Source organism: Haemaphysalis longicornis, unplaced genomic scaffold, assembly GCF_048455015.1.
Source record: "Haemaphysalis longicornis isolate Haplotype H1 unplaced genomic scaffold, Haemaphysalis longicornis Haplotype H1 scaffold_1, whole genome shotgun sequence".
Classification (NCBI taxonomy): Eukaryota; Metazoa; Arthropoda; class Arachnida; order Ixodida; family Ixodidae; genus Haemaphysalis; species Haemaphysalis longicornis.
In genome coordinates, this window is record NW_027526203.1 from 413,404,514 (window position 1) to 413,548,692 (window position 144,179).

The window sequence follows — 144,179 nt, forward strand, 5'->3', positions numbered from 1 at the left end:
CATGTAGTAAACGCCATTGTTTGAGAAAATGAAAGTTTGGAATCGCTGATCAAAGCTATGGTAAAACCAGTGAGGGTGTTTCAGTGAGAGTAGCTCTATGCCTTGTAAGGGAATAGCCACGGCCTTTGCCTTTGCTTTGGGCAATGGAAGTGACTACAACTGAACATCTTCCGCTTACCTGACCCTTCAGTGCGCGGTGAGAAAACGGTGGAGTCAATTCTTGTGCAATTCTTCTGACTTCAGAAGCTATCACATATCACACTGCTGCAAGAGCCTCTCAATAGATCGCACAGTGCATTTGCAGTGCAGAAGTCGCTTGTGACTTTTTCCTTATACGCATGTTGATTTCTTTTTCTTTATTTCAGTGTAGCATTTTTTTTAATCGCCTTATGAGCACAGCACAAAATAACGTCATGCTTAATTTTAAGCGCTATGATCGTTAGTTGCAATTCTCTAAAACTATTGCAATAATCCATTCGTTTGGTTTGCATGAGCCAATTGTGCAAGTTAGACACATTGTGTCACAAGTTAACTGTGGGGAAGCAGCTGATGAGTCGCAAACCTTCGTTCTGTATATGTGTACTTGCTGAAAGCAAGCAGAGAAACACAGCTTTGTATCTCATGGAGTACTGGTATGACTCGGCCGCTCGCTATCCCAGGCTGGCAAATTCTGCACTGACATTGTTGTGCCTATCTAAAAGAAGCTGTTATGTCGAGAGAACTTTCTCCCAGCTGAGATACGTTCAGCGATCGGACAGGTCTCGAATGGAGAGCGGCAAGTTGCGCATGCACATGATAATGTATGTAAACGAAGTGTGCAGAAAATTGATGACCACCTTTTTGTGAATGAAATGTTTCTTGGAAGTTATCAATGCACTTTACTGCCACCATTACTGATTAATGTCCAAATAAACACCAAATTTCCTAGAGTAATTGCTAGAAAACCCCGATGTTCCTCCTATTACCAGCTTGAAACAAACACCAATTTTCACGTGTTAGAGTTCATAACTTGTACATACGAGCTGCGCGCCGCTACCGGCAAGACATTGCTGAACCAGAACAGGAGTTGGGCTCCACGTTTTTGTGTTTCGGTTCCGTTTGTGTCAATGATAGATCGTATTTACGAAAATAACGGGGCATTACCCGATGATATCGCGTTTTCGGTTCTGGTTGCGCAATCCTGGCGCTCAGCACATACTCATAAGATTCAAGGACTTTTGCGAACTTCTTTCGGGGGCAACAACTCTTGTCCGCCTGGTATATAGTTCCCACTTTAATTATTATCTCACATTAGTTTGGTTGTAAAAATGAAAAAGCCTGTGGCCGTGCCTAACCTATTTTCAAATTTTGTGCGTGCGTTCGTGTGTATCGACAAATTTTAGAGAAGAAGGGGGGAAAACGCTTTCACCGATGTCCATGTTAGTATGATCGAACGCAGGTTTGGCGGGGTTAGAAAATATTCTCCCTACTTGGCCAATCCCCCTCAGTGGGTATGCACCATTTCCCTATCTGGCCCCACCAGCACCAACCAATCACCATCTGCCACCGTGCACTACGGTAGATACTCACCAATCCCCAACTGCCACTGCGCAGTAGAACAGTAGACATTCGCTCCCAGACATGCGCAGCAGGACACGGGTTTACAGCCCGTTGGAATCAAGCAGCCTGCGAACATGACCGTGTTATCTTCGACACCCAGCCTGCCAAGACTCCATAGGGAGCTGATTTCCGGCGACCAAGGCTCCAGGACACGCCATCGCCACCACCGATCGGCTTCAGTCTCTCGCGGTGGCCCCATGCATCGGCGGAAGCTCCTCGACCTCGCACTCTTTTGGTGCCTCGATTGATGACGGCCTCCCTGCATACCTAGCAGCTCGTCGGGCCCTCATCCGTCGGTGGTCATGCCGCCTCACAATTTGAGAGACCCCAGCATCATCAGCGGCCACCCCGCCCCTCGAACATCCAGGGCGACCCTCAGCGGCAACCACCGCACTTCGCATCCCTGCGGTGCCCCCCATCGCATACGGCTTGCCTTCACCGGGGCACGGCCGCCCCACCTCGCGAATCGCGTAATCATGGGCCCTGGTGACACCCTGCCTGCCAGCTGCAGGCCGTCACCAAGCATCGCGCACCATGCCTTCGGCAGCGGCCACCCCGCATCAGAACGCGAGGTGCACTTCATCGACGACGGCGTCTTGCACTTCTGACGACAGCATCCATCCCGCCTCCCTCCTTGTGCTGTCCCGCCCCACCGGCGGCCATAGGCGACACACCTTGCGGCCGCAGTCGTGGGGAACCCCATTGCTCCTGGGAAACCCCACTGCTGGCCACCATCCTCTGCGTGCTTCCAGGTGAACGCGCATAGGTCGGTCCCAAAGGAAGGCGACGAGACCCGGATACGCCCAGTAGTCGTGTGGAGACTAAGATAGCACCGACTTCAGAAAAAAGAAAGCCGTTGACGGAAAACACGCCCTGTTCTCCGAATTCCCCGTCAGAACGGAAGCATCGACGGTACTCCGGGGAGTCCCGTTCGTCTTCCAGGCTGTCGTCACCTGATTCGCAGTCGCCACTATCTCTCCCCACGGCGTCGGGTGAACGGCCAGTACATAAGCCACGTTGAGCCTATTGGCAACGAGTCCAGGCCGTGCACCCCACCAGCGGCGGCCACCCCGCATCATAACTTGCGGTGCGTGCACCTCATCGACGGCTGCGTCTTGCACCTTTCCCGAAAGCGGCCATCGCGCCTGCCACATTGCGGTGTCCATCACCGGCTGTCGCACGCAATATACCTTGAGGCCCCAGTCGCATGGCGGCTAAGGCCTCAAGGTGTGTTGTGGTTCGCCTGGCGGTGTCCATCGTCAGCAGCCACCCCACCTCGTGCCCCTCTTGGCCATCAATGACAGCGACTTCGAGTGACAAAAAACTTCGATAAGGAAGCCTCGGCGGTAGTCTGGCAGCAGAAGTCCCTGCACAGTCACAATGGCCAGGAAGCGTATCCCCGAGTGAGTGAGTGAGTGAGTGAGTGAGTGAGTGAGTGAGTGAGTGAGTGAGTGAGTGAGTGAGTGAGTGAGTGAGTGAGTGAGTGAGTGAGTGAGTGAGTGAGTGAGTGAGTGAGTGAGTGAGATACTTTATTAAAACGAGAGGTCATGCGGCCCTGCCCTGGTGCACACTGAAACACCGGCACCACGCAACACGATACCTTGCTTACAGTTGCTCTGCTGGAGTGCTCAACACAGATGGGATTTTTATAGCATAGCAAATGGCAGCCGCTAGAACTTCAAGCAAGCAGCTCCTTCTTTGTGCGCGGCCCGGGATATTGCCACGATGTATGTACGTGTGCATTTACTGTGCAACGACGGAGGCCGGCAGGAGATGTCTTCATGTTGTTTGGTGGTGTTCCGAGAATGATGCGATGGATTAGATTTCGTCCGGCGAGGACTGTCAACAAGGAAAGAAGTACACTTGCCAGGCCTTGTGAGACGCTGATGAACGCTTCTGAAATTGATATTTTGTGCATGTGCGTAATTTCGCGTGCGATTTTTAACAAAGTTTTGTGCTCCTGATAAGAAAATAGCATCTGAATAAAACGCCAATTTGCCCTTGCACTTTCCTAAGGCGTGTGAAAATGGTGACCTCACGTGTAACGGTGAAGGATGCATGTTTTGTGAGATTAATTGTTCCTTTTTTATGCATAGTTCAATACTTAAACTTCCATGCTGACAAAATTTCTGTTTGGGCCGCAACGCAATTTTAGAATTTTCCTATTTGGTGAAGGTTTGGGCGAGTCGGATGAGTGTCGTAGACAGAGTGGATGGGTGCTTTGTATGTATGTATGTATGTATGTATGTATGTATGTATGTATGTATGTATGTATGTATGTATGTATGTATGTATGTATGTATGTATGTATGTATGTATGTATGTATGTATGTATGCCTTTTTGCGGTGGTCTTAAATCCTTGCAAGTATATGTAGTGTTGCATTGGTGAAGGTGTCCTAGAACTGACCTCCGCCACGTAGGGGTAGCGTGGGGAACGAGCGGCTTGCAGGGGAGTTGCCTCTGTTTCGATGAAAAAGTTAAATTGTTTAATACATGGCGAGAAGAAAACAGCCATGATACAGGAATCAGCACCCTGGCGTCCTTACAGCATGCCAGCTGAACGGGCAGAGCAACTTTCTCAACCGAGCCTGGAAGGCGCACCCACTCGGCTCGCCGAAGGGCGAGAATTTATCACCAGAAGTCCCAACGATTCAGTCTTTCAGCGCGTTGCGCACGTCACCAAAAGTACAGGTACACAAATCAACCGCCACAGGTGCCGTGATGCGGTCCGCAGATGCAGATCTGTGCATACTGAGAAGGCGAAGGGGGGGGGGGGGGGGGGGAGAGGGGCCCAGCGGACTCCAGAGTCAAACACACATAAACAAAAGCGCGTGCTATTCCTCGCGCGCATCCTAGTGCGCATGCGCAGTACGCAAAAGAAGGGTTTGCGGTGTTCGGGCGCACGCAATTTTCCTGAGTTCGTGGGCGGTGCGTTGTGGGCCACGGCGGCTGGTGCTGGTCTCGCGAAACCACGGCCGGGCTAGTGCGGTAGGGAATGAGTTGTGGGGGCATTTCCAAATGCTATGAGAGACTGCTTCGGAGGCTCCGCAGTCTGGACATTAGGGAGAAGGAAATATTGAGGGATAAATCACATGTAGTCTGGCCCAACAAATGAGGGTATTGGTTAGGAGAAGGCGCCAATATAGTTCCTCTGTGATAGACAGTGACCAGTGGGGTGGAGGGTAGCGCCAGCGAGAGAGGCGGTAGTGGCAGGTAATTTCCTGAAAAGTTAAAAAACTGTCTCGGGTTGGTTGGGCTCCATGGGAACGGGTGCGACTTGACCCAGCTCGGACAGCTAGCTCGAGATCACGAGCTGCAAGGTTAGCCGCTTCATTTCCTTCCAGCCCCGCATGGGCAGGAGTCCAAATCAGTTCCGCGTGGTAGGTGGGAGGATTTTGAAGGAGAATTTTGAGAGCCTGCGGGGAAATAATCCCACGGGCAAAATTGCGAATGGCCGTTTTCGGAGGGAACAATTATTGGGGTAGGCCGGCGAGTGAGCGCTAGCGCAATAGCCGCCTCTACCGCAGTGGCAGGAGAGCGCATTCGGATAGTAAGTTGAGGGGTAAGAGGTGTCTTTTGGACGTGGCCAGGTACCCGGACCGCAAGAACACGTACGCCGCTGCCGTCGTCGCAGCCACCACCGGTGAGCTCTACACGGCCGGCAGCATCGTGGCATCATCCACTGAACAAGCGGAAGAGCTGGCCATCGCGCTGGCTCTCTCCAACCCTAACTGCACCACCGTCCTCAGCGACTCCCGGACGGCCGTCCTGCGTTTCGCCGAGAACAAGGTGCACCCGAGTGTTGTGAGGGTGTGCGGGGCCCTACGGTCATCACAGACAACGGTGTGCATCAAGTGGTTCCCAGCCCACATGGGCACTGTTGTGACGATTCAGTCTGAGAACGCAAAGAAGACAGAAACCCCGCAGAAGCGGGGAATGGACGAAGCAAAGCGCGCGCCGCCGCCGCCGGGGGCTGTCAACTGGGACCACCGGCGGGGTCCGCGCGCGCGCCACATGTGGTTCTTGTTTCACCAGGGAACGTGGCCCTCTCTCCCTCGAAAGAAGGGACCGCGGCGGCGGGGAGCGGGGGGCCAGTTGGTTCGTTAAAAGCATGTAAGACAGAACGCTGTAACCTTCTGTACTTCTGTATAAAGAAATCCTGTTGTTTTCCTTTGCACTCGAACGAGTAGTGGTGTTTATTGAACTACGACAGCGACCGAAAGGATCTACACATATTCGCTACTACAGGCACAGTGGGACCCGAAACGAACCGCAACGAGGACGCGGACCGGATGGCGAGTGCGCTCACTAGACGCAACGCCGGCTCAGTCTCCCCTCCCCCAGCGAACGATCACGACGACGAAGGTGAAGACTTCAACCCGATTACTACGTACGGGGAGGTACTGAAGTGCTTCCGGGACTCCCGGAGACGATACCCTGGGCCTCACTCGAACCTCTCTAGGCAAGAGGCAGTACTGTTCAGACAATTGCAAGTGCGTGCGACGTGGACCCCTGTATGGGCGAAACACGTCCACCCCGAACTACAGCCGAGTGACGTCTGTGTGCTGTGCAGTGCTAGTCGCGCTACTATGGCGCACATGCTATGGACATGTGCTGGGACTCCGGACCCAACAGACGTGCTTCCACCCCATCTTGCTCGTGCGGTGGGCAAGGAAGACTTAGACTCTCAACGGGGAGCCGTCCAGTTCGCGATGGAGGCCCTTCAACGCCAGCAGTCATAGATGCTGCCTCCCCTACAGGAGGCTGGTATCTGCGACTAATTTAGCCGGCCAATAAAGATGTTCTCTCTCTCTTGGATCAAAGAATGCGGTGACTGCGTGGGCGTCGTGACCACTAACTAGCGGCGTCCACATATGCGGTGGGCTGGCCCATGGGGTATTTGCGGGCGAGGACGCGTGCGCGATGTTCACGGCGTTTAATATTGTGCTCCGGGTGCATATTACTGGAAATTGGTCGCACGAGCAAGGGATTGTGGAAGTAGGGAGGAATGCATACTCTCGGGCCAGTAACGATCGGTGCATGGAGCCCGAGCGATTGTAGGATGTATCTGCCAGTATAGTGGTGGTAGAAAGGCGGGAACGTTGACTGAAAGAATGGGCTTCTATGAGCTTCTATAAATGGGCTTCTATAAATGCCTAGGCATTCCAGTTTGGCAGTGGAAGTACCTTGGGGGACTAAAAGCACCGTTCGTATATTTTTAGTATGAGGCATTGTGCAGTGATAGGGGATGTACAACACTACGTAATGTGTTGCCCAGAGCATGATGTCGAGCGGACTGTAGTGCTCTCAGCGATTAGAAAGCTGGCAGCACCACACAGCACTCTGGACCACATCGTCTTTCCAAGGGGACATTGGATGCTGCGCAGAGATGTGTCGCGCCTTCTCCTAAGCTTCCTTCAGGAGACGGAACTGGCAAACTCGTGGTGGAAGGACACTACCATTGGCTAATTAGGAGGAGCTTGGGCGGAGCAATTGCCGGCATATCCAGCCAGGCTAACCCCGCCTGATCCCACACAACAACCACCACCATAGATAGCCCCGTTTCGGGTGGGTTAAGGCATTGGAAGGCGTATGTGAGGCGACTGAGCCAGCGTCTTGAACCAGCCGGGGACTGTCGAAATCCGCCATTGCCTTGTTGCGCGCTGTTATGCGACGGATGAGGCCAATAGCTTGGTTGACATATGTGAGGTGAGTTGAGAGATATATCGCGCATTGGCTGTATTGCTCTGTATGATCAAACCTATAGACTTTAAAGAATGGGGGCACGTGGTACGGGATTATTCTGTATTCCTATTGTTACGTCTGGAGTGGAACGTGACCGGCGGGGGGCAGGAAGGGTCAAAAGCTCCGACTTACTTGGGGAGTATTCAATACCGGACAGTGCAGCTTCTGCTACGACGATGTCTGTGCCTGACTGAAGCGCCTCCTCAATTTGTGCCTCACCACCGCCGGCGCACCAATATCATCAGCATAGAGAATGTCTAAGATGTTAAATTTGAGCTAAACGCTTAGGGAGATTAAGGAGAGCCAGATTAAAAAGGAGAGGAGAAAGGACTGCTCTTTGAGGGGTACCAAATGAGGGCATGTGAATGGTATCTGACACCAACGTGAATTACGGTAGTACGATCAGTAGGGAATTTTTAATATAAGTGTAAACCCGTTGCCTGGGGTTAGTCATTGCTGCCAGATTTTGCAGTATAGCTCGGTGTGAAACTCTGTGTAAGGCCTTGGTGAGATATAGTGCTAGAACAGCAGATGTATCTACCTTGGAGGACGGGATAATGATCTCATGCTGGAGTTGCAAAAGGAGATCCTGTGTCGAAAGACCCTGCTTGAAGCCTAGCATGGTGTGGGGGTTGGTGAGGTGGTGGCATTGGGGTTGGTGAGATGTTGAACTAAGCGGACATGAATGATGTGTTCGAGAACTTTCCCTACACATGAAGGGAGGGATATCGGGCGGAGATATTTCAATTTCAACGGTTTTCCAGGTTTAGGTATTAGGGTTATTTTAGCGTGCTTACATGAAGGGGGCAAAGTGCCTGTGGTCCAATAGAGATTATAATATTGTGAAGGGATGTAGATGGAGTTGTCTAAATTTCGGAGGAGTTCATTCGTTACACAGTCTTGCCCAGGTACCCATCCAGGCCGAATCTTCATGAGTGCCACTCTGACCTCCGTTTCGGGTTTCGGAGATTTTTAAGTCAGGATTACTGTCGCCCACATATGACGAGAGCTCTATAGTATCCCCTTGGGCGATGTAAAGTGTACGAAGACGGTCGAGGAGTTGTGTATCTTCCCCAGGGAATTGTTGGATAATTTTCATGAACCAATTATTAGTAGCTGTTCGCGAGTGACTAGGATCCAGCATGTGTTTAAGGAGGGCCCAAGTACGCCTCATGCTGAGATTATACCTTTCATCTGTTCACATACCTTGCTCCACTGTGCACGAGCAAGTTCAGAGGTATAATTCGAGGACTAACCTAACTTTAAGGCGCTTGTTGCGTTTCTACTTGCGCCATCTACGCTGTATGGTGCGATAAGGGCCCCACAGATGATACAAGCGGGCATCTACTAATTCCGCAGGTATTTATGGGTCTACGGGGCTCCTGTGAGTGCGTTTGTTATCGAGAATTTAACTGACCCAGGTATGATACGTGTCAGAGGAAACCTCGGGGGTCGCTGACACTGCACAGGCTTTCCTAAAGGCTTGCCATTCTGTAGGTTATTGTTGCCGGGTCGGCGCACGATTTCAGATCGGAGCCGTACGGGTCGAATCGTATAATGAAGTGATCGCTGCCCAGAGCCATTTAACCTCTGGGATCGTTCCCGCGCGAGAAAATAAGCTCCGGGGAAGTATTTTACACGCTATTGCATGATTCGTGTGGGGGTGGAGGAATCGGAGTCGATTGTGAAGCGCTGACCCTGGATGAGCTCCCATAAGAGTCGGCCCTTGCGGGTAGTATGGGTGTAACCCCAGATCGTGTGTGGGGCATTGAAATCACCTAATATGAGCAGAGGCTGAGGTTACGGAGCATGACTATAGCAAGGTGAAAAAGTTGCTTGAATTTGTGTGAGTGCGCACGGGGGCTATATACGTTGAAAATATACAATCGGGAGGCCTTGCGCTTGGAGGAGGGGGGAAGGGGGAGGGGGGTAAAGGACAACTAAATCATGTGGAATATCAATTCTGTCAAATCGTGAGCGTCCACCGGGAATATTACGTTGAACCAATATTGCAGTGTATGGGTTATCCATAGACTGGAAGACCTGATAGCCCATCAACTTGACATTCGGTCCAGGTTCTTGTATGGTTCTCTTGCAACAGGGGTGTTTTGTTCTGTGGATAGAAGTACCTGCAGGTTGCATCCGCTTATTCATCGTCCAACTCATTAGGCGGAATGGGGGTATTTTGTGGCAAATATGGGTCGCCGGGTGGCGACGATTCCCCGCATGCAATTATGCACGAAGCGATTCAATGGTTGCCTGCATGACTGCCTGGTTGGCCAAGAGAATTTGTTGGAGTTGTAAATATTCTTCCTTCTTCTGCGTGAGAGCTGTTTTGCATGCAGTCTCGATCCCAAAGAGGGTGGGTGTAGTATCGGAGGTAGTTGGATTCGCCGTGGCTTTCCGCTTAATTGGAAGAGGGGTGAAAACATCCCGGAAGGCCGGCAGCTCTGGTTGCACGGAGGGAATAGCGGGACGAGTGTGGAGTTGTTGATTTAGGAGGATATATTTTCGCGTCTCAAGGCTGAATTTTCTTGCTTCAAGGTGAGTATTTCTAGCCTGATAGCTTGCAATTATTCAAGAATTTCAGTTTGCGTATCAGAGGAAGAGACATACGAGGGTAATGACGATGGCTATGGAGCACTGAGGGGCGAGCGCTGGGAGCTGCGTGGGGCCTGCGTGACACGGAAGGTCTGGTCGTGCATATAGGGAACAGTATCCGATGCCTTGACAGGTTGCAACAGAGGAATGCCCGTGGCACAAAGAGCCACCTATCTTCGAATATTTAACTCGCACTAATAAATGTTCCGAGGTCTGTGTGTGCGCCACGTTGCAGTGAGTGCACACTACACAGAAGACGCCTGCTGAGTATTCCAACACATAGCGCCACGTGGAAATCGCGCTTCGCGTTTTCTCTCCTCGCCCCGGACACTTTTGTAACCGGCAAAAGGTGCACGGGAATTAATTTTACGTCTACCGACTACTCCAGTATTTTACCGCACAATCTAAAACACGCTATAATTACGCTTGATGTTTGGCTCCTGGACCTTTAATTCAGTCGCAGAATGCCAGAGCTCACATCCTTTAGGCGCGTCCTTCGTTCGAGCGTGATGCGCGATCCGTATTTTAATGGGGAGCAAGCAACTGCCCTGGAGCGCCTGAATGTCGTGGCCATCAGATTATCATCAGCCAAGCCCCCCCGTCTCTATAATATTGGGTATGGCTAAAAAGTGTTACAATGACATCAATATATATTATAGATACAACTCCCATATGGTATATATCTCTCCAAGTGTAACGTTCAAGACAGGCCAGTGAAGCTAATGCTGCAGATATCAACCTTCTGTTGACGCGCGTTCGACATATGTTCAAGTCAAAGCGACCAGTCATACCACTGTGACTCTTTCTATGGCCAAGACATATCTGCAAGCTAGTGTAGGAACTAAAATATACGTTTACAACAAAACTGGACACCAACGTCGCGATGTTACCATCGAAAGGGTGCCAACCATATGCGCATTTTGTTTTTCTCATAATCTTCAACTCATCCAAATATTCCGTAGACATTTGCATCAGTGACGCAACTGCGGCACCCGTTACAGGCCTTGTCGCGCACGGAGCGCAGACGAGATTGAATTTACGGTCCCCAGGCGCGCGAGACGAAATTGCAGATACGACCCCCCGGGAGCGCCCGTCCCCTGCAGCTGCACAGCAGAGCACCAAGCGCGCCCCGGCAGTGCACGGTTGGGTTGAATTCCCAGCTCTCGCCGGCGGCAGAAGTTGGCGGGCACTGGCGGTTGCGAGACGAACTCTAAAAGAAGAGGTGGTTCCTTTGTACGCATGGCGCTGTATTTTATTGAATCAGCGGAATGCTTTCTTCATCGTCACGGAAGGCATTCCGCATGCGGCAGAAACCCCGCCCCAAACGTACTGCGGGATTAGCGTCTCGCGTGTTGAAAACTTCATTTTACTGCGACATTATTAACATGGTTATGATCTGGAGCCCGTGTGCGGGTCATGAGATAAAGATTTCCCACTTAAAGTGTTGACCACCGAGCGGTGGGTAGTTCCCTCTTGGATGCCGCCACATGGTGGAGATCTGATATTTGCTGTGCCACCGCAAAACCCCTTTGCTAACACTGAGGTATACGTAGAAGCAAAATACTGAAAATAAAATTCTGCTCAACATAGCTAGGTGACAGTGTATACACCAAGCTGTACTAGAACACAGTTGAAAGCTCCACTTCGGCTTACTCTGACGACGAAGTTTCCAGGTATGACGTGCTACCAGAGGAAAACGTTTTAGGTATTTCACAAGCTATGGCGTGGTTTCCAAGTTCAGTCGGCCGTCATTTCATGTCGTCTTCCACGAAGGCTTCAAGCAATGCGGCAAATTGTGCTATGAGGCGCACTTCAGGCTAATAGCGTTCAAATGTAGTATCCCCGGGTGAGTTGTTTTATGTACAGGGGCTATTTGAACGTACAGAAACAATATTTATTTGAAAAAAAAAAATGCACACAATGAGCTCCGGGCTTTGTTTGGACTGACAGAATTCGTTTTGGGAAAGCCGCCTACGGATGCGGACATACCTCCCTGATGACGCATCGGGCCTGGAAGACAAACTCAGTGCTTCAGAAACCTGGCGGTTAACCGCAAGAAAGAGTGTAAACCGACCACAGAAAAGCGTCAGTTACAAAGAGAATGTCCTAGGAGTCATAAGTGTAAGTGTTGTAAAAGAACAAGGGAAAACTTCCGTCTTTAGCGCCACTTCTGTACGCAATGTCAGCGGAATCAACAAGGAAAATTTGGAATAGAAGCGTAAAAAAATCGCTTCGACGGGTAAACACGTACTGAGCGAGCTGGGACACCTTCTTATCAGTGGACGGACACATGGAGGCAGTCAACATCACAAAGAATCATAGCGCCTCCTCAACGCCGATAAACATGCGCTCGGACAATCACATCGGCCGCAGGTGCACCTAGACCAAAAGGATAGAAGAAAGATTTGGGAACCCTCAGAACGCCACATTTACCGACGCAAGCGAACACACAAACAGGACGGCCACGTTGAAAACTCGTTGAAGACGCAAAGCTGTAGTCTCCAAGTTGTGTGTCCGCTTGCCAGCTTATGTGGGCAAGCTGGTAATGTTCTTGTGAAGTCTCCTTGTTCTCACCCCCCCCCCCCCCCCGCTTAGGCAACACGAGATATCGACCTTATCACCGCAAAAATGAGCTGTCGTCTGCGACTCTAGCAACTCTAGGCCTGCTCTTCAAGTGCCCCATTATGCTCTTCGCCGCGGCCCATACGAAGAACTTGTGGCTGAGATCCATCATAGTCAGGAATGGGCATAATATTATTCTTTAATGCAATATTTTCCACTTGTAATATTAAAATTCTTTCTATTTTTAGGGGGGGGGGGATTGTTAAAATAAGAGTAAAAGCCGTTCTCTGTTGAGCATTGGCGATAAAGTTGGCTTGGCCACAAGGCCTTTTTGCGTGGAAAATTGCGTAGAATCTTAGCCATGTAAAGCTTCGCTTTAAAACGTTTCCATTTTTTTTTCTGGGCCCAATTTGTTCGTACAGTCCCGGAAGTGTGTCAGCAAATTACAGCTCAATGCATGCTTCCGAATTCTGATGTACGCTGAGCCGCTTGCTCAAACACCTCCCCCTTTCATTGCCTTACATGCACGCCTCCGTCCGTGATGTGCATCCAACGTTACTAGAGATGTGTATCCGTATCCACCACTGAACATAAATGAACGTGGCACCAGCTTTGCCTTATGGTGTCCCGCTTGGTTGCCCCTTCATGTTTTTTTTTTTTTTTTTTTTTGACGCTAGCAGAAACCCATTAAAGAGGCTGCGTCGTGCGCGTATACCATTCACGAGCTGCCGTTTTCTCTTCCCATTCTGCTCTGGTTTCTATTTTCTCTTTTTTTTTCTTGGCTACACGCCAAAGCGCGGCCCATCTCTCGTGGGATCGTCGGGCCCATTCATACTCCGCCCTGTGAACGTCCCCACGCGGCACTTCAGGTGTCAGCTAGACTTGGATCCGACCCGCGACAGCCTCACCGGACTGAGACATGCTGCAGTCTTTTTCGCCAAGGAGACAGACCTCCTTAATAGGCTGTGACCATGTTTACCTTTCCCTCACCATTATCTTGTCGACATACGTGGCTTCCCGAGTAAAAAATTTCGTAAAAATTTATCTTTCTGCCTCACGCAAGTGGGTGGTGCCCTTCGTTGGTTTTCTGATATGGACAAAAATTTGCCAGTCCGCGCTTTCTGTTGTCTGTTTGCATTTTTTTCGTTTTAGTTCCGGTCTGCTAGCGCAGAACACATGATCAAGTATAACTAGTCTATTTTCCACTGTAATTTGAACGCCAGTTAGACAACTCACTACGATTCAGGAGTTTGGTGATTGAGTTTTCAAATAGCGAACTACCTCTGTAAGGTCTATAGTGACGATTAATGATAATTGAACAATATACATGGACACGGGTTTAAGGCTGTGGAGGGCAATTTCTCCCGACCGAGTGCCGGACAGCGATGATTGGCGCGTTTAACTCCGAACGCCACGTGTCAGTGTCAACTGTCGCCCTTCGACATAGCGTTCGTGCAAACCGCGAATGCAATGCCGCAGCGGGCTTCCAGAGCAACCCAGACACGAACGATCGATGCGCTTGCATTCAATCTGCGCACTAAGGGGAAACGGAAGCTCCAGGTTCCCGGCAAGGAGAGATCCCGTTGCTCGTACCGTTGTATTGACCTGTGGTTGGTGGAGCCCGTGTGTTGCCCTCACACAGTGTCTTTTCCCCCGCCAAGAGTTCTGTTGGGGACAGTTGCGTTGCCCTGCACTGTTTCGTCGCGAATTCTTTCGGGGTTTACGTTGACCGTCGTGAATCCTTTGGAGAACGCTAACACCTCGGCAATCGGGCGCACGCTGTTAAAGGACCACGAAGACCAAATACAACTTTTGCGTAATACGAAAGAACTATTCCTCTGGTATGTTGTGGATCCGGGTTCGGCAGTCCATTTTAGTAGCGTTCCTGGTGTTCCGGAAATGCTGATCAGGAGACCGAGGCGTGCTGATGAAGGAGAAGACTTTTTACAAATATTTACATCATGGGTATACAGGTTTGGATGCGGTGTCTCGAATCGAATCGCACAACGAGCAACAACTCGGCGGCGCCCAGCATTACCTTTTCATTCACAGCCAAATTCCCTAGAGTTCAGCAGGGAATTCAACTCCAAAGTCTGGTCCAATCACGAACCCACGCACAGTTCAAAACACATAGGCTCCGCCCACGCCCTAAGCCGTCCCGATTGCTTGTCCATGTGACAACGAGGGCGAGAAGGCGTTGAGAGACTTTTTGTCCGAGCGCGCGGTGCACATCTGAGTGCTTGAGCCGCAAAGGTCGCCGATTACCGATTCCACGGTCCACGCTGGGGAAGCCGTCTCCTCTGCCATGCTGCCGTCGCCTTCCATTCAAGGAATTGCAGGTACGGGTCAGACGCAGGGTAGACGAACTCTCTTCATTAAGACATTGGCTGCGGTACAGCCAAATCTGTCGCTGCAGCGATAAAAAAACCCTAACTAGCGTTGGCGTCAAAGCTTAGGAATGTCGGCTCAGCACCCGATCATGACAGTAACCCACTCAGCTCCATTTCAGCCACGAAGGACGTTTTTTAACAAAAAAAAAATACAGTAAATATTAGAAAAAACACTCAAATTTTGCACGGCATGACGTCAGGAGTAACTTTTAAACAGAGCTGTCAGTGCGCTAATTACACGTTAGCATCCAAGTGATTAGATTAGTCGAAAATAGAGGCCCAAATACAATCACACAGTCATGTTCCTTGGCGGTGACTTTGGTCGGCAGCCGCGAATTACACAAACAAGATCCTGTGACGTCAAACGACCCTAGTGCTTAAGTCGCCAGTCAAAAGACCCCCTCAAAAGTCGCAAGTCAAAAGTTTGCGTTAAAACTGATATCATTGTTATTGGGACAAGCAGTCTTTATTGAGGAACCAGACGTGTTTTGTCTTCATGGCTTATTTCTCATATTCGCTGTTCGTATTAACGGTTGTAACATGTACGTCCAGGGTAATGTACAGAGCTAGGGACGGCCATGTGGAAACCTTGCGCAAGTATCTACGACAACGTTAGCTTGCTGACTGCTAGAGAGTTCAAAGTGGCCCGTTGCTGTTCCGCGTCACTTCAAACATGCACACCAAGCGCTTGGGCCGCCGGTAGGTGCTTCCTCCAGGCTGCTCCTCGCGCCCCAGCTTCATTCTGTCCGACATGCAGCCTGTCCCTTTTTAAGACTTCTTAGCTTTGTGTGAAATACAGGTGCATCTAGCCGCCGTTTGCCGACAGTGATAATAGCAGGTCCCACCAGCTCGCTGCCTGAACTTTATCAAAGGCATAGTCGGCCGAATATTACCTCATGAAGAAGACAAAAATTCACGGTAGTGCTGATGTACAAGGCAATTTTTACATTCCAAAGCTAGCTAATGCACTGCCATTTGAATGCCGTAGAAGACATTGCATATAATTACTGTACACCTGAACGTGAAACCAGGGTATTCGCCGTTCAACTCGTTGTAACGCTATTTTTAATGGCTTTTTTTTTTTTTCGCACTGTACAAGCGCACACAAATCCTGTTAGCTGAACTCACAAAGTCGCGGTAACAGCGCTCTTCCAGCCCACCATGCAGGCTGAACAATTAAGGCGAGCTTATTCGACGAGCGCGAAATCTTGCCTGAAATTAATTTTGATAGCCACGCAGATAAGCGCATGCACTCCACAAGCGAACATGCTGAGACTTCCGAATGCTGATGCTGAATTTCCTTACACATGGCACATGTGTTAGGTTAGGTTAGGTTAGGTTAGGTTAGGTTAGGTTAGGCACATGAGCAGCTTGTTGATATTATGGAGTGAATGTAGATTGGTGCAAGAACAACATTGGCGTTTCAGTGACGGACGTCTTAAAATCGATAGACCTTAGCCTTTGCAACGTGTAATGAAGTTGTGATTAGACTAATCGGAGTTTACAAAAGCTGCCAGTCTTGCGATGCACTTGACACGATAACGTGTGCGGACCGTATGCGCAGCTGTGCCGACCACTCACAAGGGCTTGCAGTTCGCTACAAGACCGCTTGGGAGAGGAAGTTCCACAACGAGCCTCATCCGTAGAGTCGCTGTGCCGGCGGTAGCCTCGAGTTAATTAATGCTTTGCTGGCTGCAGGGCTCGTGCGAGCAACAGCAGCTATGGCCAACTCAGCACCAGCCTTCTAAATAAGGTATACTAACCCTAGCTCTAACCAACGTTACTAGAATTCTAGTAACGTTGGCTCTACCAGCCTCTATTTAGCGACACGGTGCATAAATAACCATGGCACATGTCAGGCCCCCTACCCGCCGCAGCGACGAGCTCCCATCTCTTCCTCGGAGTTGATTTAATTTGAATGCATACGGTTCAACGCGCCGACAGTATACGCAGCGATGAGGCGCGCCGTAGTGGGGGGCTACGGATTAATTTTGAACACCTGGGGATCTTTAACGTGCAGGAAGGATCGTACGAGAAAGTGGAGTGCAATAAAATGAGCTCAAGCTTGATTTGATCACCCTCAAATACCACGCCCGCTTAGCCTGCTTTGACGAGTCATATGTGCCGCTCCTTCCGGGTCTCCGCGGAGGAAGCACCTTTTCGAACAACTACATAGGTAACCGCGGTTGAAGGCATATCGCCGTATGCAGTCTTTAAGGGACTCTTCGCACCCTCCAAGATCGCACTAGGACTGCACCTGCTAACAGAAGTGCTCAGCACCGCCAGTATTAACTGGACAGCTTCCGGATTGAACTGCACAGTTGGAATTTTGGAGTTATTGGAGAGAAGGGATGGGACTTCGACACCCGCCGCAGTGGAAGGTGTTGTGATGCTGAACCATCGCATTCGATCACACTCATGGTGGCCATTCTTCGGACAGAGACGAAAAACGGAAACGCCCGTGTAGACTCAGGCGTACTTAAAAGACCACCAGGTGGTCAAGATTAACCCGGAGCCCTCCAATACTCCGCGTCTCAGAGCCCAGGTGAAGCGTCTGCACGCTAGACACCCAAAAATATGAAATTTCAAATAAGAATAGGGGAATTGTATGAACGAATCTGAAAAAAAAAAAAAAAAGCGTAAAGCGGAAATTGCTTTGAATTTCGAATGAAGTTCAAAAAGGCTAAGAATACATCCTTGCGGATGACCCCAGCCTAAAGAATTGAAAATTTGGTGAGTCGGTAGATATTCATGGTTAACTGGAAGCGCACTAAACAGGAGATCGACGGGAGCGGACAGCGATGTCACCTTGCAATCCGTGTTATCAGTTCTTTCATACGCCCAGTTTTCTTTCTTTTCTTTTTTTGCGCTGCCAATTAACCAGGAGTGACCGTCTCTGAAGCTTCGAAAGAAAGTGAAGCCAGCGTTGTTACAGCTATCCCCACTCTGAAGCGGTATCTCAAGGCGCTCCTGCCAGAGGCAAGAATTCCGACAGGATAGCAGTATACAGTGGCCGACCGTTTTTTCGGACTCCGAAAATTGAGACTTGCTGGGTATTCCGGACTTTCCCGAGGAACCGCCAGTTGTCCCATAGGAGTAATGACTCACGGATTTTTCGGACTGCTCTTTTCCTCGGACTATTTTTCGTTCTCCTCCAGGTCCGAAAAATCGGTCGGCTACTGTATATCATCTATACAGATACACAAGGAAAATGGCGCTAAACGAGAGCTGCCAAAGTATTCATTTATTTGCGGGACACGACAACGAGTGGCGGTAATGATGACCTCAAGGGGACGCGGCCACCCAGATGACCCGGAGAATCTCGGACGCTTGAAGTGCTCCTCCTCCATGCTCTCCCCCTTCTTTCGTAGACGGCGCACCACCTGCGAAGCAAAATCAACAACGGATTTATAGTATGGACCGAGAACAGGCGTGAACTCCTGCTCTGTTTTAACTACTGCTAAGAAAGAGTGTTAGCTAACCGCTTTCGACGGTCCGCTTTGGTATCGGCGGCCCGCTCAGCGCAACCGAGCCAATGACAATCGCGGGCTCCCGCGCCACGCATGCGCAATGGCGCTCCCGCTTGCTATAGGGGCGGAGCAGAGCGTGAAAAACGCAGCTAAAACTCGCTAATAACTCCAGCTTTTCACAACCCGCATGGGTCAGTTGAGAGAATCGTAGGTCATATCCCTCCACAATTCGTGTCCATTCTTCATCGCGAAATGACGTGGCCACGGACTGAAAAAGCAGTAATTGAGGAAAGAAGGAACAAATTAGGAAGTCTTATACTTCCTAATTTGAGGAGTAACAAAGAAAATTGTATACCGACAGAAACAATTACACTCAGCGATGAACTTGGCAATGTAACATCCAGGCCTGATGAAATATCGAAAGTAGTGGACGAATTCTAAGCGACGTTGGACGATGAAACATTGCCGAGACGACTAATATCGTAGCAAAAGTAGTAGCAGAAACAAAAAAAAAAATGGTTGAAAACTCCACTGAAGATGAAGGGAGCGAAAGCTGCAAGAGACAACGGAAAAAGTGCCGATCTGCCGAGGATGATGGACAAACGTTTATCAGCCTCGTATGTCCAGGAGGCCGCGAGAGGACGCCGCCGTCACCGCCCGGTCGACCAGCATAGCTTGATCTTCAGGGTCGGAGCTGGTCAGCAACCTCTCCCACCGCTCACGGGAAGCGGTGGGGGTCAGTCGGGGAGGTAGGGGTGGAGAGTGCGGGCATTCAATGACAAGAAGGAAAGTGTCTAGTGGGGTATTACATGGTTGACAGGTTTCCGTGTAGAAAGAGCAGATATTGCACTAAGAACGGTTGCAAAACTATTCTCAGAAAGCCTTACGCCCTAAATGTACCATTACAGTGGAATATGTCAACCTAATCTAACCCTTAAGCACGATTATGTCAATGAGCTTAAGAATTGCAAACCCATCAGCCTACTCTACGTTGTTTACAAGTCTTTGCCAATATATTAGTTATAGCTGCATAAGTGAGGCCTAGATTTTGAACAACCGAGGGAGCAGGCAGGATTTAGGGAAGGCTACTCAACAATGGATCACATTCGTATCATCAACATGGTTATGGAGAAATCTGCGGAATAAACTCTTTTTGGAGGACATAAACGAATGTACGAGCACTATAACCCTCCAAAACAAGAAGGGGAATTCCTTTAAGGGCGTCAGACAAGAGGACACCATCTCACCGAAATTATTAAGAGCACGTCTAGAGGAGGTCTTTATCTTGGTTGAAAGAAGTGGGGGAGACGAGTAAATGGAGAACATTTCAGTCACTTGAGATTTGCGCATGACGTCGTCTTCTTCAGCGAATCTGCAGAACTGAACTGCTTATAATGCTTCAGGAACTGATACTCAGAAAGCTTAAGCGTAGGGTTAAAGAAAAATACGGAGAAATCGAAAGTATTGGTAACATATACACGCAGAAAACGCCCATTTCAACATATCGGTAATGAAATCCTAGAGAAGAGGTTGGTTCACATATCTTGTGATCCCAACCACGGGACAGACATTCGGCAAGCACTCGGAAATAATGAGCAGTATAGGTACCCATATTATTGAAAAGAATGGTGTACGACCATAAGTGACTGCCGGTGATGACTTATGGGGCAGAAACATGTGCACCTCAAAGGAAAGCCCAGATCAGCCGGACGAGCCATGGGAAAAGGAGTGATTGGAGTAACGCAAACGAGCGCCTTGTATAGGGAGCGAACTCGGGTGGCGGATATCCTAGCTTAAAAGAAAGAAGTGGACTCGGGATGGGCATACCATGTGTAGAACTAAGAACCGGGGAACCACCAGGGCAACAGAATGATTACCGAGAGACGGGACAGAAGTACAAGGCCGATAACTAGACGGACGGATGTGATTTTAAAATTGGTGGCAAGGTATGAATTCAGACAGCAGAGGATAGGAGAAGTTGAAAAACAATGGGAGGGACCTTCGTCCTGAAGTGCACACATACGCTGATGATGACTGTGTACGACTGTGTTGGCGTGCGTGCGCCAGCTGCTAACTGCAGTTCATATTTATTTCCGCACCAAGCACATATTCTGCGCCCCAGAGGCCTTGATAGCGGCACTTGCAAGGTGCCCTTGTTCAAGGTCTGCCTGCATCCCTACGTGTAAGGGGCAGTGGTGTTCTTGCAATCCTTTATAAATGGGGAGCTCTTCTCTCGATCCAAGCAATGCTTGAACAGTCGTTTACAACACCATTCCCTTACCCTTCCCGCTGCCACAAAAATGTCCATAGATGCCCCCCAGAAAAAAGGAAAACACAGAACATGAATATTTCTGATACAGCACAATGAGGAATTAGCTACAATATCTTTTATAACTTTTGGAGAGATTTCTTTTTGCAATATATGGAGGGTCTGCGACACTGTATGCATCCGCACAAGTAAATATCTCCCCTGTGGCAATTCCGCCAACGATAAAGGTTCTCTGCACAAGGCGGCCCGCTCAGTTCTCTGCACAAGGCGGCCTCTGACGTGCTGCAGCCATTATCCTCTCTTTGCAGCATGCCCCCGCGTGTTCCTATAACTCGTGTCCAGAGGCGGGCCACAATGGTGGAACCATTCGCTCACTGAGCTTCTTCCTAGACTTGCTGGTGTCTGCGTGCCACGACTAATCGAACGCGTCGCACGCTCCTCAAGACATAACGTTGGCACCTCCCCGTTCACTCGCAAAACGTGGGATTGTACTTGATGATCCAAGACAGCCCTTAGCAGCTTGCGTGGCCATTTTGAAGATTTTCGTACCTCTTGGGGGACGCGGGACAATAGCCCTCAATGCGGGACAGTCCCGCGAGTGGAGGGACGGGCAGCCATTGTAATTAGTCTGAGCTCACCCTACCCTAATATACTAAGTTGAATTCCCGGCAATTGCCTTGACTTCAGAGAGTGAACGCGTATTTCTTGTCTGCTGTCGTTGTTTAGGGTTCCCTCTCGGTTTGTTCGGCCCTTTTTGCTCCAGAAGGTTTACCCTATACAACAGGTGTAGAGATCTCTGTTTCCGGGATCTTTTTAAGGTCCACCTTACTTGGGTTCCTGGGTGCGTCCGGACTGTGCTAAATGAAGCTGCATCTAGACAATGGCTGGCGCTATCTGGGCCCGTTGTGGATATAATTTACGACGTGTAAAGTGCAGCATTTAAGACAGACGACGAAAGAATGACACGGACAAACGCTACTTCCAACTAAGACTTATTAGGTAAAACACACGCATGTATAAGTACGTTGCGCTGATGTTTGCGCCCAAGCAGCAGCGACATTTTATATATCATGGTAACTGGGGGCGTCATTTCTGATCGATTGTAGGGTTTAACGTGCCGACGCAACGCAGGCGATGGGGCGCGCCGTAGAGGAGGGCTCCGGATTAATTTCGACCACCTGGGGATCTTTAACGTGCGCCGAAATCTCGTACACACGGGCGTTTTTGATCGCCTCCATCAGAAAAGCGGCCGCCGCTGCCGGGAATGTAACCCGCGACCTCGTGCTCAGCAGGGGGGCGTCATTTATACTGCGAAAGATGCCTGCTCATCACGGCCTCTGTTCGTAAGATTCTATTCACGTATGTGTTCGCACTGCCCGAGAAACCGGATTACCGCGAGTCAAGCCACGGGCGCCGACACACAGAGGGCATCGAGCGTAACGTCATGATAACAGAAGCAGCGCCGAAAAAGCAGTTTAAGTGTCGCAGATGACAAGAGGTTGGCCGCTGATATTGTAGCCGACCAATCGTGTTGTAGATAATGCAAACGGCAAGGCGGAAACGATGCATTCAGCACGGCTGTCCTTCTTTAGTCCTTGTCACAGGGTCAGCCCCGCAGACCGTTGGCACGGAACGCTGCAGGAAGTGGGTGATAACTGGCTGAGAAATCGCCACTCCTTTATCGATGCCCTACCGTGCGCTACAGGCCGCTTTATTAGTAAAAGTGCTGCGCTCACATGGGCCTCTGTCCGGTACAGGGTGCCTATATACACCGATAACGTGCGCACATCAATAAAACAGTGAGGTCTAAGCACACAAAACCAAGTCTCGTGAGAAAAAATAGCTCACGCCTTGAGAATCGCCAAAAATCCAAGATGGTACAGGAAATCGTATATGAGCTATTTTTTCTCGCGAGACTTGGTTTTGTGCACATGCGATTTCCTGTACCTTCTTAGATTTTTGGAGCACCTCAGGGCGTAAGCTATTTTTTCTCACGAGACTTGTTTTTGTGTGCTTAGACCTCACTGTTTTATTGACGTGCGCACTACCGGACAGATGCCCATGTGAGCGCGGCACCTTTACTATGGCACTGTGACAAGGACTAAAGAAGGACAGCCGTGCTGAATGCATCGGTTCCTCCTTTCCGTTTGCATTATCTACCACATGACTGGTCGGCTACAATATCAGCGGCCAACCTCTTGTCATCTGCGCCACTTTTACTGTTGTTTCGGCTCGGATTTTGTCATCATGAAGTTACGCTCGATGCCTTCTGTGAGTAGGCCTCACGCGCCGCGGTGGCTCAGTGGCTAAGGCGTTGCACTGCTGAGCACGAGGTTGCGGGTTCGATTCCCGGCCGCGGCAGCCGCTTTTCTAATGGAGGGGAAAAGCAAAAACGCCCGTGTGTACGAGATTTCGGCGCCCGTTAAAGATCCACAGGTGGACAAAATTAACCCGGAGCCCTCCACTACGGCGCGCCTCATCGCCTGCGTTGCGTCGGCGCGTTAAACCCTACAATCAAATCAAATCAATGTGAGTAGGCCCCCGTGGCTTGAGTTGCGCTAATCGGGTTTCTCGGGCAGTGCGAACACACAAGTAATAGAATCTTGCGAACAGAGGCCGTGATGAGCAGTTCGTTCGCAGTATAAATGACGCCGTGTTTCCTATCAGTCAATCGTATGTGCGCATCAGTGGAGGACAGATACAGAATTTCTTTCGCCGATAAACTCAAGGATGGCGCGCTTTACGCATGCGTCACCGAGGCGCGCCATTTCGGAAGCCTCCGCAATCTCCCTTGTGAGCTGAAAGGGAATACAAACTCGCTTAAAAGTTCGCTTTGATTGGTGGGCACTTCACAACGCAACGAACAGCCTCGACCACCGCTGTTAGGTTTCGTGCCATGCTGCGCCTCCAAGGAAACAAGAATCAGATTTGTTATCCTCGTAAGGTCTGAAGCAATCGAGATTCTCCTCGCCATCTAGACAGATGGTGTCCTTCAAGCCACCGTGATATCATTACCTCCGCTGTGTCCTAATTGAGCCAATACCTTCAAAGGTATCGCTTGGCGTCATCTGCCTCATGGAGGTGCATGCTGCACTGAGGGTGAGGCCGGGTTCAGACTGTTGCCGCAACTGTCGTAGTAACTTTAAAGAATGACGTCATTTTACGTCTCAGCCAACCCGACTGCGTGACATGCCGTTTTTTTGGGCCCATAGATACCGATATGGCTTTTGCGTCGGTAGCCTGAACATAGCCTAAATGTGTGGATAATTTCTTTCTAACCCATCATCGGTATACTGGCCGCAGGGCGACAGCACCTTGAGATACCACTTAGCAGAATCCCGACTTTACTCTCGTTGGGGGCCTGAGACAGTGCTCTGCCGCGGGGATGTATGCTTAGTCGTCCTGAACTTCATCAGAAATTGAAGACGGTTTCCGCAGGCTGTGTTCATCCACTTAATTACCCATTGTTGTTTCGGGCTTCAATGCTCTTTGTTGCGCTGCTGCTGTCGTATTTTCGGTTATTCTTTCCATCGCAAACCTCATGTATTGCTTTTTGAAGCCTTTCGAGATTAATGGTTCCAAAAATCCGCCCTATCGGCTGATCCCCTGATCAGGCACGCTCCTTTTTGTGAGGAACATCATCGCCATCCTCAAATCGGGAATATTCGGGACTCATTCGCTCCTGTAGGTTGATGAACGTAGCTGTCCAGGCCGACCTGGGGCAGCATCGTGTCCACCTTGCGAAAAAGCGATTACTCCCTTCATTGGTCTCTATCTCCCTTGAAGAAGGTGAGCTGGGGGTTCCTCCTCTGGCGCTGCCGTGGTTACGGTATGGGGCGCCAGACACCTAACACAATAACACAAGCAGGCAAGCTGATTTTGGCGAGAGCTTCTTCAGCACGGCTGCTCTGTACGAGGAAAGCCAGATTTTAAAGTACCTTTAATTATTCGAACTCTCAAGTTATCCGTAACGCACGCCGCAGTAGAGTGCTCCGAATGTCCCATTGCTTTGCATGTGGCGTACACAGGCGCCTTTATTTTACCTTCCCCCTCCAGGAGAAAAACGGACGTCGATCTCGAACTAGCCACCACGAGCTCTCAGCACCAGAAGCCACCTATGTGGTGGGTCGCCCGAACAGGTCAAGCAACAGGCGGTGAGGAGGAGAAGAAAGCATGGGTCAGCGAAAGACAACAGAAAGACGTCACCCGCCCCGCTGTAAGGCACGCCGAGCACAGGAACACCAGGAACGCGCGAAGCTCCGATAGCGGGGTGTGCGAAACAAAATGTTGCCGCAGAGCCTGTGATTCCTGATTGCTTCTCTACGTGACTTCATTCTTTGCTGATTCTTGCGTTCTGCAAGTCTCAAGATACCGACCGCCTCGCGCGTACCCTGTACACAACTGCAGCAGTACGTCTTTGCAACAATTCGGGCGAGGCAGAAGCCCTGCCTTTTTTTTTTTTTCACCCTCTCCAACGAAATAGAAAAGATGAATTTTAGCCTCGAATCGACAGCCGTTGCCGTCACGCATATGTAAAGAGACAAGGCGCACTGTGACGTGTCGCAACCAATACAACCTCCTTGGTCGCAACCCGGCCAGGGGGGTGGGGGCGGCGGGGTTGTATTTTTGATGAGGGCGAAAAAAAAAAAAATGTCCGCATGTACGACATCCCGGGGCACGCTGAAGATCCACAGGCCGTTAGAATCACCCAGTAACTCTCCCCCCCCTCGTCACGCCTCACAGCTCAGGTGTAGTTTCAAAGCGCCCCGTCCCAAATTCAACTTTGAATGTGCTCCACGCATGTCGTTGGTGAGTGGTCACCATAGGCGTCTGCAGGCGTCGGCTTGACCGGGCTTTAATTTGGGGGAGAGTGATTTTACAGCTTCAGGAAACAGGTAACACTTTTCCAGCGCCCGTCGGATTCTTCCTTTCAGCGCCCTGAAACTGAGCCCCGACCGTGACGTAGACGCAGCAAGAGGCACGTAACTCTTGCGCGAAGGTAACACCCGGCCGCGTTGCCCCAACGCCTCCCGCGCAAGTGCGGGAACAGCTGCAGCAGGACACGAAGTGGGCTCCTTCGTGGCCACCGCGCACATGGTGGGCCGAGGCTGTCGCTGCCCCCTCGACAAGGAAGAACGCCTCCTCTGGAGCTGTGCTAGCAAAGGGCGAAAAAAAGAGTCCGTCTGCCGGGGGACACCGCGGCCGCCAATCGATTGTGGCCGAAGAAGGAGTCATCGCCGTCTCGGGCGGGATTCCTGCCAGAACCGGTCGCCATGGAAACCTGACGTCAGGCACGCCTCTTCTTCCTGGCACTAGGGCTTCCGGGGCCAGCATGGCGCCCAGCCGCGGGCCGCTCTCCTCGGGCGGCGGGGCACGCGCGCGCGCCACCCAAATCCCGGCCGCGCGCCCTGGGAGACACGCAAACTGGTTTCCTGCTCGGGCTGCGGCCGCCACCGCCAGAGCCCGAGCCACTTCCCGCTAAAGCCTCGCCAGGAACTTCTCGGCGCTTTGAACGGCAGCCCGCAACCTGTGCCGTAGAACGAAGTGCTTCCCAGTGTGCTAACTCGGTAACCGTTCTGGCTGTGTAACAACGGCCATAGCGGCTGAGAGATTCTGCTGTCACGTATGGATCCTAGGCGGCCGCCCTTTAGACAATGCGAAGCAAACTAAAGAAGTAAACGGCCAAGAAACCCCCCACACGCCTGCACAATGCCCGACATTCAGACAGGGGCGGACACAACTAAACGCCGGCAGCCCCACCCTCACCGCCCGGAATCTACCACTGCGTCACACATTACATCTGTTGCTTCGGCGTGTTAAACACCAAACTTTAATGCACTGAATAGTGCAAACCTAGTACAAACGCGGCCGGCAAGCGTTACCTAGATCGAAGTGAATCACAAACGGTACCGCCACGGACGTTTGAAGTCGCGACGAGACAAAGTCATGCGTGGCGCCTGGAAGTACACTGCTCTGCAGGAGGAGCGATAAAGCCTCAGAATATTTGGTTACTGTGTAGCACGTTCCAGTTGACGCAGATTTTTTAGTACGTTCAACATACCACGGGATATGGAATGCAAGACGAAAAAAAAAAAGAATATGGAATGCAAGACGGAAACGCCGCGCACGGTCGGCGTTCGCATGCTTTGCCCTCTTATTGACAGTATTGTAAACCCACCAACACGTTAATGCTTAGACAATCCGTCGCACTACCCGACCCCACCCCGTTTCTTTGTTCTGTGCCACCTCAGCTGACAACAGTAAGAAAAAAAAAACACCTCGCAATAGAGTGCGCTTTTAACAACCACCTTCCCGGCAACATTTACTGAGCTCGTTCTGGCCGCTTTTGTGTCAAGATGGCTGCCACATCTTTCGCCCTCCTCCTCCCATGGAAAAAAAAAAATATCTCGGGTGCGGCCCCGAACAAAAATGCGCGTTTCACTGCCAGAGGTTGATTTACGACCACCGAAGACTGCTGTTCCAACTGGGGTATCGATGTGACAGCACGAGCGCGCGGCAGTAGCGCGGGCGCTAAGAAAGAATCGCGGCCAGCTCGAGCAGCCGCAGAGCAAACATGGCGCCCATGGCGGCGGCTCCCTCCCCGACAAGAAGCCAGGTGGGAGGCCGCGCAACGGCAGATCATCTGGCTCAAGGCCGCTTCCTCTTTCGAGCAGCGAACAGGCGCGCAGGCCGGCGCGGCTCCAGTTGCCCCCGCCACTGGCCGGCCACGTTGGCAGCAGCGGCAGCCTGCGCTATCGACCGGCCACGGCCAGCGCAAGGAGCCGAGCTCCCGGCGCGAACAAAGCTCCCAGGGCACGAAGCCACCGCAGCCAAGAAGACATTGCGAGAAACACAATGGAGTTGGACTCTGCGGCGCGGCACAGACGAGCAATCCAGCTTTTGCTAGTGGATGAATGCAGACAACGCCGCAGGCGAACCCGCGTGACATTTTACGAAGGGGCCCCAGCCATCATGATTGATTTTGCAGGCAGCGTGTCATGTATGACGTTAGTACGCAGCACAAAGGCGTTTGGCACAACGGCCGCGTCTGGGTTCGCGCAATGGGTTCGCCGAGAGGGTCCTGCCGCGCCTAGCTGCTTATTTAATGCCCGCCTGTACGACATTTACTCGGAATTTGTCTCACTGATGCACGACTTCCGCTTGTTTCGACTTCAGAAGGTGGAAGATCATTACCCATCAATTACTCGCTAATTGCAACTGCCGTACACGCCATACAGTTTGTATTCATACATATCTATAGCGTGACTGGCTCGGAAGGTTTCTCGCGGTTAAAAGTCATTGTATAGACCTTTTTAAGTTACTATATTTGTATCGCAGTTAAACGGTAAACTGGCACGCCCCGTCCACAACCGTCACCTTATAACTGTAGAGGGAAACAAACAAACAAACAAGCCAGCGATTTAGCGGCCAGAAAGCTGCAAATAAAGGAGTACGGGCGCCTGTCTGCACCGCAACGGCTCCGAGGCACAGACTAGGCGGAGTGTCGCAACAAACAAGCAGCAACGCCATTTCGCGCGAGCGCGTACGTTTCCCGCGCGCTGCACGATTCCCGCCGCGGTTCCGTTAACAAAAGCGGGCCCTCCCAGCGCGGCCATTTCTTATTGCAGCTGTTGCCGCCACAGGTGAATCCCTGGGCCGCCAGACGATCCGATTATGGACCTGCTATCTGCGCCGATAGCGGTGGGACAGGCGCGCGGCAACAGGGCATGCCGCAGCTGCGTGGCCCCAGAGGCAGCATGGCGGCCGCCGCCTCGCCTCGCTTGCGCAGCTCTCGCGCCGTCCCGTCGTGTCGGGTACGTGTCCGGAGCTCGAGTGGGCACGAAACGGGGCACGGATACAGCTGCAGCTGCCCCCCTGATACCACCCGCGCAACCACCGGTCCACTGAGCGACGAGGCTGGTGGGCAGCCCGCATACTGGCCGTTGATAAAAAAAGATTGCGTCCTTGCCATCCGCAGTCACCACGCCGGGGGCCAAGGGAGCGGCGGAGAACGCCGGAGGGGGGGCACGAAACGAACGTCCTTGCCCCTTCCAATGGTCCATGCCGCGCGCGGTTTCCGAAGCGCGGCCGGGCACACGCCAAATAGCCCGCATCCGCGCTGATTGTCTCGGGATGGCGAACAGCGTACCGGGAGCGCTCCCATGCAGCGGGCACGCTGTCCAACGCGCACTTGCGAGGCATTTTTTTCCACCACGCATCCCCGTACACCGCAGGCCCTAAAAAAGTATGATGGGCGGCTGTGGCAACCGCGTAGTCTAGGGATTCAAATAGTTTCAAATCTACCGGCCGGCGTATGTGGGCTGCTGAGGGCGAAAAAAAAAGTCTTCGTTAAAAAAACGGAGGCAGAGTTTCTTGGCGACTTTCCTGCTAGGCAAGAAGCCGGTCGAGAGCTGAAAATAAACGGCAGCAGTGAGCTGTGGTCTGCTCACGGAGTGGCGCAGAAACCATGCAGGTCACTTCCACCCAGTGCGCACTTTCGGGACTAACGTCTCGCAGTCACCACCCGGTGGAACTAGGATATCAAGCGTAAAGACAGAACGCGTACGGTGCACAAAATCGAAAATGAAATACACGAGGTTTTCACGGCACGTCAACGGAACAGGGCAGTTCTCATTTCTCCAACACATCCACTACAACACATTTAATTGCAAGAGCGTTGCCTCTGGATGCAGATGCCCAAGCGTTCATTATACTAACAATAGCGATCAGATTTTTTACTTGGAACATCTGATGGTCGGCACCATCTGATGGTCGGCACCACCGAAGCCACGTGCTGGAGCACCTGTTAATCAGGACAAATCAAATCAAATCCTTAAGAATTAAGCCCAGATGCAACTTAATTCAGGAAAGTTAACTTTTCAACGTACTTATCATACTAGATATTCTTTTCACTAACGAAATCCACCATCACAAATATCAGTCAGCAGGCATGCTGGCTTCGATAAACTGAGTCTAGAGGTATGATGTAATGACAAGAAATTTCTATAACAAGAAATTCAGGAGCGCCTGGTTTAATTTTGCACACGTGTAGGCGACAGCTAGAACGCGATGTGACGAAGCGAAACTAGACAGGCAGCCATAAATAATTTCTTCAATCAATTTTGTTGGTAAGGTCAATAATTAATTTTGTTGATAAAATAAGAAACACGCACAAAAATCAACTCGTCGTCCTCCAATGAAATGACGATTCGCTATATGAACTGGATCGAACAGTGTGGGTGATCTTTGATCCAGCTTTCTTAATTCTTGTTGCGGCTCAGTACAGCTGCTACAGCAAAAGAAGCAGAAGAGAGGCTATCAGGAATTTCTTTTTTTTAGGTTGTTTTTTTTTTTTTTTCAGAAAGGGGGGGGGGTAGAGAGAGAGAGTGGGTTTCGCCTTTAAAATGCAGCACGTCCAGGCAGCATGCACTACCCTCCACTTCCACAACCGCGCCCCTTTCCAACGCCCATCCTAAATAAATTGGTCTCTGACTGGTGCATGCCGCCCTCAAAATGCTCTACCGCGAGCCCTTTAAATGAGCGCTTGACCGTACGTGTGAAGGTTACCTCCTTGATAATGCCAATGAAGAGGCCTCTGCAATAATGCGGCATGGGCAGAAGAAATAGTTCTGACATCCCAGCTACAGAAGCTTGCAGACAGAGCATAAATATCATAACACATCTACGTGTTATGTTCTCATGAGACACGTGAAGTGAGTTCACCAATGTTTTCGTTTTATGGCCAAAAATAAATTAGTATTGAGAGTTATTGAAAGTCTTTTACGAGTGCCTTGTAACACCAATCAAGGTCATCAACCGTGTAGGCAGTGCTCACAGGGCTGCGATGAAAAGGCTGCGCGAGGTCAAAGATTACATAAACGGGTCATTGTGGCTATTGACCACCGGTGAAAACGGCGGTGAACGCGAGCCACAAGGGGCGAAGTTCGGGCGAAGATACCGAGACGAGCGCACAGCCCCACGTCTGGCAGCAGAGCCGCAAGCGGAGCAGCAGGGCTGACCAGGAGATGCATCACGTGATCCTGCCAGAGCTACCAGATCGGCAGCGCACAGAGCGCTGCGAGGCCAGGCCGTCGGCGGATCCTCCGACGGGCGGCTGCTAGCGGGGCTCTTCGCGGACACTGTGAAGGCTCACCCGCCCGGCATCAAGGATTACGCACAGCGGCTGGCCTCGAAACAACGCAAAGAGCCCTAAGGCCATCCAAGAGGAGTGCCGCGGCTTCTTGCATTGCTGGCAAAGGCCAACATGGCGCCCCAGCCTTGTCTGCCCCGCTACAAAGAGACTCGCCGCTCCTCCAGCCGACGCTGCACTCAGGTAAGCGAATCGAACGTGACCGCAGATTTCAAAGCACGAAGGCAGAACTGCGCGAAATGCGTGTCTGTTTACGTCTAGATGAAGGCACGGTACCCACCGGTGCGGAGTGCAGGAGGACGTCGGAGCTCGTCCGATCTTTACGTTTGTAGAGGAACCATGTTGGGAGGGTCGCCGAATGCCGCTTGCATGCCACCCGTCCGCGTGTAGTTAACGTGTCGGCGTTACGTGCATATTCACAATCGAAGCGTGAGTAGTAGTAATCCGAGGGGAGAGCCCGTGCGAGGTCACTTTGAAGCTGAAATCCGTCTCGGTGCAAGAACCATCCGACGCCGTAGCGGGCAACACTGGGCGCGCAGCTTGGCTTGTCTAGCTTGTTTTTCTTTCATTGTCGCTCCCGGCGATGGCGATCCGCCGGTCTCGGCGGCTGCAGCCTCTTGCAGCGGTGTGCTCTGGTAGACACCGCTGTACGTGCTTTAAAGTGCTCGCTGCTCCGTAATGATGGGCTTCTGATACAGGAAATGTGCTCGAGCGGGGGCTAGCGCGCTGTGGGTTTTTTTTTTTTCTTTCGTTGGCGGCAGTTCAGGAGTGAGTGAATTTAGCGTGCGTCTGGTGTGACTGTGTAGCTGGTCTGAGCGGCTTATACGTCCGTGACCACATCGCGGAGATCAATATGCTCTTCCGCCGCCTTGAAACGCGTCACCGCACGTACGGCCATTGGCCCGCAGCCCTGCGGGTGCCGTGCGATAAAGTAGGCTCATCCTCTGATAAGATAAATGTACTACGTACAGGCGGGGGCGTCACGGTGTGCCGTTAGGTAGCGCTTGCTGTGGACGGCACCACCACTAACAAAGTGAATCATTCCTTTTCAGGCTGTCCTGAAGACAAACTGGACCAAAGAGCCGATCCTGAGATGATAAGTTGTAAGTTTTTTCTCTGGAAATAATCCACCAGTAACTTATACACATGGTGTTCTTGCAGAATTTGAAGGGGCAAGTGCACATCTTATTGGAAACAAACCGCGAAGCACAAGCCTGGCCACGTCAGCTGCCAAGTTTACTCCTTTGACCTATGTTGCTGTAGTTGGGAAGCGGACGACCAGCACGATGAAGCCTGGATACTTTACCATGCCCAGTTATAGGTGTGACAGCTGCACATTTGTTGGCAAGAACAGGAAGCACCTGGCCAATCATGTAGCCTTGAACCACAGCACCCGTGTGTATCGGTGCAGCCTTTGTGCATTTGTCACCCGCTACCAGGCCAACTTTTACCGGCACAGACGAAGCATCCACAAGCTGAACAGTGCCAATGTATGCGAGATGTGTGGCCAGTTGTGCGACAACCAAGATGAGCTGGTCGCACATACTTCTAATGAACACCCACAGTTCCTGGATGTGCTACTGAGGAAGCTCGAAGCAAAGCGGGTACGATACGCAAAATACACTGCAAAAATGATTGCAGAGGAAGTGGACAGTGTGCATGCAGGGACTCGAAGTGTTGGAAGGAATTCCACTTCAGGACTGTCTGCTGGAGACTCCAAAGAAGAGACTCTCTCAGAAAATGGCATTGCTGAGGAAGAGGAGGAGGATATGCAGCCAAAGAAGAGGCCACGTGAGAGTTCTCCGTCTGTATCAAGCAAGAAGGGACGAACAGGGCGACGGACCTATACATGTACCGAATGCGATTTGGTCACCAAATGGCCACGAGAGTTTCTGACCCACAGGAGGGATGTTCACGGTGATCGGATCAGCATTCATGATTGCCCTTTCTGTGAGTATGCATCCAAGCAGCCACAGAAACTTCAGAGGCATTGCAATATTGTCCACAAGGAAGAGATGAACAGTGAAACCCCGCGGCAGGTCACCAAGTCTGCATCCCCAGCAGTTGCAGCTGAGGTCAGGGTGCATATTCCTCAAGAGAAGGTCTTCAAGTGCACCAGCTGTGCCTTCCAGTCCAGAAGCAGAGTCCACGTCGAGGAGCATGAGAAAACTGTACATCTGAAGCGGCGGTTCTACCGCTGCACACAGTGCGGCTACGTGTGCCACGAAAAGGGGCGCTATACCCGCCACATGCGTTTCCACACCTTGCCGAAGATTAAGTGTCAGTACTGCAACTTTCAGACTTGCTACAAGTGGAACATGGACCGGCACCTCAAGTATCACACTTCAGACGGGGAGTTTAGTTGCAACCAGTGCGGCTTCATGACAATGTCTCGGAAGAGCCTTACTGCCCATTGTCTACACCACCACAACGAGCTCCTGAAAGGCACTTCAGAGAGTGATGGAGAGAACACCGAGCCTGAAAATGTAGATGATGATGAGGACAGGCTTATGATCGACGAAGATGTTGGCGAGGACTCGACCCTGACACCCCCAATAAAAATGACTCTGAAGCGATCTGGAGAAACCGCAGTGGTGGAATCCAGCGATGGAACTATGCGGAAGTGCCGGTACTGTCCACAGCAAGTTCTGTGGCCTTCAGAGCTGAAGAGGCATGAAGCCACTCATTTCAAGATGAATAAAAAGCATGGGTGTCCGCTTTGCCACATTCGGTTCGATCAGCTTGATCATCTTGAGCAGCACGTGATGGTAGACCACCAGGAAGAGCCGCCGCAAAAGAGCAGCGGTAGCACAAGCTCTGCAGGCACTACCAGAGCACCCATCATCATTGAACTTGGCAAAACAGACGATTCGGCTACTCGTACGAGCCACTCAGGCTCAACTCAGGCACTGGACATATCCATAAAAAGCAAGCAGCCCATGCATACTTGCCAGCACTGTGGCTATACTACTCGGTGGATTTCTGAACTGCGAAAGCACGAGTTGGTGCATGGAAATTTGAAGCCCTTCAAGTGTACCTACTGCTCATACACAAGCCGCTGGAAAGGCGATATGACTCGGCACGTGTTTCGAATGCACAAGGAAAACACTGGGGCCGATGACAGCAGCCCTAGCAAAGAAGCTGAACAGGGCAAGTCCAGTCATGTTCTGCGCTTCCTGCTGTCGCAGCCTAAAAATGCTGACCACGACTATGACTCCAAGCCCGAAGAAATGTCTGTTGGCAGGGACGGTGGCACCTTGACGGGAAGATTGGTGGAGAAACCTTCTGGAAGCCAGTGTTCATACCGGGCCCCTTCGCCAGTGCCCAGGGTAATCCAAAAGTACAAGTGCCCGCAGTGTTCATTTCTAACGCGAACAGCTTCGCGATTTCATGTCCACATGATACAGCATCTTAACAAGAGGCCTTTCATGTGCTCGGCTTGCAACTATCGCTCCAACTGGCAGTGGGATGTCAACAAGCACATCAAGACCAAGTCTGCCTACGATTGTAATCACAAGAAGGCCGAGTTGGTTGTGATGGATGAAACTGGCTTCAAGAACTATGCCAAGTACAGGGTTCACCTGGTAGATGTAGAAGAGACACCGAAAGGGGACAAAGTTCTCCAGGCTGCACAGTCTCCCAAGTCTAGTCCAGAAGAAGTGCAGATAATTCGCCCTGATGAGACAGAGAACATAGTGGTTACACCGGACATACTGTACGGAGACCAGGAGTATCCAGATGACTCGGCTGTTCCCGGGCCTAGTGGTAGCCAGCTTCTGTCTTGTGGCCACTGCAGCTTCACCCATACTGATCGCAAAGTGGTCATTGCGCATCTAGGCTCGCATGCATCAGTGAAACCCTATCGCTGCCGTCTCTGCAGCTTTGTCTCCAAGTGGTATCACATTGTTCTAATGCATGCACGGCACCGACACGACAGTGGCCCGAGGGACATTGAGAGCAAAATTTCTTTTCTGGAAGAAGGCACCACGTTTCGTTTGAGCGAAGAAGAGCCTCCCACGCCTGCTCCTTTGCCCAGCGGTGGGGAGGCCAAGCTATTCAAGTGCACTCTGTGCCCTTACCGATGCTCCAAGGTGTGCCACATGGAGTTCCACATGAAGCAGCATACGCCTAAAGAAGGGGCCATTTACAAATGCAAGTACTGCCCGTACTATGCCAATGTCAAGAAAACCTTGTCGCGTCACTTGAAATTGCACGAGGCGGAGCGGCAGCAGCCAGCAGCGGAAGCCCCCAGGGAGCAGCCACAGCAGCAGGTGCCAGTGAGGGCCGAGGGGGCGAAGAAACATGCCTGCGAGCACTGCCCGTACACCTCGGACAACAAGACGCAGTACCTGTATCACAAGCAGTTCCACCGACCCAACAAGAATGCTCCTCACAAGTGCACCCACTGCAACTACTGGTCCACCCACAGCCACCTGATGTCGCAGCACCAGAAGATACACCGCACACCAGATGGCAAGCTGCCGGACGGCATGCCCGACAGCGGCGGTATCCAGACCACAACAGCAATGGTGAATGGCACCGCACGCCGCATGTTCAAGTGTCGATTCTGCCCTCTGACCAATAAGCGCCGGGCTAATGTGAAGATTCACGAGCGCATGCACACTGCCTCGAAAGGGGCCAAGTTCCAGTGTGTCTTGTGCAGCTACCGGTGCAACAACACCGGAGTTCTTGCTAGCCACATGAAACTTCACAAAGCCGATAATCCATCGTTGGACTTGAACAGAATGAAGACGTTTTGTGAGAACCTCAATACACTGCCTCCCAGGCCAGCAGTGGCCAAGAAGAGTGCCCCTGAAACACCAGCTGCTGCTGCACAGAGGGCCGAGTTAACAGCCCTCAAGGACAAGCTGAAGACACCACCGTCCCGCAAAAAGATATTCAGCTACTTTTGTGACAAGTGCCCAGCCATGTTCAAGAGCCACACTGATTTGGATACACACAGGACGTACCACAACTCGGCACATTTGTACCCGTGCCATTTGTGCGACTACAGAGCTCGGCATAAACCTCATCTGCACAAGCACCTTCTTGTCCACACGCCAGAATATGCTGAACGCCAGAACGGCTTTACACTAGCTGAGATTCGCAGTCAAGATCGCACTCAGCAAGCAGAACCCGAGAGCCCTCCGACAGTTGCATTCGCTGCTGATCAGATGTTGCTTCTGGAGAAAGCCGAGACGCGTGCCTTTGTGGATGCAGGATCTCAGGGCTCGGGCATTCAGCTGCACCGCTGCACTCTTTGCCCTGCAGCCTTTCAGAAGGCCACTACACTCGAATATCATGTTGGGTTACACGGAAGTGCTGGGGTGTACGCGTGCCACTTTTGCAACTATGCAGCCAATAGTGCAGCCAATGTGAGTGCGCACACTCATCTGCACTACCAAGGCGCCCTCAAGCAGAAGCAGCCCCCCAAGATGTTCCGGTGCAACAAGTGCCCTGCGTCCTTCTCCAAGTACAACCGCTTTGAAAGCCACCTTACCCTCCATGGCCGCAACGAACGGTTCCGCTGCTCACACTGCGACTACTCGGTCAAGTTTGCCGCCAACCTGGTAAAGCACCGCAAGCTCCATGAAGTTCTTGTGCCCGAGTCTGAGCAGCCAAAACGGGAAGCGCCAGCACCAGCCGCGGTTCCGAGTACGCCTCAGCCTTCTGAGAACACACCTGAGCCCAGCTCCGCCACCACGCCTGTGCCAGACAGTGTAGCTTTTACACCTGCACCAGCACTTGTTGAAGAGAAGCGAGTTTACATCTGCAGCAGGTGCCCGTACGCATTCCACCGCCGGGAGACGGTTGTCAACCACCTTCAGCGCCATGGTACTTCAGAAGGGTTCTGCTGCACCTTCTGTGATTACCGCTCAGTACACATGTCAACTCTTAGGGACCACACCAGGTGCCACTTTCAGCCAATGCGCCACTACAAGCCCCAGGCGTATATGAAGTGTGACTCGCTTGAGATTTGGGGTACTACCAGTGACGGCACTCGCACTCTGCTGTTTCGAGATGACGGGGATGGCAGGTTTTGCCCGAAGATTGAGGAATGTGAGGCAGCTGCCGAGGAAGATGCATCACCGTCGAGTCCCACTTCATCGACCCCCTCTGGATCTGGCTCGGTGTCAGCTGCGTCCAGTTCCCCCGACTTGCATTTGAGTGGTAAAGAGGAGCCACAGCTCTTAGCGCCAGTCAAGCAAGAAGCAGATGATGTCATTTTAGCAAGCAAGGAAGCACTCGAAGATTTGGTGAGCAATGTGGTGGTGCTCAATGATGCCAAAGAAGATGTACCTCCTGGTTGCAAGACACAAGTGGTCAACATCGTTGTTCTGGATGGCTCCAAGGAGCTTAATGAGGTGGAAGAGGCAGTTGCGCACACAGAGCCCAAATCTGAAAGTGATATTGACTGCAAGGAAGAAGGGGAGAGCGCACAGGACCTGTTTAATCGTATTTGCAACCCTGGTGCTACAGACTACGAGGACATGGAAGATGAGAAGGACGTGTACTGTGAGGCGCTCGATGGGGACCCTGGCATTGCCGATGAGGTTGAGTGTGAAACCTTGGAGGAGGACTCCGTTGATCACCTTGGAAGTGAAAAGCCTTCTCCCGGGCACTGTGATGAGCGCAGTGAGTTTATGGATGTGAACGAACCAGCCGAATCTGAAACAAGCACCGATGGCAAGGATGCATTCCTGTGTACTATAGACACCAATGGGGAACCTGTTGCAGGTGCCCCGGTTGGCATGGATACCTCAGCCCTGGCCGAGGGGGAAAGCACAAAGTTAAAGGTGGACCTCGCCTGTGACACCACAGAGGCTCCCAACCAGGCGAAGAAATTGGAAGGGAGCATGCCGAGTGACTCCTTCAGTGCTGGCTTAGAGGGTTACTCTTCCCAGGCCCCAAGCAAGAGCATTTGTACTGGACTGAGCAACGCAGCGGTGGCAAATGTGCCCCCCGATTTCCAGCTGAAGGAGTGTGCTGTAGCAATCACCAGGCACGACTTGGAGCCTGGCAAGTGTGGCCCACTCAAGTCCGAGGGACTCATTGGAGAAAACGGGGCAGGGGACGGTCAGGGTCTCGCCAGTGTAACTGCCCTTGATGAACCTCCGAGTGCTGCCGGAGGGGATAACTGCACTGTGAGCTGTGACAAGGGGGCAAGTGAAGTGTTGAGGGATTCGGGCGTTGTGGGTGCTGCCAGTTACGAAGCTGAGCACATTGACAAGGAGAGGCCGGATTCTGATGCTGCCTCCTGCATAGTGCCGGATGACGATGTGGTGGAAATCGAAATTGGTTCCTCACTGCCCAGCATCAGGGACAACTGTGGGGGTGAAGGGGTGCTTGTGCCCCAGGAAGTGTTTGAAATGCAGTCCCCCTCTGTGCTACAGGATGGCATCCTGGTTCCACAGCCAGACCAGGATGTTGAAATAGATGTCGATGTAACCGTGGAGGCCAGTACTGTTGACGCTTTGCTATCCTCTGATGCTGACAAAGCTCTCTGTACCTCGCATGGTGTTGACACCATGCCAGGCACCCTTTTGACGTAGTTGAGGCATCAAGAATGAAGAAGCTCCCTAAGCAGGGGTTGTAATCAAGTTCCAGAGAATATTTTGCAGATTTTTTCTGTTGTATACATTTTTACTTTTATGTGTACAGCCTTATACTTTATAATGCTTCGATTATTTAATGCTAGCTACATTGCACTTTGCAGCACAATATAATTTTAGTGTTTTCACTAGCTGTAAAATATATTTTTCATTCAATTGCTTGACCTTATTTTGCAAGCTTAAGAGAACATGAATGTTTCTTTATTGCGGATTATGTTTTAGATCTTTCACTGACTCATTAGCTCAGTGTACGGAATAATGTACATTTTTTCTGTTGTATTTATGTATCTTGTTTTACCGTTTTATGCCTTTTTGTAAATTTTGTTGTGTTCTCCCATGTACAACTGCTCCGTTGCGAAGTGAGCTGACATTATTTGTCATGCATCTAATTGTGAAAGATACTGCGTAATTTTGTGTTGATGGCTGAAAATCTTGTAGTGTGTTACTGTAAGTGGCAAAAAAAAAAATTTGCGGTGCGTGGTCTGACCGTATGACAAGTTTTTAGTCTCTTGATGCTCGCAAGTTTTTTCACTAGTCAAGTTATCATATCTTGGTATGTAGTAACTGGACTATGACTTTAAACTTGTGGTTGTGGGTATGTTAACGGTTTCTCTGCGCGTCAGTGCGTGCGCATACGCAATGCACAACGGCAGAAGGTGTGCTGTTTCACCCATATTTACTGTAGCCTCCTTCCTTCCTTGTTTGTTAACCCTAGCAACTGTGCTAGACTGCTGTCCGTGCTAAACTGCTTTTCAGTGAGCTTCTTGTTCATGCACCAGTTGTGCCCTTTGTATAGTCATTACCAGCTTTGTGTTGACCATATACGCACGAGTGTGTCTGAAAGGCAGGCCTATCGTTTGTCACAACTGCATATTCAATGGCTAATGTGCATCTAATTGTGTGAAGCTGCACCAGAAGCAGCGTGGTTGCTTGTGAAGTCTGCCTCAGGATCAGGCCGAATGTACTGTTGAACTTCGAAGTAATGACGAAAATAATCATTACGTCTTGCCACATCCAAGGGCTCAATATTTCGTGGAAGCTAGTTCAACCAAATTTTCTGTCAAGACCAAAAAGTTTGTAGGCAAATTTTTGTGTCATACTTTTTGTGTGTTTGGCTATCGACAATAAAGACATCCAATTCCTTTTTCACACTTTTGCATCAAATCGTGGCTTGATGCACGCATTTGCGCTATGCGAGAACCACGGATGGCATGTTGTAATTCCTATCCCCTCATCACTACCTGTTCCTAGCGGTATTGTGGCCCTACTTTCTTAGTTTTGGTAACTTTGTTTGGCCACGCTTGGTGGACTGTACTGTTGCTCGTCCTTTGCATTTTAAAGGTTCTGTGTGACTAAAGCTGTTTTATTGCAGCCGTTGTTAGGCCGACAAGGGTGTGGAAACATTACAAGATGTGCGTCCGGCAGGTAATAGCAGGGACAGGGATTCATGTAGCTATTGTTTCCAAGACTTGTGCCCCCTCCCCCACCCCTCTGGTCATTTTTTTGCGGAAACCTCAACAACCACACTGGTGCCAAGAACCCTGCCTGCTTTCCCGTGGCCATGACTGATTGGGTATGGTTTCAGTCTAGACTTAGTGGGGTTACCACACGAAGACAGCTGTAAGGACTTGTGTATTATTGGTTTGAGCAAACCAACATCCAAGGTGTTGGTTTGAGCATACCAGTGGTGCATTTTGAATGTATCTAAACAAAGGACAAGGAGCAGGAAAACAAAACGACTATGGTGCTCAGGGTGTTGCTTTGTATTCTTGTTCCTCATGCTTTGTATAGACAAAATATTTTAATGTGTCAGTAGTGTTTAGATTGATGAGCTGCATGTAGTCGACACCACGGCAGTTTATGGAGGGTAGTATTGCCTGGTTGGCCTGCACACCTTTCTTGCCCTAGGGAGAGCCTGCTCAAAAGACCAGAGAAACTGGCCAGTACCCTCTGAATACCAGTGCTTGGAAAAGTGCTGCCTTGTGTGCAAGTTCCGAAACTGATGCCCATTCTTTTTTCTCTTTGCTACTAGAGACATTTTGTGCTATCAAATACTGTGCACCCTAATACTGAGTAAGGGTAGGAGGGGGAAATTGTCCTTTGTAATCAGTTCTGCAGAAGGCCCACAGTGTTCAACATGTTCCACCGTGAGTTGCAGTATGAGAAAGGTGGCAAAGTGTCTTCAACAGCTGCGCCAAGTATTGCTTAGAGGCGCTGTTTGAGATGCATTTAACTTGGTGGTGATAATAGCAGCACGACATACCAACTGGCAAAGCAAACGGGAAGCTGCTGGTGTACTCGCGTTGCAAGTTGCATGGCCTAACCTATTCAGTGACTGGCGTTTATGGTCTGTGCTGCTGAGGATGAGCAGTGTGCAGTGCAACTGAACTGCTGCCTCCCGATTGTGGGTGCGTAGCACATGACAGGGTGAAACCACACTTTTTCTTGCTCTCTTTGGAACGTACAACTGCATTGCACAGTTGTAAGAATACATCTAACCTTTTTTGTGACCTTTTACAGTTAATAGTTTGTCGGGAAACCTTATTAACTGTTTATTTGTAGCTATGTTGCTCTACAGTTCTCATTTGAATATCGTTGGGACGTGTTATCCAACTGTGTGGTTGAGAATTATCTGCATTACTTGTGACGTTGAGCATACATGCTTTTCAGCAAAGTATGTACATTCTCCTGGTTGCTCAGTATGTTTTGCTGAAAATGGTTTTTTTTTTGTATAATCTTAGTGTTGTCTGCAACCTCAACTGGATGCTTGTAACAAACTACACTACCCTGTTCATATGCAGCTGAAGTATTACCGTGAAACCTTTTCGTGTGCCCCTTTCATAAACCTTGCGGGTGCATGATTAAACATTTTTGCATTTAAATGGCACTCTACTGGGTACTTATGGTTTCATTGTTTGTTGCACAGGTTATAACAGGTCACCACACGCAGTAACACGGATTCTAATTTGTTTTTTCTGCAGTGGTTGCGGAATTAAGCACATGCCTCGCAGGTTAGTCTTAAGTGCCGATTCGGAAAGGATGGGAGGCGGTGGGGGAGGGGGTGATTGCACAGCTTTCAGCAGTCGGAAGGAAACGTTGTATTAAGTTTATGCTGCTCCTAGCCTTGTTTGAATGCAGTGTGTTGCTCAAGGTTGTATTTGGAAACATTTTGGCACTGGAAAAAGGATTTTATGGAATTTTTTGTTCAGAATGCCCATGGCACAGTGGTACATTTAAAGGGCTTGGTATGGCAGGGGTTATCTCCTTCTAGACGATAATGCAAAGTGTGCAAGAGTATGCACTGACCTATTTTAGATTGAGGCAAAACGCAAAAACTCCCGTGTGTTGAAATTTTGGCGCTTGTTAACGATCCCCAGGAGGTCAAAATGTACACACAGCCCTCCACTATGTTGTGCCTCATAGCCCAAGTGTAGCTCCAAGTTAAACTCTGCAATTTTTTTTAAGCCCTGACCTTTTCTCAGGTTTGGTTGCTTTTAAAGTTGGCCAGATGTCCTTGCATTTCTTTTTTTGTTGTTGCTGTTTCACACTTCCCATGAGAGGTCCACAGAACAGCTATAAACAAAGACATGAGGGACAATAATAGTAATACTAATAATAATTCGTACTTGGGGTGGGCGGCACCAGACATGCAGAGCCGCAGAAAGCAGAACTGTCCATACCAATGAGGCTTGTGCACCCAGCCTGGGACGCAATTACAGCACAAAGTGTGCACAAGAGAGAGGACAGCGGGGAGAAGAAAGAAAAATGGAGTTAGTGAGGGAAAAAAAGGGAGGGGGAACGGTTGGAGGAGGAGAAAGAGGGGACGGAAGGACATAGTGGTGAGCAAGACAATGAAGATCCAGGTGGGTTGGGGGTTGATGACTGAGCAAGGGTTCGGTGGCTACTGCAAGTGCTGAGCAGCCTTCGAGATTGGTCCAATGTCGGGATTTTCGGGGAGGGGGGGAATGTTCTGGTAAGGTCCCCTGGAAGCTGCCCCATGCTCCCCCATGCCGTTGCCACAGCGCAACGGCATGGGGGAGCTATGAGGTACCGTCTCTCTCCATTCAGGTCTGATGGGGCTGAAGGTGCTTGGTGTGGTGGTTGAGGCATGCTGCACCTACTAGTGTCTGGTGGCCAGCACCAAGGAGACTGCCACTTTCTGCCTCTTAAGGCGGAAAGTGGCAGCCTGCGTTTTTGATATGAGAGGCTGCCAAGATGTAAATTGCAACAGAGTAGTGGTCTTTGTATGTGTATAAGACAGCCGCTAGCTTTTTGGCATGCTCTGCGAGTAGAGTGCATACGCAGCATGGCGTTGCACACTGGCAAAGCGGGCTTGAAGGACAGTACAGTGGGGCAACCAGATGGCCGAGCAGTATTCCATGACCGGCAATACTAGGGCAGTGTACAGCTGCCAAAACGCCATTGGTGGCATGCCAGCGATGCTGCACGTGACAAAACCAAGCATGCCCAATTAGCTAAGTCAATTGGGTATGCTTGGTTTACCCGGCATGCCCAACCAGGTATACCCAGGTATTAAACCAGGACGAATTTTTCTTCAACTGCGAAGTTTCTGAGAAAGCTGTTTAGCTTTCCTTTGTAGCCGTAAGGCTGTATTCTGGTGGATGTCAAACTTTCCTTCACAGGTATACCCAATTAGCCAAAATTTTAGCCTGAAAATTAAAAAGTTTTAAAAAAGTATTGCTTTTCAGAGCTGACTTGCAGAATTCTTGCACTAGGACAGAAGTTGTGTTGTACAAAGGCGAGGGCCCGCAAGCTGTCTGCAATCTTAGTAGCATATGTTGGCAGAAAAAACAAGAATAGGTGACTGGTAAAAAAACAAAGGCTCGTGGGTACGTTGTCTGCTCTGCCACTAACGTATCGAGAGCTCTCCACTCTACGCTGGCGGTTTTCACACGTGTGTGTGCGTGTTGTTTATTTTTCACAGAGTGCTTACCTTTCAGAGAAGCCCCTAGTAAGATTAATCGGTGTTATCAATTGAATGCACGATGCACGAGCGTTTTTTTTTTTTTCTCGGTGGAAGCATATAAACAACACGCATACACGTACATGAAAGCTGTCGGCGTATGGGAGGCCAGGAGAGCTCTGGAACCGGAAGTGGCAAAGTGGCAAGAGCAGACAATGTACCCGTAAGCCTTTGCACTTTCTACCGGTCACCTATAAGAGAAGGAAAGTGATGCGCCGCATGCTTTCTTTTCTTTTTTTTTTTTTACTAAGTTGATCTTATTCCCCTGTGCCATCACATCAGTGGGCCATAACTAGTGAAACTTTAGTTTAAAATTTTTTTCTGTTATTAGAGGGGCTTTATTGAAGTGGTCATCGCAGCAATGTTTAAAAGGACTTGGGAAACAAATGAAACTGCAAGTCCATTTAGAAGAACTGAGTCGTTGCCAACATGCCTCCGCAAGATTGCGTGCATGCCTGGGCAACCTAGAAATGTAGCTCTCCTGTGTAGAGACAGAGAGAAAACTTTATAAAGACCTTGAACTGGCATCTTCGTAGTTGTCCAAGAATTTGCTGGTGCGGCCGGCCGTTTTTGATCTTCCCACTAGCAATGGCTGCTTGTCAGGGGCAAGAGCTGGTAAGTTCACTCCCCCACTGCAAGAGGTTGGGGGGGATGGGGGTGGGGGGAGATATGGGTTTTGTTGGCATTCCCAGACAATGTGGTAGAGTGTGGCTGGAGCTTGGCAGTGAACAGGGGTCGTAGAGAGTGGGGCGGCCGTCGTGTTGGGTGTGGGTATGTGTTTGTTTGGAGTTGTCTCAGGATTACTCCTTATTCTTTTGTTGCCTGATCAGTGACTGAAGGGTATAGTTGTCTCAATAGTTGGTAGTGTTGGGTAATATCTGTGTGTGAAAAGTTGTGGCCAGGTCCATTCCAACTCTTCTTGCGGTGCCTGGTGGACAAGTTCTTGGGCCAGGATGTGTGCTGTCTGGTTGCCAGGAAGAGCTGAATGGACTGGGGACCATATACAGTAAAACCTTGTAACAAGAGACACTGTTACAAGAGACGCTTGGTTATAAGAGACATTTTAAGGAAACCAGTTTGGTTGGTTAAAACCAGTTTGGTTGGTTTTCCTGTGTTTGCCATGTTAGCAACATTGCGTACAAGAGACCTTGGTTACAAGAGACACATTTACTGGGTCTCTTGAGTGTCTCTTGCAACGAGGTTTTACTGTACGAGTTTGACGTGCTTCTGGGGGGGTCATTAGAGTAGGATACGGAGTGTTTAAAGGGGCTGTGAAGACAAAATACAAATGTTTTAATCGAAAGATTTGGTACTTTATAGTGGCCTCAGCACTTGTCCAGCAGTGAGCAATGGTTTATGCACTGAGAAATTGAACAATTTAAGCTGAAATTTATATTCTTGTGCTGCATCGTGTGTTTTGCGGCGTTGATGATGACGTATCCAGGGCAGGTAAGTTAGTATGTTGACCAACGCTGCCGCCAATGGAAAAAAATTTTTGTTATCCTGGTCCCCTCTTCCTTCATAGATGGTGCTACGGTACTGTGCATGTGGTTTTTTTTTCTGACCAGACTTGCACCTGGCATATTGTTATTTTTTATAGTTATCATGTTACGAAATATTGGGTATGACTTGGCAATAAGAGTCGCATAAGTGGCAGTTGTGCTTATGCCAGCTGGCCAGTGTTGTGTCAGAAAAGCTCGGCATGCCCGACGGTTGTGCAGTGTCTAGTGCTTCTATGTTTTCATGTTCGTTCATAAATTCCATTGTTTACTCCACCATTCTTACTGCTATAAAAAAGAATATGTACTAAAATTAAGTGCCAATAGCTTGTTCTACAAGCGTTGGATTGTGTCATCCTTGGCCAACCGCAGCAAACTGCCCGTAATTCATCATTAGTTCAGTGCAAAAAGTTGCTTGTGAGTCACGGGGATACTCCCTGTTTTCCTCATTATACAGCTTATTTGTGTGAAGTTTGCATTAAAAGTGGTGGCAGTGTTATTTTAACGAGGCAGTCTTTCGAAGGAACCAAATTTTCATTTTGTCTTCATGGCCCAACTTGAATTTCTACTTGCTTGGTATGCTCGGCAGGTTGCTTGATAGTAATAATTACCTTGGCCTTTACCTGGGAAAGAGTGAGGGCGACAGTTCTCTCTTTTGCCTGTTTGGTGTTTGACATCTGAAGCGTAAGGCTTGTAATTAGGTCAACTCCTGAGTAGACGATTGCTGATCTCGCCCGTACCTGGCATATTCTGCCGCTGTATGCGCAATGTGCAATTGATTTCTGTACTGCTGTTCTAATGCAGCAGCCCTTGGTTTCCTTGTACAATCATCACATGGAAAAGACATATTTCTGGTGATGATGATAATAACTTTATTTTGCCCAAAACTGGGTGAAAGGAAGAAGGGGAATTTGGAGCCTTCCTAAATTCCTCCCCCTCAGATGGCGGCCTGCAGCCCCTACGGGCGCGAGCGGCTTCTTCGGCCAGTTGGACGACCTTGACCTGTATTTCAGGGTCGGAGCTAAGCAAACAGGTCTCCCAATGCTCCGTACTGGTAATTCGTAAACATGCTCGTATAGTTTGTGGCTGAGCATCAGTGATATGTTGGACAACAATTTGGGGTCTTATGTAAGGGGAATGTCCGCCAAATCTGTGATGTGAGGTGCAGTATATTCAAGCCTGTCCAGCGTTTCCTTTGTGGAGAGGGTTGCTACAAGCCACACTATACCAGTGCAAAGAAAAAAGGAAAACAAAGGGAAAAATTTCAACAAGATGGCCTACAACGAGAAGTGGATCAAGCTAACATAAAAGGAGGTGACGAACATGTGTGGACGACTGAACCTCAGAAAGCTTGAGAAAAACATTAGAGAGGATGGAATTTTTACGTTTTGAATCCCATATGGTATTGTTGTTCATCATGAGGCGAGGCAAGACGTCAGTGTCGTTTTTACGCTCTCAAGATGTGTCGTAGCGATCGAGTGTAAATACCGGGCAAGTTGCAAACACCTTATTTCTGGAAGTTAGCAAAACGAATCGACTAATCTTGGTGACAATGTCTTGCCCATGCATGCTCGGGTAGTGTACATAGTCATTGCTATGTACACTACATGTACTACGCACGTGTACATAGTCCACGTACACCAGCGAAGCATGCATGGACAATACGTCGTCACCAAGATTCGTCGATTCGTTTCGCTAACTTCCAGGAATAAGGCTTTTTCAACTGGCCTGGTATTTACACTCGATTGCTACAACACATCTTGAGAGCATAAAAACGCTGTCTTGCCTTACCTCATTGTGAGCGACGATACTATGTGGGATCTGAAACATCAAAACTGTCATTTGACTTGGTAAGTGACCATGACTTTGTTATGAACTTACTACCTGGCCAGACAAACTTCCGTCGAACCCTGTGTTGTGAATTACAAGAAACTGAGACGCCACGGTAGGGCAGAACTGGAATCGCGCTTCCCCCTCCTTTATTCACTAATGATGATAGTATGGAAGCCCAGCTTCACCTCCTCTACTTCCACAACATCCTCCGCCGGGGTCTTGACAATTTCCAAAGGATACAACTTTTGTAGGGGTTGCGTCAAGAGCTGTCTCACTGAAAGTCGAACTTTGCAGGCACCAACTGTGTTGTCACATCCAGGAAATGTCTGTTCTGTGACTCCCATTTTTCACAATCCTCTTGGGCCTCTTCCTTCAATAAGGACGACGTCTCCAATCTTGAGAGGTGCAAAATTCTTTGTACGGGCATGATGAAATGATGAAAGCTGAAGCATGTACTCCTTCTCCCATCACAGCCAAAATGCATTCACCAGAGCCTGTTGATAATGCCATTTTTTGGTAATGTCGGTAGCACGTTGTTCCAGGAGATCATGTTGAATGGTGGGTAGAGCAGTCAGTTGTTTACTGGTGAGAAAGTGAGCTGGAGTCAAAACTTCAGGCTCACCGATGGAATTGCTCACAAAAGTAAGCGGGTGCGAGTTAACTACCGCTTCAATTTCGCACAGGGTGGTGTTCAATCGTTCTGCATTCACTGAAGCTCTGCCGAGAACAGTTCGGCGTGCTCGCTTCACGCTGCCAACAAGTCTCTCCCAAAAACCTCCCCACCATGGTGCAGCTTCTCGTTGAACTTCCAAGTTATCGCCTGTTTAGCGCAGAAGTTCTGAATTCCAGGAGAAGCACAAACTCAGAAGAGTGATCGAAGCTCTCGGTTGGCACGTCTAAAAGTATTTCCATTGTCGGAGTAGATGGTACTGGTCACTCCTCTTCGCGCTATATATCGCTTGAATGCCAAGATGAACGAATCTGCCTTAATACTGGAAACTTGCTCCAAGTGTATGGCTCTCGTCACGGCACAAGTTACCAGAAGAATACAGGTCTTTGTCACTCCGTCTTTAACCAGCAGTGGTCCAGCAAAGTCGATGTCAACGACGTCAAACGAGCTTGACTTCTGAAGTTTGTCAGCTGGAATTGGGGGTGTAGACGCAGAACCTGGGTTCACCTTGTATTTTCGAAGTTGGGCATCTATAAATGATAAATTTGATGCGCTGACGGGCCTTTGGTACCCAGAATCGTTCGCAAAGGTCTATCAGGATGTCTTGGACCCCGCTGTGCAGAAGTCTGCGGTGAGTAGCGTTAAATATTAGCTACGTTGAATGGCTCTTGGTAGGTAATATCACCGGGTTTGTAGTTTCTTCAGTGACTTGAAAATTAGAAAGGCGGCTTCAGGTGCGCATCAGGCCGTTGTCGTCGATGAATGATTGAAGTGTCATAATAGGTGAAGTTTTGCAAATCCTCGATGTTTTTAAATAGGTGAGTTCTTGCTTGTAGTGTTTCTGTTGCTCTCGTTTTATTCAAAACCGCTCCACTGACTGTAGTTCTCGTGTAGTGAGGGGACTTTGGGACGTTCACCTGTCTTGAAACAGAACCATAAGACCCATGCAATTACTCTGATCAGCTTATGCAAGTCGCTGAATTTGTGAATGTTTACGACGTCAGCTTCGATGCCTGGTGTGCAACCGGTGAGTACAACGTGTAGGGTTTGGCGTAGAATAGTCGGGGTGAATGCTGAGAATATTCTCAGGCCATGCATTCGGGGTCAGTCTCAGGCAGTCAGGACCTTTCCACCACATTTCGCTTCCGAGTAGCTCTTCAGCCGAACAACCTCGTGTGATTAGATCGACGGGATTATTTGATCTAGGACAGTGTCTTCATTGTGAGGGATCAGTGGTCCGGCGAATTTCAGAGACTTGGTTAGCGACAAATGGTTCCAACTTTTTATTCCCTGTTATCCATCCCAACGAGACTGACGAGTCCGTCCAGTACCATAGAAGACCTTCCGGTTCAGGTATTCACCCATTCTTGCAGCTACAAGAGTTCCTATCAGTTCGAATTTAGGAACTGTCAACTTTCGGATTGGTGCTAGTACCTAGTCTCAACTTCGAGAAGGAGAATGTAGTCTCTGCTGATGTGGTGTTGCTGAAAAAACGAAGGTACGCCACGGCACCATAGGCTTGAGGACTCGCATCAGGAAAAACGTGTAACTCTGAGTTTCCAGGTAGTTTCTCGTGCCCATAAAACAGGTAGCAGTGGAATCCGATGTCTTCTAGCTAGCAGACATTGTTCGACCAATTTGACCATTCTGCCTGCATGTGCGAAAGGAGAGGCACATCCCAACTGATCTTTTCTGTCCACAGTCGCTGAAACAGCATTTTGCCCTTGACGACGAGTGGGCATATCACTCTGAGCGGATCGAAAATTCCTGCGATTGCTTGTAGCACAATCCGCTTTGTTACTGGTGTTTTGTTCAGCAAAAGTATTATAAAGACTTCATACTGACATGAAGTGCATCGGCGTCATACCAGGCAATGCCGAAAACATTTCTATCCTTTGATGGTAGGACTGGTTCCTCTTTGCTCAGTGCGGCCGTTTGTTTCTCATTGCTGTCAAAAAATTTTTGTAGTTGATCGGAATTAGTTGACCACTTCTTAAGTAGCATGGCTCCATCTGCTATGATCTCATTACTCTGTTTATAGATGCATGTAGCCTCCTTTTCACTTTTGGCTCCGGTCAACAAATCACCTCATAGAGCGATGATTTTAAGAGTTCTGCTGTTTCTTTGTTGTCTTCTGAAACTTGGCTGAGGTGGTGTCGAATGGTTGCAGAGAGCATAAAGGGGCTCAATGTTGCTCCAAATGGAACACGGGTTATGCGCCACTCTTTCAGGCGATCTGAAGGAGTTCCTGTCGGTATGCTCAAATGCTAAAAGAATTGAAAAGCGTCCCAGTCCTTTTTTTGTATTCCTATTTGCAGGAAGGCTTTCTGAATGCCGGCACTAAGTCCAAATTTGTGTCGTCTGAACCTCAGTAAAAGTTCCAGAATATCCGTATTCAAATTCAAGCCCTTGTCCAAGCAGTCATTCAGGGAAAGGCTTGGTGGTCGGGACAAAGAGGCATCAAAAACCACTCGAAGCACTCGATACGTCTCCAGCATTCGCTTGAGCGGTGCCTTTTGGCTGTGCAGCGGAAACAGCGTGCATCCATGCGAAGAAGCTCCTTTTGACAGTACTCGTCAGCTTCACCGTACATTCCTCGGTGGCATGTTGTCTGTTCTTGCAGAAAAGGCAATGATTTTTTTTGGATGGTGGTTTTCCTGAGCTGTGAACGACAGCAGCTGTCGGAGCATGTGGCTTGTGAGGGTCCTGGTTGTGCCATCCTTAGGTCTTGTCGAAGTTTCTTGACACTTTGTCAAGCACTGGCTGTGATTTCTCGCAGCTTTCAACCTTGATATGAATGAAATCCATGAGATCTTGCAGTCTCATACCTTTTGGTTGAGCCAGCACCCCAGAAGTCGATGTAGAAGTTTCAGCACGACGTTGATGGTACTGAACAACAATGTCGGGAGGAAGACTACGAAGCAGTATGTCCATAAGTATCAAGGTGTATGATGAAGTGGGCACTTTCAATGCCATCAAACCTCGAACGTGGCTCTGGAGGGTGTCATAGAGGCGGTGTAACCCAGTCACGTCAGAGGAAGACCGAACAGCAGTTAGGAATCGTAGCCGGTATAGATAATCCTGTTTGATGCGGAACGGGTCTCTGAACCTGGAACGAAGCATCTCGATGGCATCTTTATAACATGCTTCGGTTGTCTCTAGATTGGCAATTGCTGATGCGGCCTCTCCGGAAAGGTGAAATTTCTCCGTTACGCTCAATGTCGGGTTTTAAATGTAGAGCATTTCTTAGCCTCGCCTGTTCCTGCGTCGGACGGTGTCAACAGTTTCGCGTCCGCAGCAGGTGCGCCTCTCCTTCCCTCCTCTTTCTCAACAGCAGCTGGCGCGCGCATGCGTCGTAGTCAGCCCGTTCGCTCCGTCGCGGTCTCGGCCTAACAGGTGCGTGATAGCAGCGCGGTGGGGCGTGGAAGGGCGCGCGCTCTCCCCCCCGTACTGCTCTCCCTCTACTGCGCGCCCTGCAAATACAGCGGCTAGCGGTCGCTCGTGTTTCAGTCACTGCGTTGCTCCTTCCTTCCTTGGTTGACGCTCGTGCCCACGTTTACTCGTGTCTGCTACTCCAGCATCACGGAAGAAGCGATGGAAGCAACACTGCCTTCAATCAGTACCGAGGCCCCAATGCTCTGCATTTACTCGTGTTCCCCTCGCGGGAAGGCGCGGGAATTTTTGTCAATTGTTGCCTCAAACTGCTAACAAAACGGCAGCCACTTGCTTATGTCAGAGGCGTAGCCGGGAATTTTGTTCAGGGGAGAAGGGGAGGGGCCACGGTCGACCAAAAAACGGAAGGGGGAAATGTGCAGGCAAGGCTTCTTGCGCGTTGTTTTTCAAATGAAGCTTGAAGTAACTGACTTTGACAAGCGATTTGTGTATGCTGAACGCTAACAGTAAAGCCCACCTTAAGGAGCTTAGATGATGATGATGATGACCTAAATTCCCGTTCGCCGTTCTATGGGTAGGCCACGGGTGATTTGTTCGTCCGTAGAGCAGGCGGTTATGCGGGCTCGGGCTCGTGAGCGTAATCATGAGTGTGCTCATAAGTGGCGCGCGGTTCCCGAAGTTCATCAGACGGAAGTGGAGGCCAACACTGGGTGTTTACTATCAAGATTCGCGTGTTTTAGATTTTCCTTTAAGAAAGGGACTAATAAGTTTTCTTATCAGCTATGAAGGACAGTAGAGCACGATTTGAAGGTTATCGTGTCAGCATCGAGCGGCCAAGCGTGCCACCGGCCTACGGTTTTGTTTCAGAGCCATGAAAATCAAGATTTTGCGCTCTTCTCTCCCTTGTTGGCTGTTTCATGCTATAACCAGGGTGTCGAACCGGAACCGAACCGAACCGAAAACCGGAACTGAACCGGTATTTTTGCCGGAACTGAACCCGAACCCAAACCGTTATTTTTTGATCAGGCTGAACCCGAACCGGAACTGAACCGAAAAAAAAATAACGGTTACCGGTTTATGCCGAAACGGTTCGACCCTCCGCGGTTGATATTGCACAGTCAATGCAATTCACGCTTTTTTTTCTTTTACGTACCATAAACTTCGTACCCGCTCGCGCACTTTCCCCTCCAGACAATTGAACACTACTATCACGCTTTATGTAACAACAGGGGAAATGAATGAGCAACAATGCAGCAATGGTCTGTTGCTTCTGGAAGCGCGAGCGTAGTGCAAGCTGACCAAACGAAATGTCATTCTCGGCAGCTTGCAGGGGGAAAAAAACGACTTTGCCCTTCCCTAGCTGCGACTTTATTGGAGCAATCAGGCTGCAGGAGTGCTCCACTGCGCAACAGCGAAAGCCCACACCCGATCTGTGCAAACTTTTTGCATTTCATAATTTGTTTAAAAGGTCCGACACCAGCAAATTGTTAATACTTGACAAGTGTGACCGCAGAAGCTGCTCAGTGGCTAAGCCGTGCTGCTGATGCAGTTTTGCCTCTTTAAGATCTGCTTTTTTTCGAAGGTGCACTTGGACCGACTGCCCAACTCGCTACATTACTTCTACTGCTACTCGTTCCGGAGGGGAGTACTGCTGTGGACGAATTAAAGAGCGTCTAGCCAAAAAAAGTCCCATCTCATATGCTCCGCGCGTCAAATTTTCCTTTCATTTTTGTAAATGCATAATCTGTTATAAGATTCCGCAATGTAGCGCACGGAACGATGGCAGGGGGTCAGGCGGTACGATGACATAGTGCTTGTAATGCACTCATCTTGTATAGCTACCGAAAAAGGAATTGCAGTGGTCAGAGCAATCATGCAGTGACAGAGCGTTAACTGAAGCTTACTTTTAACAAAAGTGTGGCGAACACATTCCATAAGGTGACAGCTAACAAATTATTCAGGGTGACCAAATAATCTAATCCATTGGTAGTATTTATGTGCCTGTGGTATGATTTTACAGTTTTGTTACAAATATAAAAAATGTACGCCAATGGTTTATGCAGGCCTAAATTTAAGGCTTCAAGGTTATCGTGACGGGCGATTCCATAGCGACGATTGCGATTTCAACAAAAAAGGAAAGGGCAGAAAATATATCCCACCGTCATACCTCTTCGTGGTGGCTTTATGAATAGTCTCTAGGACAACATAAAGTCTGGGCGGGAAAGTAGGTGGTAAATCGTCGCCACTTCATCTGTTTTTCTAATATCTCGTAATTGTTTAAACATTGCTTTGAAATTGCGCCACTGACCTTGGGGAACAACAGCATTTTGAATTTTTGTTTGTATTTTGATTTGACTGTCGTTTTAAACTAATAAATGTTTTTTTTTTCAGTCATAATTCAACTCATCGAACCGGTTCGCGAACCGGTTCGGTACGTGATTTTGTCGAACCGGAACTGAACCGGAACGAAATGATTTCGCCTGAACCCGAACCGTAACCGAACCGGTATTTTTTTCGGTTCGACACACTGGCTATAACAATGGCCTGCACGACAGACTTGCAACCCTTTGGGTTTCAATGTTTACATTCGTTGTTCTCAAGCACAGACTGGGTTGCCTTTTATTTACGCTGATGATAACAAAACTGGCATGGAGGATTTGCTAAAGCTGGTGTTCTGCCTGCTTCATTTGAAAGAGTAGCATTCCCGCGATAACCTACAAATCGCACTGGACTGTACGTGCGGCACATTCGTATATTATGGCGGTGAAGCTAGCAAACGTGCGTCTTCGTCCTCAAGTAATCGCCTTTTTGTTATTTTTTGTGCTAGTAATGGGAATAGTAAACTTACGCTTAGCGGAACACCTTATTGCACTGCTGTTGAATGTTGAGCTTGTAGCACGTTTCTTAAATTTCATTCTATTTCTAGCCGTTAAATCGAACAGGCATGGCTTCAGTAAAATTCCGGTTAAGCAAATACAAAATTCTGATTCTAACCAAAAGGGACGTCAAGGAAACAATGGAGTAGTGCCAAAAAGACAAAGCTCTGCAATAAAGAGAATTGTATTGTTTTGTTGATGTGAAGGAAATACAAGATGGGCAGAGCAATGCTTTTCTTACAACAGAAATTATGGAACTGCAATAGTCAATGCGATGTTGGTAGAAAAATAAACATATCAAAGATTGATAGTTGACTGAACAAAATACAGTGACATGCTCTGTCATGTTCTTACACTTTGTGCCAGTGTAAAGACAAGGAATGACACGCTGAAGTCCAGACCACATGTATACCTATATGAGGCTTCTCCTGTTGTTCCGCCATTTCCCGGCCGTGCTGTTTTGCTGGCGAATGCAGCCGGGCTGTATATGTTGACATGTACAGCATCCGGAGCGGGCACAGGGATTAGACATTGACGTAGCCCTTGTTTTCAGCTTTATATGAACAAGAATGTCCTTAAAACTGCAGGTTCCGTGCCTGCAGGCGACTTCAGGCGGTTCTTCAGGCTACTTGAACCACACCCCAGCCTGGCGCGAAACATTTCGGGGGGGGGGGAGGGGGGGGGCACGGGCCTGCTGGTGTGCCCCCCCTGGCTACGCCCCTGGATGTCACTGCGAAATGGCATGATTTCCAACTGTGAAAGCCTGGGTCATGTTGAACAGCTAAATGACTGAAGCGTCTCTCATGATGAGCCATCAAACAAGGTTGAAGATGCTGCAGCTGACGCAGTTGGGCTCTTTAGAGACTGACTGCGTTGATGCTTGATATCGCATTAAGTGCCTCATCTTTGTACTGTAGCACAGCCTCTAGCTCAGCTTCCAGTAATTAGACAAGTATCAACGGCTCCATCTCGGTATTGATCGCGCAGAGTTCCGCCTCGCAAGTCGTCAAGCGCTGGAGCACAGACTGCGAGCTCACCAAGTCTGGAGGTGTAGATTGGAGCGCAACCTTTGCTTCGTTCACCTGGTTCGTCAAAAGGACCCGCCATGCCATTCGCTTGGTCTTCAAACGGTCCACTGTCGTCTTTCAGGCCCAATGGCTCGTCTGGACGATGTCGGGTGGTTTAAGACGGGTGATTTCGGCACCAAAGATGTTGTGAACCGCAAGAAACCAAGACACCACAGTAGGGCAGAACTGGAAACGCGCTTCCTCCTTTTTTATTCACTAATGGTAATAGCATGTACACTCTGTTTCTACCTCCTCTACTTCCACAACGCCCTGGACTAGAGAGGAAAGAACTTTGCCTGACACCGTTCTTCTCAGTTCAGAGACACATAAGCAAGGGAACCTGTTTTGGGTTGCAATCAAGGATAAGGACACATGTCAAAGGCATGTAGCAAGATACCTGCAGCTTCACTTGGGAAAACTACTGGTGGAAGACCCACATACGGTTCCAGGATCAGAGGAAGTGATCGCATTGCTAAAGAAAAATGAACTGGTGATGTGCGTGCCTGTCAACATGAAGGACATGTACTAGTACTATGTTCCACAGGCAGCAGCTCAGGAAATAATTGAGGAGAGCATTGACACATACGAAAGCGCCAGGTTCCATTATGAATGCGATGCGTCAATGGTTTTTTTTGCCTGCCATCACTGAGCATGCAGTTTGCGGGTGGCTTGCGCTGCCGGTGTAAAGGAATTTGTACTGGGTTATGCCATGCCCTGGTACTCTCCAATTTGTTTATGGCAAAGGGGAACCATTCCTTAGCCCCAGAGTTGGGGTAACTTGGTACGGTGGCTTGCTTCCTCTATGTTGGTGATATTCTCTTGTGCTACGATCCCCTGTCTCAAAGGACCAGTGTTGATATGGGAAAATTGTGTTGCTATTCAAGAAGGTGTTTGAGGAGCTATAGTTTGAATTCGAATTGCCAGAGCACTCGACTATGAACTTTTTAGACCTAGAGATACCAGAAGGTGCTGGGGTGTGCATACTGGGGGTACATGACTAGAGGGAACAAAGGCTTGATGAGATATGATTCAGGCACTCAAAACTGGTAAAAAGAAGCGTTGCATATTCTGCCATGATTCAGAGACTTAAGAAATTATGCACACGGAAAGTGGAACACAGCCTCAGGGTTCAAGTTGAGAGGTTAAAGGCTAACTGCACTTAAAATTTTAACCTCCTGGAAATGCTATTTCTGTATAGTATGCCTAAAAAGACTGCAAGATACAAAACATAACAGCTGAAATGTACGTATCAGTGGTGCAAACGACCAAAATCAGAGATTTTGAAAGTGAAATTGAGGAGAGCGTGGTCATTATGGCCAGGCTGAAGTGATGTTCCAGGCAACCCATTTGCGGAACGCGGCTGGCCAGCTGGGGCAAACCTGCGTGCAGCGCTTTGCTCTTGCTGCAGTCCTAGCAGAAGCGCGCCCAGCAGAGCTCAACCGGTTCTCCTGGCTGGCCGTAGGAAAAAACGCAGGGCCGACCACGATGTCACTTCCACTTCATGGCTGTTTGGGCGATCTGCCGGCAGGTGCACCATCGCCTAGCTGCGACAGGGCTATTTTGAACATTTATAACTAATTAACAATGCATTTCACAGGGCTACCATGTCATGTCCCAGTGGGTTTGGTGGTACGTGCTGTACGTTTAAAGTAAATTTGGTCGAGGTGAAATTTGAGTGTAGTTGGCCTTTAAGAGCAAGTAGGTTTTCTGATGTTTTGTTAGCGGCAGTTGCCAGGAAAGTGTTAAAGACCGTGTTGAAGAAGGAGGGGGCAGTCATAGATGAACAGGCGAGGAAGAAAATGCCACTGGTTATTCTTCAGCATATTCACAGGGTGGCACATAGCTTAAAAAAGATTGCTGGCATATGCGGGCTTCCAGTTGTCTTTACAGTTCCCAAGAAATTGATCGGCATTTGCAAAAACACCAATGATGCACCAAGGAAAAAGCGTGATGCCTGCTCTACAAAACACACCAGTAAGCTCTTAGATTGAAATAAAAGGTACCATCTTTCATTGTCATGCAGGAAGTGCTATATTGGACAATCGGGCAGATGTGTAAACATGAGACTCAGGGAGCAGATTGCTCTCCCAGGAAGGCTGACTGATCATTGTTACCAGTGCTCATGTGTTCCAAGTTTTAGGCAGACAAGTGTCATTGGCCGTGCGAAAAAAAAAAAGATGGGAAACTTTCGGCGTTCTGAAAGCAGATAATTGTGTAAGCGTGCCATCGGTGGCCCTTGCAGATAATGAGGTCTAGATGCTCACACACGCAAAGGAGCTGAGGGGAGAGGCGTTCGGGTGGCTGGGGTGGGTTTGCATGTTCTTGTAATCAGTTCTACATAATTTAGATTCAGCATGCCGGAGACATTTTCTGTATTATTAGTGTGTGTTTTGAACGAATAAATTTGTTTGCTCATCATCCTGTGTGTGTTTCGTCCTGTTTGTTTAGTCCTAAATCAGCATGACGCACCATAGTCTTAGGCATAGATTTATTTGCACAAAGAGCTTGTGTCCACCCAGTGGTGTGTACGGCTAGACAGAACATACCCTTACATAAGTGCGCCTGCTAGCCCGCCACTGGGTGGGCGAGGGAAGCGCGACAACACAATGAATAATTACTCGTATGCAATAAACTGACGAAAAATGTTGCACTGAGCAATAGAACAATCATAAGGTTATTGACAAAGTAGAGGACACAGGAGGAGGACTCAAAAGCAGGACACACAGAGAAATAATACGAGGTACAAAACACACAGAACAACGCGCATGGCAGAGCGTGCGAGAAACTAGGGGGTGCGACATCTGCAACCAAGTAGCCCCAGTCTTGGTGTTTCCCGACAGTTCTTTGGCCCTCATGGTGACGTGTGTGTATCTCCATTCAGAGTGAGCAGTGTTGAAGTTGCCCACTACCGCTAATTGGTGAGGGCCTGCTAGGCCCTTTGCCTGTCATAATGTCTGGCAATCCCGGTGCTTTGTTTTTGCGACAGCAGTAGATGTTAAGGATGAAAAACAGCTCATACATTTAAGCTTGTGCAGGACCAGTTCCATAAGGATGCAATCGTGGTGGTTTGTGGATAGAATTAGAAACCCTAAAAAATTTAAAAATCTTATAGGCTTGAAAGTCTTATTTTGCTACAAGAACCTCTCTATCTTTGTGAAAACTGATGAAGCTCGAGGCACAAAACAATGTACCAAGCTATTACCCTTCCTGTCCATTCGGTGTCCCTCACAAATCTTACCTAAGCACTCTCCATTTAAACGTGCCTGCCCAGCTGCCTTGGCCAAAATTTAAATGCTAGAGTATAATCAAAAGCAGTCTGATGTGGGCTTGCACAACATTGCACCACAAAGTATGCATTTTCTTATAAATATGCCTCGCTTAAATTTGCTAAATGCTGGCGGTGTCTTCAAGCATTTTTGAAAAAGGTGTAGCAGTGTAGAACAGACAGTGTCCTTAAGTTGCCTTTTATGATGATGTTAGTGTGAAAGATGGTGCTAGCTGAAAGGCATGTATACAGAGCATGTGCTTTCGTGAACGATGTGGGGACTGAACAATACATGGGTATAGAAAGCTCTAATTTAAAATGTGAAGATGTTCATAATAGTGCATGAAGTTGAGAATGATGAAGGAGTGAATGCCACCTGTAACCTCAAGGCATGCTCCGGTAGTAAGTCTCCACTGGATACAAAAGAACCCTGAGGACCACCCTCAATACTGAGGGCGTCTGAGGCTATGCACCATGAGAGATGAGTTTTAACGGGGCCATGAAGACAAAATAAAGTTCGGTTCATTCAAAAGACTGCATTGACCCAATAACAATGATGGCAGTTTTATTTGCAAAATTTCAGCGACTGAACTAGGTTTAGGTAAACAGAAGCAGCAGCCGGCACTCGCCACTGCCTTGCTGGGTCCTTGACGTTGCAGGAACTTGTTTGTGTGATTCGCAGCTGCCGGCCAATGGCACAGCCAATAAACATGACTGTGTAATTGCAGTGTATGTCTCTGCTGACATTGTGTAGCACGAAATTTGGAAGTACAGCATTTCAATATTTCTTAACTTTTTTACGTTAAAAAAAATTTCAGAGCTGGAATTGAGTTGAGTCATTTGCCAAAAGCTAGTTTTTTCAGATTAAAAAAGGTTGTAGTTAGTCTTCGTGGCCTCCTTACATATCCAATATCAGTGCAATAAATTTAAAAGATGTTTAACAAAACTTGTTGGGGGGCTATAGTTTGCTCATTATTCTTAAACATGTTTAGCGCAAAAACCAAAGACGGTACACAAGAAAGGAGACAGGACAAGTGCTAAGCAGGGGGGAACGGATATAAAGGAGCTCTCAGAAAGTGACAGTAATTTAACAAAACTTCTTGGGGGGCTAGTTGGTTCATGATTCTTAAATATGTTTAGTGCAAAAACCAAAGACGATACACAAGAAATGAGACAGGACAAGCGTTCATAGTGCTATAGCGCTTGTCCTGTCTCCTTTCTTGTGTACCGTCTTTGGTTTGCGCTAAACATATTTAAGAGATGTTTGTTTGTGAGCAGTGGTCAGTCTGCTAAAAATAGTGGTGGAACTCTGTCCTCACTGTTCTGGCAAATGGTGCCATATGCCTTTTATAAAAAGTATGTGGGCATGCAGTATGTGTTGCCTGTGAATGAAATCATCTTTTACTAATGATTAAATTGCTATTAGATGGTCAGTCGTAGTTCAGCCTGTATGAAAGCCTCCTTGGCAGCTGACCAGAATAGTACCACTGTATTTGAGGAAGTATATACGAGTCTTAATTCTGTTTATTATTTTTTCAAACAGCTTGCTCAGGCAGCTGGGAAGGCGTGATCAGCCTATAACTTGTAGGGAAGAAGCCATCTTTTTCCTCCTTGAATATAGGCACAACAACTGCCTTTTCCCACACCAGAGGAAAACGTCTGGTGCACTGTATTCTATGTCACTGTGTGCCTTCACATTGTCATTCCATCGACGTCTCCGAAGGTTACACATCGTACCAAGGACCTGGGGAATAGTTTTTGGCAGATTCTGGGCTGATGTACCATGACGAGGCTACAAGCACATCAAAGTGGCTCTAGGCCACATGTGAAAGTCGTGAGTCTCCTTCAAATTTTACCAAGTCAGCACCAGCTTCTATAAACATTTTATGTGAAGTGGAACTGTGGGGGCATTTATCACATTTGAAGGTGTCTGGAAAATTGTCACTTCTGTAAGGGTTGGTGCCTACCTTCTGGTCAATGGATGGGAGAATAATGGAAAATCTACCAGCCAAATCGATGAGTGAATGTGCGTGTTGGATCATTGTATGTTGGCTGTTTCTTATTAAAATAGACGTACTGCTCGCGACGACACTAAACAGTTTTCGTTCAGTGGCCCAGGGCATGTGTGCGTTGAGATACTCAAGGCTGACTGTGAGCATTAAGAATACGTTTAATTTGAAAGGCTGTGGAAGCTCGTCTGTTAAGGACTCCAATTCAGTGCTGAGAAAATCAGAAGGAATGTGCAAGGAGCAAATATCGTTAACATATTAAAAATGATTGCTCAGTGAGCAATTTCCTTAAGAGCAGTGAGTAAACTGAACAGACTCAATGGGACAGGCTTTTGTGTGACTATTCCCACTACACCACAGAACAGTGAACACAGATATTTTTGTCTCTTCTTAGTAGGGAGTAGCAATTCAAGAAGTTAGAGTGAGTGAGGTTTAAATGTGCTTCTTGTAGGTGGAGGTCACCTGATAGTTTATTATAACAAATTTTGTAACATCACCTAGTTTTTCACTACGAAGACCCCTGCAGTTCGACTCTGTAATACTTTGCGCTACCTTAAATGCTTGAAAAAGAGGTAAGATGGTGTGAACGTGCACTGTGCATGGGCGTTTAAATCTACAGCCCTCAGCCCAGACCGAGGGTCCTTGACATGGGGAGCTGGTACTTGTTGGCACCACTCAGCTCCCAGCTGTGAGGCGCTGCTCCTAGCTTTGATGCTTGCGACGCAGGCACAGATGGTGTGACATTCATCTTGTCATCTGAATGCTGTGAAATAGGCGAGATAGAGTCCTCACAGCCCACACCTTACAGTGTGCTCGTAGTGGTGGCAGCAAGTTTCGTTGCCACCTTGAGTGGAGTGTTGGACATGGAGGCAGTCGTGGGGTTGCCCATGTCTGCATTTTATTGCTGCCTTGGTTCGGGCAGCTGTGTTAGGTGGAGTTGGTGGCAGAACCATCACTGGAGTTGGTGGCAGAACCATGGCAGAACCATTGTTAGCTGCTGACACAGAGTGTGCAAGCAATGCAGGTGTTGTGGTGGCTGCTTGGCCTGCTGTGGGCAGCCCCTGGAAGGGTGGAGGTGGGACCAGGTCAGTCTTGCTGACCTGGGTGACCTCAGAAAGTGGACACTACCCTGCCCCCCAGGAAGCCGCGTCGGCATAATACAGAAGCGAGAGTGGTGATCCTTTTTTGTGCTTCTGGGTGAGGGATATCTTCTACTTTAGGTCTGATTATTTTCTTTTCTAGTCTGAAGTTACAGTAAAACCTCGTTACAAGAGACACTCAAGGGACCCGGAAAATGTGTCTCTTGTAACCAAAGTCTCTTAATTGTATGCAATGTTGCTAACATGGCAAACATCGGAAAACTGACTAAAACGCTTTCATTCAAGTGTTATATAACCAAGTGCCTCTTGTAACGAGGTTTTACTGTATCTTTTGCTTCCCGATTCTAAACATTTTGATTCCCTTCTTTTCATCCTTTTCTCCCAGATGATTGAGGGATTCTTTCACATTTTTTAAATTTCCATGAGCATTTAGTATCCTTCACTTCCAGGTTTCATATAGTACTCCATTCTAAGCCTTCTGTATTACATGCCCTTGAGTATGCTGGGTGCCAATGAGCCATTGCAGTTTGGGCATTTGAAGTCATGACTGTTGCAATTATCTGTAAGGTAGAATGCTCAGAGAATTTGGCATACATTGTTTGTCCACAGCAGGTATAATTAAGTGCCATGGCCGTACCATTGTCACTTACAGCTTTGGCTAGAATTGGAGACATATGGTTGGACTAAACATCAGAGAATGCCTGCAATAATGAATTCAGGTAGGGTACGTACTACAGTGGGTTAGTAGTATGTGCTCAATTTTGTAATTGAATTGTGATTCTTCTGACTGCAATAACGTGCATGCTGATTGTGTGAGTCCTCGAGGTTGTGAAAGTCCACTTTATTTATTTTAGCAGAATTCTAAGATGACATTTCGCGATGTGTTCAGTAGAGAGTGACTTCGTTTTGCAGATCGCCACTCGTGTTGTTCTTGGTTACGTATTTAGGCATGGATTTCTATGCGTGTTATCCTTTTTGTCTTGTTGTTCCTGCCCGCAACGCTCTTGATGAACTTTGTGATGAGGAACACTGACTTTAAAATATTACTATGGCATAGCTTTCTATATAGGAGTTCAAAAAATCATGGAAGCAGGGGAATTTGTCAGGTTTTGGTAGCGATATAGCAGTTGACGTTCATACAGACCTCTTTTGCGGCCTGGTCAAATTAAAGGCGAGTTTAGAAAATTCATACGATAGAGAAAAAGAAGAGGGTGGTTGCAAAGGTGAACTGAGTTTGAGTTTAACATTGGCACTCAGCAAGGTCCCAGCAGAGTTCCCCTGCTGTCAGATGCAAAGCCCGTCAGCCGGAGCTTGACAGAGGCCTCAACGGCTGCCGTTCGAGGCTTCCGCCCTTTTCGTTGGGCACAGCTTGTGTATGAGGGCTTGGGGTCCGCAGTGTTGCCACTCACCGTAGCGAAGATTGCTCAGGGTGCCCCGTGTGGGGTTTCAGTGTGTATTCAAACGTGCCCCATCATTAGTGTTTCACATGCGCCCTGCAACAATAATTTTTGTGTCTTTCAGTATGGCTGATATATAGTGTTCACACTCTAACCAATTCACAAACAAGTTTCTTTAAAAAGCATACAGGTTCTACACAGAAGCAGCTAGGTCTACTGGCCAAACTATTGCCAGTATTTAGTGTGGGTTGTGAAACAGCTTTATTCATGCAGTTTGGTTTCCCTGCTGAAGGGGGCAAATGACAGCATGCTTGTACATCCTCTGGTATACTGAAGCTACATGACTTCAGTCTAGTTGCCTGTTCAACGTATGTGATAGTAGCTTCACCAAATTTGGTGTGATGGTGGTGCCCAAAATTGTGTTTCAAGAAAAGCAAATTTGGCTAGGGGCAAGATACCTGACCATTTGCAGCCTGGAAAAATTCATCCTTTACTGCGATTGGGCCTGCAGCACCTATGGCTAGCCCGCATCAGGGCTGGCATCTCTGTGTCCATCCTGCCAGCCAGCAATGCCAGATGTGGTGCCACCCATTCTACTCCTTCTAGTGGGCTTGAACAATCAGTCAAGCGCGGCTGATGTTCAATAGCAGCGTTGTCACAAAGCGAACACGGTTATAACAATGACAACCAGAAAAATAAACAATGAAGACCTTCTAATTACATATCGTAGTTACCGTTACCTTCAACGGGTGCACAAAAATAAGCAACAAGAAAGTGAACAAAAGACATGAAAAAAGGCTAACCACATATTTTGCCACACATGGCACGCAGATGCTTCAAATATGTGTACTCATCAAAATCAGCGCACTCAAGTGCATATAAATGAGAAGGTAGAGTATTCTGTAACTACTCTTTCCCAGTATTCAAACGAGACGTAGAAACCACCCAAGGTTTTTTATTCCTTAAAGGGTAGTTTTTTTTCTTTTGTCGAAACCAGACACAACCCAACACGACCGATGGCTGTGTTGATTGGGCCATGAAGACAAAATGCAAGTTGGGTTGATGACAAAGACTGTTCTGTCCCAATAAAAATGACACCAATGTCATCGCGAACCTCTACAAGCTGACGGAGATATTAAAGAAAGCTTGGGAAGCAGTGGCGACTCCCCAGCCACTTTCCGGCAACTTTTCCATGACATCGCAAAATCTTTTTAGTTCGACTGGCGGCCGCGACCTAAACCATCACCAAGAAACATGACTGGGCGATTGTATGGGGGCCTCCTGATGCGCTTGATAGTATCACTTGAATGATAACGTGCAGGTAATAAATTCTGCAGTACTTCTTGTGTTTTCTGGCTGTAATAGACCTGAGCGAGGTCCTGAAGGTCCTTTCTTTCCAGTTAAACAACATTGTATTTTGTTTTCACGGCCTCTTTAAGCAGCATCTGCTACCACAGAGCCACACTAACTGCTTTTGTGTTTACGTGTTTGTTCGTAACTCCCATAATATTGTTTACTCTAGCATTTTTACTGCTATAAAAGTAATAAGCACTGAATTGATGCGAAAAAAAGCTAGTTCTGCAAGTTTGTGATGAATGTTTATTTGTGTTTAATTTTGTCAGCCCCAACCAATCAACGAGCTGCCTCTAATGCGTCACAAGTTCAGTGTGACAAAGTAGCTGGGGAGTTGCATGCCTATTTTACGTTTTCCTCATTTTATAGCATATTTGAGCAAAATTTACGTAAAAAAGTCAGGTTAGTGTTATTCTAACGAGGAAATCTTTCGTATGAACCAAACTTGCGGTTTGCAAGAGTGTCAAGGGCTGTTTTTTTGGAGGACGACTTCAAATGTGTGCTAAAAGCAAACCACAGGTAATGCAGTAGAGGTGGCGTCAACGACGCATTGCCCCGAGTTCTGAGGTCTGTCCAATGGGACAATGAGCTCCCCGACGTTGCCGTAAAACGCACCTGGCCAACCAAACAGAGTTACACACGCTGGTGAGGTATAATATCCACGTCAAAAGCTTGGATTGGATCTACACCTCCGTCGACAGTGTTCCACAAGTGTCTGACTAGTGACTACACAGCAGGGGCGTAGCCAGGCGGGGTTTTCGGCATCAGAACACCCCCCAAAATTTTCGGAGTGCTGTATTCCCTCCCTCCTTTCGAGGATTTTTCCCCATGATATGTAAACACCGCATTCATAAATTACAATGTAAAAACAAAAATAAGAGCAATGGTTTCTTGACAAAAATGGTTCCTCAGAGCCCTGTGTGCACTCGTATTTTTAGTAGATATTACAGTGAATGAAACAACTCGCCCTTTGGCTTTATGAAAGCAGAAAAACGGCTAAGATATTGATTGGGTGCAGGCTGTCTTTATTTTTACTTTTTTCCTACCGGCCTGAAACAACCCCCGAAAAATATTTCTGGCTACACCACTGCTAAGCTGCTATTTTCTTTTCAGATGAGACGTCGGCTGTATCCTTGTTATGTTTAATGCCTGGTACCACCAAGGCCAGCTTCCATGACGACAGGATGCCACCTGTCGTCCAAATATGGTTAAAAAAACTCGGGAGACTGTGCTGGGGCTTCATTGGCAAGTTAAGCAGCATTTGGTTCATGATGCCATCAGGGCCAAAGGCTGTAGACAGATCTACAAACGTTGGTCAGGGACAGCTGTACACCATTTCCGTCAGCTAGTGAGGGCTGTTTGAAGCGTGAATGGATTATTCATTGCTGAAATTGAGGAGTAAGCGCAAGCTTTTGACACGCCTGTTACGCATGGTGATGTCGAAGATGCATACACGTCAGCAAACTCCTCAGCCAGAGATGATAAAGTCTTTCCTTTGGTTAAAGCGGTTGCCAGAAAAGGCTTGAAGGGGCGAGTTTTACCAAGAAGGGAGTTCAGCAATCCCCAGATACATGGCGATGGGGTAATTTCACTTAAAGTTGCGCAAAATGCAGCCCATTGATTTCGCCAAAGTTTATTCGTGTAGCGCCGAATGGCTGAATTCAACCTATTGAAAGTCATCTTCGATGCTGAATCCTTCCTCCGCGAGAGTTGACGCTCCTCTTTTCTGCATGCCGCACATGGGTTTTTAAACTTGAAGTGAGGAGCCGGGAAGTGCTTCGGTATTTTGAGCGGCATGGTCGCTGCTACCTTGCTTGCTGTCATGGTGTCTAATAGGTTGCCAGAATCCACTTTTAACCCTTTCACTGTCAGGCGTTTCTGGCCGTGACGCACGCCCAGTGTCGGCTTGGTGTCCGGAATATCAGGGAAGGAGCATAGTAATTTATTTGACCATGATAGCGTCCGGAATGTAACGCGCCAAAAGGAAAGAGAGTGGGTGGGAAATCACCTTTCTTCCAGATATTTTCAGTTTGCCGGCACGTTTCCACGATGACAACCCCACTGTTTCAACATCAGAATCTGATGCTGTGGAACTCACACCCCTTCCTCGGATGAGAAACTATCAGAATGCGAATACGAGCTCGGTTCGTATTTGGATCGGAATCGGAAGAGCCATCGCTCCTCTCCGCAGTCGAAGCTCTCGTCGCACGGTCAGCCATCTGAAAGTAGCCGCGCACATGGAGGGAGCACTTTCAGCAACCTGCACAATGCACAGAAATGACGTGTTGCGATATCATGGTGGCATATAGAGATAAAAAGGGGGTACAAAATTGATACAACCTCGTTTGCTGCCGACAGTGGGAAGTGAGGGCGCGGCGAGTTAGCAAAAGCGACGATTGAGACATGTTTCGGTCTATTGGAGAGGCAACAGTGCGCTAGGCTATACTGCACGCTGTAGCAGACGTGGGAATAAAATAACAATAATAAAAAAAAACTAACAAACCTGTTTCGGATGGCACAACAACCATTGCACTCGCAATTGCACACGTGCCGCATGGTCACTCATGCCGACAGTACAGCGCGCGGAGCGACCATGCACCCCAGCAACAAAGAGAGGGCACCATTCTTTCCTCCAGTATGGGCGCAGTCATTCCGTACTCTTCAATATACTGTCGTAGAATAGCTTGAAAGTGAAAATACAAGCTACTAGAAAGATTCGACAGATGGTGTGAAGTGTCCAGGTGCGCCAGCTTTGCGCTATAGCGCGAATTTTCGAATGCACAATGGAGAACGTACCAGTACGTCAGTGATACTGCAGAGGGGAAATGCGAAAATGTACCGGCACGTCAGTGACAGTGAAAGGGTACTTGTCCCAGTTGACAACTTTAGCAGTCTTAGAAGCCTGTAATCGATATCCTGCTGTGTCAATAAAGCTAGGGTAATGATCACCGACCATTCGGTCTGGCGCCACTCAACTAAATATCACTGGAAACCAGGATTAAGTCAATTGCACTAGTAGCACTAGAAGGCCTGAAGAAGATTGTAGTGCCATCATTTGCAGCACTGAGATCCAACCTCTCAATGGTGTCTGCTAGATGTTTTCCTTGAGCGTCTGTCACTCTACCTCCCCACAGCAGATGGTGCGCATAATTCGTGGCGCTCGATAACAGTTACAGAGTTGCTCCAGGAACGCCGTCACATGAATACTTCTTGTTTCCCAAAGGTAACAAAAAAGCTAGTCTGTGCTAGACTGATGTGGTGGCTAGAGCATCGGAAAAAGCTTCCCTCCTTTATGACCGGCTTCCACCAGCAGCTGAGCACACAAGATAGTGTACTGGATTTGACCAGCCACTTGGAACATAATAGAGCATATGGCTTGTTCACTGTTCTCTGTTTCTTGGTGTGACTAAGGCATATGACTGTGTCTGGCAAAGTGCCATTTTGAGTCATCTGCAAGAAATGGAGGTGACAGAACACTTACTTCGCATCATTCGAGTTTTCTTTACCTACTGCTTCATGCAGAGAATGTTTTTAATTCCAAAAGAACTGTAGTACGAGACGTACCCCAGGGCAGTGTTCTGTTGTTCATTTTCTTCAAAGTAGCCATGGCTGCCCTCCCTTCTATGCTGAAGGATCATTGTATATCAGACAAAGCGCTTGCGTGTAATAACACGACATGCCGTTTCGTCCGTTCAAGCGTACCTTTCAACAATAGAACTGACACTGTCAGCGGAATAGTCGTGCTCTGTTCTATTTCCTGGTGTGCTCCGCAGGTCTGCACGTCCCAGGATAGACCTGAATGACATTGCCATCCGCCAAGCTACTCATGTATGATTTTTAAGAATTGTTTTCGACCACAGGTTGCATTGGGGAAAGGCTCTCGATTCTTTGGTTTCCTCTGTGGTGCCCAGCCTTCATGTACTGCGGAGAATAGCCGGTGTGACACGAGGAAATCACCCAGCCTCTATGACCAAGTTGCATGAAGCCTTGAGTTTAAACTCGAAATACTCTTGGAGTGCTGTGCCCCAAATGGTTAGGAAAAAGAGCTATTTTGGACTCACCCTGGTCCCACGAGAGTGTGGATTGTGCAATGATCATCCCTCAAATGCGCTTGAGGCCTTGTATACCTGTTGCTGGAGCACGACCACTGGGGCTGGAGCATTTGGAATGGGAGTACATTGACTCTTTGAACATATACTCTGATGGATCGTTTGGCACAAAAAGAGGGGTGTGCGCGGCGGCTTTTTTCATACCCAGTTTGAATATTTCGTGGGCTGCTAGGGTGACACCTTTGGTTTCATCTACAGGGAGTGAGTGTTGCCATAGAAGCTATGTTGCGCAAACTGTCATCGTCTGAAGGGCAAAAATTCGCAATATTCAGCGATTAAAAGTCAGTTCTTCACCTATTGCAGCGGGGTATACCTGTAGAAAAAAATCTGTCAGCAATCCCTACTTCTACTAAATCGGCTCAAGCATGAAGGCTTCATCGTGCAATTCCAGTGGATCCCGTCACACATCGGTGTAGCCGAAAACGAACATGCTGACAGCTTAGCCAAGGACGCCTTGTTATCTACAAGGATGGCGCAAGCGTGGTGCGATTTCCAATGGATACAGAAACAGGCCGTTCGCGAGCACCTTAGGCAGCTGTGGTGACCAGTACGTCGACCAGTCGTGATGAAAGGCCTGAAGAGAGCCAAAGCCTGTCTGCTCCACCGAGTAAGAACAGACTCAGCCCGTACACCAGCTTGGCTACACAGAATCAACATTGTTTCATCCCCTTTGTTCCCCTTGTGCAGTGCGGCTGGTGAGATTGATGACTACATTATGAACTTCTCCCAAACCAACCTTGAGCGGACGAACTCTTTCGTGATCTCCAGAAGCTTGGAGTGCCCCATTCTGCATTGGAGGAAATTATTTTTTCTAGGGACCACTGGATTATGCAAAAAGAGGCGTCTCATCTCCTGCTGGGATTTTTGCAGTCCACAGAACTAAGTGAGATGTGGTGACATTACGTGTCTCTGATATAATATTGGGGACGATTAGGCAGAGCGATTGCCGGCAGTTATGCAAGGCCAAGTCCGCCTTATCCAACAGCACACACTACTGCTACTACTACATTCGTTTTCCAACCACGGCCTTGTAACTTGAACTATGGACTTTACAAAGCAGAACTCTAGAAGCTTCGTTGGTTAATGTATTCTGACGTACTTGGAAACGAGACATTTGTTGGAAAGCTCCGCGAGAAATCGAAGAACTTCAACCAGGAACTGTAAGCATGTAGAAGTAGAAATCTTTCAAAGCACAGACAAAAAATTCAGTGCCCTTCCACTCTGTGAAAAAAGATAACCAGCGAAGCTGGGTGCAAGTCCTAGGAGGGCATGTAAAACACGTTTGCTTGTACTTTGCAATTAAGGGTGCTTCTTAGTCAATTAGCTGAGTGAAACTTGGAAGGACTCGAGCTTTATTCTAGCGGGAAAACATGGGGCTCTACGTTTCCCTCCTACGTCGTGGGCATCTCACTGTCCGTGCAACATACCAACCCAAGCCGCTCGATCACGGAGTACAGCAGCCAAGTCCCATTGGGCCGTGATGCGTCCATGTTGAAATCTTCCACCAGCACAACTGGCATGTCATCAGTGAGCGTGTGAATCCTGGCTGCCCGTGGACGCCCCCGCCCTTCACCTTCCCCCTCCCCCCATGCATGTGTAAAGGGGGCATCGGTTATGTCCACGTGCTTAGACAGGAAAGACAGCTCAAGGATCCCTTCAAGAAGGCAACACAGAACACTAGTACAGGAATTTCCGATATGACCTCAATGCGAACCCCACAAAATGTAGCCAGAAAGAAGCAAATGCATGTTTTATTGTATTAATATAATTTGCATAACCGGTATACGTAAATATCTACTTGTTGAAACCCACCGGAATATACCTGAAAATGTTTCTATACCATGAATTCATTAATAAAAGCCAACGAGCGCACACGGATCAGCTGCTTGCAACACTGACATGCACAAAGCACATAGTACTTGAGAAGAAATAAAAAGAACAGAACCACATGTGCATATGAGTATCTGCAGCCTACTTGGCATGCGACAACTGTGAAAAAATGCCGTGTATCTAATGAAATGGAACGAGTGTTTATTTTTGTAGCTCCCCAAATAGCCTTTGGGTGTCAGTATAAGTGTATATACATCAGAAAATACATGGAGCATCTCATGTACATGCATGCTTCCATTGTATGTATTTATGCCAGCAAAATATAAATAAAACTTTAAAATCAAAACAGAAGTAATGTAAACAGTTACGCCACACAGCGACACAACAATAAACAGATGGACACACACCAGCCACAATCTGGAGACTTGCAACCACAGCTTCATTGAAATGACTCTCAAATATCTCAAACATGTGGTCCTGTACAATATGTAGTTGCGTTTCTACCTTAGTATGTCCAGGGGAATGAGTTCAAGTACAGCTTGTTGCGCAAAATATTTTTGCTGACATAGATAACTAAGATAACTGCATGAGCACAACAATGTCTGCTGGCATGTAGTTACACGAACTTCACGTACAACTCGATCGGCTTTGCACAATGCACAGCACTAGCAATAGGCTCCTCTACTAACTTTCATTAGTAGAGCGGAGCGTAACTCTAAATCCCTCCGGCAGTGTCCTGTGGAGAAAGGGACGAGGCGCCATGACCCGTTCTGAAGAGTGCTTTAATGGAACATAACAATGATGATGATTATGGGCATGAGGGCGGCGAGGCGTCATCTTTTTCAACATCCTCCCCCGCGCGAAGATGGATACAAGTTTCACGGTGTGTTTACAGTCCATGGCGAGAAATCAGTCCAGTTGACAAGCCACATCATTCATGTCCGTAGAGGCAGGCAGTTTCGGGTGCCTCACCGCTTCTGCTTCCACCGATGATAACTATGCTTCTTAGCATGCCGCGGCACAGGCCTCCTGATTTGGCAAATTGCCTTTCAACTATTTTCGTAAAACCGAGTACGCAAACCGATCCTTCCTACACTGGTTTTGGGTTCACAGCTCTTCGTTCGCCAGTCAGCAGTTGTGTTCCTTGCAGAATTTTGCCTTCGTATCCGCTTGAAACTCCTGGAGGACTTCTTTGGTATCAAAGTTACTATTCCTCTTTTTCTTCTCTTTCGCTTCGAGCTGTTCACGACTCGGTACATCATGTTCATCTTGGCCATCCGCATCCTATGGTGCCAGTTGCATCGTGAATCTGTTCCCTTGTATGGCAAAATAGCCTTCGTTTACTTTTCTTCCGTATGATCTTTTTAAAAGGACAGTTAGCTTTCGTTGCTTTGGATGTTCGATCACCTGCGGTCAACTTGTCACAATTGTTTTCTGGTCCCACATGTCTCGTTTCAGTCACGATCACTTCTGTTTCACCTGAGAAGTCTATGTACGTTGGATGGCGTTTGGTGTCTTCTGCGCAGAAATCAAGACGGCTCTTGTCTATTGGCGATATCTTGCTAATTCATTTCTGGTCTACACTGGTCGTCTTGGTGTCAATCGGCTATGAGGATGTTGTTGCCGTTCACAGTTTTTTTATTACCTGTGACATTCTCTTCTCTGTTTCAGCGCAGTGTGGGATCTGATCTAATTTGAGTTCTGGTGGATGTAAGGACAGCTTGCCGATTAGTTCTTACATCAGTCATCTTCATTTCATTTCCACCGTGCCTTCAAAGTCAAATGCTTCAAACATTACAGATACGAGGTTCTCAATGTCAACAGTGTTTTCAACTTCTCGGTTGATCTGAGCCAAGCAATCACTTTGTTCCGTCAAAGTCTTTAAAAGATCGCTCAACTCATGTATTGGTGGTTGCTCGGTGAGGAGAAAGTCGTCAACCTTGCCGATCACATCTGTAAGTCACTCCCGGACGATGTGCCGTCTTTCGATGAGGGCCTCCATGGTCGAGTGCAGCGTCATGGACTTCGATATTGTTGGAAATCAGCCTCACGGAGCAGAAGTCGACGTCATTGTACCGGGAGTTACGGAGCCGCAAAGGCGCATTTCATGAGTCGGCAAAGGTGAAACGCGAATGGGCTCACTTCTGCTTCTTTAGCTGGCCCCCAGCTTTATCTACGGGTTCGTTGAAATGGCGGCTTCATTCTTCTTCACCAGGGGTGAGAAGGCAGTTGAAGACAATAAGACAATTCCGCACGGAGTGGCTCGCCTCCGGAGGTCCCTTGGTCCCGGGTTTCGGCACCAAAAATCTGGAGAAAAGAACGAGGCGCCATGACCCGTTCTGAAGAGTGCTTTAATGGAACATAACACTGACGATGATTATGGGCACGAGGGCGGCGAGGCTTCGCCTGTTTCAACAGTCCATTGTCCTGTTGCATTAACCCCAAAAATAGCCCCACAATTCCAACACACACACAACAATTTCGTGAAGAGGCAGCCGACTGGAAATAATTCAGGGAAATATCCCAACTGTCACATGCCTCAACATAAAAGTTAGATATTGATTGAGCTACAGATAGGTATAATTATTGCACACATAATAGAGGCAGCACATTCCTCAATTCCCCAAACCTCTCGTAGAAACAGCAAATCGAGGATTTGGTAGAATGACGAGCGCAAGGTAGCTTGTAAACAACAAAATAAAGGCTGGGCATCTCTCCGACGAGACCCAATGACTGAAAACCGGGTTGCCTTCAAGAGTGCTAGGGCAAAGGGCCGCAATTTAGACGATAGTCTAAAACTGACAGCTGGAAAACATTTCTTTCATCCATAAAACACATACACTACTTCTTGAAACACATCCATAAAAAACATACACTACCGCTCTTTGACAAATGCATCATAATCAGCAAGAATAAAGACAGGTTAACCAGAGAAATTACGGAAGCTGAAAAAATAGATAGGTTGCAGTCTCAATGCGTGAGCACACCATCTGTATCCCTTTCCCAAAAAGAACTCTGTTATCTCAGACGATTATAAGTGTCTCTGCACATGTGTGGTGGTACACAAGTGGAAAGCGTGACATGTATAAATTGTGGGTTTTTTTCCAAATACCGTATTTACTCGCATAATGAACCCACTCGCGTAATGAACCCTCCCCCCACTTTTCTTGTTGAGAATTTACTTTTGTCACTGAGTAAAAAATGCGGCGGTAATATGTTTTTGTTTTAAGCATGGTTGCTGATGCTGTAGGCGATCGCAGTAACTTGATATCGTGCTACAGTACGCGCAGAAATGCTAAAAATGCATTCCAAGAAAAACAAATCTCATCCGTAGCCGGAGACGTGAGCGCGAATTCCGTGGCTTAGAATTTAAAAATTGCTTGTTTGCGGTGCGCCACCTGTTGAATGAAAAACAAACCTTGCACCATAAAAACGTTGCGGCGTGCGAACAAAGCACCAAACGTACTCCGCACTCCTTCCCTGCTATTTGATGTTTAATCATGGTTTAATCTTGTTCCGCCGGCGTGCAAACATAGCACGCCTTAGCGAACAAAGCACGCTTTAGCGAACAATGCACGCTTTTCTGGCAGTACAGGCAAAGCTAGACCTTTGTTTCTCTAAAATCCTCCCTGTTCTGTGCTGTTACGCGACTTCGCCATTATGCTCCGTGGTTTTGTTGTTCAGCTGTGTTCCAACCTTTTTTTGTGGTCCTGCTGAGCGGCGTTTTAAAAACTACGGTGGCGGAGCATGCGCTGCACATGGAAATGGCGCAGCTGTGTGGCACTTCAGCGTTGACCCAGTGCGTGTAGGCTACGGGCGAAAACGAGAGGTTTTCGGGCGGTGAACAGGGGTCGCCACAAGTTTCATGGGCCCAAAGGAAGTTTGCCGGTGTCGGAAAAGAAATTTTGGAGTGCCTTGACGGCACGGAAGACGGTGCCGACAACAAAAGTGCGGCCGCAAGTGACTTCATTGAGGAGGGAAGTTCCATGGCGAAGGGGGACGATGGCGAGTTCCAAATAAAATATAAATTTCATTACGTAATTACCTACGTGTTTTTATGACAATGGCAAGGCTCTGACAGCCCTTCTCTTAGCAACTTTATTGTATGAAATTTCAGCTTTTCAAAATCTCTTGCAATTTTTTTCCCGCATAATGAACCCTCCCCCCAAATTCATGTCGAATTTTCCGGAAAAAAAAGTGGGTTCATTACGCGAGTAAATACGGTATATTTTGTTGGTAGTTAGCGCTCGTCCTGTTGTCTTCTTTCTTTGTCCGTGTCTAATTTGCGCTTTCAGTTCCCATTATGCATCACTAACAGGCCCAAACTATGACCCTTTTGTTCTGTAAAAACAACCTCAGTCATAAAACACCCATCGAACATCATATTACATGACAAATACAGTACATTGTATCTTTGTTCCTTAAACGACCTTCACTTCCACAGCCTTATGCAATAACTGTAAACACTCTAGTGTGGAACTTGAACATTTCTTTCACAGACACCTACAAGACCCCTTCTACTGATGTTATGGCCCCTTGGAAGCTATTGCTAGTAGTGTGCGACATCTCTTTTGCAAATATAGACAACAAAAAAGCTCCCACTGTCTTGATTCACCAGCACTTTTTAAGCCTTCAGCACAAATATCACTGCACACAGTTTTACCAAGACCTGCCCAAAACAAACTCTGCGGTATCATGTGCCGTACGTGGACCAAATCTCTCTGCTTCAAAAACCCTAAACCCCAACACCAGCATTTTCACAGGTGAAGCCCAAAGTATTGCGATGGCAATAGAACACATAATACAAAACAAAATTGCCCGGTCATATACGCTGATTCTCTGAGCGTAGTGACAGTCCTATTGTTGGCGAAGCCCCATAAGAATGCAGTGTTCAACTCGCTCATGAACACTATCATGTCAGCATACTCGATGGGGCTCAAAATCAGTCTACTGGGTTCCTGGTCATTGTGGGATAAAAGGAAATGAGGCTGCTCATTGGGAGGCAGCTGCTGCTGCTTTTCGTAGAAATGTGGGCATTGTGTCTGTGCCTTACTGCGATATCAAACTGCTCATTAAAATAAAACTCCGAGAACATAAAAACAACACAGATACATAGAAGTTGCTCTTTGTCGTTTAAGGATAGGACACACACATGGTACACATGGATATCTTTTGAATGCAACACCATGGCCAACTTGTATCAAATGCAGAGGGATTCTTTCTGTTCTCCAAGTCTTAGTTGAGTGAGAACTTGCAACACCACGACGGAGGCATTTCATCGATTTATACATGCAACACATACCACTATACCCGGCGCACTATCTCTCAGAGCAAGGTCTAATCAGCGACAAAAGAGTTTTGGAGCACCTGGCTGAGGTCGACTTTTTAAAGAAAATTTCTTATTCAACATAACCACAGCCTGTCTCTCAGTGATGAGGAAAGTCCTGAGGCCTTTTCCGTGGCACACAGGGGCCTCAATGCTTTTGCTAGTCAAAACTTTCTACATGAGGCACCCTGATTTGTAGGGACTAATCCTGCAGGCTTACTTAACCCTTACTTTTTACTTGATAATTATTGGACCTATACACCAATTTTAGGTAATCACCCTTTAACCAAAACATGGTGCACCCAACTTGCATACGACACAACATACCTTGTCTGGCGCTCTTTGGCCCAGTATCCCTTGCACCATTAAACACAATCATCATCAGCTTGCTCATGACCGGCCTTCTAAACAGCTCGGCATGTTCTGTCTTTCCATTTCAAGGAATGCCTGAGTCACAAGTCTGGTCACAAGTTAGGGCAGTGTGCAGTAATTTTTAATAAAGCCAGAAATGTACTCACTTGCAGAGGCTGTTGCAGAGGGGGGATGGTCTGACAGCTCAAACTGATGAGGCGTTGGAAACTGCTTTCAAAGGCCACTTTAACGAGTACCTGAAAAAAAGTAGAATGAGAGGAGTAGTGCAGTTCCAACTCCCAGAAAGATGGAAAAATTCTCAGTTCCGAGTGACAAAGAATAGTGGCAGGCTATCAGTATGCTGTTTCGCATTTTAACTGAATAAAAGTTTACTTCCCTTTTACAACATGCACTTGAAGGACATCAATTAAAGAATCAACATGTTTCTAGCAGTTTTTTAAGTGTACTTAATATGAAATGGTACAAATGGGGGGCAATTTCGTGGCTGCTTTATTCGTACACAGATTATGGCATGGCGAATTAATATGCGCTTTAATCTATAGCTACTAAAAAACTGACATTACCTTTTCACATCTTTTGGGAATCCCAATATAAAAGAGCTAATGCGTGCACAACTTCACAGCAGGCCTGGAAGAGTGTGTCCGACACCCTACGATCACATAATCACTGGGATCTTCACGCAATGAGTTCAGGGATCTTTAACAAGCTATGGAAATTTTGTAACATTAAGGCCAAATGCATTCAGACAACTATAGTACAGATGTACAACATTAGCATAAAGACTTTATTAAAATGCATTAAAACAGAAAAAAACCTGAGGAGGAGACTGATTCCGTATGGGATAGCCTGAAAAATTGAAGGAAAAAAATTACTGATGTTTAAAGTTGTCATAAAGGATAATTAGAAGCGACTGTACAAATCAGCATTTAGCCATACTAGACAGTGTAGATGAAAAAAATCAAAGGTAGTAACCATCTAAACACTAAAATGTATGCACGTCTTGCATGTCCTCACACTCCGGTGCCTGTAGTACATTCCACATCTTCAAAGCCGGGGTTGTTTTCAAAACAGCTGCTCAATAATACTTAATCGCCACATCTCATCATTCATTAAGAAAGCTAGGTATTATTCGTGAATTGTTTAGCCAATATTATCTCCGAAATAGTGGCACTAATTTAAATAGTTAAAACGTTCACACACCCTTATTTTGCTATTACTATGTATGCACAAGGATCCAATCAAAGGCGATTAATGTTTTTGTTAAAATGGCAGTCCGTACTTTCTGGTTCTCCATTGACATATACATACTAAGGGATTGAAACAAGCCAGTGCAGACATTCAAAATCTCACATCCATTTTTTTTTTAAATCGTATCCTATCTAGCCAAGCTTAAAGTGGAGGAATGTCACTGAAAGCTCTTCATAACACGGTATTGTCTACCAAATTTTTTCTATGTTTCTGAATGCCATACATTTTCCAGAACCATAGACTAATTAGAATATTGCAGACAAAACATTGAGCATTTTATTAATTCATATCCAATTATTCTGACCTGCAGCGGTGGCTTAGTGGCTAAGGCGTTGTGCAGCTGAGCACGAGGACGCGGGTTCGATTCCCGGCCGTGGTGGCAGCCGTTCTGATGGAGGCGAAAAGCAAAAACCCAAGTGTGTACAAGATTTTGGTGCACGGTAAACATCACCAGGTGGTCAAAATTAATCCGGAGCCCTCCACTACGGCGCGCCTCATCATCTGCATTGCGTCAGCGCGTTAAACCATACATTCAATCAATCAATCAATCTAATTATCTTGTTTCCCTAACTGGTCCAGATTAGTTCTGGTTTTCAAGACACACTATTCTCACCTCCTTATTCTGAACCACCTATGGAAAGATGTTTGATGTTGCCTGGTGACACACAATCGAACCAATGAAAGCACATTATTTTTTTTTCTTGCATTTTTTTTAAATCGCACAGTGGCGGATTATTGGACTTAGGTTTACATCAAGAATACCCACCCCGTGTTGGGCTGGTCTTGAACTGGGGGCAGGAAATTCTAAAAAATCTGAAGCACAATGTGGGGCTGTTTAGTTGTTTTCGCTCAGTTTCTATTTTGCAGCCAATGCATTCCTTCATATTTATAGCGTGATGTATAGGGATAACTGTAAGAAGGAAAATTGTGTAAGGATACGTAGAATTTTTTGGCCCTGAGGGACTTAGCTAAATAAGTGGGAAACAATGATTCCAGCCAGAGTTGGTAAAGGCTCTGTCTGTTTTAGCACTGCGCTTGGGTTGGACATTGATACTCATGGATCATACGTGACCAAGAATAGCAGGAAACGAGCAAGCACCAAGAACAAAAAGAAGCATCACACGACCACCGATTGTTGATGGTCACAATCGATACCACAGATTGTGAGAGAGTAAGGTAGTATGCATGGGTTTCGGATCTTGGGCCAATCTCAAAGCAACAACAGCCTAAAAGAGGCTATGGATGTGGACGCTATAACTACACCCTATACATAAGGGCAGTGGGTCTTTGCGGAAATGGCTGTGACAGCTGTGAAAGCAGCAGACAAGCAAGGGCTGTTGTGTTTACAACTGTTGGAAGCTAATTTTGGTGCAGCCCACTGTGAGCTCAAAAGCAAGTTGGAGTAAGTACTACAGCAGCTGCAACACGAGACTAGGCATAGAGAAGTGCTGCAGGCACTAGCGCAACAGATTCAGGAGGAACGATTCGTAAGTAGAGACAGAAGAATGCAAGATGCGGACTGCACCTAGGCGGCTGAGGATAGGGATGCTCAGGTGGACCTGTCACCCAGAGAACTTCAAACACTCGTGAAAGGCGCTGAACGCAAGAGCGCAACAACTTGGAAGCAGATCAAGAAATCGACCAAGCAGGGTTGTCTGGTGAGCAGGAGACCCGCCAGGGGATTGCTGCATCAGCACCTCTGCATCCAGAGACTGAGCAGAGTGAAGCACCAGCACCGGGAGGGGAAGGAAACACAGGAAAGATGCCAGCAGTGAAGAGAGAAGCCAAGGAGCTGGTCAGATGGCCAACCAAGCAGGAGAACACAGAGACAATACTTGAGCTAGCAGTTTTCTGCACAGAAATTGCCTGAATTCAGTCTTGGTAACAGCCAGAAGAAAGTTGACTGGGACGGGACCATAACATGCGCATATCTGGGGACTCCAATGCCGACTAGCTAAAGCCAAGATACTCGGCAAGGAATGTGTGGACAGGGCAGCCACTTTCTGGATACAAGCAAAGAGAAGTAACCGATGCAGAGAAAAGGAAGTTGCAGGTAGAAAAGGGCTTCAAAGACTAGCAGTGACACATGCTAGCCTCATAGAAAGGTCTTGGTGGAGCAGGCCATGTGCAAGAACTGCAGCCCCTACAGTCATACCTGAAAGAAGGAATGAGACTGTCCCCCGCAGCCACTTCCTCATCTGTGCAGTCCCAGGGGAAAGGATCAATAGCGAGGAGTTCCACAGCACATGCTGTATGCAGAGCTCATCAGTCAAGAGAGGCCGGCTTGGATGGAATCAGCTGCACCATAGCAATGACTCACCCATTCCACATCATACTCAGTACGAGGACCCGCACATTTTTAGGACATCATCTTAGCACACTGGCCACCGAGAAGGTCAGCACACTCTGCTGCCGAAGACAGCGCATGGCAGGGGGAGTGACAAGCAAGGCAGGGGCAGTACAAGGCCGGGAATTACAACGAGGCACATGCAACTGGTCTGCCACCTTGGACAGAGCCTGCGGAAACTGGGCAGACGGGTCCAAGGAATCTTCGATCATCAATGAGAAGGAGATGGCCTTGGCTGGGAGGTGCCATCGAGGATGGAACCAAAGGGCCACAGCCCTGTTAAGTGCACCCCAGTACCAGCTGCTGACGTAGGGTATCCCGTCAAAAGAGCAAGCTGAGGCAATGACGGTACCTTTTCATAACCAACATCGAGCACGGAAGGAGGAAAGGTGGGGTGAACTCACCAAGCAAATGTGGGGTGAGAACATCTTTGAGTTCGCAGTAGTAGAGACTCACTTGTGGGAGGGTGAAGCCTACCCAGGTGAGCCCAGCAATGTGGTAAGGGTATAACAGCCCGGGAATGATGCCTGGGGTGCCTGTGGTCAGTGCCTCAGCAACGCAATAGAATACACATCACGCTCAATGAGCGCGCACATGTGGGCGCAAGAAGACATCGCAGGCAAGCTCGTCACCCTTTCGATACAACACTGGTGGTCAGACTCACAAAATGATTGGCACAGAGAAGTGCAGCTGCACTTGTGCAGAAACAGTGCCTGGCTTTGACAGCATCCCGTAAGCTTGATAGAGGCGCTGGGTGGGCACCGACCTGATTGAGGTCCTGGAGGAGGCCGCCATCCTAGAGGAATGGTCAAGGAGCCCAAAGGTCCTTGTACAAAGGTTCCAGTGGCAAAGCAGACCCGTTCAACTACAGGCCCGTCCCTGTCATCCCCACGCTGTACAAGAGGACGATGTAAGCGGTGAGGTACCAACTGCAGGAGCGGGCAGAGAGGAAAAGGAAACTGGTAGAGCTACAGATAGGTTTGTGTGTGGGCAGGCTGATCAAGGGCTGCCTCCGTGTGCTCATCGAGCGTGTGGAAACAGCTCAGCGTAGCCAGGAACCCCTGCATGTCACATTCATCGAAATAGTATTTCGAAATAGTACGCAAGGACTGACTGGGAAATCAAGCAGCATCCTGGGCGCATTTGGTCAGTAGGAAAGCCACATTTGTTTGCTTTGGGCCACCTATGCCAATATAACTGCTCAGGTAGTCTGGAAAGGTCACTTAGTATAAGCACCCATTGAAGATACACGGGGGCCAAGACACGGATGGCCTCTGTCGCACCTACTGTTGTGATAGGTGTTCTGGTAGGGGAGTGGTACACTTCCTCTAGGAATCTGCGCAAAGTTTCAGGTTGGAGTCCAAAGAAGGCTGCAGGAAGGTGGCTTTCCACATTCCTGTACTTTTCTGCGTGGACAACTTTGCCATCCTTGCTGGCTCACTGCAGGAATTGCAAGAGTTGCTGGACATCTGCGCCATGGACATGAATGAGCATTGCCTCGTTTTTAACCAGGACATGTGTGTTGTCACGGTGTGGGGATGGGGACGCAACATAAAACTCCCTGTTGGTACCTACAGGCTGCCACAATTACCAGGGTCACCACAGCGAAGCTTAAACGGGAACACAATTTTCCGAATCACATGAGTACATGGCAGAAACCCCCCCTGCGCACTCTGGACAGCTGGCGCCGGTTACTAAGACTGACAAGGCATGGACAGCATGTGCACTCGCAGGTGCGCAGGCTGCAATGCTCAGATTGTCAGTAAAGCACAAAAGGTTAACCTTTGCAGCATTCATTGTACCGCACTGATATATCTGAGCAGGATGTGCTCATCGATTGCGCTGGCTTTTGCACATAGCATTGCTGGGCATCGCTTTTTGAAATTTCATTTTTGCTCCATCATTTAATTACGGTAGAATTAGCTGAGCGCACAGTGTAAAAACATCAAGAGAACCTTTCCCAGGCAGGATTCATCAGCATGTGAGGTACACATGCCCAAAAGCCAGCACAATCGGCACGCCACAATGCATATGTATCATCGGAATGAAACAATGCTACAAAGACATTGCCTGCGCTGCTTTACTGGCACTCAAAGCACAGCTGTTTGGAGTTGGAGAATTTTGTGTGCCTGCCATTACGTGAGGACATGCAAGCACGCCGCGTCGATCTTGACGATAAGCGCTAACCACATGGAGTGATTTTGCAAGCGACTTGGGGAGCGACGCGACTAGCGACGAACTACTTTTCGCCGCGGACCAAGTCGCTCATCGAATCGCTCGGTTCTGGGTCGCCAGAAACAGTCGCTCGCCTCCCGGAAGTGGCCTCAGCGACTAGCCAATAGCAGAGCCCCTACTTAAGCACGCAACCTCCGGTTTTGGAAGAGAACGGGGGGGAGATTTGGCGCGCGCGCAAAATCCGCGCAGACGGCTTTTGCGATGGAGCGTCAAAGAAAGCTTTGCATGGTAAAGCTTGTGTACATGCTGAAGCAGCAGCAAGAAGGCTCCCGCACACACTGGGCGAGACCCGTGTGGCAAAAACGACGTCAAGAAAGCGAATTCTTCACAGTGGTGAGTTGCGTTAAGCTGAGCTGCGCGAGAAAGCCCGCGGACTTTCTTGGAGTTTAACCTTTCAAACCATGTTTCAAACCCTGCATTTCATCTTGGCTGTGCCTTGGCAGATGGCAAGATAGTCACATGTAGGATGCCACACATGCAATCTGCTGAGAGAAACTTCGTTTTATTTTTTTGTGATTTGAAAATCAGTGGCATTCAGGAAAACCTTTATTTTTCGACCAACCTAATCATATTGTGCATCTTGAAGCATTTGTTTTGTATAATTACTCTGGTTCTCCTGTGATTGTATATCAATGCAGTGGGGTGCACAATATTTTTTTAATGTTCATTGTAATGGTACGTGTGCAATGTATATAGCACATTGTATAGGTCTCAGCAAGTGTTCCCTGTTTTCTCATGTGTTTATAGATAAACATTCCCTGTGTTATCTTATTCCTTGTATATTTCCTGGTTGAATTTGCTACGCCTTAAAGGTTGTGGTGTATCACATTTGAAGAAACAATGACGGCTCGTGGTGGTCAGTAAATTTGCTCAAAGGAACCAAACTTGCCCTTTGGTGATAATGGTTGCCGCCAAAAAGTGGAGGCTGTCGTAGTGCACCCTCTTGTCCTCGTTGTCAGACTCGTCAGTTCGGGGCCCGTCCAGCTCCTCTGCTCCAGCCCCACTTTTCAGGAGCGGGAGCTTCGCCTTTAAAATGCGGTGGTAGGTGTCTTTCAAGTTTTTCCATCTAGCTTTGATGTCCGTCACTGCAAAAACAAAATGTGTCGGCGGCGCTGAGCTCGCGAAAATTCAGACTTCGCAATTAGTTCTCAGAGCCTCGTAATACGCGCACACATGGTTTGAGCGGGTCGAAACGTACATTTTAATGCAAGCATCACAGCACGTACGGGTTGCATTCTGCTACAGCAATGCATACAGTAGAGAATTTACTTAGGTTATGTTTTTTTTTTTTTTCTGTTTGCTTTGCGGGATGCAGACAAGCCGTTGTTTACAATGAATTCTTGCTCACCAGTTGATCCATAGTGTTCGGCGATAGCCACGTCGGCTCCTTTGAATGCGTCGCTTTATACTTCTCATCAGTGACGTTCCAACGAAACTCATGCTTGCGAACTTCTGCGATGAGCTTCGCGTTGAAAAGTTGCTTTTCCTCGGCGTTCATGTTGGAGCCGAGAGACGAGGCCACGAGGCGCAGAAGGAAAAGCGCGCGCTATCGCAAACCCAAACCAGTTTTAGGGATGCAATGAAGTGCGAAAAGCAAGGTAGAAAGTTACTACATTTTAGTCATGTTTTTTTATGACAAATGAACAAATAAACTCTTGCTGTCGCACTTATATTTGGTATAAAATATTTGTAAACAACCAGCGTACCAAGCGCGTTACTATGCGGAGTGCGGCCAGTGCGGCAAACTCGAGATTGGCATGGCTGAACCGGCTGAACTTCACAACCACTTTGGATTGTCATCGGCGACGCTCGTGCCAGCGTCTTTTGTCGGGGGTGTCGATCCGGACCCGAGTGCAGCAATCAGATTACGCAGACTGGCAGGCACTGGCAACGTACAGCACCCCCCCCCCCCCCAAAAAAAAAAAAAAAGAAAAACACATTCGCTGGGAGGCGTTTTCGGCTAAGGTCCCGGTACCTTCAAGGTAGTTGAAACCATTGCATAAGGATCTTTGCCGTCTACCGCTCACTGAGTTTGATAGCTATGTTATGGGCACGACATCGTGGCCATCGTTGGTTTTGGTCTGTGTCATACTAGTATACATACTAGAGGGAAATCTGTCGCTGCAGTCGCGGGCCGCCGTGGGCCCGCGTTTCCTTTCGTGTTCACGGTGTGTGTAATGTTCATACACTTACACCTTTACGTTTCCTTTACATTTGTACTGTGGCTCCACGTGGTGTATCCGAAACAAAACACTAAGCAGGCAAGTAAAGCTTGGAGGAAGTGAACAAATGGGAACCTTGGGTCAAAACTCGAGTAAATCACTGAGGAGCGGTTAGCTCAGGTAAATTTTTAAAAGACGCTCATTTTTCGTCGTAACACTGTGAAATACAACGTGTTTACATAAATAATATATAATTTGTTAATGTTATTCCAGTAAAAGTTCTGATCACAGGGATAATAGACAGGGATAATGTCAGCGGGTTAATTTTGAAGGCCCGCAAAAGCACGGCTAAAGCGAATAAACCACCGGCGAGGCACTGTAGCTAATTGCAATAAAGAAAAAAAAAAAAAGAGGCACCTAGACACCTTACCCCAGCACGCGTGGTTCACTATGGGCGCCATCCATGCGCGCCTAAAACCAAAAATCAAAACTCGTAAACACGTACATTTTTTGCATAATAAATAAATTTTCTTTACTTCACCGTTGCATATACAACTAAAGTGATATAAAAAAAAATGAGGTACACCAAAAAACAACATTCTGTTATTCACATAGTAAGCGATCAATATCAACCAAATGCAAAATTTTTACATTAACTTCGAATTTAACAACACTTTGTGAAGGCCTGTTTGAGTGACCCACGGCACCAGTTTGCTGCCGCAATTACTCTTGCTTCTGGAGGCTTGTTTTCTGAATTGAGTATGATGTAGGCTGGTAGTTGTTAATTGTGAGTGTATATCCACGCCTCGCCTGGCCGATGTGTAATGTCGTCGGCCCTGGCAATAATGGAAGGCCCTTCGGGGCCTCAAATCAATTCTAAAGTAAAGAAATATTCACACATGGCTGCAGAGGTTGCAGTATATATATATATATATATATATATATATATATATATATATATATATATATATATGTACACACACACACACACACAGAGTGATCAAGATTAAATAGATCGTTTTTTTTTAAAATTAGGTGCATAGATTTACGTGAAGGGTGCACCTATATAGTGACGTCATGCGCCCAGGGGGACACAGAATGAGATGATAATTGTTGATGTCAGTGGCTTAATTAATTAACATAGCATAATTAACTTGTTAGTCTGCAGTAGGCAGGCATGTTTGTATTGAAAAGTTAGAGGCAATCATGTTTCTACGCAGGTTCATTGGGCAGAATTCTTCTGACGCATCCGTACTCAGAGATATACAACTGCGAAGTTTGCCGTTCGCATTATCACGCATGCTAGACAGCTAAGACCGATGCAAAGCTTAATTGTTCCGTGTTTCGATGGTGGTTCCGAGTATTGCGATAACGCCAGGCAAGACTGAAAGGGTGCCGGTTATCACTTTTGCCTATGCCTCCACCCCGTTGGCAAACTAGACACCGTACACAGCAGGCACGTCACAAAAGGGATTGAGCTTCACGCCGGTCCTCATGCACTGCCTTGCATGCGTAATCATGCGAACGGCAATTAAACTTTGCAGTTCGATATCTCGCAGTGCGGATGCTTTAGAAGAATTCTGCCAACTGAAACTGCGTATAGAAAAACGATTGCGACTAAATTTTCAATACAAACGTGCCTGCCTATCCACTAAAAAGTTAATTATTCAATTTTAGTTAAATAAGCCACCGACATCAATAATTACCACCTCATTTTGTGTCCCCCTGGGTGCATAACGTAACTGTAGAGGTGGTCTTCACGCTAATCTAAGCGCCTTAATTATTTAAAAAAAACCTGTCGACTTAACTTTGGTCACCCTGTATGTATGTAAAGCCGGTCGTGGTTTGCATGTATGTATGTATGTATGTATGTATGTATGTATGTATGTATGTATGTATGTATGTATGTATGTATGTATGTATGTATGTATGTATACACGACCTCCACAATACGCGTCTGGTGCGATGACCACTACGCTACCGGCGGGGCTATTTTCCCCTCCACTTTCTTGGGTATTTATGTCAAGGTAATTTTTTCCTGCGCTTGGGGGTGGTAGCCAGCGCCACTCCGACTGCTTTATATATATATATATATATATATATATATATATATATATAGTGAGGGAAACGATAGCGTTTGTCCAGTTTCTTAGATTATTTAATTTTTATTTATTTATTTATTTATAATATTTATTTATTTAATTTAATTTATTTAAAGGGGCCCTGAAAGGCATTTTGAGCACACTAAATGAACTAGCGCAACCGTTAGATTGGGTCGTCAACGTCCTCTGTGCCAAGTATTACTCTTTTACGCGCAGCGGAAAGCTCACACTTTTGTTGCAAAGTTTGTCGTTTTTTTCTCACCCTTCCCTTCGTGTATGGTCCCTAGAAATATGTGCTAGTCTGCCGTCCGCCGGCCGCGAAGGGGGCTCCTCCGTGATGCATGCAGTGGCGGCGCTGCAGTCAATCGGAGCGCGGTGGCCGGCCGGCGCGATGGGCAGCGGCGAACGGCGCTCAGCCGTGCCGCTGCTGCCTTCGTAGTTCTGCCCTATTTCGGGGCGGGTTCAGCCCATTTTAACTGCCCCTTTTCGAACCCTATCCGTTTCTGTCGACAAACCAGATTAGCCAAATAAGTTGGTTCTTACAAGTACGAAGAATTTTAACCGAAGCGTGAAGTGACAGGAGTACGGTTTCGCGGAGCCTTGTAAAAACCGCGGAATCGTGTGGCTACGCTATTTCGATTTCGACACATACTCGGGGGCTTCGGGAACACTGCCGGCACAGCGTCGTTTTGCAGCTTGGAAACTTCATGCGGGACTTCAGCTAGCAAACAACCGTTCTTTGTGAATACCCCCGCCGTTGTTAACTGATGGATTAGTCAGCGCGTGAAAATGTGTGTGTAGTGTGTCGGCGCTCCGCTTTTTTGTATGGCTCTTTGGAACCGTCTTTCTTTGCAAGTTTCCCAAGATGTTATCCCCTGTACGTGTATGTAAATAAAGCAGCTCGAACCGGTGCCTTCTGACTTTTCGCATCGTTGATCTGGAGGCCTTAAGCGCACGTCTTCGCGGCCCCCTCAGTTACGTCCAGTCAACTGGGAATCTGTTAAATGTAAATGCCGAATAAAAAAACAAGACGCGTGAACATACATACGAAGTTTTATCGCCTTCAGTCATCAGATACAGTGATTTCTCCATAACTCGAACTCGGATATCTCGAAATACCGGTTAAGTCGAAATCTTTTTTTGCCGTGCATATACCTGCCATAGGCGACATTTTCCACCCTTTGTCTCGAAACGTCTTTTCGGGGATCACGAATATCTCGAAATTTTGACAGAGAGGCCGCAATGCAACATCCGCTGCAGGCAGCTGATAAGCTCTCTTAAAGCTTAGCTCCCATTCCGCGCCGAACACCGTCGCGAACGGAAAATTTGCGCGGGTACGCACTGTGCGCGGCCGATGTCCCGTTAGCGGAGTGCTGTCCGACCAAGGAGGTTGTATAAAACTTCTGGAGTGGAGGCCGCCCATAGCGGGAAACGCGGGGAGGTGAAGCCGGGCGAACCGGTCGGCGGCCATATTGCCGTGGGTAGAAAAGGCGCTGCGCCGGCAGGGACGCTGAAGTGCGGTCGCGTTTTTTTGGCTTTACAAGGGAGAAAACGATGGTAAGCTGGTATATCGATTACAATATTTGAGGGCAGACTGAATTTTGCCTTGCGCGTAAGGTTTTGACGTAAGATATGGTTCAAGCAGCGAGTTCGCCTGTGTATATCTTACAGAGGTCAACAGAGCTGTCGATGCGGGAAAACGCGCAGGGCTATGCTAAAGGCACCACCCCTGATTTTATTTCAATAAACGTTTATTCGGTATAGCTAAGGCTATAGACCGCCCCCTTAACATTAAAATTACCTCATGTTGCGCGCCATGGCAAGAGATTCCGCGTTATAAGGTTACTATTAGCCGTGATTTCACGCTGGAAGTGCGGGACACGCGAAAGCGCGATTATTTGACGCTTGTTTCTTTTAGCGGCGTTGCTAGGATTAATGAATGCTTATTCATTAATGATTAATAAATAATAATGCAGTAGCGGTTAAAATGGTTTTTAAGCAGTACTGCAAGAATCATATCCATCAGGATATTGCAATCTTTATATGTAGTGCAAGTGTACCTTTTGTGGTTTAAACAACATGCCCAGTTTTGCCCTTGCCGAAGACCAAATTAAGCACGAGCTTTTGATTGATTGATTGTTTGATTGATTGATTCATTGTGGGGTTTAACGCGCTGACGCAACGCAGGCGGTGAGGTGCGCCGTAGTGGAGGGCTCCGGATTAATTTTGACCACCTGGGGAATCTTTAACGTGCACCGAAATCTCGCTCACACAGTAGTTTTCGCTTTTCGCCTTCACCAGAAAAGCGGCTGCCGCGGCAGGGAATCGAACCCGCGTTCTAGGGATGAGCAGCACAGTGCATTAGCCACTGAGCCAACGCGGCGGATATATTTCCAGCTTTTCAATCGTATTTTGCGAAATGGATTTGGCACACACTGAAACACATTAAAGCAGTTTTTTTTTTTATTCCGCGTGCACTTTACAGAAGGCATGGGACTCCCATTGACTTTATTTTTCAAATCCAGATGGTTACTTAATTGGATGCACGACTACATTAACCGCGCACGTTGTCACGATAGTAGCGTGCTATTGATAAGAAAACTACGCGCAGGAGGTTACTCAATCACATTCACAACCTCGTTGACCGCGCAACTTCGGACGCGAGCAGCGTGCTATTGATAACAAAATCACGCGGACGAAGAACGCGGGAGAGCATTGCGGTGCACCAAAGACTTCTACGAAACAGCGCTAGCGAAAAACGTCAGTGTATTCACCTATGGCCGGATGTAAAGGAAATGTATTAAACAAGAGTGCCTTGATTTTTGACGGTAACTGTCTTAGCAATACTCTGCATTTAAATTAGTGCGGAAAAACAATTTGCGCCCCAAATAGTTACAAACATGTGATTTCGCGCAGCCAAGCGACTACAGGACCACCACAACTACGAGCGAAAACATTCGCATATCTGCGTAAACAAGCGCGTACGGTATGCTCAGTAAGCGGACGGCAGGTGCTACGGCAAATTTTCCCTTTACATCACGCACAAACAGCGGGCAAATGTGCACTCATAACGTTATAATACTAGTAATGCCCTCGAAACCCAAAACAAACAGATACCCTCAGTACTTACAGATGAAAGGTGATCCCCGACGCGTTCTTCGCGCGATTAGCGCAGCCGAACGCGACGCACGAGCAGACCATTTCTGCTTTCTACACCTTTGGAGCATCCATCCGCGAACAAGGATCGAAGGAACACGAGTTCTGCTCTTTGGCAAGAGAGAACTCGGAAGAACGACACATAGGGCAGAAAAAAATGTAATTGTGTCTACTGTTTATTTTAGTTGTTAGCGCCCAAGAATGGAAATAATTACCAGATGTGTGCGCCCCTGGCGCACGCACGGGCGACTTGCGAAGCGCTTAACTAGAAACACGGAGAGGGGAGCATAACCGAAACCACATGCGGCGAAATGAACGCGCGCAAGAAAATCTCGGTGCGCTTGAAGGTAGCCGCATGAGAGAATAAACTTGCAAAACAAAACAAAAGAAAACAAAAAAAGAACGGAAGCAAAAATATAACGTAACCCGCCGCAAAAACAAGTACATTATGCGACGAATGCAATGCGTCTGCTACCGCGGAATGAGTTTTCTACCCACGGCAAGATGGCGGCCGTCGGCGTCAGTTTTCGAGCACCATCTCCACTCCAGAAGTTCTATACAACCTCCTTGTGTCCGACGCCTACATTGTTGATATAGCTGGGGAAGACGCTTCTGATCATGCGGACGACGACGTGTCTCAAGAAGTGCCAAAAACGGCAGGAACAAGAAAAACACATGCTTTGCCTGCTTCACAGCAAGATAGAATATAGCGTTGGCGAGCAACAGTTGATGCGGCATTGAGAAGCTCGAGAATACTTTTTTGGGACCAGATGCGAAGGCGAAACAGGCGAGCATCACGCAGTTCTTTTTCCGCAATACCTAAAAAAAATGTTTTTTTCTGCAAATTATTTTGCCTGTATTCCGGAAGCGTCCCTGTGCATTCGAGCGTTTGTTACCAGCACTAGCTCTTATTCCAGTGAACTGGCCATACATTTTTCGCATTTCGCTTAACCCAACACTCCGCTTACCTCGAAATTTTCAAAACTTTGGGTACTATCAAACCTCTTTCGCGTGCCTGTAATTTTTCTGAATGCCACGATTTGAAACATTCGCCAGCATTGGGTACGTGAAACTGATAATACCCGGCTGGCTGCAAATCAGTAACTTCGCTTGCATTCCTCATTGCACAGGTTCTTTTTGATTGCATTCCTCATTGCACTCGGAGGGAATTGCGAGACGCACGCGGGGAAAGCAAAACGGGAGAATAGTTGTGTTATGGCCAATCAATATAATCGCGGCTGTTTGAAACCAAGGAGTAAAAATATTGAGGTTTATTTATACTGTCATGACCATATATACCGTGCTTTATCCCCCCTCCCCCCGCACTCTACCCAAAGTATATAGGAAGAAGTTTTTGCTGGCACAACATTTTACTGAAGCTTTCGCTTTTCTTCTTGTCAGCCTACCAGCCGGCTGCGTGCTTGTCACCGTCAATGACGTTCGAGAATGACCCGGTAGTTTCGATGTGGAACAAACGCAGCTTCTGGTGCCGCAGGGAGCTCTTTTTGAACGGGATCTCACCGTCTGAACATTAATTAATGGTTGAACGCGAAGCTTTCTCGTGAGCGATTCCTTGTCGTCTGAGTTTTGACTTTGACTCATTGAGCTTTCACTTTGACTCGCACGCATTTTGGACTTATGATCAAGCCGGATTTGACATCAACCATTTGCCGTTGATTTCACGCGAAGAAAGCTCGTATTCAACCATCGTTGCGGAGTGGAGGAGTGGATAATTTTTCTGACTGCACTCCTCTACAAATCCAAACTGCTTTGACCATGTTGGAATTGCGCATTGAGATAGACGTCGGCTTCAAACCGCGATGGAGCCAGCTTCGATTCTGACCACGGGAAGCGTTTTTTTCCCTCTCACTTTACTCCCAAACATCACCGTCGTCAGAGACAGTTGGCTTTCCTGCAGTGCTTTTTAGAGGCGACATAGGCCATCAGGGAAACATAGAAAGCTTCACTTTAATAATGGGTCAAGCGGTGGTAGTGAAACGGCTACGCTGGTTGCTGCGGTTTCATCCTTCGGTCTCACTGGCGAAATTCAGCGGCCGCAAAGAGGCTCCGTAGCCCAATTCGCAAAAAACTCGGGGCGTGAAACTAAAAGGTCTTATAGTACTATCGTACCTTCAATTGTGAGCTGATGTACCTCGTACCATTCGAGCCCGAGCCCGCGGCGCGAGCGCGCAGGGGTTTGTATACCCATAGCGGGCTGACAGATCCGCGGCCTTTACGGATGATGCGAGCTAATCAACAGAGGGCAGTCCTGGTCTGGCAACCATGGTAGCCCCGCGAAAAAATGGCGGGAAAATTTGCGGGTACGCCAGCCGAAATGCTACCGGTGTATATCTTAATCTTCTGCCGGACCTATTCCACTTGGGCGTCTCTACCTCCCTAGACCCACAGGGTGATATCGTCGGCGTATATCGTATGCTCGACGTCCTCCACCTCTGCGAGCCGATGGGTGACCCTGATCATCACCAGGTTGAATAGGAGCAGCAAGATCACTGACCCTTGCGACGTGCCTCGGCTCCCGACCTGCTTGGCTTTCGTCTCGACGTCTCCGGCGATGAGCACCGCCGTTCGCCTCGTCAGGAAGCTCATGATATACTGGTGAGATCTTTTGTCAATGTCCAACTTCGAAACTTGTTCCGAGTATTTCTGTGTCGTAAACGTTATCAAAAGCTCCTTGTAGGTCGAGCTCCAATGCAGCCCTGCTGTCTCGAGTGTCCCTGTCGATGGTTAGGTGTCTCAATTGCAGCATGGCGTCTTGCGAGCAGAGATTTTGTCGGAACCCAATCATCGTTGCGGGATAGAGGTCATTCCCATCGAGGTAATCTTGCCACCGCGCCATCAGGATGTGCTCAAACACCCTTCCCACGCAAGACGTCAGCGAGATTGGTCGGATGTTGTCTATGCTTGGTGGTTTGCCCGGCTTGGGGATCAGGATCACCCGTGAGTTCTTCCATTCTTTCGGCACGATTCTCATCCTCCAACCGTCGTATTAATACTTGCTCAGCGCTACTATCGACGCTTCATCCATGTTCCGGAGCGCCCTATTGGCACCCTGTCTGGTCCCGGCGCCGACCTGCTATTAAGCTCTTGCAATGCCGCTCGTACTTCCTCCACATTGATTTATCTGTTCGCAAATGACGATTATAAGGAAGTTATTTATGAACACAAACTGACTAAAGTCCGACAAACGGGGTTTCAGGCCTCTAGCCTTCCTTTTGTAGTAAAGTGGCGTGTTTTACTTCGTTCCGAACTTACCTTGAATTAGGGGTCATGATGTTGATGAAGGGATGCCTCCGAAGAGGCATTAAACTGTGGGAGTAGCGTCGCAAAAAACCCTAAAATCACTGGCTCCAGGCTCAGCAGGGCCTCAAGGATGGTTTTGCAGAAGCTTGGAGCCATAGAAGTAAGGTGAGACCGGATGGCTGTTAAGAGGGCTCGCACAACGTTGGAATAGTCATCTACCTTGTCTTTCCTGGAATTTAAAGGGGCCATGCAGACAAAACACAAGTTTGTTTTATTCGAAAGATTTCGTGTTTTATAGTACCCCCAGCGCTTGCCCGGCAGCAAATGATGCCGTAATCACTGAGAAATTAATCAATCTGGGTTAAAATTTTGATTCTCCCGCCAAATCGTGTGTTTTCCTGGCGTCTGCAATGAAGTCATAACGGCGCGTATTAAAACGAACTTCCACTGCTTCATTCGACTCTGCGGCCTCCCAGATGGCGCTATACCATACTCAGCGATAGCCTAGCGATGGCTAGGGTGCCAAACTTGTGCCCACCCGATACAAAGAGGATAGCCACATCATCCTCCTCCTCCTCCTCCTCCTTATCATCATCATCATCATAATCATACTACTCAGCCACGGTGTCTATGGCGCTACCATACACAGCGCACTTTGGACCACCTCAGTCAGACCAAATCCCTGCCACTAGGGGACTCCGTCAAGGCTGTCCGCTCTCTCCGCTTTTGTATATCCTGTATGCCACACGTATTGAGCGGACACTGCTCCAATGTGGTCTCGGTTTTCGGCTCAGATACAGCACCACTGGGGCGGACGAGCACTAGCGCCTGCCAGGGCTTGCAGTTGCCGGTGACCTGGTACGTATGGCTGAGTGCTCGAAGGAATTGCAGACCCTGCTGGACATCTGCTTAGCTGAGGTAACACGACTTGGACTCCGGTTCAGCGCCAAGAAGTCTGCGGCTCGTGCCCTCGCGGGAACCAGCGGAGACGCAGCAGTCACTCTCGGCGGGAAAGAAATCAGCAGGTGTTCGTCCTACAAATACCTGGGCGTAGTGCTTTATGCCGGTGCTGCCATGCACTCACACTATGAGGCAATAGTTCGTCTACCGTTCGTGGCCAGTGCATTCTTCGCCGCCGAAGCTTGTGGGGCTGCAACCGTTTCCTGATGGTGCGTAACCTGTGGAAGTTGGTGCATGTGCCGGCTCTCACGTTCGCGAATGCTGTGGTGTGCCCCTCAACGTCCACTCGGCAATGGCTCGAGAGACAGCAGCGGGGATTCAGACGCACCGCTGTAGGATGCCTTAGGTATGTGGCCAACGAAGAGGTACAGGGAGACCTCGACTGGTCGTCTTTTGAGGCACGTGAGGTGGCTAGTGAGTGGTCGTACCGCGGTCGCCTCCTATTCATGCATAGGGAGCGCTGGGCGCGACGCGTGTTCGAGTACCTGGCAGTGACTTGCATCTGCACAAACTGAACGCGCCGTCCGTACTTTCTGGACAAGAAGTACGGATTCTTCCGCGAGCCTGTTTCTGCAGACACTGCCACAGCCTGGACACGTGAGACGCGCCGTCGAGTGCGCGAGGAAGAGGAGGCGATGTAACAGCGTGCTGTGCGGGAAAAGCCCACTCTGGCGATTTACGCGCAGCACAAGACCTCTATCGGTGACTCCCAGCTGTACGACAACAGCTTGGGGAGAGCACTGCTCTTCGAGGCTCGTGCGGGAGCTCTCCGTACTCTTGTGCGCCAGAGAACGTTCGACGACCAGGTGGCCAGTGTGGTGTGCCGTGCTTGTGGTGAGGGTGACGAGTCCGCCGAACACTTGATTTTAAGCTGTGCAGGCCTCAGACACTTTGACAACATCAACGGAAATGGTCCGCCCCCGACCCTGCATGCAGGAAGCTCTCGGCTTCAGGGACGCCAACGATGTGGTGGACGTGCGCGCTGTAGCGCGTACAAAGCGCCGCCTGGAACGTTGGTGCGTGACGGCAGCCCAGGGACTTTAGTTGTGCATTCCCAGAATCCTCGTTCTGCCATGCTGTTTTTATTGTTTGTTTCTCGTATGTGCCCGAGTGTTGTCAGGCGTTCCCTTTTGGTGTGCCATATGTTTGTGTCTCGTTCGTGCCACGTTATTGTCATGTGTTATGTTTGTCATGCATTTCTCTCGCTGTTCGTCCTGGATAGTGTGTGCGGTGCACACCTACCCGATTCAAAGGGTACAGCCCAAATAGCATCATCATCACCACCAACGAAACGTTGGCCACCGTTGCTTTTTTTTACCGTATTTAGATCTGGCTTGCTTTTGTTAAAGGTAGAAAGTAATCGTTTTGTGAAACATGGGGTATGTTCGACAAACAGGGTCATTTAAGACAACGTCGCTTACGCCAATCGGTCGGTGTCGTGTAAAACAACTCCAAAGCGGCGGACTGTTGTGCAGCTAAAACAAGCATAGTGCGCCCAGTACCAACAGCAGTGCGCATGGTTACTTCTATCTTTGCGTGTGTTTTCGTAACTTTCATTGTTTGCCGCACCATTCTTACTGCTGTAAAATAAATATGCATTACATTTTGGCGCAAATAGTTCGTTCGGCAAGCTTATAAGCCCTGCCTAATTTGCGTTTGCTTTTGCTGGTCTCAGCCAATCGCACAGCTGGGCACATATGACCGATATGACATCTATGTTCTGTTGCAAAAAAATGAGCCAATGGGTCGCAAGGCCATTCCTTTTTTTCCTTGTTATATTCCTTATTTGAGCGAAGTGTGCGTTAAGAGTGGTGTCAGTGTGATTCTAACGAGGCAACCTTTCGAATGAACCAAACTTGTGTTTTGTCTGCATGGCACCAACGGGACCACGTCCGCGTTGCACGGCAGGAGGCTGAAACTGTGTGGAACTGGTGTAGTGGGGAGATCCCGTGGTTCTGGTTACTCAAGACTGGTCGCATTTTCCGTGCTTTCCGTCGCCTTTGCGGGCTCTTGTGCAATTAGGGCCAAAAAACTCCCTGTCTGGCGGCGTCTGCTGTGGCGGTGGAGATTTAGGTCCTTCAATGAACGCCGCCCTCCTGTGTAGCGCGCTAACGCGAAACGGAAACCCGCTGAAACTTGCAGGGTGATCGCCAGCGCAGTTGGAACAGGCAAATTTTGCCTTGAATTGATGAAAATCATGCGGGCCTCCACATCACTTACCGCGGTGGTCGCCTTTGCAGAACTTGGCGATGTGCCCAAAATGTTGAGCAGCGGGAAGGGGTCTCCGTGTAATCGGCTGTTGCGTGCCCTGTAAGCTCGATGTTGGTCATGGTCGGACGTTCCGTGTTCGGCGCGAACGAGAGCACCACTGCACCAGATGGAGTGATTTTCCAGTTGTCCACCGAAGAGCCAACGCGCCGCATAAGCTTTCTGACGTGCAGCACACCTTGAGGCCCGAGATAGCCCAGTAGGTCTCCCTCCGTGTACCACTTGGGAACACCTTTAGCAGTCCGTCCGTTCCGTCCGGTGCGTAGTTAGCGTGTTGACCGGGACCCGTCTGGGCACTCGGGCATTCGTCACGGTAGGGGGATTAGTTCGGCTGGCCTGCCTTCGCCATGTCCGCGCCTCCTCGCCCTTCCGCGCGTGCAGGCGCAGACGGGTCCCGGTGAACCCGGTAGCAACGTACGTGACGGAACGGACGGACTGAGGCAGGAGTGAGGCAGGCGGGCGGATACAGCGATTCCCCCGACTAGGTCGCATCTCAGCAGAGTATTCACCTCCTTCTCCGTGGCCACGTCGAAAAGCAAGGCACCCTGAGCAGTGAACCTGCTGCGAAGTGGGGCCTTGCCCATCAGAGACTCAATCGCTGAGAAGTGGGTGGTAGGGTTCACCTTTCTGAGGTCCTGGTAGCTTTTAGCCGAATGCAAATAAGGCACGGGCACAACATTATTAAAGCAAAGCTTTCTAGCTCTACCAGCCAACGGTTCTTTCGTGGCGTGAAGGACAACAAACTCCCAACGCGGCCGAGGGGGGGGGGGGGGAGGAGTGTGGAGGGTTTCACTCACGGAGCACACTGTAGATGGCGCGGCGAATTTACCCATCGTTCCCCGCGCGGAAGTGCCTGCTCGCCGGCGGCCGCGGCGGTGCGGCTTTGTCGTCTGCGTTAGCGACTGTTGTTTTGGGCCTGTTTTGGCGCAGCTTCGCGTCCATTGCGCGCTGCCTTCGCACAGATTGATTAGTTCGACAGAACCTCCAGGGTAACCCGCACCCGACGGAATTAAGTGGTCGTACGGCAAACATACGTTAAGTATTGGTTTGCAGGGCGGGAAAACGAAATGTACAAACTATATACAGACATCTGGCCGCTAGAGAAACGCTACCTTTAGCGCACTGCTTGCCACGCATGGGACTCCGTTTTCTAAATTGGTGAATGTGAATTCGGTTGTGTTGTAAGAGGTATTACAAAAAATTAGCCCCATCTTCGCGAAGAGAACGCTGACTAGATGCGGAGCATCTCGGGGTTCCGTTGTGTTTCCGTTGTGTTCTGCTCAGCGTCGCGTGCCCTTCGCTGCGCAGCTTTGTCTTCAGTGGACGTAGCGTTGGTGTTAGTTTGTGGGGTGGTGCTGACGCTTGCTTGCGCCAACCCACTAACTCACGGGACTGTTGCTTCCATCACACTTCATCGGAAGAACGGAGTGAAGTGGAGTCAACCGCAGCAAGCGCTGAACTTAACGCGCGCAGCGCTCTACCCGATTTACATTCAAGGTTGAAGGAGAGGAGACGAGAGGAGGAGAGATGCACAAGCGCCGAGCATGCGCCGCAAAAGCAGAAGCGAGAACGCGGGAGAAGCGCAAGCGAAGTGCACGCAGCTGCTACGAGAGAAGAAGTGGCGGGAGTATCGCGCAGCTGTGGGAGAGAGGGAAGGAGGAGAGTTGCGCATGCGCAGTGTGAGTGCGGACGCCGACGCGGGACATGCCCAGACTATAAGATGCTCCGCATCTAAAAGCGCAAGTAGCGACTGGTTCTGATAAATAGCGATTATGGAATTTCCCTCAGCTTTCTCGCAATTCTCAAACTTACTAAACAAACTAGTTTAAATTGGTATAAATGGGAATCACTAAGCTCACATGCCGAATTGTTTCGGTGTCAGCGCTTGTGTCGCGCGGTGGTGTAGCCTCAAGCTAGCACGTCAGGATGGCTAGATTCCGCTGTCTCACCCTTCGAAAGACGCTCCTCCGTTTTCTTTCAGCACTCACGGCCGGGCTACAGCAGCGGCGTCCGCCGCTCTAGACCGGCCATGGCCGCCGCCGCTGTTGCGTCCGGGACGCCGCCCCCCGCGAATTCCATGTAACGGCTGGCGGTATCTCTGGTTTCACTCTTTGTATAGCCACGTGTGTGAATTCAAGTGGCGTCGCATGAGAAATTGTTGTGGGTGTAGTGCTTTTCCAACCACCTTCACAGCGTGGATTGGAGCGAATTTTTTTCGCGATAACAACCTCTACGAATGCGTGTTCAGTTGCGACGTTCTTGAGCTGTATTTTTAATGTGTTATGTGTCTTCTTGGTCATGACGCAGAGGACACTGCTATCCTCCTTTAACGACCAAATTGCCCTATATTCATATAACGGCCAGGTCCTCGATAACGTCTCATGCAGCAGAAGTATGTCTGGTTCTTGATCACTTATTCTCAATATACTGTTGTAACACTGTCGACTTTTTCTCGAGGCCGCGATAGTTCCATTGCCACAAAATCACTGTTGTACCTGGATACGTTGTTGTTCCGTTCGTACACCCTGCGACACCAGATATTGTAGCGCCGTCTCCATCTTGAGAAATCCTTCACCGTAGATTTTGCTTTGCTTCGTGATGGCCGTCTGGATCGTCCCGAACATCAGGTCTACTCGCGCTTGCATGTTTTCAGAGCCAACACCAACTCGTCCGTCCGGGCCTCGCTGTTGCTGATCTCTCTCGAGCCGTGCGTCGCCGTCACTCGTTTCTTGGTGGCCGGTTCTTTGCCTTCTTGCTCGTTGCTCATTAATTCCGCCGGCGGCTGTGGTGGAAGAGTGTTGCTCTACACGAGGAAAAACTGTGAAAATTCAGTGGTACTTTGAACAGCAGTGTTGTAGGCGTATGTTACGAAGGGAAGAATGGCGGCCCACTTTCTGTGGTCGGCATTGAAATTGACAAATTATACCAGACATGAGTACGATGAAAGCGCTCGGTCAGGCCATTTGTCCGAGGATGATAACTCGACGTGGTCTTGTGGATGGCACCGGCAGCCCGAAGAACTTCCGTAAGGACTGCTGGGAGGAATGAGCGTCCGCGGTCACTTAAAAGAGTGCGAGGTGGTCCGTGGCGTAAAAAAGTGTCTTGCAGAAAAAATCTGCGACTTTGTAAGGGGAGCTGGTAAGCAGAGGAGCAGTCTCCGCGAATTGAGTCAAATGATCTACAGCAGTCACAATCCACCGATGATCAGTCGAAGTTAAAGGCAAAGGTCCATAGAGGTCGATGCCGATGACTTTAAATGGAGCCGGAGGGCAAGGCAGAGGCTGTAGCATCCCTGCAGGGGCTGAGGTCGGGCGTTTATGACGCTGACAGGCAGGACATGATGCAACGTATTTTGCGACGCTGGTGGAAAGTCCTCGCCAAAAAAAAAAAAAAAAAAACCGGCTCCTAATGCGGTCGTAAGTTTTGTTGAAAACAAGATGTCCAGCCATGGCGTCGTCGTGGAAAACTTCCAAGATTTTGTACCGAAGACAGCGAGGGATAACTGGAACCCATCCGTCGCCGGTAGGGTGGTAATTGTGACGGTAGAGCGCTCCACCATTGAAGAGGCGAAATTTGTTAAGTTGGTGAACCCTCGAGTTGGTCCATGAGCTGTCGGCAGTACGCGTCAGTTCGTTGGAGTGATACAAGGTTTGATGGAATATCTTGTTCTGCGGTGCGCAAACGCGCCATCGGCAGCGTTAGTGAAGAGATGGCAGACAAGGATGTATTCGGGGGGCAGGGGGTACGACTGTGGTCAACGGGAGAGGGCGTCAGCATCATTGTGAGTTTTGAACGACTTGTAAGTCACCGCAAAGTCGTAAAGTTTTTGAGTGAGGATAACCAACAAAGCGCGTGATGGTCAGTGTTACTACTGAGAAGTGGCGCCTGTACAAATAAGGTATAGAATTTTTTGCAAGGCCCAGACAACGCCGAGGTATTCTTTGCCAGTTTTTGTGTAGTTCTGCTCAGCTAACGTCAAATTGCGGCTTGCGTAGGCGACGACTCGCTGCGATGAGGAAGAGGAATCGTTGCGCTATAGACGGACCGCACCAAGACCATGCACACTGGTATCAGAGTAGAGATTGTCGGTGCTGACTCATCAAATGGCAGAGGAGTGGTACAGATGTGAGAGCTTGTCTGACGGTTTTGAAAGCTGTTTCGCCGTCTTCGGTTCAGAGAAATGGGGCTCCAGATGTCAATAGTTTGTTCAAGGGCGATGCTATTGTTCCGAAATTACGCTATTGTTGCGAAATTACGAATGAAGCGACGGAAATAAGAAGTCATTCCAAGAAAACTGCGAAGGTCCTTTTGACGGAGCGACCGAGAAAAGTTAAGAACCACATTGATCTTGTCTGGATCCGGGCGTATTCCATCCTTGCTTACAACTTGGCCCAAGACTTTGATTGAGGTACTGGCGAATCGACACTTTTTGGTGTTGAGCTGAAAACCAGCGTTGCGAAGACAGGTTAATAATTCGTCAACGCGTTGAAGGTGTTCATCGAACGTGGACGAGAAGATAACGATGTCATCAAGGTAACAAAGACAGATCTTCCGTTTAATACACGCAGGACGGTGTCAATCACGCGCTCAAAGGTGGCTGGAACATGGCACACATGGCACAATACGAATAGCATCACGTTGAACTCGTAAATGCCATCGGGTGTGGCGAAAGGTATTTATTCTTTATCTGATTCCTTCATAGGGCCTGATCGAAGATCAAGGCTCGATAAGTATTCTGCGCCGTGCAGTGTCGAAAGCGGCATCAATTCGGGGCATGGGATAAACGTCTTTTCTAGTTATTTTGTTAAGCGCCCAATACTCCACACAAAAGCGTACGGAGTCGTCTTTATTTAAGACAAATACAACCATTGATGACCAGGAGATTCCAGATGGGCGAATAATCTCCTGCTGAAACATATATTCAACATTATCCTGAATAATTTTGCATTCTGAGGCCGAAACCCGGTAGGGACGACGGTGAATTATATACGAACCACCTGTTTCTATACGATGAGTTACCGCTGATATCCGTCCAAAAGTGGAAGAATGGCAACCGAATAAGGCATTGTGTTTCTTAAGCAGATCCAAGAGCGCTTCCCCTTTTTCCAAACCGAGCGAAGTGCTGATGGTAGAAGTTATAGGCACGAGGACGTCATCTCTGGACCACAGGCACACTGCACTGACGCAAGAGCGCAAAGTGCTAGAGAGGCAGCGTCGTCCTGGGAAATAGCGATAACGCTGATGCAACTGAGGAAATAGAATCGGTTCGGAAGCAACATTTACTGCGGCGAGTAGAGCTGAACCCCGCGAAAAGCGGACGAGACATGGGGGTATTACGGCTCCTTTGCAAGCGAAGCTGCCCGCTGGTGTGACAAACACACCTCCGTCGGCGATATTTTCGCAGGCTACAAAAATGCTGTTTCTTCACCGGGAGGCAGAACACAATCTTCGGTAGCGACCAACCACTGTGTTCAAGCATCTGACATACTTACTGGTAATGGCTGTCTCGGTGAGGGGAATAGCCGGTTGTCGGCAGGAATTTACCGCTGACGATGCTGATAAAAATTCCCAAGCCAAAATGATTTCATATAAAAGCGCATAGAGTCAGCTGCAGCACACACTGAATGTGATGTAGAAGACCGTCAATCATAACACGCTCTGGACAGTTTCCAGAGGGGCGAACCTTATCGCCATTTGCTCTTCTCAGGCGTGAACAAAACTCGGCGCTAATAACTGAAACACATCTGTTGAAGAACCGAGGCGAGGACCGCGGGACGTGAGCGAATCTTTAATGGCGGATGGATCATTACAATGACGGTGATAGTGGGAGGCAGCTGCCAAGCTACCTCTTCTTCCTCTAATATTTTTAACATCCTCCGCTCTCTCCATCCTCATCTTGAGTGAAGATGAAGACTGGTGAAGACTGGTCCCGCAGTCGAAACGTCAGTAAACCACTGTTTTTGTTTTTAATCGTGCGTCTACCATTTTCTGAAGTATTTTTTCTGGCTCCTCGAGAAGTTTTCTTTTACTGCCTATATATATATATATATATATATATATATATATATATATATATATATATATATATATATATATATATATATATATATATATATATATATATATATATATATATATATATATATATATATATATATATATAAAATACTCTCAAAGCCCGAAGGTGTTACAGAGAGGAGTTGATAACAACTCATACAACATTATTTACAGCTGTTTTGAATGATGAAAGATCCGGTATGCTGGTAATGGAGGCGGGGAGGGGGTTCCAGTCATCGCAGGTCTTAGGCATGACCGAGTAAAAGTAGGGGTTTGCGTGACAGTTAGGAACCCCTACCTTGTACCTGTGATCGTTACGTGCGGAGTTGTAGGATGGAGCATAAATGAGAGCCTGTTTTAGAATGGGGTTAGTGAAGTAAATCTTATGAAAAAGACACAAGCACGCACTTTTCCTTCTAGCAGCAAGGTCGCTGAATTTGAGAAAAGATTTAACTGACGTGATGCTAGCGGTTCGTCGCAGTAGTTTGTACCAATGAATCGAACAGCCCGGTTCTGAATGGCTTCCAAAGATGAAGACAACACCACCAGATGAGGGTCCCAAATCGATATTGCGTATTCTAATTTTGATCTAACAAGGGTTTTATATAATAAGAGCTTATATAATATATATATTGTCACGAAGCCAAAGACGACGCAGTTGTCTTCAAAGAAAATAAGTTTATTGGAGCGAACTTGTGCTCCCCTAACAACTCAAAGAATACACAGGCGGCGAAACAGCAGTCAAGAAAGTGACGTGCTAGTCGAGCGTCGAGAGTCGAATGCCGCGGCATCTGCTCTGCGGGAATTCATCACTTGGCGCGAGGGTTTATTTTATTTATTTATTTATTTATTTATTTATCAATACTGTAAGCCTTGGTCAGGCTCATAGTCAGGCCTGAGCTTGGTCAGGCTCAGGCTTGGTAAGGCTCAGGGAATAGTCTAAATGTATCCAGAACACTAAATATCAAGGAAGATTATTCTAGGCTGTTCACGTTATTTCGGAACGCTCTCCCTATCAGAAGAGATAACACACGCCGCACAGAAAGAAAGAACGGAACACGCACCTCCCTTGGCCCACAGGCAACACCGATAACACAGACCGGTGCAGCCGGGCGGCAAAAGTAAAACACAAATAAACAAACCCAATACACGGTTCGCAGTAATATATATACTCACATAGGGTGTTCCAGCTAACACGCACCAAGATTTTGAAAAGGAGCCGTTGCGTTACTCGAAGAAAACCAAGCGCATAATGTTTCCAGCACAGTGGAGTTGCGGCCAGTAATTTTTATAATACTTGTTAATAACAGTAATACTTATTTATCTAACTCCAGAGGTGCTGTCCTAACCACTGAAGTGCCAGAGGCACTTGTAGGTACCCACGAGAGGAATCTAACTGCGGTATTTTCAGCGACGAAATTATTTCGTACTCATTTATTCTGACTGATAAAGAAACTCCGCGAAATATTAAAAAAAAAGGCAACATCCCCACTTCGTGGACTCGAAATGACATCCAAGTTTCGCCCCTAGTGACATCCGATTTGCGCCCCGACCGTCATTCGATTCGAGCCATGAGTTGCACCTTGATTATTCCCTAAATGAAACTGCAACTCACGGCTCAAATCGAATTTCGCTTGATTTTCGCTTTATGGTGGTGTGCGCACGGATGGACGCGGACGGACATTGGCAGGTCCTAAGGTACTCCGCACCGTTACAGGCGAGGGAGTAAGTCGTTTGACTCTCGGATACTAACTCACGGTCGTAGCCCAATGGGTAAGACGACTGGCACTAACTCTGTTTGGTCTACCAGGTGTCCTGGTATTCTGAGTCCCTCCTCCACTCGAGCCTCCGGTCGAGGAGATCCTTGAAATCGATTTCCCCATGCATAAGCATTGCGGAATCCTCCACTCAGCCGAGTGGAGGGAGCAAATTGAGTGGAGGAGGCACTCACAGTCTCGAATCCTGCCGGTGCCTGTGTGACTTTTTGCGATTGTGAATGCTATGCGCACGGACGCGGACGGACATTGTGCGGTCCTAAGGTACTCCGCACCTAAATTATCACGTGACGGCGCTGGGTTGCAGCCATTATGAAATGCAAGCTGGTTTGTTTATGCAAAAAATGCTCTTATATTTCTTGCATACGGTCTGGCCTGTGCAGTGCCTCGAGTGACCACAACGCCGCCTGTATAAACATTGCCTAACGCGTCGCCCGCTTTCCAATGGAAGCGGTAGGGACGCTTAGTTGGCTATGTGGCGCGCGCCGGCGGACGTCTCGCCTTACGTCACTGCTCGCGAGTCGCGAACACTGCATCCACTTCTACGGCGTGTGTTTGTCAGCTTGCCTCGAATGCGCCAGAGCGCCGCCTGGGGAACTCTAGACAAACTGTCAATTATTTCGCATAGTGTCCGACAGTAGTATTAACTCTATTGGTGACCGGTAAAAAGTGCAAAGGCTCATGGGTGCATTGTTTCCTCCCGCGGAGAGCCGCCACTTCCGGTTCGGGAGCGCTCCTGGCCTTCCGTACGCCGTCGGCTTTCACGCGCGGGTGTGCTTGTTGTTTATCTGTTTCCACCGGAAAAAAAAAACGCTCATGCATCGGGAATTTCATAAATAACAACGATTGACCCTACTAGGGGTTTATCTGACAGGTAAACACCCTGTGACAATTAAACAACACGCACACACGCGCCTGACAGCCGCCGGCGCACGCAGGCGTATACGGGAGGGCAGCAGAGATCTCGAACCGGAAGTGGCAGCAGCAGACGACGTACCCATGAGCCTTTGCGCTTTTTACCGGTCTCACGTTTGCGAATGCTGTACTATGCTTAAAATCAGACGTTCTATCAGGCCTTGAAGTAAACCAGAGAACGGTAGGACGTTTGGCCTTAGGCGCACATGGAAAAACAACTAACGAAGCAGTTCAGGGAGATATGGGCTGGGCGTCGTTTGAAGTTAGAGAAGCTCAGAGTAAAATATGCTTTGAGATGAGGTTGAGGGCAATGGATCAACGAAGGTGGGCAGCTAAGGTTTTTAGGTACCTGTACTTAAAAAGCGTGGACACGCAGTGGTTAAGAAACACTAGAAGGCTAACGATGAAATACGGAAAGAACAGTGGAGAATCCAAAACAGCCAAGGTAACCAAAAAAGAGGCAAGGCAGATTGAAACGAATAAATGGAGGGAAAAAATGGAAGCTAAAACGTCGTTAGAGATGTACAGGGCTGAGAAAATGAACATCAGAAAGGAAAATTTTTACGATAATTCCCAGGGCAGTGCTTTGCTTTTTGAGGCTAGAGCAGGTTGCCTGCGAACTAAGAGTTTTGTGAGGAAGTATTCACAAAATGATGGGGTGTGTATGGTGTGCGGAAAAGAAACAGAAACTATGCGGCACATAGTGTTAGAATGTGAGGGTATCCATCCAAATCTACATGAAGGGAATATTGGGATTCCAGAAGCCCTAGGATTTAAGGGTATCAGAGAGGAAGTTAACTTCAAGGCTGTCGAGGGGACGAAAAGAAGATTAGAATGCTGGTGGACGAAAAGCAGAGAGGGGAATATTGCCTAGGACAGTTACCACCTGTAACAGGGAAAAGAAAGTATTTCGGGCCTAATAAACTTTAGTGCCTGCCCTAAGCAGATCTAGTATTAAACCAAGAGTGTAAAACATGGTTATATTAGTCCTTTTTGGTAAGATGACATGTCATCACCCCGCTTCAAAGGGGAAACCAACAGCAATCATCATCATCATCAACCTATGGTGTCCGAGAAGCGGAGCTATGGTGTCTGGAACTGCTGGCGGACATGAAAGCACGCTGGAAGGCTTCGGAGCGGGAAAGGGTAGGAGAGAGCAACAGGAGAGTGGCTGTTCGGCCATTTTTCGCTCACACGTTAGGCAAGGATTATAGGCGTTGGTGACCAGGTGTCGAAAAAAAAATACAGGCGTTCCATTTGAGCCCGGTATATTTCATCATGCATGTTCACCAATGCATGCACACAGGCAAACCCTTTAGCTCTGCCTGCAATTAAGTTTCCGACACGTGTTGGGTTGAGCAGAAATACATACAATTTATTTTTCACGAACTGAACCCTCTGCCTTGTTCCAGCGGATCACCTAAAAAGAGAAAGAACAAAAAACAAGAGCAATTAGCCACTTCACACAATTTTAAACATGAAACTAAATTTATTTGTATTGCAACTTTCTCTGCTCCATAAATACAGACAGGAAAAGTGGGGAAAGAAGCTGTAGTAGACAGCTTGACAAGACCGCAGCCTCTTTCTGATCTACAGCAGCGTCGTGACACAGCGCACGCAGCTATAACAAAGATAACCAGAAAAATAAAAAATAAAGAGCTTCTAACAATACGTATCGTAGTTACCGTTATATTCAACGGGTGCACAAAAATAAGCAACAAGAAAGTGAACAAAAGACATGAAAAAAAGGCTAACCACACATTTTGCCACACATGGCACGCAGATGCTTCAAATATGTGTACTCATCGAAATCAGCACACTCAAGTGCATATAAATAAGAAGGTAGAGTATTCTGTAACCACTCTTTCCCAGTATTCAAACGAGCCGTAGAGACCACCCAAGGTTCTTTATTCCTTAAAGGGTAGCTTTTTTTCTCGAAACCAGACAAACCCAACACGACCGATGGCTGTGTTCATCGGGCCATGAAGACAAAACGCAAGTTGGGTTGATGACAAAGACTGTTCTGTCCCGACAAAAATGACACCAATTTCATCGCAAACATCTAAAAACTAACGGAGATATTAAAGAAAGCTTGGGAAGCAGTGGCGACTCCCCAGCCACTTTCCGGCAACTTTTCCATGACATCTCAAAATCTTTTTAGTTCGACTGGCGGCCGCGACCTAAACCATCACCAAGAAACATGACTGGGCGATTGTATGGGGGCCTCCTGATGCGCTTGATAGTATCACTTGAATGATAACGTGCAGGTAATAAATTCTGCAGTATTTCTTGTGTTTCCTGGCTGTAATAGACCTGAGCGAGGACCTGAAGGTCCTTTCTTTCCAGTTAAACAACATTGTATTTTGTTTTCACGGCCCCTTTAAGCAGCGTCTGCTACCACAGAGCCACACTAACTGCTTCTGCGTTTACGTGTTCTGTGACGTGATTACGTGATTCTCCCGCCAAATCGTTTGTTTTCGTGACGTCTGCAATAAAGTCACAGGGAGGGACATTCAAACAAACTTCCAGTGCGTCATTAAGCTCTGCCGTGGCCTCCGCGATTCGCTGCAGGCGGCGGGCCGTTGCTCCTGCCGTCGTTCCCCATTCGTCCTGGCAGCGGCGGCCGCGTTGGCGGCGTGTGCCAGTCGGCTGAGCTCAAAGTTGTGGTGTAGTTGCGTGTCTGCTCTAGAACTTTTCGTTTGCGTTTGTCTTTACCCTTGTGTGAGAACCTTGATTTCCGATGCATTTGGTTTGTGGTGCTATTGAACAGTGCACCCGCGCACGAAAGCATTGCGCGACTCCGTCAACACACTGTGCTTTCTTTGATGTGCTGGGCTTGACGCAATGCCAACCTAACAATCAATCAATCAATCAATCAATCAATCAATCAATCAATCAATCAATCAATCAATCAATCAATCAATCAATCAATCAATCAATCAATCAATCAATCAATCAATCAATCAATCAATCAATCAATCAATCAATCAATCAATCAACGAATCAATCCATCAATCAATCAACCTTTATTTTCGGTGCCCAGGAACAACCCTAGGGTCTTGGTACTGGTACACCACATACAAACATTCATAAAAACAAACTAAAATCAAGACAACACAACACAGAAAACCATATGTATGACAGAAACAATAAAGTAAAAAATAGTTACAGAGATCCCAGAAAGCAAAAAAAAAAAGCCTAGTGTTAGAAGCCATGACACTCGGCCAGCAAAACGTTGAAGGCACGGGAAAAATTGAAAATACACAAGCAAATACTCAATGAACATGACGGAGATAGATTATACCCATAAAAAGAAGGTCTTGTAACAAAATGTTAGGAAGTTTCAAAATGGAAAAACGAAGTTCAGCGTTACAACCACTGACACTCAAACCTACAGAAATTCAAGCAACACAAAACCAGGAAAAGTGAAAAACAAACAAGCAAGAAGATGATTTGCATAAAATAAATACGGCACATAAATTTGGAATGACACAAAGGCACTTAAGCTACAACAGTTTTCAATTCATTAGAGAACAAAGAAAAAGAGCTCTGGAATATATCAAGACGATCGGAATATTCATTATATGCACATTGTATTCTGCAGATGGACGAGCGTCGTCTACTTAAAGCATCTGTTCTGAAAGCTCGAAGTTTTCTGAAAAGTTTATTCGGCAAGTTGACATTGATAAGTGCAACCAAATCGTCACACAAAATATCACCATGAAGAAGTTTATAAAGAAAGATAATATCAGCTCGCATTCGTCGACACCAAACGGAAGGAATACTTTTCAGACAAGACATGCTGCCGTTTGTGTCTTCTTGTACATGACGGAAACGGTGCTTAGAGATAGAAAGGAACTTATTTTGAACCCTTTCGATACGGTCACTATTGGACTTGCAAATTCCATTTCAAACAACAGAACCGTATTCGAGAAGAGGTAAGCAGAGAGCCGAATACAATTTTAAGAAAGGAATAGGGCCTTTGAACTTTTCATATACCTGAAAACAGCACCCAGACATCGAAGACAGCGTCGGGTAATTTGTGTAACGTGGGAAGAGAAAGTCAGAGAAGAATCAAATAGTACTCCCAGGTCCCGGATTTCGGTCACCCTCAGCAGTGCAGTGCTTGCAATTTTATAAGAGTATTGCAACTGTTTAGTTTTTCTACTATAGGAGAGTAGTAGTAGTAGTATAAACGTCAGAGAAGAATCAAATAGTACTCCCAGGTCCCGAATTTCGGTCACCCTCAGCAGTGCAGTGGTTGCAATTTTATAAGAGTATTGCAACTGTTTAGTTTTTCTACTATAGGAGAGTAGTAGTAGTAGTATAAACGTTTATTTTCCACAAATGGTAAAGGAGCGGAGGATGATCTCCTGCGTTGGTCTTGAGGTGATCGCCCCCTTTGGTTGGCGTCCCTAGTCCGGGATGCCATGGCCTGCCGCAGCACGAAGAGCCCGGTTCACCAGACCACGCTGGTTCTCCAGGTCCGCGCTGGTCAGCATGCCCTCCCACTGCTCCGGTGATGGCGCCAGGACCTCCGGTAGTTCTTTGACGCCCTTACACTCCCACACCATGTGGTATAGGGTGTTGGGCGTTCCGCTGCAGAACTGGCATTCGAAGCTGCATAATGTGGGGTGCATCATATGCAATTGTGTGGCATGTGGGAAGGAATTTGTCTGAAGTCTTCGTAGTTTTGTTAATTCTTCTCTGGTGAGCTTTGGATGTGGAGGTGGGTATTTCCTTCTTGTAAGCCTGAAGAGTTCCAAGATGTATTTGCTTTGTTTGGCAATGGGATGGCTGTGTGGCATCCCGGGCAAGACGTGTGTTCCCGCCAAGGCAACTGCCCGGAGTGAGAGGTCTCGGGCTACGGCGTCGGCCGCTGCGTTACCTTCTAGGGACTCGGTCCCGGTGTCCACACGATGTATATGTCTATCGGGTTTCGGCGTGCTTGGAAAGTCTTGGATAATATTCGAAGCGCTGTTTTAGAAATTCGTCCTTTTTGGTAATTCCTGCAGGCCGCTTGCGAGTCCGTGAGCACTGTGATTCGCTCTTTGGTTTCCGGCGCTGTGGTGACGGCAAGCGCAACCGCTGCCTCCTCCGCCGAGACCGTGTCTCCCGTCTTGATTGTTGCCGATGATAGGTGGGAACTTTTGAAGTCTACAAGGCTTATTGTATGGGCTCGTTTATTTATTTGGCTTGGATACACTGCCGCATCGACGTATCTTGAGTTTTGATCGTTTCTGTAGGATCTTTGGAGTGCTTTCGCTTGGCTTCGCGACGCTTCTTGTGGTAGACGGGGTGCATGTTTCTTGGGATGCTTGCCACTTCGATGTGCGTCCTTAAATCGAGGGGGATGCGTTATTTTTGGTTTTCTGTTTCTATTGGGCCCTGATAGTTTATGCGGCACAAGGTAGCTCTGCCAGCTTTTGTAAGCTCGAGCCGTTCCAGTTGGCTTGCCCGGTGCGCTTCTGTCAGCCCCCACGTATTATGCACCCCTAGTTGCAGGAGTTTTTCGGTTGAGGTTTTGACCGGTAATCCAAGCGCCATCTTGTATGTTTGTCGAATTAAAATGTTTAATTTTTCTTTTTCTGCTGTTTTCAGTCCTGGGTAAGGGGTTCCGTAGGTGATTCGACTTATGATTAGTGCCTGGACCATTCTTATTGTGTCTTCTTCTTTTAGCCCGTGTTTTTTGCTGGTCACTCTTTTGATCAGGTGGGTGACCTGGGAGAGGGTAGACTAATTTTTGGAGAGTGGCTGATCCCGCGCCGTCCTTTTGGAAGACAAGTCCCAAGACTCTCAGCGTGTCCACCTTTGGGATGATGACCCCATGAAGCGTCACTTCGTGGTCGAGGGACTCCGGTGGTGGTCGTCCTCTTGTCCGTTTCTTTAGTATTAGAAGTGCTGATTTCTCCGGAGCTAGGGAAAGGCCACAATTCCTGAGGTATTGTTCCGTGTGGTTTACTGCTTCCTGTGGTGCATCCTGTTGTGTGCCGGTTGACCCTGTCGCCGTCCAGAAAGTAATATCATCCGAATAGATAGCGTGTCGAAGCCCTGGGATAGTTTTTAGTGATTCTGGTAATTTGATCATTGCGAGGTTGATAATAGAGGCGAGATCACTGAGCCTTGGGGTGTTCCTTATGCTGGTACGTCGAATTTTTCGCTTTGTAGGGTTCCTAGGCTTACAGTTGCCGTCCGTGAGGATAGAAGGTCCCTTATAGGCTTTCTCTCCACATTGAGCTTCCTGGAGATTTTCGAGTATGGCTGCATGCGACACATTGTCAAACGCTCCCTTGACGTCTAGGGTAAGAATGGCGCTTTTTTGCGTGGTACTCAGGTTGTCAATCACTTCTTCTTTAATTTGTAAAAGGATATCATGGGTTGACAAGTGGGGGCGAAAGCCACACATGGTGTCCGGAAATCCCCCTCTGTCTTTTGGTGATTCTTCGATATGGCAGGTGAGTCTTTGCGAACCATGTGCTCCATTAGTTTACCCAAGCACGACGTCAGTGATATGGTTCTGAGGTTAGATATTTCGACGGGTTTGTTTGGTTTCGGAATCATTGTGACGTCGGCATGTTTCCAACTGGCCGGCAGCCTGCCTTGCTCTCATACACCGTTGATTTTTTTAAATGCAGAGCATTTCAGTAACGCACGATGTCACCTGCGTTGACGTCCGTAGTCGTAGTCCGCACCCCTTCCCCTACACTATATAAAACAAATACTATCCGGCGCCTGGTTTCGATCCCTCCACCCTGCGGGCGGAACGCAATGTACATGGTGCTCTACCCACTGCGCCACAAAGCCGACACAGAATGGGAGGTTAGGAACGCGCCTTATATCCTTGACTCATTCAAACTACGTCAAGAAGCTGCTGATACAACGCATTCACTACCACCAACTCCCCAAACACTAAACGTTAACGCAATACACCCACCCCCTATGCGACGCATTTACTCGAGTCCCCCTCGCGGGGAGATGGGCCCAATTTTTTAGTATTTTGTTCTGCATATCTTTGTTTGTATTACGCAGTAATTTGTTCGTCACCTTATCACTTCCCGGGGTGGTGTTTCTTGTGAGTTTGGCCAGAGCGGCGTCCAGCTCACACCTGGCGAATGGTCTGTCTAACTCGGGGTTGGGGGTTCCTCTGTAGTCCATATTGGTAACGGCGGGTGGCGCGGACGTGGTGCTATTATTTCCAAGGAACTTTTCTTTCGCCGCTTGGAGGACGTCCTTTCTGTCCCTGGGAAATTGTGAATAAGGCGTACGACGTGTTTTCTGGTAGATGATTTGGATTCGTTATTTTGAGGCATGAGGGATCTCAGGATATTCCAAGTGCCCCTTGTACTAAGAGTCCCTTGTAGCCTGTCACATAGTTGATTCCAGTTCTGTCGAGCCAATTGATTTGCGTATTCTTCCGATTGCTTTGTTAGATTTGCAATACGGAGTTTTAGCTTCCTATTGCACTTTTGTTTCTTCCACCTCCGGCTGAGGCTGCGGCGGGCCTCCCAGATGTGCAGAAGGTGAGGGTCCACTGCTGGATTATCTATTGTCAGTTGAATTTCTTTTGTGTAGTTGTTGGCCCTTTCCACCAGGCTTCTTGTCCACTTTTCTAGGTCATCCAAAGAATTTTCCTCGTCATCGTCTTCCTCTCTGAAGGCCTTCCAATCCGTGATTCTTCTTTTGCCCACTCTGGTGGGTGTTAGGTTGTGGTGATGTTGCGCTGCTGAGCACGAGGTCGCGGGTTCGATTCCCGGCCGCGGCGGCCGCTTTTCTGATGGAGGCGAAAAGCAAAAACGCCCGTGTGTGCGAGATTTCGGCGCACGATAAAGATCCCCAGGTGGTCAAAATTAATCCGGAGCCCTCCACTACGGCGCGCCTCATCGCCAGCGTTGCGTCGGCGCGTTAAACCCCACAATCAATCAATCAAATCAGGTTGTGGTGATGGTTGAGGCTCAGTTGGACTATGTGGTGGTCTCTGCCCAATGTTTCATCTAGCCTCTCCCATTCTACATGTGGTATTCCCGTGGAGAAGGCGAGATCAGGGCTGGTGTCTTTCGACACGCTATTGCCGATCCTGGTGGGGTATTGTGTGTCGTTCCACAGGGTTTTTTTTTTGAGGGGTTGAAAATTAGATCGTTTTTGGTGCATAAACGATGGAATGACACGATATCACCCTGAAGAGAATTACAGTCCTGAACATTACGCAGTTCTCTAAATATTTTCATATCTTCAGCGTACAATAAAAAGAATTTTGAATGGCAGAAGCAACATTGTTGATGAAAAGGGAAAAAAGAAGGGGACCCAGAACAGAACCTTGGGGCACACCACTGGTTGCTTTGTACCTAAATGATGTTTGACCGTGCTTACGCGACACAAAGTTCCATCTCGTGCTTCGCGCGTCAAATTTCCTTTTCGGTTTGTAATGGTATAATCTGCTATAAGATTCCGCAATGTAGCGGACGGAACGATGGCCGGGGGGCCAGGCGGTACGATGACATACTGATTGTGATGCACACAACCGGTATAGCTATCGCAAAATGAACTTCAGTGGTCAGAGCAATAATGCAACGACTGAGGCGTTAACTAAAGCTTACTTTTAACAAAATTGTGGCTTACCCGTTCAATAAGGGGACAGCTAACGATTTATTTTAGGTTACCAAATAATCTAAATCAATAATAGTATTTACGTGGGTTTTGTGGGGTTGTTACACAAATATAAAAAATGTGTTCCATTAGTATTAAGTGCTGGTATCTGAATGCGCCAGCACGCAGGCCTAACTTTAAGGCTTTAGTGTTAGCGTGGTGGGAAATTCCACAGGGACGATTGCGGTTTTAACAAAAATGGAATGTGCAGAAAATATATCCCACCGTCACATCTCGTGCTAATGGCTTTATCAATAGTCGCTTTAGGACAACATTAAATCTGGGCGAGAAAGTAGCTGGTAAATCACCTCTACTTCATCTGTTTTTCTATTATCTCGCGCAATTGTTTAAAGTTTGCTTTGGAATTGCACCACTGCCATTGGGAAACAGCAGCAATGTGAATTTTTGTTTCTATTTTGATTTGACTGTCATTGTAAACTGCGAATTTTGTTTCTCACTTCACTGATTATTCAACTCGTATAACTGTTTCGTTCGCGAACCGGTATTTTTGTTTCGACACTTATATATATATATATATATATATATATATATATATATATATATATATATATATATATATATATATATATATATATATATATATATATATATATATATATTCGATAAATACGTTTCGATTGTTGTTCGAAACGTATTTATCGCATTTCACATGATTGCACCTTTCTTTTTCGGGGCACATTCATCTTTTGTCCATAAAACTAAAATCTATTATTCGCTCCAGCTTTTACTTTTTGTTTGTAAAACTTCTATAACGCGTCCAATTTCTTTATTCCCTACAAGCTCTACTTTATCTGCACCTTCCCTTCGTGTGACCTCAATTTTTGAGCGCCTGCATTCGCGCTAGACGCCTGTATATGCTACTCTAGAGCCATTTTATTTTTCTCGAGGCGTTTTAATCTTTCTTTGACGACTTCATTTTGCATGCAACCAGTTTTTTTTATCGTCTCATGACGAGGTCTCTATATTTATTCTTTGGTGTTCTTGGCGATGTCCGCTTTCCGTCTATGGCTTAATTTGTGCATTCAACTGACGTCGCCTCCCGCCTTTTTTGTATTCTCTATCCGCTCCAGACGCCTGTTTGCGCTCTTGTACCGCCACTTGTATTTCCTTGTTGCGCAAGCTTGGCGTTTTCTTTATCCCTCGCCAGCGGTTTTATGGGCCTCGTGCGCTGGTATAGTGGCGCGCCACCGATTGATTGATTGATTGATTGATTGATTGATTGATTGATTGATTGATTGATTGATTGATTGATTGATTGATTGATTGATTGATTGCGGGGTTTAACGCGCCGACGCTTCACAAGCGATGATGCGCGCCGTAGTGGAGGGCTCCGGACTAAGTTTGACCACCTGGAGATCTTTAACGTGCGCGGAAATATCGAACATAAGGGCGCTTTTGCTTTCGCCTCCATGAGAAAAGCTAAGATTGATTGATAATTGTATCCTTTTGCAACGGGGTGATGACGGCTCATCTATTGACTGATGACTGATGTACTGTGTTCAGCGCCGTCTTGCGGACAACGAAGAAATAATCTGTTCCGCGAGCAACCAACGCCCTGTAGCATGCATCGCATTTGGCGCAGTACGAATAGCAGCACGAGAAAGAACGAATGGCCGCTATTCAGTTGCAATGCGATACAAACAACCAAACTGTACTTAAAAAAAATGGAACGACTTCTCAAGGGCGACAGGAAAGCTATTCATCTAAACAAAACCAGTTGTATACAAGCGCGGCACTGTTTCCGCGCGGTATGAACGCGCTGTCGATTCCCACCGGCTTTAACCTTTGGCTTCAACTGAACACGTACCAGCGGTGCCACCCAAATAAAATGTAAAAATAAAAAGATAAAAACCCGCGAGTCCACTTACGAGAAGCAATGATGTGTGTGTGTGAGAGAAGGCGCGATCGCTTCACCAATAGAGAAGCTCCTGTTTTGTGGGGCCCGGGCCTCCGCGAGACCTAAACATGACGGCGAGGAGGCGTCCCAACGGCGCCGGCAACGCTTTCATGGCTTTGATTTGTTCAGCTTTCGATTCCGGCCAGGGCATATGTGCCCTTATACCAGTTATAGCTGGTTATACCAGTCATAGCAGTTGGCGGACAGCTTAGTGAACAGAAGACCGGTGACGCGACTTACACGGTGCTTGTAGAGCGGATTCCTCCTGTGCAAACTCCACTGTACCTTCTCGGTTCCAGGAAGTGATTTGATGTCCGTTGTGTGTGTGGAATCGCGGCGAAACTTTTGTGTGTATATTGCGACACCGGTGACGCCCAGGATATACGGCCTCTAGAGTCTGAAGACTCAGGTTTGTAGAGGAAGGTATTTGAAAATCCAATTGCGCAGCAAAACTCTACCGGAAACTGCTGAAACTACGATAAGTGTTTGTTGGATGGGCTCAAAAAATTGTCGCTTGATGCCTTCATTTAAAATTAGTACATAGGTTCACAGATGCGCGTGAGCCTTCACAAAGGCCCTTATACGTTTATTTAACTTGTTGACCCTTGCATCACTCAACATAGCCACGGACATGGTAGAGCGCACAACGGGAGCTATGATTTTCCACGAATGGTTCCTCTCGCATTCGTAGTGCCGATGAAAAAAAAAGGACCATTTGGAATAATGGAGATCGTTTGAAAGCTGGTCGAGTTGTGCGTAATGTTCGTGTAATTACTACATGCCGCCAGCGTACGTCGTTGGGATCGTGCAGTTATCTGTGTAGCAAAACTGTTTTGCGCAACAAACGTCACTTGAATTCGTTCCCTTGGACCTATTAGGGTAAAACAAAACTACATACTGTACATATGTTCCAGATATTTGAGAGTCATTTCAATAAAGCTGTAGATGCGAGTCTTCGGATTGTAGCTGGTGTGTGTCCATCTGTTTTCGTGTAATTTTCTGATGGATATAATCACGCATACTCACACCAGAAAACTATTTGGGGCGCTACGAAAATAAACACTCGTTCCATTTTGTTGGATACACGGCGGAATTTTTTCGCAGCGGTCGCATGCACACCAAGTAGGGTGCAGATACGCAAATTCACATATGGTCCTGTTCTTTTTGTTTATTTCTTCTCAAGTACTATGTGCTTTGTGTACGTCGGCGTCGCAAGCAGCTGATCCATGTGCTGCGGTCGGCGCGTTATTAACGAAGTGACGGTATAGAAACATTTTCAGGTATATTCCGGTGGGTTTAAATGAGCAGACATTTATACCGGTTATTGCTGAGCACGAGGTCACAGGTTCGATTCCCGGCCGTGGCGGCCGCTTTTCTGATGGAGGCGAAAAGCAAAAATGCCCGTGTGTACGATATTTCGGCACACGTTAAAGATCCCCAGATGGTCAAAATTAATCCGGAGCCCTCCGCTACGGCGCGCCTCATCGCCTGCGTTGCGTCGGCGCGGAACCCTACAATCGATTTGAGTTTTTGAGGACAGTACAGTGGACAAGTCCCGTTTTTTTTTTACAGATACAAATAACAAAAGACATGTCAGGAAAAACTGTTAAGGTGCGCACTTAATCCCTTGGCAAGAAATTGCAGCCCTCGAGCTTGTCTTGGAAGCAGAAACAGTAATAAAGCAGATGACACGTGCAGAGAGGCAGGCCAGTACCTCACACTGTCCCATTTGCCCAGCGATCATCTTTTCTACTTGCTCTGCAGTTATGTCTCTTTCAGATCTGCTTTTTTTCGAAGGTGCACTTGTACTGACAGCCCAACTCATTACATTACTTCTACTGCTGCTCGTTACGGCGGGGAGTACTGCAGTGGACGAATTAAAGAGCGTCTACCCAGAAGTATGAATGCAGTAGGCTTAGCCCGACATAGGCTTAGCCCGACTGCATGCATGCTCTCCGTTTTCGAAACGTCTTCAGATCCTTCTCACAGTTTTCTGCAAATCTATATAAGAAATGTGTTCCGAATGTTTGTGACAGCAAAATCATGTAACTGTACTCGGATGAAGGCAAGTCCCGTTGCCGCTACGTAAGTAAACGTGCTTTGTTATTGTTCTTGCTGTGTATCCGACCGACTCTTTACTTATAATATGTATATATATATATTGGCCTCGAGGACATACCGTGGCGCCACCTACGAGTGACGTCACTTGTAGGACGCCGAATCGCGTTGTCGTCTGCTACAACACATTTCCCGTGCGCATGCGGAAGCGTGTTTTTTTGTTGTGGCCACCGTCTCACCCGCTCCTTGTGGATTTGATGCAAATTACCAAAAAAGTTGTCTGTAAAGCAAATAATTCGGGCAAGCAATCAGCGTCTCGCTTGTTCCCGGTGACACCGCCGCGTTTAGGTAGTTGCTACCATCGCGACCCACAGCTCTTACATACGCAGCCAGCTAACGCCAAGGACGATGCAACTGATGCCGAGAAAAGTACACTGTAAATTCATTATGAAATACTTGTGACGGGACATGCGTGTGCAAGCAAACACCTTGTAACAGCGACGGAAACGTGTCTCTCACTTATGATCTCACCGCGCGAACTGCTCGTATTGCCTGGTAAATGAATGACGCAAGAACGGTGATCAGATTGCTTCGCCGCACATGCTTAAAAGTATTGTTATGGTCTGCAGTTCGGCCTAATCAGTGCCTATTTCCCCTACGATAGTCATGCCCGGATTTGATTAACGATCACTGCCGTAGCCTGTACTCTGCACGGCTGATGTTTACTTTTCGCGACTTGTCCGCAATGTATGAACGGTATGAACGCGAGTTTTTAACGCCTTCGAGTGGGTTCGGACAAGGCTATATTTAGTTTTCATTAGGTGCTCGGCGTGGTAATTTATAATTGCAGCGTGTTTTGTATGTTTACAGTAAGCCGGCATTTCTCAAGCATCAATTTCGAAACTCACGACTTCTCACAGAAGGCGAGGCTGCGTACGAGGCGAAACACGTCGTAATGATTTCGGGTAATGGGGTATTTAGAATAGGAGAACCGAGCGTTGGGGGCCCCCAAGAAGCTAGAGGAACCCAAACGCAGCACGCACGTGCGCGACGGGAGGGCCTTCGCCAACAGCTCGCAGCCGGCTTCGGATGCACGTAATCGGATGTTGGGAACTTTAGGCTTGGCGTCGCAGCAGATATTTCATCGCCGTTAGAGTTACGAGTGACAGTCCGTAACAGAACGTTTCACCGTGCTGGGAACTCTGTAAGCGCGGTGATTTCCGTTGAAGCGATCGACGATCAAGATCACGCACGGCCTCGGCCGATTCTTGCGCGCAAGCATAGCCATCCTTCGGCCGCTCGCCGCACCGTGCGTGAACGGGCCGGCGGTGCCGGGACCGATCTCCGCGGCCGGTCGGCGTAAATCGCGGCAGATGTTTGAGCATCGCTTTGAAAACCACAGCTGATGACACTACCTATCAGAATTTTTCATTACACTAACATCCAGTTTCACCAATCTGGAACTTCTTTTCCACGACTTGTGTGATTTTAAAAAGCGGCGACAAGTTGTTGCTGCCGCGACCTGCGTCGGTTCGAGCCGCACCGTCGGCTGTGCGGACAGGCACGGCGGGTGCGTGTGCTTCTGCGAGCAGTCAACGCTTCACGATTTCCTGCTTTATACATTTCTTGCAAACAAGGGAAATCTAGAAACTTCACTCGGCGATCGTCGTAGTCCACATTGTTGATCGGGGAAAAAAGCCGCTGCTTACGCTTCGGTCGCATACGTACTGCACCACCACGCTCATGGTGTTTGCGGATAATCTATCCACAGTTGATACGGTTATACAGTCACCATTAGGTCGAACTGCGCTTGAGGCACTGAGAATTGACTTCAAACGAAGGAAATTAACACGAAAATACTTTTAGAACGCGCTTCCTAAGCGAAGCGTCATGCCCTGCAAGCCAACTACGCAGCAAGATAGGAACGGTGATCCTACAAGTGACGTCAAAACGATCGCAGCGCCGGCCTCTCCAGTGGTGGGCCTCGCGGCCAATATATATACATATATATATATATATATATATATATATATATATATATATATATATATATATCAGGGTGTCGAACCGGAACCGAACTGAACCGAAAACCGGAACCGAACCGGTATTTTTTCCGGAACTGAACCCGAACCCGAACCGTTATTTTTTGAGCACGCTGAACCCGAACCGGAACTGAACCGGAAAAAGAAATAACGGTTACCGGTTCATGCCGAAACGGTTCGACCCTCTATTGTTGATATTGCACAGTCAATGCAATTCAGGCCTTTTTTTCTTTCCCGTACCATCAACTTTGTACTTGCTCCCGCACTTTCCCCTCCAGACAATTGAACACTATCACGCTCTATGTAACAACAGGGGAAATGAATGAGCACCAATGTAGCATTGGTCTGTTGCTGCTGGAGGCGCGAGCGTAGTGCAAGCTGACCAAACGAAATGTCATTCTCGGCAGCTTGCAGGTGATATAAAACGACTTTGCCCTTCCCTAGCTGCGACTTCATTGGAGAAATCAGGCTGCAGGAGTGTTCCCTGCGCAACAGCGAAAGCTCACACCCGATGTGTGCAAACTTTTTGCATTTCATAATTTGTTTAAAAGGTCCGACACCTGCAAATTATTAATACTTGACAAGTGTGACCGCAGGAGCTGCTCAGTGGCTAAGTTGTTTGCTAAGCCGTTTGCCCAACTCGCTACATTGCTTCTACTGCTACTCGTTCCGGAGGGGAATACTGGTGGGGACGAATTAAAGAGCGTCTACCCAAAAAGTCCCATCTCATGCTCCACGTGTCAAATTTCCCTTTCATTTTGTAACCGCATTATCTGTTATAAGATTCCGCAATGTAGCACACGGAACGATGGTAGGGGTTCAGGCGGTACGATGACATACTGATTGTAATGCACACTTTCGGTATCGCAAAAGGAATTGCAGTGGTCAGAGCAATAATGCAGTGACTGAGCGTAACTAAAGCTTACTTTTAACAAAAGTGTGGCTAACACATTCGATAAGGTGACAGCTAACAAATTATTCAGGGTTACCAAATAATCTAATTCATTGGTAGTATTTATGTGCCTGTTGTAGAATTTTTCTGTTTTGTTACAAATATAAAAAATGTGCGCCATTGTTATTAAGCGCTGGTATTTGAACACGCCAGTACGCAGGACTAAATTTAAGGCCTCAAGGTTAGCGTGATGGGCGATTGCATAGCGACAATTGCGATTTCAACAAAAAAGGAAAGGACAGAAAATATATCCCACCATCATATCTCTTGGCGTTGGCTTTATGAATAGTTGCTAGGACAACAGAAAGGCTGAGCGATAAAGAAGGTGGTAAATCGTCGCCACTTCATGTGTTTTTCTAATATCTCCTAATTGTTTAAAGTTTCCTTTGCAATTGCGCCACTGCCCTTGGGGAGCAGCACCATTTTGAATGTTAGTTTGTGTTTTCATTTGTCGGTCGTTTTAAACTAGTAAATGTTTTTTTTCTAATTTTAGTGATAATTCAACTCATCGAACCGGTTCGCGAACCGGTATTTTTTTCGGTTCGACACCCTGATATATATATATATATATATATATATATATATATATATATATATATATATATATATATATATATATATATATTTATACATATATATATGTATATATATATATATATATATATATATATATATATATATATATATATATATATATATATATATATATATATATATATATATATATATATATATATAGCGAATTAGAAAATGGGAAATGAGGGGCTCCATGACATAAGACAGAAAATAAGGGTTGGCAGTCAAGAAAACCTCGGAAAGCAAAGGGGAGGTTGTGGTGGGTCATAGAAAGAGATGAAGAATTTTTTGAGTCGAAAAGAAAGTGGTGAAAAAATGCCCGCCGGGTGGGATCCGAACCCACGACCTCCAGAATACCGGTCTGGTGCGATAACCACTACGCTACCGGCGGGGCTGTTTCCCCAGCACTTTCTCGGGTATTTATGTTAAGTATTTTTGTTTCCTGCACGTGGGGGTGGTAGCCAGCGCCACTCGGACTACTCGGGGTGAAGGGGACCTTCTTTTTAACCCCCGGGCCGTGACTAGAGTGTCTATGTCGCGAGTGGTCGACCAGCGTTGAACCCTCTTAAGCTCCCTTTGGCACCAAGACTGCCAGAACAGAGGCCCTCGCTAAGCATGTAGCGAATCAGAAAATGGGAAATGAGGGGCTCCGTGAAATAAGACAGAAAATAAGGGTTGGCAGTCAAGAAAACCTCGGAAAGCAAAGGGGTTTATCGCACCAGACCGGTATTCTGGAGGTCGTGGGTTCGGATCCCACCCGGCGGGCATTTTTTCACCACTTTCTTTTCGACTCAAAAAATTCTTCATCTCTTTCTATGACCCACCACAACCTCCCCTTTGCTTTCCGAGGTTTTCTTGACTGCCAACCCTTAATTTCTGTATATATATATATTTATATATATATATATATATATATATATATATATATATATATATATATATATATATATATATATATATATATATATATATGTGTGTGTGTGTGTGTGTGTGTGTGTGTGTGTGTGTGTGTGTGTAGAAACATAACTGACTGAAGAAAGGAAGACCTCTTCCTGAAACGTCAGTAAACTTGGTATGTTTTTAATGTTTTTCTCGGGTGTCTCTGTCTTTACTGACTTTATATACAGGGTGATCAAAATTAAGTCGACAGGTTTTCTTAAAATTAGGCGCTAATATTTACGTGAAGACCCCCTCTACAGTGAGGTTATGTGTCCAGCGGTGCACAGAATTGGGTGGTAGCTATTGATGTCGGTGGCTAATTAGCAAAAATTGAATAATTATCTTTTCAGTGGCTTTAGTAAGCAGGCATGTTTTTATGAAAAAGTTAGACGCAATCGTATTTCTACGCAGTTTCATTTGGCACAATTCATCTAGCGCATCCGTACTCCGAGATATCGAACTACGAAGTTTAATTGCCGTTCGCTTGATTGCGCATGCTAGACAGTCAAGACCGGCGCAAAGCTCAAGACGCGAAGTCGGCTTTGCCATAAATCGTTGTGCACAGGAAGCCAACTAAACGACATGTGACATGAAAGACATGCGACTTGACCCAACAATTTGTTCGTCGCCATGTCGGGCGGCGACCACATTTTTCGAGAAAAATCGTGTGCTGCAGCATCGTAGTTCGTCTACTTTGCTCCACTAACTGCAATCATTTGCCTATGAGGGGCGTAGTGGTGAAGCATGCGGACCCGCCGGTGCTTTACCTGTATTGAAAGATTGAAAATGTGCGGACATTTTGAGGGACGAAAACTTAAAATTTTGTTTTTGGGCTGGCGCTAAGACTGCCTGCTACGTTTAGCACCTGTGTTTCTCCGGGATAGATGCTCCAATAATCAAGACGGAGTTGAATACACACGTGAGGCTCTCTGATCCAGTGTACACCGCACGTGAATGCGCGCGCGGGCCATGTGTGCCTTTTCTTGGGTAGAAAACCTACCACTGAAAAAGTAAATAAATGCTAAGATAAATGGTCCTGTACCTATTCGGATTTGAACTGCGAGGAGACATATACTTACACGGCAGCGGTTTAGAGCCCAAGTAGACGTGCGGTTGCTTGAAGCGAACTTCCATTACTTGGGTTTGCGCCGTAATTAGGCATTTGAGTAGTGTTGTTCTTTGCTTCCATTACAGCGAGAAAAAAATCTTTGGGGCGAAGAGTGAAAATCACAATAGGATTAAATATATCTGCGTAATCACGGTTCTCAGGCTCAGTTGCTCTAGCATGGCGTACGACGACTGGGGAGCGTTGTATCGTGTTTGCGATTGATTTCAGGCGAGAAAGAATGTGCCGGTACGCGTGGTGCCATGCTGTTGGCGACCCCCTCCCGTGCCCTCGTGTGCACGCCCACGCCCGGTCCGGGAACTGTTATGGCGATGTACACGAAGCTGTTGCTGCTGCACAGTTTGAAAAAAAGTCACCGAGCCGACAGTGAACCTCAGAGGAACCTTGAATTAGCGCACAGCTTATGACAACCTCGCGTGGGACTCAGGGAGAGAAAAAAAGGAAAACGGCAACGAGAGCACGAATCCGGCGGCATGTTTCGCTCCGAGCGGCGTGGGACACGAATTCGGTGCTCTTGCGACATTCGGCGAATTGTTTCCGGAAGCTGGCACATTAATGCACGCGCGCAGTGCCGAGGTTTCTTCTCCGGCGTCGGCGTGCCCCAAGGTGCGTGTCAGTGGGAGTGAAGCCGGACATTCGGTGTCGTGGGCCACAAAGGCGCCGAGGCGCACCGCGTGCGGCAAGGGGAAGCACAAAGTGGGGCTTTTCTCGGGGCGTCCTCTCGCAAGCGCCGTTCAACCTGGTTGGCTGGCCGCGAGGGCACTGGCCTACTTTGGACGACGAGGGGGCCTCTGCGCGGTCGGCTGCTCGCTCCACTCGCTACAGGCGCCCCACAGCACGCAACAGCACCGCCGCCATGGACAAGGCCCAGGAAGCCGCCGCCGCCGCCGCTGGCATGGACTACCCCGCCAGCGAGCTGAGCTCTCTGGGCAGGGACCTCCTGCCGCCCCCGGTGAGCAGCCTTCCCGACCAGCGGGCGAGCCCAATCGCCTGACTGGCTGTTTTGCGTGGCTTTGCCCGAATGCGCTCTAGTGCCTATGTTTTGACGAGGAAGCTGTCGGGGTCTCCATTGGACAGAGCCTTCCGAAATAGATGCCCTATAGATAGCGCCGTCGGCGGCTTCCTCATCGCCACGACGACACTTTGTAATTTCTTGTTCGACGCTATAGAGCGGAGGGCAGCAGGCGGGCTGCTCAAATGTCACCAGCAACTGCAGCAGCAGTACAGCTTTCCAAGCACTCTGTGCATCGCTTCGAAAGCTGTACGCTCTGTGTAGGCGCCATAGCAGGACGAAGCCTCACTGGCCGTTCTTCGTCTACGTCTGCCATGCCCTCCAGAAAACAGCAGCTCCGTACAAACTCCCCAGGACCGCGCACGTCCGGGAGCTGTCAGGCATTGGCGGCCAGGTTATTCGTACATCACGCTGGAACTCATAAGACAACGCCCTAATGACGTTGCATTTGTTGTACATGCCACGGAAGGACATGCAAGAGCTGCAGAAAGTTAACCCGTTTTATTGTTAACGAATGGTTCAAGCGGTGTTTTCTAAAGTAAAACGAACTGATCCTTTTCTTTAACCCCGACCAAGATTAAGGCGTAATGTGTTCACGGCGTAATGATTCTGCTCTATTTCCTTTGCGTCCATGAAGCTCCAAGGCTAACAAAGATGCACCAAAATGTTCTAAGGTGAGCTGAATTCTGACCTGGCGGGCACCGTGAACAGGGCAAATTGGGTTTGCTTAACACACGCATTTTGAGATCACTGGGGAAACGAAAGAAAAACTCCGACCCCGAAAGGTTCGCAAAACTTACGTTCCAGCTTCGCATACGCACGAGTAGTGATCACCTTGTAGGTTTTACGAGCTCATTGTGGCGGATCCTTACCTTTCGTTTCGTCGTTGCTTCAAAGGCTGGGTACCGCCCAACTCTAACTTAAGCTTCATCTTGTGCTACTGAACCGAACTATATGGACTCCATTTCCATAGTTACGAAGGCGTGCAAATTATTTACTTTGAGAAAACGGTTCGTCGATCAAGTACTATCGCCTCACCCGCATGCCGTGACATGTGCGGCTACAGCTCCGTAACAACGTATCAGTTTTAAGTTGTTTTACAAAACTTCGACATACGTATAACAAGCACGCGTACCCTTTCCTATATTGACACGTATACCCTCTGGGGCTTTTCGCCGTGCACCCACAATGCCGCTTCGGGCATTTTAGTAGAACGTTTTTTTTTTTTTTTACACGAAAAAGCAGAACTCGGCTACAGCGTGCACTGGGCAGCTACAGCGATGTCCCAGATGCGTTAACGTGTGGTGCCAGAGGTCAGGCAACGACGGACTGGTTCTCGCTAGGCAGCGTTCTAGATTCTGGTGGGCCACTTATAACCTGAAAGGGTACTCAAGCCACGCCACGCGATGCGCCCGATCCGCGGACGTCGCCAGTGGGCAAACTGGGAACGCCTGAAATTCGTTCTCAATGGATAAACTTTCGGTGTGAGTATCACAAGCCGCGGCAGGGTGTAGCGCAGACGGGAACATGCTCTTTGACACTTCCAAGATTAAATTATGTGTTTACGCCACCGTTAGCGTCCCAAAGTTTGAGGGTTGCCCGAGATGCGGCCTTAAAAATGAACAACTTTGTTTGCACGTATAATTGCCTCGGACAGCGGCGACAGTACTGCAGAATTACCCCTAATAGTAAACGCTATGATGCGACGACAGTAATATATATATATATATATATATATACATATATATATATATATATATATATATATATATATATATATATATATATATATATATATATATATATATATATATATATATATATATATATATATATATATATATATATATATATATATATATATCACCCCGGTGCGTGACTGGGGGTTAAAAAGAAGGTCCCCTTCACCCCGAGCAGTCCCAGTGGCACTGGCAACCACCCCCAAGCACAGGAAACAAAATAACTTAACATAAATACCCGAGAAAGTGGAGGGGAAACAGCCCCGCCGGGTTCGGATCCCACCCAGCGGGCATTTTTTCTCCACTTTCTTTCTGTCTTTCCAAATTCTTCATCTGTTTCAATGACCTACAGCATTCTCCCCTTTGCTTTCCGAGGCATTCTTGACTGCTAACCCTTATTTCTGTCTTTATTTCTTAATTCAACGAGCCCCTCATTTACCATTCTGATTCGCTAAATAAATAAATAAATAAATAAATAAATAAATAAATATATAAATATATATAGAAGAGCTAAGTATAAGAGCTTAGCATTATCTCGTCTAAAAACTATGTCACCCAAACCGCAGCACCCCAATTTACCGCAATGGGCACATTATTTATGCCCAATTTTACCTGAAACCACGCTTGAAATGGCATTGAGCTGTGCATTGAAAAAAAAGTGACGTACTATGAGATTTTGAGAGTCGTGAGGTCTAAGATCTGAAAACTTATTACCGTAATTGTATTCATGTCATCGCAAAATAACTAGTAGAGCACTGTTGTTAGATGTGGTATACATATCATATGCCTGAACCTGCCGGCCAAATGTTATCCCTGTGCTACATTCAAACACGAACAAGCCCTCAGTTTCTTTTTTTTTTTTTGCCTAATAACGGCAGACTCCTTGGTGATGTTCGCCTTTAAATCATTTTTTATATTGAGCAACTATTCTATCTCAATTTATTATACTAGTACCCTGCAACCTGTATTTCGTTCGACATTGCTTTCATGTAACAACAATGAATTCAGTTTTGACAAAGCAAATTATGCTTTACCGAGTTAACAGTCTTCAAAATGCTCATGGGCATGCTTCACCACAATGCACCGAAATTACCAATTGCTGCTTCCAAGAGGGGAAAATTTGACAACTTACGAGGCCCGTGATACTAATGGACTCAAAATTGTTATAGGTGCTGTTACATTACGCAATGACAGACGCCACAATTGCATTGTGCGATGTCACACTGCGCGGATAGCGTTTCTCAAGTGAAATCTTACGCTGGGTCTTGTCACATGGGCGTACTTTGCGCGTTTAACCTCAATTTTTGCTTATCGAGACGCGTTCTGACAAAGAAGACCACACGGGGGTTTTGAAGGGTGCACACTCTTAAGAAAGCCCCGTGTAGGTCTGCTTAATTCAGACATATGGTGTATACAGGACGGACCAGCACTGTGATCAACGGTGAAAAAATAAGTTTTGAGGTTCACAATATAAATACATTAAGAAACCTAGGAATAATTTCTCTTTCGGAGGAATGGGTAAGAGCACAGAATGTCATCTACAGTTGTATTCACAGGTGTATTCACAAAGGGTCTTCGCTATAGGTCTTCCCAGTCCGCTCCTAGCGTCAGTGAAGAAACGTCACCATGCCGTTCAACAGAGGCCTGCCATTTTATGCCCACTCATTCGTCAGTTACTCCCGTGAGGAGCCGGACGAACGCCGCTGCCTCTTTTGATCCCGCCCACCGCTCTGCGCCGTACACCGTTAGGGAGCAGCCGCTCATGATGATATACGTCTGGCGATACGTCACGGTGTGCGTGCGTGTGTAAGAACATTTTTTTTTCCTTTATTTTTCTTAGACAGTTATAAGAGGGAGCCTAGGCTATAGGCGGGCATCGCCTGAAGGGGCCCCGGTCCCCTTACAGGTTTCACAGTTTCACACAGAGGATATAGGCTCAAACAGCTGGCTCTCAGCAAAACGAGATAGGAAACATAACAACAGAAATTCAACGTAAAAGAATAAAACACATAACACAGGTTCATGTGTTAAATAAAATGAAGCACAATACTACTACAATATATCCACGTGCATAGATGAAGCGTTTCAGAGGTGTGTCTATCCGTGTAACATAATATAATAACGAACATTAATTAAGCGTACATCGCACAAAAAGTTCATCGGGCGTACAGTGTACAGAAGGGAATAGACATGTATTTCTTTTCTAACAATGGGCTCTGCGAATTTTTTTACACCATGAGTAATATATCATAAATATAACTTGCATAATCAAACATACAATGCGACATTCTTGTAGTTCAAAAAATATTAAAGAAACAATATTTCACAAGAAACATCACTTCACGGTGCTGAGAATGATGTACCATTACGACGCAGACATTTTCTGCGCTCGCTTTCGAACGGTGCAAATGGTCTCAAGAATTTTATTTTCATATCACTGCTATTAAATATTTGCGTAGCTTGATAAGGAACGGTCTGTTTACCGTAATTAGTGGGAATTGTAGGTGGTGGATATAAGGGCTTGCGTATTGGGTATGTGCTAGGTTTCGCGGTTAGTACGTTATGTAGGCGGTTTTTATAAATGTGTTGTGAGAGTTTGAAGTTGATCAGCTTTAAGCATGTTATACTTTATAAAGAGTGGGTCTGTTTTTAAATTTTGTTTGTTTCCCTGGTAGTTCTCACATATGCGAAGCATGTTTTTCTGCAAAATAATCAAGCTTTTGTAGTTATAGGCCGTCGTGGTTCCCCATATTAATATGCCATAACTCAGTCTAGAATAGAAAACAGAATAGTAGAGTGTGTTTTAGCCAGGTGGTTATCAGATGTTGAATTCGGTATATGCTTCCCGTCACTCGTGACAACTCCGCTTTAAGTTTGTTGTCGTGAAACGATCATGAAAGCTCCTAAGAAAACCGAACACCAAGAAATTTTTGTTGAGCCACTTGTTCCAGTAAGTTACCTTCATACGTTAGTTTAATAGGGCTGGTATCTCGTTTACTTGCTGGCTTAAATGTGAGGTACTTTGTCTTTTAACATTAAGGCTTAAGTGATTTGTTTCTAACCACTGCGATAGCTTCATGAGGCACGCGTTGTCTGATTTTTGCATGCATTCTAGTTTTTCCAGTAAGAAATACGTCTATATCGTCGGCGTACATTGTCAATACGGAAGAACCAGGAATTTTTGTAATATCGTTGATGTATAGAGAAATAACAGCGGCCCTAAACTAGAGCCCTGGGGGACGCCATACTGAATCCTCATTTGAATGGATGAGATACCGTTGACAGAAACGCACTCATATCTATTTGTCGAGTAATTTTTCATTACGTTTAGTGATACACCTCATATGCCATACATTTCAAGTTTTTCAATTAGTATGTGGCGCTGCACGGTATCGAACGCTTTTCGTAGATCTAGGCATAGCCCAAGTAAGTAGTTTGTTTTCAATGTTTTCTACAATTTTTCTTTGATGTGAATTAGTCCCATTTCCGTGGATTTACATTTTTGAAAACCATATTGCGCTGGAGTTATTGTTCCCATTTTTTGAAAAAAAGATGAGTCTATCATTAATAATAATTTCAACTACCTTTAAAAATACCGGTAAAACCGATATTGGTCAGTAGTTGTTTATTTCCACCTCCCTCCTCCCTTATAAACGGGGTTAACTATAGCTAATTTTAGGTCGTCGGGAAATTCTCCTGTTTCAAGCATACTGTTTATTAGGTGTGGCAATATCGGGCTGATAATGTGGGAAGTGTATTTCTTTGTGTAATCTTTCTTTGCCCCCAGATGTACGTACAGGATATTCTAAGGTGAAATACTCGTTCTCACGAATGTGTACACTACAGTTGCCGTAAGTGTGATTGATAAGGAGCTTTTGCAGCAAGCACGACTTCGCAGTTGTTTTCAATACTTTTTGTTCCCAAGTATAAATTTCTCCCTGCAGCCTGGCGTATAGCATCGCATTATCAGGTATACGGAATCTGCGCTGGAATATAGAGCGATGCGAAACGTCACGCTGGCATTGAATAATGTGCTATATTGGGCGTTTTCCTTACTGCTTACAGCCTTGAACGATCAAAACATTTTCGCCTGCTTGGCAGTGGTGGGCACAGGGCAGCGGGGTTCTAGGCCGTTGCAGCCCCCTCCAACAACAGGCAATTTTATCCAACAACAGTGCAGCAGAAGTCCCCAGCTTTGGGGTGCCAACTTCGTCAACATGAAATCTTGCGAGGCGGCGATTATAAATAGGTTAACCCTCATTATAACGAAGTCCTCGAGAGAGGAAACTGGCATTGTTATAAGCGTAAGTTCGCTACAAGCGGAGATGTTATGATCTCACTGCATTACAGTGGGTAGCGTGAAACACATAGAATAAAAAAGAATTTGAAGGAAGCGATTTCATTAATACGACGGTTGACTGTATATCTTCGTGCTTTGGGCTTTATGCGGTGACACATTGCGGGTGCGCGTGATTGAGTTCTTTTTCCTTACCTTGAATTTTATGCGGCAAAACTATCGTTAAAATGCACCGAGTTGGCACGCTGGAAAATATTCATTCGCCTGCACATGCAGTCAAACACAATACGCTATTATCACATCGGCATTTTTTTTTTTTTAGTTCGAGGGTTCAAGTTTATTTTCAAAGTTGCATGTTTTATCGTGAAGGACGTATATCATGAAGGACGTAAACCGGTCAGATTGTTCAAAGCAAAAGTCTGCGTAGGCGACGTTAGCGAATTAATACGCCGTAACCTTCATTGCCAGGCACCACCCAAACCTGACGCTCCCGTTAAATTCAAATGCCCAAGGACGCGGATTAGTTTCCCGTCCGCGGCGGCCGCTTTTCTGATGGAGGCGAAAGGCGAATATGCCCGTGTGTTCGAGATTTTGGCGCACGCGTCCCCAGGTGGTTAAAATTAATCCGGAGCCCTCCACGGCGCGCCTCATCGCCTGTGTAGCGTCGGCGCGTTATCCCCCACAATCAATCAATCAACCAAACTCAAATGCTACTGCCTCTAAAGAGGCAGTGGCATGTTTTGTCTATAGGGTTGCACATCACAACGTTTTCGTGCGCACCCCTAAAGACTGCACATTAGGTGCGAGGTGAAAGTTTCTTCACTCCGTTCTTTTCCCACGAAAGGTCATCCCTGTGTGCGTCATACAAACCGAATTTTCAGGATGCTGTTTGGGAACACCGGGTTTAACGAGGCTTACTGGCTTTGCCTTATTATATCATTTCTTCACCTTCAAAACGAGGGACGAGAAAGCGCATGCGCAGTACTTCTTTACTTTAATGCCGGTTGACTTGAAGGGCGGATTTGAGCTCGCCACGAGCCTCCGATGCCGACGCAGCACGCAGATTGTGCTGCAGGCCGTGTGGCGCAGCAGCTCGGCTCGAAGGATCATCAATCATGCCCAACGATCTCGGACAGACCTTTCACGACGCTTCTCATAAACGTGGCGCGGTTCTGTGCGCAAGAACTTCGCAGACAGCATCCAAAACTAAGCCCTGGAGTGCTGAGCAAGAGTCGGCTCCAGATGATTTGCCACCGTGGCGCGCGGTTTTCGCTCGCTGTTTCCATCAGGGCTGTGCTCCCTTGTGTACAACCTGCCGCCCGGGGTGACTGGCCGCGTTTTCCGCACTCGGGAAGCCAGTCAGCCCACCGTGTCGCCGATTCGCGCCGCTCCGTTGTGCAGTGGAATCAGCTGTCGTCATGATTTTCCTGCTGTTCTCCCGGTCTGCTTTTCGAAGGCGTCAGTGTGGATCTGGGACGCGGCCTCATGCCGTCGGACAGCCACAGGGGAATGCATTCGTGCGGTACTGTCGCGTAAGCCACTTCTGGCGTTTGTAATACCTGTGTGGGCGTATGCATGGGATACAAAATATATCGTACTTTCTGCTATATTTTGATTTAACAGAAAATTCCTGTTAAGCATCCAGCAGTGTAAATATTATGTAGTAAACGCCTAACAACACCGTCTTGTGGTTGTTTACAGTAAGCCAAGACGATGGCCACACATACGCACAAATACCCGCTGCGGTGGCTCAGTGGCTACGGCGTTGTGCTGCTGAGCTCAAGGGCGCGGGTTCTGATGGAGGCGAAAGGCGAAAACACCGGTGTATTCGAGATTTCGGCCCACGTTAAAGATCCCCAGGTGGTCAAAATTGCACCGGAGCCCTCCACTACGGCGCGCGCCTCATCGGCTGTGTAGCGCCGGCGCATTAAACCCCACAATCAATCAATTACATACGTACAAAAGATGCCCATTCAGAAAAGCATGAAATGTTCTTACGTTAAAACATTCAGTGCCCTTCCACTCTGTGAAGAAGGATGACCAAACACGTTTGTTCGTAATCTGCTATTTAGAATACTTCCTAGTTAATTACCTGGATGAAACTTGAAAGGACTGGAGTTTTACTCTACCGAAAAAACACAGGACTTTCCGTTTCCCTCCCGCGTCGAAGGCATCCTACTGTATGTGCAACACACCAACCCAAACCGCTCGACCACGGAGGACAGCATCCAGGTGGCATCGGGCCGTGAGGAGTCCCTGTTGAAATCTCCCACCAGCACAACAGGCATGTCACCAGTGAACGCGTTAAAGGAGCCATGAAGAGAAAATACTACTTCGTTTAATTTGAAAGAGCTGGGATTCAGTATCTCACTCAGTTCCATTAGACCCACAAAAGATGTTTTTAACGAAAAAAAAAAGCAAGAAGTACGGTATTTAAAAACTTTCAAATTTTGCGCCACAGTGACGTGTTATGAGCAATAATGACGTCATATGGGCCAATAATAAAATATAATTTTCAGTGCGTTAACTGCACGTTAGCATTCAAGTGATGCGGTCAAATGGAACTAGAGGCCCCATTACAGACGTCCAGTCATGTGTCGTCGCGACAGGTCAGTTAGGCGGCCGCCAATCGCACAAACAAGGTTCCGTGACGTCACTGCTTCACACGTTTTCTTTATTATCTCCGTTATTTGTTCGAAGATTGCGATGATATTGGTATCATTGTTATCGGGACTAAGCAGTCTTTCTAATAAACCCAACTTGTATTTTGTCTTCATGGCTCCTTTAAGCATGACTGCACCTGCACGCCCCTGCCCTTAACCCCCTTTCCCCCCACCCGTGCACGGCTGAAGAAGCGACTGGCGATAGACGCGTGCTAAGACGGGAAAAACAACCTCCAAAACGTCGCTGTGAAAGCCCTTCAAGGCACTCGTGTCTGGAAGGGAAAAACAGCGTCCAAAACGCCACTCCAGGGCCCCTACAAGAAGGAAGCACAAAACGCTAGGGATTAAGTTTGAAAAACTTACGTTCTTCGCCGATTTATTTACGCATGCTATATACCTGAAAACCGAGGCATATACAGCTTCGCTGTAAGAAGGCCCGAATGTGTCTACGGATACTTAAGACACTGCATCAATCAGATTAAGCACCACCGGTGGGCCTGGTCTCGCGTCCTCTTTTTCTATGCATTTCCTTCCATTCCACCGCAGCTCACTTGTATACAGAGTTATAATTTTCCACATGGCAATCGAATGAAGGGGGCACTGCTGACAAAGGAGCGAATTCGACCCAGAAACGTGATGTGCGCGGAGATGCTACGAAATGGCTGCTGCATGGCGTACTGCAGTTCGCATTGTTACAGCACCGATGGACTTCTCTCGCAGCGATTTGTCATTCGGGTACTTCGGTTTTGGCGAAACAGAACTAGAGGGTTTGGTCACCATACTTTTCTCACTCAAAAAAGCGAATATACGTTAAAAATCACGCTGAATTCTGCCGGGGAATGGAGGCCAAGTTCTTGTACAGTAAATATATTGTATAGCACATCGCAAACAGGCTTCTTTTAGCAATAAACACAAAGAATATTCGGCTCGTCCTCGTTTGTCCTTTCGTCGTCCTTGTTTGTTTAGTATAACAAGAATATTAATCATAAATAAGAGAGTTTCAGCACTCCGTATGCTCTGTCTTTTCCGTTGTTACCGTGTTGACCGGGACTCTTCTGGGCACTTGCGCATTAGCTCCGCGGCCGGCCCACGCTGCGCCCGCGCATTCGTTACGGTGGGGTGCGCCCTCCTCGCCGTGCCTGAGCGCGCAGGCGCAGTCGGGTCCCGTCAACACGGTAACTGCGGAAAAGGCGGAGCGTACGGAGTGCTAAAACCCTCTAATGCCGCTACACTACTGAAAATGTCCAACGCTTCTGGACACGGATGTAGAGGCTGAAGCCACCGGTATCATCTTACACAAACACCCCTGGATATGTGATCGTTCTTTGTCACCAGTGCTGATATATAAACATTATTATTGCGCAAACACGATCTGTGCGCGTGCTCTGAAGGCTGTACGGTTGCATACCCACGGAGTGGCACATCCCCGCAGAGGTGTATTAAACAACGCGTTATGAAACTACTAATTAACTGTATAATTTTAGACAGCGACCGAGTACAATCAATCAATCAATCAATCAATCAATCAATCAATCAATCAATCAATCAATCAATCAATCAATCAATCAATCAATCGATCAATCAATCAATTTAATCAGTCAACGGGTTCAGTCAATCAGTGCGAGATAAATAGGACTGTCGACCACAAGAAATATGTGCTTGCACTCGTAATCCTGCATGCATGCTCTGAAGCACACTCAAAGCGTTACATATACCCACAGAGTAGCACATAGCCGCGGATGTTGGGTGTGATGCGCACATGTTAAATAGAACCAGCAAGATCATTTGGCACTTGCTTAATGACGCTAGTGAACCAAATGAAGACTGTTTGCATACCTAGAACGTATCGGCATCAGATCTTCCTACATTTTTTTTATTACGTGTTGTAGATGAGTCGCAAGCCGCACTAGTCGAGCCCATTTGCATACGGAACTTCCAGAAACTGTGGCTGAAACACTGCGAAGTTTTTCGTGCTGGGGCTTTTTGCTGTTGACATAGCGGCAAACCACCTGCCGAGAAACACCGTTTTATCGACAATAAACTGACGGCGAAAGGACCACCGAAGAGTTTTAAGGAAGCTTTTGCATCTCAGGGAAAATTACGTTATAGCAGTTACGAACAAAATAAGCACTGTGAGACAAAAAAATTATCACGAGCACACTGAGCGCCATGTATTCGTGGGTGCTTCTTTCGTACAATCGCGAATGCTTGTTTTGCTTGTTACTCGCTATCGCAGTTTTCGGTATAACATGAAAGCCGGAAAGTCTAAATAAAATTAATCTATTCAGCTTGCGATGTTGTTATCACTTTTCAATCGCACAAGCAACTGTAGTACCCGTTCAATACGTCGCGATTCTTCTATACGAATGAAGTGTTCGAGCGTGCACTTTTCGGCCGATTGAGTATGGAGAGACTTTTCAATAATGTTTTGCCCGTTATTTTGCCGCAGCTTGGAAAACAGTGAAAGCGGCGCAGGACATGACCTCGCCCGCATGTGCACGTGCGCGCTCCCAAACGTGCGCCGTTTCCGGCCACTTGTATGCCGTTAGTGTGGAGCGAAGGGGGCGCGCTCGTGCCCTTACACAAATACATCACTGCTGAAACCACCGATTCGTTCGATCAAAACTCCCTGCTGTGAGTGCACATACCGTGGCGACATGGAATTCAGCGTCGCGGCAAACCTTTGTTTGCGAAACATCGCCGGGTCTCAACCGCCATAGAACAACACGGTTGTGGAGGGCTGCAGATTTTTTTTACTACATGGGACCCTTGAACGAGTACCAGGCGTCGAGTAGAGTGCACTATAGCATTTTCGGGCGTTCAGGCAAGACCGGGCTGGTGTTCAGGGAAGACCGCGACCTCAGGCAATACAGTACCTGGGTTCGATGCCCGGTTGTGGCAGCTACAGTACAGCTTAAATGCGACAACCACTGCGCACAACACTTTTTGTGAACTTCGGAGAACCGCGGCCAGTCTTAATTCATCCGGGGACTTTCATTACGTTACCTAAAATCGCGCATTTGAAAGGGCGCATGAGTACGCACGAAGTACCCCGCGTATATATCGAACCGACTTGTAGCGATCCCATCACATGCCTGGGAGTCGAGCAAAATTGTTTTTGTCGGGTACGTGCAATTCAACCTGTATTCACAGAAACGATTGACGAAGATCCTTAACTTAGATCCACAGTTACAAGCACGTATAGCGCTTGTTTGCTGATCAAGCAGCCGGTGTAACACAGTTAACGGTGTGCGGAGAAGCTAAATTCGTGAGTCGAATAAAATTACTGAGTTTCCTGTGTGGGGAATTTCCCCTCCGCCGTCTGCATGCAGCTTTATGACCTGTATCCTGATTCTTACACGATGCTTATGTTTCTATCTAGTGCTCTCAACTTCATTCTTTCGCTCAGTTTTCTGAGGTCCCCCTCAATGGCGTCCTGGAAATCTTCTCGCCCGCCCTCTTGTTCTCGCTCCCCGGACTTGCAGTCAATAGACATTCATGGTGCATGGGGGCGTGACCGCACCTCCTTATATAACACGACCTAACTTACTCAGCCGTCCTTCTCGGTGTTTTCTTTCAACGTCTGTGGCAATCAATGTCCTTCGGATGCGGTCCTTCAGCACTATTTCCACGTAACTGAAATTTCTACTTCGGCAGCGTCATTTTGGCTATAGGTGGTCATTAGAGGGAGCGTTCCGGTCCCATCACCGGTTCGACTACTGTCCTGTACACACCTGGCCTTCGTGCTTGCTTGGGGTCTTGTTGTCGCAGAGTGCTCCTCAAACTATTTCCCACTTCTTCCATCCTGCCTCCTTATTTCCGGGTGTCTGCTTTCGTCGACCGTTTAGCCGTAGTGTCTGAAGTACCGTCCTCCTGATCGCATGACCATCCAGCTAGGGGCCTTCGCATTTCCGATCGACATGCCAAGGGTTCCGTTTTGCTTCTTCTGATTCACAAACCTCTCCTTCCTGACGTTGTCTTTGGAGCTTCAAGAGTTTATTCTGTGCTCGGTTTGACCCTGCACACGAGTCAACGTCGTCTGCGTGCAGTATGCCCCAGGAACCTTTGACCAACCCCGCGGTAATAACCGCCTGTAATCAGTGGTAACATAGCACCTAACCTTCCCAAAAATGTTTTTTTTATTATCTTTCTAGGCTGTGTTGCTAAACCGTTCGTTCTCGCGTTATTTACCTATGATTGATAACATACACGCTATTTTTTTGCAATTCTTTCTGTATGTACACACTTGCCTTCTTCTCGGCAGTTTGTTTTTTTTTTCTTTTTTTTTCCATTAGTTTCTGTTAAACTAAATAGCACATTTTGTCAAAGGCAGTGACACTTCGATTGCCGAACTATCCACGCCTTCCATCCTTGTCTCCCTTTCCCTCGAAAATAGGAAGCAAAAAATGACGTCGGGCTAAACGAAGACGCCGTCGTGCGGAATCTATAGCCAATTATTTGCCAGTTCCGGGCAATTTTCGGAAGATGAGCATAGACCCTGTTATCTGATTCGGACGCGCTCACGAAAAAAGTTATGCATTATATGCGTAGTTATCATACACGCATTGTCTTTTGCTTGAACTTGGGCAGTCGATTCGCTGCCCGACGGCTGGATAGTCGCCAGAGAAGTTAGCCGTTTGCGTGATTTCTTTCGCCTTGTAATTGAGATAATACGATTTTCCCTGGAGGACAATTACTCGATAAGTAGGTGAAAAGCATGCTTCACGACCTTTATCGAGGCCGTATATTGCACGTCGGCGGTAGATATTGCCCCTTGGAAACACCACTGTAGTAATTGGACGCTTCTTCGTATCTGGAAGCGCATGCTCAAGTTCTTCTCGCTTGCACATGCCATCGATTCTATGAGTTTGAGAAAAATCTGGCTTGTACAAACATCATTCCAGCCAGAATAATTCCGCTTAAATGAATGTTGCAGTTAGGTGTGCCCCCCCCCCCTTTTTTTTTCCGAGCTAAAACCTAATAGGGTCAAGTTTTTTTTTTTTTTAAACAAATTCATTGCTACAGTTATTGCGGATGTTATATAGTCCAACGAACACTTCTTTTCGCATGGATGAAATACTTATTTGACTTAATTCGTACAAACTGACCCGCCGCGGTGGCTCAGCGGCTAAGGCGTTGCGCTGCTGAGCATGAGGTTGCGGGTTCGATTCCCGGCAGCGGCGGCCGCTTTTCTGACGGAGGCGAAAAGCAAAAACGTCCATGTGCACAAGATTTCGGCGCGCGTTGAAGATCCCCAGGTGGTCAAAATTAATCCGTAGCCCTCCACTACGGCGCACCTCATCGCCTGCGTTGCGTCGGCGCGTGAAACCCAACAATCAATCAATTCGTAGAAACTTGTCTTAATTCTGGCGTCACAGTTGGTCTATAACGTGCAGGTGTGAGTGATCCCACAGTGATCCGTACTGCTCTCTTTGCTCGCCTCGAACGGCCATGGTATAGCTTTGAGCTAGAAGCGTGCAACTTTCATCGGCTTGTATGCATAGAATGCACCGTGCGCAGCAAAATATTATTGCGTTCGATTCATGGGTGGCTAACTGCGATGAGCACGCTCACAAAAATTTGCATACAGACATGAAAGCCCAAACAAAGCCATCACAATGCTCACATTGTGCTTTTTTGTTGAATTTCTCATTGAGCTTGCTTGAGTTCGACATACTTACACTTGAGCGAAGCTTCGTGAGGTTCCTTGAAGCTTTCAGTAAGCTCTGCATTAAGGCGAGAGAGGGGGGGGGGGGGGGGGGGGGGCGGTTGCGTGCTGTCTTCCTTTGTACTGCCTAATGGTATACAAAAGAAAAGGGGGGGGGGGGGGTCACGACGGCTGATAAACAATGTGCCAGCTCCAACGAGAGGGCCGTCTATTCTTTATCCGCAGAACACGGTCTGGCGCAGTACGCTGAGAGAGGGGCCGACGAAACAGGACCGACAAGAAGGGCCTACCGCCGCCGAGATTGCTGCGCACGGGTCAGACGCTCTCCGACATGTTGCTCTGGGCACGCGGCGGCGAGGAAGCGAGGAAAGAAAGGCAAAACTGCGCCGCGTGCTGTATTGTGCAGGCGCTCCACTTTCCAAGATCCCGCTCGGGCGGACCTATTTCGGCCTCTCGGGACGCGCAGCGCAGTCCCTCCTTCCGCTTCGATAAGTTTACTGCGGGGACGACGCCGGCTCTCGACACGCTTGCGCGATCTTCGAGCTGTCGAGAAAGGAAGTGCGACGCTGCAGCCCGCGAATCGACAAGACTCGTCTTCCGTGCACGCCCTGACGTCCCAATACGTGCCAGAGCACAGCCGTCACGTATATATGCGAGCCGTGAGTGGGCCTGCCTAAGGCGCCCACCGTGCGCGCCGAGCAAACGGCAGCGATAGCGGGGACTAGAGCCACTAAATAAGCTACGTGGCTCTGGCAGGGACTACGGGGCTCGAAAACACACCGTGCATTTATATATAGTACCCGACACGAATTGTAAAAAAACTTACGCCGTTCCTTCACTTGTTTTTTTAAGGCGTTAACCGTGTTCTACGGTAGTCTTTTTTCGTTTTGATGTCTACCTTCCATATGCATAATGTTTGCTGAGTATGAGTAGAGGACGGAATGGGACGGTGTAATTGAAAGGGTAATGAAGCATGGAGCCGTGTAGGGGAGGTGGGAGGGGGGGGGGGGGGGGGGAGGAGCTGTGAGAGCGCAAATCTCAGATTGCGGTTTCGGAGTTTTGCTGGTTGTTCTGCAGGGCAAAACTTCACTTACAGATGGCAAGAGGGTCGTGCGTTGGCTGTAAAGTGGTGTCATTGATATTACTTTGTACTCTCTGCGTTTCCCGGGCGAGTCCTCTATTTAACGAGTCAGATAACTAGAGGATGTCGAGCTCTGAATTGGAAATTTTGTGGGCTGTTCGCTGAGCTGCAGGTAGCCTACAACGGCCAAAGGTATCGCAAAGTCCTGTCACTACCTTTATCTATGACTTTGGCGTCGTATATACAGACTCTCCTGCTTTCGCGCACATATGTGCACTCTGGAGGAGCATGCTTATCACAACCTCACAAATGCATTGTGGGGATTAATTGTTGCCGCGCTGATTTCCGGCCACAATAGACAACAGCTGACAACCACCAACGACACGCGTGCAGCGGAAGAAAAAAAATTATCAGCCCTTAGGTCCGTTGCTGCCTTCTGCACTCCAAGACAATCGTGTGGTTCAGCTTCACCACAACGCACCCAACAGAGCAAATTTAGCTCATGACGATGCCTAGCGTACAATTTAGCGCAAAAATTTAGCCCCCGCAGTGCCATTGCGAAATGTAAGCACGACGCGCAGCATTGCTCAGATCTATTGCGCAGACCACATTTTTGAGTAAAGTGGTAGGCACTCTCTTTGTCATTCGCTGACATTGCTTTGTTGGCTGCACAGATTGATCGCTCTATCGAGTACAGTGAGGTGAAGCAGAGCAGCGCAGTGTTGTCTTAGAAAAAAAATTGGGCATTTAAAGAGCCGAAGCTATACTTGAGCTATGAGGCACGCCGTAGTGGAGGGCTCCAGATTAGCTTTTACCACCTGGGGATTTTGGCGTGTGCGCTAAAATGTCGACAGACGGGCGTTTTAAGTGCGAATGCACTTTATAAGCGACCCCAAACCATCCACCGCCGGCGTCGGCGTCGGCGGCGTCCGCAGTGCTCCTCTATATTTAAAAAAGAAACAGCATCCGGCGCCAGGTTTCGATCCGAGGACTTTGCGGCCGCAGCGCGACGCTCTACCGACCAAGCCACGGACGCGACGGTGATATCAGTGTTAGTGACGCGCCTTATATCTTTAACGCATTCAAACTACGTCGTCAGCGGCGTGCGTTGGCGACTCAGCGGCGTTATAGCGGCTTGATAACTGCGTGGTGTACACGTGATACTACAAACCCGATGGAAGAGATGGAAGAGAAGGCGGCGAGGCGGTGGGCTGCGGGGGCCGAGCGCAAGCGCCGCAAGCGGGCCGACAACCGTGCATTCGCACTTTCACATTCTCCCCCTCGGGGAAATGCGGGGGAATTTTTTTCTTTCTTTTTTTTTTCCCACAGGTATTGCCGCAAGTTGGCTTCCCCACAACACTCTATAACGATCAATCAACGCGACGAAGATTGCAAATTCCGAGAATGGCCCCACTCACAACGTGCACGGTCTGAATGAATATTGGGATCTGTGGTAGGACTTAGAGCAATGCGAAACGTCATGCACGCCTTGCACGTTAATTGTCCTGGCAAGCTGGCATGGGCCGAAGGGGCCGAGACCCCCTCTCTTGAAACTTTTATCTTGAGGAGGAGGGGGGGGGGGAAACGGACGAAGCCACTTACTCTTCCTATAGTTAAACAATAACGATAATATTTTTGTGTCACAAGCTACGCACCAACATATGCGGTTTGGGAGTATGCTTTCACCACAATGATCAGGATAACCAACCAACCGTCTTGCAATTTCACTGGGTAAAAAAAAGAACAAAACCATCGAAAAGTTATGCAGAGTACGGCCTCATCAAGTAGTTTTTATTTATGTTTGGTGGGATAATCTTTTGTCTTGACTTTTTATTCAGTCTTGTTTTCCTTGTTTTGTTGTAGTTCTTCACTGCTGCTACTTTCGTGTCTTCCTTAACCCTCTTTTGGTGAGCCCCCCCCCCCCCTCCCCCCCCCCCCCCCCCGAAATGAAATCCTTGAAACTTGTGAAACAGTGTTCTACAGCTTCAGGTACACGCCCAGGCAAAAGTTCACAGAATACGCGAAAGCATCTTCTTGTTCCAAGTCTTAACGGGCAAGGTCTCAGCATGATTTGAAGAAGAAATATTTTCTCGACAGAGTAGTAGTAGTAGTAAAGTCCTTTATTGGGATGGGACGGCCAGTTGGCCAGAGGGGGGAAATGGGAATAGCAGGGAGGGAGGATTAACACTACTTGAATCCTCGAGGGCCGTAGAGGATCTAATTGTCAATTGAGGGTCTAACTGTCCAGTTTGAGGGACCAAATGGGTTGTAGGCCCCGGCTCACACTACTCGAGCCAGACCACTCTCAAGGGAAAAAGTGCCTAGCGCGGCAAGGAATTGGGGGTCATGGTAGGGGGGATTAGCTGGTGAAGAACCATTTGGAAGTGCATTTTCGATAATATATCGATGGTCTGAGAATGCAGTGCAGTGCCAGATTAAATGGTTCAGGTCCGCGATAGAAGTCACTGAACAGTGCGGACAACGTGGGGGTAGTGACGTCCCAGGGTGGATCCATTTGTATATTATGTGAGGAGTGACAGCAGCGTTCGCAAGAGTCTTATTAATGAAAATTTCGGCTGGGCGTGGTACAGAATGTGGTGTTTTACAAGCACGTCTTGTCCTGACCCAACCATCATAAAACGTATTTATGCTTACACTTCATACGTGATCCCTCGCCCCCCAAACAAGGTCGCAACTAAACTGAAGGGGACACAGCAAGACTTGTCAAGTCATCAGCGAGGTTAATTTGCAACAAAGCACGAATAACGGCCCGAAAGAAGAAGAAGAAGAAACGCGAAACAATTTTCCGCAGAAATAGATGGTAATTAAGCCCAGATGGTAATTAAGCCCACAAGTGTCACGAACAGCCGATGGAGCCGCTGTACGTGACTCCGGGAGCAATGAAGAATCGGCATCCGAGACAAACATTTCTTCACCAAAAACATGTTGCTTGTCTGTAGGTCCCACCGCATATCGACGCATTGCATGTCACGAAAAAGGTCTCATGTGAACCAGTAATGGGCGCTGTCCCTGCAGGAGTCCAGTTGACTACCAAGGTATTTATATACAGGACCATTGGTGTCGTCTTACTCAGTTTGTGTGCGTGCCCACGAGCCAAAGCAGAAACGAGAATATTTTAAGTTTCGCCGGTGTCAAACCCGGTGGCAAACCCGTCGACAAACATAGAGTTGCCTATGAACAACTCTATCAATACTAGGGTTACCTTGACAGAAGACGGCCAGGCCATCACTGTACGCCGGTACTATACGTTCTGTGCCATAGCACAGCATAACTGTGCATTGCTGTACTGAAATATGCCCAAACATAAATGCTCTATCTAGAGCGCTGAACGTACAGAAGGTAGCGGAAAACCCTGCTTTACAGAAAAATGTACAGGCACAGGTTGCTAAAGCTAACCAATGAATTTGAAAACGACCGAACGAACGGTAGCGTTTTTCGGCAACTAAAAATTTGAATTTGCAAACGTGGTAAAATGCCTTTGAAGGGTATATCTGCAGTTATAACTCGAATTGCTCGTAACCCGAGAAGAACTGAGGGGCTGTGCAATAAAAGTGCGAATTCGTATGTATTGTTCTACTTCGCAAGCCGCACATCTCGTGCGGTTAAATAAGCAAGGACATGAAAAACTACAGACTGTTAGGTAAATTCGTCACGGATATGTCTTGAGTCAGCATTCGACTAACTGCTTGGTCTGAACAACAGATAGAGATAAAATGTCTTTACTTATTGGAATTACGAGAGTGACTGGGGAAGGAAATTTATATCAAGGCAAGCAAAAACAACGAGCAGAACTGTAGCACGAAAGACTTGAAGTCCGTATACAGTTCAACTTACATGCAATCGGGGTCAGGCATGTTAAAAATCAAAAGCCGGTCGTGACCGTCCCCTCTAACTACGCTTGGGTAATGGAACAGTCATCGCTTGACAAAGATTTTACGAGGGGCACAAAACGCTCCAAAAGGTCGCTCTCATTGCAAGAGTCGTTAAGGAATAATGCCAAATAGTAGTTTTCAAATCCTGACGTAATTCTTCCTTTACGAGGACCTCATTTGAATTTATACCGGAGGATGGGTTAAGTCGCAGCGAGACAGCGCTCGTAAAGCAAGACCAAGCTAGTTAGATTCTCGCAGAGATGCATTTAGCACGGTTCATTCGAAACTCTGCTCGAGCTCTGTACCGCTCCGCCTCAAATTTTTGAAACTGACATTTTATTCTAGCGATTTCATTAAAACACGCACCAGGCACGTCGCGTCCAATCTCTGGGAATTTGTAAAGGCTTTTAATCGAGGAATTTTCCTGGTAAGCTCGTAAAAAATAATTTAGTGCACATTCAATCGCTATGTCCTTGACTTCCGTCTTGAGTAGCTCCCACGCCGCAAGTAATTATATATGCAGAAAGTCGAATCTCCATCGCTACGAGCGCAACAGCTCTCGCCCATTTGAAATGCAAACGAATTAAACTTCCAAAAAGCCTATTTCTAAAATTACCGCAACCGATTCCGCCATGGTGCACAACTAGGAGGAAATGATCGAATAGATGTTTGACTTTGGCACCATTGGAAAGGAGCGCTGAAGAAATGTAAATCATATGTCAAACCGAGTATGGTATTCGGCGTCTTCTGCCGCCCCTGCAACGTAAATGCTTCTCTTTTCTCCTCCGTCCACCTTTCACGCGCTTCCCCGCCCTTTTCGTTCCTCCCACGAAAAACACAGAGAAGATTTGGTGAAGTCAATTCAACTTTCGCGCGTTCCACTGCCCATGCGTCATCTATGGGAACCTTTCGTTACATTTGTACTTGGAACACCGCCATGAGGTCCGTGAACGCTTTTCGTATTTTTGGGTCAAAATATTGTTTTCAACGCGTTTCTTTTTTGCTTTTTTGCAAACATCAACGCACATTTATTTTCAATTAAAAGAACACTGCGAGTACCAGTTGTGCATTGACGTTTTGCCTCACAATGTTTTCTTTTTGCCCAATGATGTTGACAAGTATGACGTGCGCTTCCAGATTTAGTGGTTTGGAAACGTTTTGCCGATATAAACCCCTCGTTCCAGTATTCTTTTAAAATTTGGTCGGAAGGCTGAATCGAGGGACAGACAGACAGACAGACAGACAGACAGACAGACAGACAGACAGACAGACCAAAATTTTCGGATTGAAGTCACCCAAGAAAGAGTATCGTCTTTGCAGTATCCGCAGTATCCGCAAGCCCAAAAGCTGCTACGACGGACAATACAACGCTCCCATCCTTTAAAGGAGCATTGACACCAATTTTCGGCGTTAATATTATTGCACAGTTCGCTTCCTTCACTCAACAGAATACCCTGGCTGAAATATGAGCGGCCTGCGACGCAAAGAACATAGTTCGATTGGATCGCATTTATCGCGCCGACGGAGCAGCGCGCGGAGCGGCACTCAGCAAATGGACATCAGTGTGACGTCACTCCAGGAGAGGAAAAAGAAGTGACGCGAC

General features: G+C 47.7%; 2 protein-coding genes and 2 long non-coding RNA genes across 9 annotated transcripts in view; 2 read left to right on the forward strand and 2 right to left on the reverse strand.

Moving 5' to 3' along the window:
• Nucleotides 1–18,124: 18,124 nt before the first annotated feature.
• Nucleotides 18,125–31,826, reverse strand: LOC144155538 (uncharacterized). Its single transcript, XR_013319588.1, has 2 exons — nucleotides 31,068–31,826; nucleotides 18,125–18,281 (listed from the first exon to the last, which is right to left on the reverse strand). It is a non-coding gene; the product is annotated as an uncharacterized LOC144155538 (long non-coding RNA).
• Nucleotides 30,498–39,551, forward strand: LOC144155536 (uncharacterized). Of its 4 annotated transcripts, none has more exons than XM_077687048.1 (3): nucleotides 30,498–30,970; nucleotides 31,840–31,890; nucleotides 31,949–39,551. In XM_077687048.1, the coding sequence occupies exon 3, from the start codon at nucleotides 32,074–32,076 to the stop codon at nucleotides 38,338–38,340; it is 6,267 nt and encodes a 2,088-aa protein (XP_077543174.1). In that variant the 5' UTR covers nucleotides 30,498–30,970; nucleotides 31,840–31,890; nucleotides 31,949–32,073; the 3' UTR covers nucleotides 38,341–39,551. The 4 variants fall into 4 exon arrangements, with proteins under 4 accessions (XP_077543174.1, XP_077543173.1, XP_077543172.1 ...); XM_077687047.1 differs by having other exon boundaries at nucleotides 31,840–31,887; XM_077687046.1 differs by lacking the exon at nucleotides 30,498–30,970 and adding an exon at nucleotides 31,356–31,434 and having other exon boundaries at nucleotides 31,840–31,887.
• Nucleotides 39,552–69,560: 30,009 nt separating this feature from the next.
• On the reverse strand, nucleotides 69,561–83,189 carry LOC144155539 (uncharacterized). 2 transcript variants are annotated; one of them, XR_013319590.1, is made up of 4 exons: nucleotides 82,662–83,189; nucleotides 77,036–82,398; nucleotides 75,630–75,719; nucleotides 69,561–72,092 (listed from the first exon to the last, which is right to left on the reverse strand). It is a non-coding gene; the product is annotated as an uncharacterized LOC144155539 (long non-coding RNA). The 2 variants fall into 2 exon arrangements; XR_013319589.1 differs by having other exon boundaries at nucleotides 75,630–82,398.
• A 39,574-nt stretch (nucleotides 83,190–122,763) lies between these two features.
• The window catches only part of Msr-110 (DUF3736 domain-containing protein Msr-110), a 79,923-nt gene continuing 58,507 nt past the window's right edge, over nucleotides 122,764–144,179 (forward strand). Inside the window, exon 1 of one of the 2 annotated variants that reach the window (XM_077687051.1) lies at nucleotides 122,764–123,175. In XM_077687051.1, coding sequence (XP_077543177.1) covers nucleotides 122,779–123,175 — 397 coding nt within the window. In that variant the 5' untranslated portion in view covers nucleotides 122,764–122,778. The remainder of the gene's footprint in view (nucleotides 123,176–144,179) is intronic. The other variant, XM_077687052.1, reaches the window with a different exon arrangement.

Bases quoted from the DNA above. Each gene is read 5' to 3' on its own strand.
- LOC144155536 (XM_077687046.1), top strand. From the start codon at position 31,371: ATGGCGATCCGCCGGTCTCGGCGGCTGCAGCCTCTTGCAGCGGTGTGC. The intron at 31,435-31,839 runs GTACGTGCTTTA...ATTCCTTTTCAG, and splicing joins GTGCTCTGGTAGACACCGCT to GCTGTCCTGAAGACAAACTG. The intron at 31,888-31,948 runs GTTGTAAGTTTT...GTGTTCTTGCAG, and splicing joins AGCCGATCCTGAGATGATAA to AATTTGAAGGGGCAAGTGCA.